Source organism: Bos taurus, chromosome 24 (assembly GCF_002263795.3).
Source record: "Bos taurus isolate L1 Dominette 01449 registration number 42190680 breed Hereford chromosome 24, ARS-UCD2.0, whole genome shotgun sequence".
Lineage (NCBI taxonomy): Eukaryota > Metazoa > Chordata > Mammalia > Artiodactyla > Bovidae > Bos > Bos taurus.
The window spans coordinates 26019091-26163269 of NC_037351.1; the positions used below are offsets into that span (position 1 = coordinate 26019091).

Here is a 144179-nt window from a genome sequence, read left to right on the forward strand (position 1 = left end):
GAGAAAAATAAACATATTTTAATTTGCAAGCACAGAAGTGTCATAGAAATGAATCTGAAGAGTGGCAAAAGCAGGCAACTTTTATACTTTTTAGACAAAGAAACAAGAAATCTGTGACGAATTGACAGGACAAAGCAGCTTAGGTTTTGGTGCTTAATTGGTAAAGAATCTAAATAGAGTTTGGGCTTGGGGTAGTCAATTAAGAATTAAAAGGTTTGTTTATACAGGTTTCTCAGCCCAAATTCCTTGTCTCCGTGATAAGGATGACCTTTCACCTCCAGATTCAGGAAGGCATGGAGAGATTTATTTCCCACTTTCAGGGAGACAGAGAGGAGGGCCAGAGTGTCCTTCCTGTATTGCACATTTCTTAAATAACTTTAACTCAAAATAATCACTATGCCATGGAGGCATGTTTTGAGATGGCCTGCCCTGAGCCCTAGCAATAGCAAAGATTTGGAATACGTGAACAGCTTTTCAAAATTAAAAAGAAATTTTAGATTAGTGACTATGTCTCCTAGAAAACCCACTCTGCTGGGACTGAACTCCGAGCGGGGGTAGGCTAAAGATACTAACGTGGTAGCTGGCCAGGTAAATGTTTGGAGAATGATAGGAATTGTTTTGTTTTCAGTTTTATTGAGGTACAATTGACCAAATTGATATGCTTAAGTGTACAATGTGATGATTTCATATCTGTATACTTTATGACATGATTATTGGAATCAACTCCAGTACCCTTGCCTGGAAAATCTCACGGACGGAGGAGCCTGGAAGGCTGTAGCCCATGGGATCACTAAGAGTCGGACATGACTGAGCGACTTCCCTTTCACTTTTCACTTTAACGCACTGGAGAAGGAAATGGCAACCCACTCCAGTGTTCTTGCCTGGAGAATCCCAGGGATGGGGGAGCCTGGTGGGCTGCTATCTATGGGGTTGCACAGAGTCGGACACGATTGAAGCAACATAGCAGCAGCAGCAGCAGCAAACACATTCATCAACTCACATACTTTAATTTTTTTGTTTGCGTGTATCACAGAGTCGGACGCGACTGAGCGACTGAACAACAATCGTAATTTATTAACTATAGTCATCACACTGTACATTACATCCACACAGCTTATTCATCTTGTATTGAAGGCTTGCACCTGTTGACCAGCTTTCCCTATTTCTCTACATCCCAAATATCTATCTATATATATATGTAGCTCTATGTATATATCTACCTGTGTATCTCTCCACATTTTTAAGCTGGCTTTCCCAAAACTGATCAGATGAAAAACATTTAACCTCAGTTTAGTAAGTTAATCCCTCCTATCAGTTTCTTTGGAGGGAGTTACATAGAATTGTCTTTATGACAATTAAATTTCTATGCTTGTTATTACAAATCAGTGTTGTAACTAGAAGTTCATTTTGTGTATATACATACACTTGTGGGACATAGTCTGTGCTAAGTCGCTTCAGTCATGTCTGATTCTTTGTGATCCTATGGACTATAGCCCACCAGGCTTCTCTGTCCATGGGATTCTCCAGGCAAGAATCCTGGAGTGGGTTGCCATGCCTTTCTCCAGGGGATCTTCCTGACCCAGGGATCGAACCCACATGTCTTGGGTCTCCTGCATTGCAGGAGGGTTCTTTCACCACTAGTGCCACCTGGGAAGCCCAGGGGAGATAGAGATGGAATAAACTGAAGGCATAGGAAAGAAGGAGAAAAATTGCTAGAGCAATGTTCTTGAGTAGGTGGGAGGAGACTGGAATGGATGCCCAAATGGAAAAGGTGACCCTAGCCATGAGCAGAGACAGTTCCTCCACGTATAGAAGAAAAGGCCATGTATACGGCACAGATGCAGACAGCTGGGTCAGTGTGGGGAAGCTTGATAGTTTTCCTGAATAATTTCTGTTTTCTCTGTGAAATAGAAAGCTAAGTCAGTAACAGAAACCGAGGGTAAAGGAGGGTGTTTGGGAAGCTTGAGCAGAAGTAAGGAAGAGCAAAAATACTGCCGAGGAGAGTGAGGAAGTGAAAGGATTAGATAAAGACTGAGACTGCTGGGCAGTTCTAGAGCCTACGTAGGATACTGCGCATGACCTTACAGAGAAACTCCTGAACTTGGGTATGGGTTTATCTCTAACTGAGGTGAAGTAGAGAATCAGTTTTGTTTTTCTCTAATAATGAATCAGTTTTCCTAACACGACCACTAAATAATTTTCTTTTCTTTTCCGGTGGTGTGTACTGTCCATACTTTCATCATATATAAGTTCCTGTTTCTGCACTGGTGTCTTTCTGAATTTTAGTTTAAAGCTCATTAGCCTATTTGTCTGTTTTTTGTGCAAAAACCATGCTGGAAATTCTTGGTTGGCCCAGCTTATATTTTGACAAATATACCAATATGGGTCCATCATGTTTGAGATCAGATTAGGAATGCCCACCCTGCTGAATTTGACTCAAGACAAGATTTATTTTAATAGGCCAATAAGCATTAAAATTAGGAAAACAAAGAGCCTGTCAGGAATCATTCATTCATTTATTCATTTACTCACGCATTCAATAAATATTTACTAGGCATCTATTATGTGCCAGGACTCATGATGATCAATGCTGGTGAGATGGGCAGAATCAAAAAAAGTCAACTGCAGTCATGAAAACGTAGTCTTTGGTGAATGTGTGTGCATGCTCAGTCACTCAGTTGTGTCCAACTCTTTGCAACAAGGACTGTAGCCCACCACGCTCCTCTGTTCATGGGACTTCCCAAGCAAGAATACTGGAGTGCGTTGCCATTTTCTTCTCCAGGGAATCTTCCCAACCCTGGGATGGAACCCACATTTTTGGTGTCTCCTGCAAATATTAATCAAAGAATGACTAAAATTTAACATTGTAATTGTGACAGGTGTTCTAAAGAAGAGGCAGCTGTTTGGTAAGAAAGATTTGACCCTATCAGAGAGGGTTTGACCTTGTGGGGAAGGAAATAAGAGTTGCTATTTATAGGATGAGTTGGAGGAGAGAAAGGAGAGAGACAGAAGAGAGTTCCAGGAGGAGGGAGGAGCAGATACAAAGCACCCAGCGATGGTAGGAGCCTCCTGAGTCCAAAGATATGAAAAGATGTGTTTGTGTGCAGTATTTAGAGATCAGATCATGCAGAGGAACGCAGGCAATGAGAATGCATAGACACAGCCAGCAGAGAAAGAAGAAAACAGGAGAAGCCAAGAGCAAATAGGTTCTAGGTGAAGTGACCCCACGAAATAGTGAGTTTCCTGTCCCTAGGTCCACTTTAGAAGAAGGTGGTTGTTGTTTAGTCGCTAAGCCGTATCCAGCTCTTTGCAACCCCATGGACTGTAGCCCGCCAGATCTCCTTGTCCAGGGGATTTCCCAGGCAAGAATACTGGAGTGGGTTGCCCTTTCCTTTTCCAAGGGATCTTCCCAACCAGGGATCAAACATGGGTCTCCTGCAATGGCAGGCAGATTCTTTACCACTGAGCCACCAGGGAGACCCTCAGAAGGTGGTAACAGTTTGCAATTCATGAGCAGATTTATCAAATGATTTAAAAATAAATTTACTTTTAATTGGAGGATAATTGCTTTACCATATTGTTGTGTTAGTTTCTGCCACACATCGACATGAATCAACCATAGGTATACATATGTCCCCTCCTTCATCCTCTGTCCCACCTTCCGCCCCATCCCACCCCTCTAGGTTGTCACAGAGTACTGGGTTGAGCTCCTGCATCATACAGTAAATTCCCACTGGTTATCTATTTTTCAGGGCAGCAGTGGAAATCTAGACATAGATGACAGACTTGTGGACACAGTGCAGGGAGAGGGAAGCACAAATTGAGCGATTAACATTGCAACAAATGATTTTTATGCAAGGTGATTTTCCATCCTTATAGAATGCTGTTTATGTATCATTTTGCACTTAACTTATTCGCCTTTTCTTTTACAAAAGCATCAAAATGAGATGAATCGCAGATGAAGAGGGCTCCCTTAGGTGTTTGCCTGGAGCACAAGCCCTTTCTGTTTTAGGCACCACAGCAATCTCAGTGCTGGGAGCATGCCGGAGACAGAGTAGATACTGAATAATAACTTGTCAAAGTAGCCAGTTAGCAAAGTAAATAATTCAAAATTCTGTGGTTCTAAGGATATAAAATCACTACAGATGGTGACTGCAGCCATGAAATTAAAAGACGCTTACTCCTTGGAAGGAAAGTTATGACCAACCCAGATAGCATATTCAAAAGCAGAGACATTACTTTGCCAACAAAGGTCCATCTAGTCAAGGCTATGGTTTTTCCTGTGGTCATGTATGGATGTGAGAGTTGGACTGTGAAGAAAGCTGAGCACCGAAGAATTGATGCTTTTGAACTGTGGTGTTGGAGAAGACTCTTGAGAGTCCCTTGGACTGCAAGGAGATCCAACCAGTCCATTCTGAAGGAGATCAGCCCTGGGATTTCTTTGGAAGGAATGATGCTAAAGCTGAAACTCCAGTACTTTGGCCACCTCATGTGAAGAGTTGACTCATTGGAAAAGACTGTGATGCTGGGAGGGACTGGGGGCAGGAGGAGAAGGGGACGACAGAGGATGAGATGGCTGGATGGCATCACTGACTTGATGGACGTGAGTCGGGGTGAACTCCGGGAGTTGGTGATGGACAGGGAGGCCTGGTGTGCTGCGATTCATGGGGTCGCAAAGAGTCAGACACAACTGAGCGACTGATCTGATCTGATCTGAAGGATATATTTGTTCATAGCACTCCACAGTGGCACTTGTCAATGGCATCTGTTAAAGGTAAGAGCAGACATGGTCAGGTTCACCACAGCTGCCTGAGAATTCATTCATTGGCTTCTTTTTATTGCTGTGCTGTGCTTAGTTGCTGTGTCCTGCCCGACTCTGAAAACCCCTGGACTATAGCCCGCTAACCCTCTGTCCGTGGGGATTCTCCAGGCAAGAATACTAGAGTGGGTTGCCTTGCCCTCCTCCAGGGGATCTTCCTAACCCAGGGATCAAACCCAGGTCTCCCACACTGCAGGTGGATTCTTTACTCTCTGAACCACCAGGGAAGCAAGTTTATAATAAGAATTTACTTATTGTTTGTTTCACTTATTTATTTTAAAAATACATTTTGAAAGGTAATCGAAATTGAAAAGTACACTCTTCCTGAGTACAATTTGGAAGAAAACTTCAAAGAAATAAGGACAGCATTAAAAAAAAAAAATTATTTATTGGATAATGCGGCATTAGAAAGAAAAAAACATTTTTTCCTGTCATAAAAGGACTTGGATGGTCCTTGCCCTAAGAAGCTCACAGTGTAAAGGACAAATAGGAAAAATAAACAGAATTTCTATTAAATATGTTAATCACAATACTAGGAATGCATGACAAGAGGGCTATGGAAATGCATGGTGGACATTCAATAAATGTTTGTTACATGTTGAAAAAAGATTGATCCACATTTTCAGTAAGTAGGAAACTAGCACAAGCTGTAGCATCTCATCTTAGGGTTGCATTGTTTAGTCCTTTTGAATCAGACAAGGTTTTAAGGTCTTGTCAACAGGAAGGAGGCTGAAGGATCTGGGATCGGTGAGTGCATTAATACTGGGTTTCAGCCCTCGACCAGGACCTGAGGAGAGATACTGGAAAAGTAGGAACTAGGGAGCTGTCACAGGGATGAGGTGGGTTGTAAATGTATGAGGCTGTGGGGTAAAGAGGGATACCCATGTTAACCAACACTTACGGAGTTCTTAGAATGTGCTAGGTTTTATTCTGCGTGACTTCATGAACCTTATTTAATCCTGTAACAACTCTGAGAAGTAAATAGTCTAATTGTGCTCTTTTTACCATGGCTATCAGATATTTTCCTCTCTCACCTGTAAATAGCTAGACAATGTCCTTCAGTCATGTTTTTGATTTCTCCCTTCGGTCTGTTTCCTTTGCTTTGGGGTTCCATCCTGTGTCATTGCCCATGCCAAGAGAGATGCACCCTAAACATCATGTGTCCACATGGACCCTTCTCTCCAGGCTCCAACAGTGGACTCGTGCAGCTCAAAGAAAGCTGCTGCTGTGTGCACATCAGTGATGAAGTGGTATTTTGTTGCTCTTGCCATTTATATTCAATTACCACTTTCTGAAATTAGAGAATTGTGAAGCGTGGTTGCAGAGATGTGCCCCAAGGGCCTGGGGTTGCTATTTGTTCATCTTTTTAAGAACAACTCTGGTTCTGACTTTCTCTTTGAAAAGGAACACCCATCTCCAGCCAACTTTCTCAAAAATCAGCCACAAAGAGTCTAAACAGTTTAATTTTAGACGTGGAAGCTGCCATAGACAGCATCCAGTATTATTTTAATTATCTTCCTTAATGAATGAGAGTGCTGAGGGCTGAGGTTACATGAGCAGCCCAAAACACGAAGGACCTTGGTCCTGACTGTTGGTCTGGTGCATACTTTACTATAGCCCAGTGGAAGATCACTTCAAATCAGTAAAATCATGTTCACAGCCCAAAGACATTCTTAAAAAAAATTCCTCTTCTCACATTTCATGTCTCTTTAAATTATATCTGCTATTTCAAGATTGTATTATTAAAGAAACTATTTCAGAAGCCATATAGTCTAATCTAAAACTATTAAATAAATCTGGTCCCTTGTTTAGAGTTTATATTTCATTTCTTTAAGAAATTCACGAAGAAACAAACAAATTGCCATCTTAATAGCTTTAGTCAGTTACCTAGTGTGAAAGATGAAAATAAGGATCTAAGGCAAATTCTTTTCAAATTACCCTCTTCCCTTTTCTGGAATGTGGAAAAACATGAGTCACCCTTAGGTGTTTAAGGTTAAAGGGTAAGCAAGAATTTGAAAATGTTCTATTATCAAAGACCATAACAGCCTGAGTACATTTGTTGAACATGAAACTGGCATGATATCATCATTAACAGGACGAGGAGTGTTAATGAAATCACTGCTGGAAAAACATGAGGGTTAAAAAATGTGGAAACAGAAGGATGTCAACCAGAGTCTCATGCTGATGACCCAGGCTGATTTTACAAGCAGTTTCAGTGATAATTTTATAAATATGGAGACAACAGAACAGCTCACTATGTGTCATTCAATAATAAAATAAAGCATGGGACTAATACTTAGAATGTAAGACAGGTACTGTTTTACAATACTCTTGAATTTAAGTATATGGTCAACATTATAATAATTTTGGCTCTGTGTATAATGGTATTGGGACCACATATATTTTCAAGAGCTGAAATCTGAGTGTTATGGCTGGCTTTTCAAACAGGTTTCTCCACACACCCCTGTGCAGACAAACCAAATGAAATGGGACAGGTTTCTCCTTTGTGGTCAGACTTCTCTGGTTTAAGCCAGTAATTGAAAAGAGGTACAGCATAATGAGTCACAATGCCCCGTCATTGCTTTCTGAAGAGCTGCAAGAATACCACTTTTATATTTTAATCTTCCGGGTTAAGCACTCCTATAATTCACCTGGTTTAAGTATACTTCAAACCTAAACATAGATTTTATCCTATTCTTTTTCTTTGGGTGGTGGGAAAGGAAGAAATCTCAGTGAGACGTCCAGGAGTCCAACTTAGGAGATAAGTGATAAGAAGGTCAGTGGTTGGCTTTAACTGTGACAAAGGAGGGTCTTGGAGAAAATCATGAGGCCACATTAAGCCAATGTCTAGGATCTCAGAGAGATTCCGTAGTTAACTCACCCCTGATGCCTGGATTCCCTTATTTTAATTAATTAATTATTTTAATTTCCTTGTATCGTTGTTATTCTGGCCATGACATTTATTTACAAAAAAAAAAAAAAAAGACAACCCCCTCCCCGGAAACCAACGACCAAACAAGACCCAACAAGACCCCAGAAGGGTGTGCATACTGGTTGTCCGCAGGAAATTAACTCCAGGAGAGTGTGGAAAACAGTCTCCCTGGGTGCTTGATCGCTCGGGCGCGTCCGACTCTTTGCGATCCCAAGGACTGCAGCCAGCCAGGCTCCTCTGTCCATGGGGATTCTCCAGGCAAGAATACTGGAGAATACATGCCCTCCTCCAGGGGATCTCCCCAACCCAGGGATCGAACCCAAGTCTCCTGCATTGCAGGCGGATTCTTTACAGTTTGAGCCACCAGGGAAGCCCAGTCCCCCTGGGGCCAACCCTCTACTAGGTGGGCCTTAGGCAGCCGTGACACTAAAGTGCGACCTCTCCACCTCCCTCCCCGGCGGCCTCTGCGGGTCTGCAACTGACCACAGCTCGCGGGGCGGAGTCGGGCCGGGAGCGCGCACGGGTCCTCGCCCCCTTCCGCGGCCCGGCGCGCTTGGAGAGTGAGTCTTTGTACAGTCAGGGCTTCTGCTGGGCAGGGCCAGCTGTTAATCCTCCAGGCGGACACCGGGGCGTGGGGGGGAGATGGGGCATATAGGTGGCGTCCGCTGGTGAGAAACACCTAGCGCAGGTAAAAGGGTGGCGGCGAAAGGGAGTTCCCACCTGTTGAGTTCTTCCAGAAATGAAGACTTAAGAAAATACCTAGGAGGGGCCGATCGGTGTCTTTCGGACGCGCCTGGAAACCCCACCCTCTGTCAGAGGAAAAGCCTTTGGGCTGAGAGGCTGGAGCTTCAGAAAAACCGAGAAGAAAAGCAGCTCCTCCGCGCGCCAGGTCCTCGGCCTCGCACTCCTGCGCCCCGGCCGCGGCCCTTCGCCCCGCCGCGCCCTCCCTCCCCCGGCCTCCGGGTGCCTCGGCCGGCGACCTGCCCCGGAGTCCTCCCATGGCGCCAGCCCGAGCCCCAGGCTCCCCGAGCGGGGCCCTCTGCCGGCAACTCCTGCTGACCCTCGCGGTGAGTGGCCGCCTTGGACACTGGGCCCGGAGGGCGCACGGACAGATGTGGGAGAGAGGGCACCTTTAGGAGCAGAGATCTGTGGGTGGCGAGCCAGGCGGGGGCTCCTGGCGCCTGGGGCTGGCTGCAAAAGTGCAGCCGGTTGGGGTGGGGGAGGGCGGACAGAGGACGGCGACCTGGGCGCTGCGATCCCGTAGGGGACGAGGAGGAGGGTGTCTCCGGTAGCGGCTGCAAACGCCCATGCAAATCCGTGGCCCCTGGGTACGAGCCTCCGAGCGCCTCCAGCCCGCGCACCTCGAGGGGGAGGACAGTCCAGGCCGGCTCAGGGCCGGGTTCCGGTCACCGACCAGGCGAGCCGCTGGGCGGACGCGACCAAACCCGCCGATCCTGGGGTGAAAGAGAGGTCTAGGCGCCTTTTGGGGAATTTATCTTAGGCTGTGGGTGAAGGGGAGGGAAGCGCGGAGACCGGGCGGTCTGGACCCTCTGCGCGTGAAAATGGTAGACGGCTCCCAAATGGTCCTCAGTTAAGGTTTCTATTATGGGTCCGTACGTGAGGTTTCACTCCCTTTAAACTTTGGGGAAATGGTCGCCTCGGAGGCATCCGGATTCTTCCTCCCACCGCCCGCCCCTCCCCGCCCTCCAGCTCCAGTTTTTTTTCCACTTTATGAAACACAGTATCTACGAGCCCACCTCCCCAAAGCTCTGAGAGAAAGTAGGGGTGGCCTTATTTGGAAAGGACAACGCCACCACCCTCACCCCGCCACCCCCGGGCAAAAAAGCCCGGGCTCTCTTTGGGGGAGGGGGCTGCAGGCACGGAATCTAGAGCCGGGGAGCAGCCCCTGAGAGAGTGTGGGACCAGGGGTTCCCCAGATAGAGCTCCCGGGATACCCTGGAAGAAGAAAAGTCACAGAGACCAAGAGCAAGGGGGCTAAGCCTGTAGTGGCCTTTTCAAGCTGAGCCGCAGGCATTAGGGCTCCAGGCAAACCTGAAGGACACGGGGACGAAACTGGAGAACAGACAGTCGGGGAATTCCTTCTGGGACTGGTGGAACTGGCGGCGTGAAATATCCAGTTTTACTCTACCGCTGTCCTGTTTCACGGAATTCCTGAAATTTTTAATGAATGAAATTGTAGTCGTTGCTATCATCAGAATGGCTTTCCTTATGGACTTCAAACCTTAACTCATTTCCTGGGGCACATTAATAACACAAAGGGCCAGGTACACAGCAATTAACAGTTAACTGTCGAGGAAATCGAGAATGGAATATGTAAATAACTGTCATAAAATGTCTCGATTTTGATTAGATTCTCAGTAAAGTCGACTCCCCCATCCCCCCTTTTTTTGGACACTTCTTTCTGAACCATTGCCCTTGAAGGAAAAAAGCATGATTAGGTTCAGGCAATGAAATGCACAGGCCATAAATATTCCCAGGTGGCTCAGATGGTAAAGAATCTGCCTCCAATGCAGGAGACTCAGGTTTGATCCCTGGGTGGGGAGGATCCCCTGGAGATGGGAATGGCAACCCACTCCAGTATTCATGCCGGAAGAATTCCATGGGCAGAGGAGACTGGCAGGCTACAGTCCACCTGGTTGCAAAGAGTAGGACACAACTGAGCAACTAACACAGATATACTAACAGAAGTTTCTGTGTGTCTTCTCAGACTCTTTTTAGAAAAAGCAGATATAGGGAATAATCTAAAGTTGAATAATCGTCTTTCTTTGACCTTTCTTAGCTTCAAAGCTGCGTCAGCCAGAAGTGGGGTGACTCTGGCCGCACCCCTCATCCTGCTGCGTTTTTGCTGGTTGGGTTGGTGTGTCTTCAGCTCTTCTGAGGCTCCTGTGCACGTCTGCAGAGCCCTGCCAGCCTCAGATGGTTTTTGGTTGTGAGCCTCATGTGTGATAGACGTGTAGAGAAGAGAAGCATTACTGAATACAAATGGCTTGTGGGACATAATCTCTTCCTCCCCATGCACCCAAGTCATCCTTCACCATTCCATGAACCAGCTCCCAACTTCCTAGTCTTGCCTCACCTCACACATTTGCACTCCACGTCCACCTCAATGTACTTCCACTATGGCTCAGATGTAAAGAATCTGCCTGCAATGCAGGAGACCTGGGGTTGATCCCTGGGTGGAGAAGTTTCCCTGAAGGAGGGCATGGCAACCCACTCTAGTATTCTTGCCTGGAGAATCCTCATGAACAGAGGAGCCTGGTGGGCTACAGTCCAGGGGGTCTCAAAGAATCAGACATGACTGAGTAACTTTCTGCCTAAACACCTAATGAAGCTTCTCTAAGGTCGTCAGGGATCTCCACTGTTAAATTCAAGTCATTCCTTAATGCAATTTCATCTTGTGATTGGAGCCTTTATGAAAAAGCTAATCTACCAATAGATAAAGAGTTCTTATAAATCAAGTCCAGCATTAACATGAAAAACCATAAAGTAATAAAAATGTCTCAAAATATTTCGGCCTCACTCATAATAGGGAAAGATGAATTTTAAAACTACATTGAAATGTCATTTCTCATTTGGCAGATGTCCAAAAGTTTGAGAACAGGCTCTGTAGGCAAGAATGTGGAGAAGTAGAAGCTCTTAGATGGTTGGTGAATGTAACAAAAAATTACAACCTTATGATCTATATGGGTTGTAACAAATGTGAATAGAAACTGTTTTGTTTCTTCCTTTCCAATTTGTATGCACTTCCTTCTGTTGATATACCAAATGCTGCATTGTTTTAATTACTGAGACTTCGTAAAACCTTTCACTGTCAGCTAAAGCTAATATCCTTTCACTGCTTTTCTTTTTCATAATTTTTCTATTTTTAATTGTTTATTTTTTCCTTATGACCTCTTTAAAAACATACCAATTATCACTTCATTTTTTAAAAACCTTTTTATTTTGTATTGGGGTGTAGCTGACTGACAATGTTGTGATAGTTTCAGGAGAACAGTAAAAGGACTTAGTGATACATATACCTGTATCCATTCTTCCCCAAACTCCCCTCCCATCCAGGGGATGGTTCAATATTATCACATAATATTGAACAGAGTTCCCTGTGCTATTGAGTAGATCCTTGGTTATCCATTAAGCCTGAATTCTTTTTTTTTGGCTGCACTGGGTCTTCCTGCTGTGCATGGTGGGCTTTTGCTCTAGTTGTGGCAAGCAGGGGGCTGCTCTTCGTTGTCGTGAGTGGCCTTCTCATTGCAGTGGCTTCTCTTGTCGCTGGGTCCGGGCTTCGGTCATTGCAGCATGGCATGTGGAATTTTCCTGATCAGGGATCGAACCAGTATCTCCCTCATTGACAGCAGATTCTTATCTACTGTACCACCAGGGAAGTCTGGTTATCCATTTTAAATATAGCAGTGTGTACATGTCCATCCCAGACTCCCTAACTATCCTTCCCACCTGGTTTATGCAACCATAAATTTGTTCTCTTAAGTCTGTGAGTCTATTTCTGTTTTCGGAGTCAGTTCATTTGTATCATTTCTTTTTAGATTCTGTGTATAAGGGATGTCATACACTCTTTCTCCTGTCTGACTTAAGTTCCTTTGCTCATTATGACAATCTCTGGGTTTCCTTATGATCTTTTAAGTTAGCTTGTCTAGTTCTGGAAAAGAAGTACTGTTGGGATTTATTAGGTTCATAACCTTCATAATTTAACTTTGTGTAAATTGATATACTTACATTGTTGATTTTTTTTTCTATTCAAAATAATGATACATATTTATTTTTGTGCAAGTCTTCTTTTGTGTCCTTCAGAAATATTTTCAGATTTTTCTCACATAAGCTTAAGTTTACTTTTTGGTATTCTAACTTTTTTTCTTTTACCACTTTTGAAAATGATTTCTTTTTTCCCAATATATTGCTTAACTGACTTTATGTGGATGAAGACTAATGATTTGTGTATTTTAGCAGTTATTTCTGCACCCTTACTAAAATTCTCTTACTGTTTTATGGTTAATTTGCTTGGGTTTTCCAGATAAATAGTCATATCAAATGCAAATAGTTATTTTTACTTTTACCTTCTTCTTTTCATTCATATATCTAATATACTTTAATGTAATGTTAGCTATAGGTGATGACCCTTGGGAAGTCCATCTTGTTTCTGAGTTTAGTGAGGCTATGTTAGGGCTTTTCTATTGGTGATGTGATTATAATGTAAAATAAAACTCATATTGAAATAGCACTTATCAATTCCTATTGGGGGCTCTTTTCTTTAAAAAAAAGTTTAAGAATGGTTATTGAATTTGGCCAAATGGTTTTCAGCAACCATGGTGCTGATCACATTCTAAGTCTACTTACTTAGTGGCTAGAACATCTGAATGACATGAGTGTGGCTCACAAGTCCATGCGAGGCTAGTTCACTTCTAGCTCATACCTACAGTGAAGGTTTTGCATTTGGGAGTCCAGATTAACATGAGTGGCTCTTCTCTTAGATCATAGGCAGGTCCATGTTTTGATTTTGCTCCCCTATTTGAGGCCAAAAAACCAAAATCTAATCTTTTCAGATTAGAAGTTTTTTCTGGTTACTCCTGTGTTCCATCTTAATCCTCAGTTTTTGCCTAGGACTTCCTTATAAGATGTTTTAGGATGGTTTAAAAACACGTATCCGTTATTTTTAATTTTGGCCTAGGGATTTGACTGAACACCCTAGGGCCCTTCTTGGCAAAGAAAATTGTTCCCCGAGTTCATTTGTCACACTGGTCAGAGTTACCTTATTCCAATAGAAAGTTGCTTATGTCATTTGTGTGTGTGTGTGTGTGTGTGCACGCGCTAAGTTGCTTCAGTCTGGTCCAACTCTATGCAACCCTATGGACTGTAGCCCACCAGGCTCCTCTGTCCATGAGATTCTCCAGGCAAGAATACTGGAGTATGTGGCCTTGTCCTCCTTCAGGGGACCTTCCCGACCCAGGGATTGAACCCACATCTCCCATGGTCCTGCTTTGCAGGCAAATTCTTTACAGCTGAGCTACCTGGAAAGCTTGCTTATGTCATTTATCTGCTTAAAACAAATTTTTGGTTTCTTATTATCTTTAGGAAAAAAAAGATCTATGAGTGTACTGTGTGAAGGCTGTTCAGACTCTCTCCCACACCTGCTTCTCTGAATCCATTTTCAGTTCCTCTCCCTCTTGTGCTATATACATCACCATGGCAAATGGCATTTTCAGGTCTGTGGCCTCTCTGGGTTTGGGCACATGCAGTTCCTGTGCTGGGAACATATAAGCTCTGCCTTCCTTGGATGTGACTAACATGTCTCCCCTCTTCACCTGTCCCTTAGAAGGGGCTGGCTCCCAGTGCTCTCCCAAAGCACCCTGAATTTCCCTGTCATAGCTTTTATCTTCCTTTATTGAAATTGTAAATGTCTTACCCTTGACTTGAATGTTTCATGAGAACCCTGTTTGCTGCTTGTGTCTGGAACATACTAGACATTCAATAAATATTTGCTGAATGAATGAGTGGATGTCCAGGACGCTGTTATCTGAGATGCTGTCTTAATTTGGCCATCCTCACCTTTTCCATCATTTTTACCTTAGTCCGAGTCACCACCCCTCCTCTCTTAGATTCCTCCCATTGGGTCTCCTTGCTTCCACTCTGGTCGTCTATTGTGTGTTCTCTGGTGGCTCAGAAAATAAAGAATCTGCCTTCAATGCGGAAGACATGTGTTCGATCCCTGGGTTGGGAAGGTCCCCTGGAGAAGGGAATGGCTACTTACTCCAGTATTCTTGCCTGGGGAATTCCATGGACAGAGCAGCCTGGCTATTGGTAAAGATGGTGAAGAATCACATGGCAAAGAATGCTAAAAATCATATGGCAAAAAATCCGCCTGCAATGCAGGAGATCCAGCTTTGATTCTTGGGTGGGAACGATCCCCTGGAGGAGGACATGGCAACCCACTCCAGTATTCTTGCCTGGAGAATTCCATGGACAGAGAAGCCTGGTGGGCTACAGTCCATGGGGTCACAAAGAGTTGGACACGACTGAGTGACTAACACTTTCACTTTTCCGTCTGTTTTCCCGTGGCCACCTGAATGAGTCTATGTAAATGCTCACAACGTGATGCCATAGTCTCTAAACATACGGTTGCTTCTCTTTGCCCTCAGAATAAAACTGTACTCGTCCCTGTGGTCCTTTAGACCCTATCTAATACGCCCACGACTGTCTTTTCAATATCGTCCTGTCACTCTTCCTGTTCTGTGTTTACTGCTGTTGTTTGTTGTTTGAGTTGCTCGGTTGGGTCTGACTCTGTGATCCCGTGGACTGTAGCCTGCCAACCTTCTCAGCCCATGGGATTTGGCAGCCAAGAATACTGGAATGGGTAGCCATTCCCTTCTCCAGGGGACCTTCCCAACCCAGGGATCGAACCCACGTTTCCTGCTTGGCAGGCAGATTCTTTACCACTGAGCCACCTGGGAAGCCTGTGTTTACAGCTACGGGCTCCTCTGTGTTCCTTTGACACACCAGGTGAAGTCGCCTCTCAGGGCCTTTGGCGCGGCTTTTGCTCCACTTGGAAGGCTCTCCCCTGGTTAGTGAATTGGTTTGCTTTCTTGTTTCATTCTGGTCTTTTCTTTTATCACCCTCTCTCCCTGTTTTACTTTTCTTGTAACACTTACTCATGGCGTTATGTGATCTTGGTGCATTTGTGTATTGACTTTTTGTCTTTCATTATAAAATAATCTTAGTGAAGTCAAGGAGTTTTCTTTGTTCACTGTGGTAGCCTTTGAACACTGCCTGGCACCCAGGCGGCAACCAAGAAACATGAGTTGAATGAATCAGTGGGTGTGTGCTTCCTGTCACCTTGAGCTGGGCTCTTCACATGTCCTACTCCTATTTGCTCTAGGCTAGGCAACCAGTGAGAATTCTTCTCATCTTTTTATTTCTCAATATTTTTATTTGAGTACAGTCCCTTGGTTATGTTCATTGCTCAGTTCCAATTGAAATGTAATCTCTGCCATGCTTAGTCCTTCATACACAAGTTAAATTGGATAATTAAATGGTCTTTAATGTGTTTTGGAGATAAAAATTTTCATTCCAATTTTGACGATTTTAATTTATGTTTATAGATTTGTAAATAACAATGTAAATGCTCGTTAGTTATTTTGCTTTTGGCCAAAAACCTTTGCAAAAATATAGGGAAAAAAAACTCTCAATCTTTCAGAAGCATCCTTTTATAGTTTCAGAGAGAACCGAATTTATTTTCAGTGGGCTCAGATACGTATTGTATTGGAACTCATTCACCATATATCACTAAATCATTTACATTTTTAAGTGAAATATTTTTAACACTGACTTTAATTTTCATTAATGAGAAGTTCAAAATAAGTTCATATTTCAAAGTCTTGTGCTTGTATGTGTGGGGTCACAGGTAAATAATTTTTAAATCATTCCATTGCAGTGAGTCGGAGAAGCAATGGCATCCCAATCCAGTACTCTTGCCTGGAAAATCCCATGGACGGAGGAGCCTGGTAGGCTGCAGTCCATGGGTCGCTAAGGGTCGGACACAACTGAGCGACTTCACTTTCACTTTTCACTTTCCTGCATTGGAGAAGGAAGTGGCAACCCACTCCAGTGTTCTTGCCTGGAGAATCCCAGGGATGGGGGAGCCTGGTGGGCTGCCATCTATGGGGTCGCACAGAGTCGGACACGACTGAAGCGACTTAGCAGCAGCAGCATGGCAGTGAGTCAGGGCTTGTCTTTAAAAGTGTTGGGCTTTTCTTTAGGATATTTTTGATTTGGTACCACATCTCATAGGCAGTTCACAGATAATTGAAATGATTTGCTGACTCATTAGATTTGTTTTTATTTTGTTATTTTTACATGTCTGTGCTGCCTTCCTAATAGTTTCCAGTGTTTTCCCACAAAAGGGTGTCGTTACTGCTGCTACTTCCACTGCTGAGTCGCTTCAGTCATGTCCGACTCTGTGCGACCCCATAGATGGCAGCCCACCAGGCTACTCCATCCCTGGGATTCTCCAGGCAAGAATACTGGAGTGGGTTGCCATTTCCTTCTCCATTATTAACTCCATTTTCAGACTAGGAAACAAAGCCCAAGAGGATAAGGAATTCTCTGGGTTTACATGCCTTGTGAGGGAGGGAACCATGGCTCTCTATTGGTTTTATTCTTCTATGCAATTTTTTTTTCTGAATTCTTAATCCCATTATATGCTTGGTATTTTATTTTGATAATTTTATAAACAGATTTATAATTATACAAATGTGTGCAAACTGTGTACACATGAAAAGGCTCTTTTTCATGCATAATATTGATTTTTTTAGATCTTAACATTTGCCTGTGATGCCTGCAAAACAGTGACACTACATGTTCCTGCTAAACTAGATGCTGAAAAATTTATTGGTAGAGGTAAGAAACTGCCGAAGTATGCAATAAATCCTAATTTGCTGTGATCTTGTAAAATTAGTGTAATCTTTAGAAGAGTGACTGTATTGGAATTAATAGGTAAAACTAATACAATACATTGTAATACATTTTAATACATGTGGTGTCAATCCAGTGAATGAAATATTGTTCTTTATTGAAAGACATGATTATACAACATAAAATTGTTTTAATTTGATTAATGAAGTAATTACTAATATTTACATTAGAGGTAGGTTATGGTATGTGTCAAAACATGTCTTTGAAATTGAGAAATAGTATTGATACTATTTCTTGAGTTTAAAGGTGTTGTTTTTGGATTTTTATCCTAAACTATTTTGGCATCTTCCTGACATTTATTTCCACCTTTATTTTTTTAATGGGCTTCTCTGGTGGGGAAGAATGGTAAAGATGATGACGAATCATATGGCAAAAAAATGGTAAAAATCACATGGTAAAGAATCCACCTGCAATGCAGGAGATCTGGGGTTTGATTCTTGGGTGGGGATGATCCCTTGGAGGAAGAAATGGCAACCCATGCTGGTATTCTTGCCTGGAGAATTCCATGGACTTGAAGAGCCTGGTGGGCTGCAGTCCATGGGGTCGCAAAGAGTCAGACATGACTGAGTGACTAACATTTTCATTGCTTTTTTATCAATTAATTTTTTTCATATAACTCAAATGTATAACTAAAGATTGGATCAATGTAGAGACAGAATATGATGACTATTTAACAACAGATGCAAAGAGTTCAGTAATAATTTAATAACTTCCAGTTTTAATTTCTAGGTTCTATTTAACTTACTTTATGTGTTTTATTGTGTTGCTCTGTGGCTAGTTTCAGCTAATATAGAAAAACTTCTTTTGGTGTGAGTTTAATATTCAAACTGTGGAGTTTACATGTCTTTAAGAACAAATGTCTCTTTTTTTAAAAGGATGTGAAGTCGGTAAAAGACATGGTGGATATGTTTAATTAAGAACAACTTAATTAACCATGTAGTTTCATATGTCCTTTTAAAAAATGCAAAATTTACAAGTGTCAATGTAGTCAGAGTTTTTGATTGTTCCACCTCAAATGCATAGCTTACAGTTAAAATTACATATTGCTTTGATTTAGCTCACAAATGATTGCTCTGTGCATTTTCTACAGTTAACCTGAAGGAGTGCTTTAAATCTGCAACTCTCATTCACTCAAGTGACCCTGATTTCCAAATCTTAGAAGATGGCTCAGTCTATACAACACATGCCATTCTTTTGTCCTCAGAGAAGAGCTCTTTTACCATATTGCTCTCCAACACAGAGACCCAAGAAGAGAAGGAAATACTTGTCCTTTTAGAACATCAAACAAAGGTATGCCAAAGTATAAAAATGAAGTATAATGAATTGACTTCTTCAGGTGTAACTCACATGACCAGAGAAGATGTGAATCAGAAAAGATGGGGTTAGTTTAGCTTGAAGAAGAAGGAAAACCATGACTCAAGTTAACTGTTGAAATGGAAAAGAGTGGTTCAACCTAGGTTATCCCAGGTTATAATTTCCTTTTATTTGGGGCATAAAAGGAGAAGTTGGCATATGGGACAGAATGAGAACTTGAGATTAAACATGGAACAGTGTTTCTTGATCTTCACTGTGGAGTAGGTATCCAAAACAATAAACATTATTGCTTAAGATGTTCATATGTAATTTGGAGTATGTAGCTTTTAAAGATTCAGGAGCTCGTATGACATGTTAATGACTTACTGTGATGTCCTATTCGGGCAGCGGTACTAGGGTCATCATGTGGTTAATTATGCTCTGACACCTGAGGCCTTCAGAGATAGGTTTCATGTATCTTGGCATAATTTTTAATCTTAGAAAATGGAAGGGTATTTTAGGTTAAATTTCGGATCTCATGCACGCATTTGACTTTGTGACACCCAAGATCAAAATGACTTCTGTTCAGCCCCTGGCCATTACTCATGACGGCCGTCTGAGAGTTGTCCCCCTGTTTCTCTCCTCCTTCTGACACAGATCTCTCTGTTGGTCCCCTGGCTCTTCCTAGCTGCTGGTGAGTGGAAGATGCTTATGCTGAATTTAGAAGGGCACCTATCCACTTAACGTTCTTTGCATATCTCTTCTCCTGTGTTTCTGCATGGCAATGTGGCAACAGTAATTTTTTTTTTTTTTCCAGTTTTGCTTCTAGGCTTCAGATTCCATCTCTCTCTCTTCTATGTTCCCACCAAGTTATTTTCTCAAGAGGATTGCTGAGATAACAGTTAGGGCAGGGCTTTCTTCTTCTTCTTTTTTTTTTAGTGGTATTGACATTTTGTTTAGTTTTCAAGCACTACCGTGGTCCTACGCCTCCCCAGCTAATCCTCATGAGATAATGAGAGAAGAAAGATGTATCACTTTTCAGGTTTAAAAATAAAGTAGCTGTTGACTTGATTATTTGTTGTTGTTGTTGTTTTCTAAATTGAGGTACTAAAGAAAAGGCATTCTCAGGAAAAAGTTTTGAGACGTGCCAAGAGAAGATGGGCTCCTATTCCTTGCTCAGTGCCTGAGAATTCCTTGGGTCCATTCCCACTTTTTCTTCAACAGGTACAATTTACTTTCTTTTCACTGTGAGAGTCTATGGTTTCCATCTCTTTTAAAAATTTGGACAATAAGTATGCAATTATTTTTTAAAATGTGTATATATGAATATATAAGTGAATGAGTGTGTCTATCATATGCTTCAATATATGGTATAAATACATCTCTCTATACCTGCCTAAACTTTTTTGCAGTTGTAGTCATGCAAAAGCCATTTATAAAGCTGTGAAGCCCATCTAGCACTCTCAAACACGTGCTTCTTCAGTGGATTTTCATATCTTCAAGTGTATTTCAGAGCCTGGACGTAGTCTAGAAAACCCGCAAACATCTTCCATAATAAAGGATGAAATTGTCGATAAAAAGTCAAATGCCATGAAAGGGAAAGATGGTACACCTTTCCATGGTTTCTTTTCGAGTTCACTGTTTAAATCACACTGGGTCCACATTTTCTCTTTCTCTTTTAACTTTCAGTGGGAACCTCAGCAAATCTTTGTGCCTCTCTCCACTATCAGTGGTCACTACCATTCAGTCTAGCTCTTAGGTTTCTTTTCCACCAATTCTTTAATCGGTGAGAGAGATACCTTATTTAGAGCCCACCAATAAATACAGTGCAACCGAGAGAAGAGCATTTTAAAGTTGGGAAAAAATTTTTTTGAAAATAATTGTTAGTCATTCTGATAGGTAGTCAGGATCCTACTAAGAGAATGAAAATACTTTGGAAAAAAATGTTTTTTGATGTAGGATCTTAGTTCTCTGACCAGGGATGGAACACGTGCCCCCTGCATTTGAAGGCAAAGTCTTGACCATCGGACCACTGGGGAAATCCCAGAGAAAATTTTCTTTTTGAATCAAATATCAAAGTAGCACATTCACCAAGATATTTTCACTCTTTTTCATCCTGTTCAACCCCTATAATAAAGACAATGCTGAGAAATGAAAACTAATTAAGGAAATCACTTTCCAGATGTTTGCCCTGCAGATAGTATACGTTAAATCCAGTGTCTCAAATATTACATTAGATAAAATAAAACTTCAGGTGTTAAAACAATTGATAAAAGGATAACTTTTCATGCTCAGAATACTTTGTTTTCTAAGACAAGAAAAGTCCAGAATGCTTGATCCATGTAGGTACCTGTAGCCTTTGAAAGTATTCGTTAGTTATTCTGGAAAACTAAGGTGCTACTTCATTATTTTCCTCATGCCTTGCTCTTGAATTTCTCAGTTATTAGGCTTCCTTTTCCTATTGCTGTCTTTTATTCATATATAGTAATAAATTAAAGGGGGTAATTACTTATTGTAATGAAAATATCAATGTGATTGCGTAAATATGTAGATGAAAGTTTTGCTGAAATACAAAATTTGTCTTTTATGTATATATTGTCTACTTTCTAGATTCAATCTGATACAGCCCAAAACTACACTATTTACTATTCCATAAGTGGGCCTGGAGTTGACAAAGAACCTCGCAATTTATTTTATGTAGAGAGAGATACTGGAAACCTGTTTTGTACTGCTTCTATAGATCGTGAAACATATCCATTATTTGAGGTAACGTTTACATATTGTGTTAGTAACATTAAGCTTGGCTATATTGCCTCTCTTCCTCAATTCAATTACTCTTTTCTGTCTCCTGAATTTCTCATCTGTGCTCTGGTAGTATTGTATGGACCTGATAGTTGCCTGGAAGCAAAAAGAATTTTATAAAATAAATAGTCTTCAGTTTTATTAAATTGTTCTGGGAATTACGGTTTTACTATTTCTGTTTTCAAAAGAAAAAAGAGCACCACTTTGAAAGTAGTTATTTATTTGGCAGAAAAGATCTGTGAACCTCTTTATGGTACTGAGAGTGATGCCATAGGAGATAAGTCAAGCTCTGAAGTTAAGCCTCAGAACCTTTGCAATGAGAGACAATTAATTTGTGAGCGAGTAAGGAGCGTGGACAGTGCTTAACTAGGATAACAAGGCATTTCATCATCTAGGCAACCTCCCATTGTGGGATGACTGTTACTATGTAAGAATTTAACCTAATGTTGTATTGAATTTCCCACAGGAACTGGTCATTTTGCCTAACTCAACTTTAGTTATATGTTTTTGGATGAATTAATTCTTTAGTTTTAAAATTACTACGACATGGCCTTCTAAGTACCTGTGATGGTCTGTTCTTTCTATGACAGCTGTTAGGAGATAATATGGAATTTAAATTGATATTGTATGATCAAAAGAATCAATTGCATTCTAGACACAATGTATGGCCATTTGGTCCATTTCTGACTCCCCTTTTTAAATTAAACAATTATTATGAAGACAGTTATCTAAATATAGCCATCAATATGGCTAAAATTCTAATTAGAAAATAAAATAGTATCTCAGTTGACTGCACCTGGGGAGTTTGGAATCCTAAGAATTCAGTTATAAAAGATCCAGAGAATTGTATTTAAAATACATGCACTTGAAACTTTCAAGCAAAACAAAATAGTTCTCAGGATCCTTTCAAGAAAATAATAATAATAACCATTATACTCATGAACAACAATACAGAATGGTGAGGAAACTGAATTTATCTATGTTATTATATTAGCTATATTATAAAATGCTATAGTACACCATGAAATTAGCCATCTCTTGTGGCATTAAGATTATGCTCACATTCAAAAGTAGTAACATGGTAAAACCCACACTGTGATGCTCAACAGTCTCCAAATGAAAGGCAAAGCATAAGCAAGTTTGAACCATAATTTATTTTCGCTTTTTTTTTCAATGTTACTCTCTTCACAGCTAGTTGCCTTCGCAACAACTCCGGATGGATATACTCCAGAATATCCATTGACCTTGGTCATCAGAATTGAGGATGAAAATGATAACGCCCCAATTTTTACAGAAACAAGTTACAGTTTTGAAGTTTTTGAAAACAGCAAAGTTGGTGAGTCCCCACCTTGGCAATGCACGGCAACTTAGTGTTTCCGTTCATGAGTTGACTTTCATTCTGGCCACTGGGAGGTAGCATAGCCTGCTGCCAAGAGCAAGGGACTTGCCAGACGGGTGGCTCTGGGAGGCATTTTACTCTGCCTTTTGCTAGCTGTGTGCTGTGACCTTGGGCAAGTTTCCTATCTTGACAAGCTTTGGTTTCTTCATCTGTAACATGAGATATTAACACACAAGGTTAAGTGAAGTGCAGTATACCTTGAATGCCAAGCACAGTGCCTCAATGTTATTTTGCCTTTCTGTGTGAGATAAATACTTTGAAGAGGCCATATTTTCTAAATATTCTAAGAATATTTTTTTTCTGAAAAGAAGTTATTGAGCAGTAGAAGTCTTAGCCTTGAAGAGACCTGCTGATATTCTATAGTGATTAAATGATAGACTGTATTCTGGGCATCACTGGGCTTCTCAGGTGACCCTAGTGGTAAAGAACCTGCCTACCAAGGCAGGAGATGTAAGATATGTGAGTTCAATCCCTGTACCGGGAAGATCCCCTGGAGAAGGGCATGGCAACCCACTCCAGTATTCTTTTTTTTTTTCCACTCCAGTATTCTGGCCTAGAGAATCCCATGGACAGGGGAGCCAGCTGGGCTGTAGCCCATAGGTCGCAAGAGTTGTACATGACTGATGTGACTTAGCCTGCATGCACACATGCATTCTGGGCATTGTTAAAAAGGTCTTGGAGAATAAATTTTCTTAATCTCTTGAAAAATGGACCATTTCAACTAGGAGTTAGAATTAGATTTTTAGTCTTCCTCTAGAAAGATCTAAGTAAGCTAAGAATTTTCAGAGCAAAACTGACCCATATGATCAATTTAAGTGCAGGCTTATAAATAGAAAAAGCTTAAAGAATAATTGGAATTCTTTAGTTAAGAAATACTAAGGCCATGGGGGGATATTATCAACATTTATAAAATTATACAGTAAACGTAGTAAATATGGATATGGTCACCAAATTTCAAAATGTTGGAACATTGGGATATTTAAAAAGAAGTGATACTTTATATGGAATCCTGAAAATGTACAAATGCTATTCTTATTATTAATTTTGTCGTGTGAAACTTTTTTGTGATAGATAGGAGTCAAAGGGAAAGTTGAAACTGTAAAGGTTTTGGAAAGTAAAGAGGATTTTTGTGTATGTAGGTACTACCGTGGGACAGGTTTGTGCAACAGACCAAGATGAGCCTGACACACTCCACACGCGTCTGAAGTACTCCATCATTGAGCAGTTTCCAGCATTACCCACCCTCTTTTCTATGCATCCAACTACAGGCGTGATCACCACATCGTCATCTAAGCTAGACAGAGAGGTAACAAATATTAACAAATAAAACCTGATTTGTTATTGTTCAGTCACTTAGTCGTGTTCAACTCTGCGATCCCATGGAGTGCAGCATGCCAACGCCAGGCTTCCCTGTCCTTCACCACCTCCTGGAGCTTGCTCAAACTCATGTCCATTGAGTCAGTGATGCCATCCAACTGTCTCATCCATCCTCTGTCGTCCCCTTCTCGTCCTGCCCTCAATCTTTCTCAGCATCAGGGTCTTTTCTAATGAGTTGGCTCTTTTGGTAGTACCTATGTTTCTCTGTATTATCACCTGCAGATAAGCTTTTGAAAAGCATATTGTGAATCTAACAAAAATTATTTTAGGTAGGTTGATGGAGGTCATTAATCTTGCAGCATGCTGATTTTGAACTGCTAATTCATTCTCTCCTGAATTATATGATTTATAAAATCAAATTTCCTAATATAAACATATTTGTAGTTGGAAAAAAATAAGAAATGTTGTAATTGTACAGTAAAACTTGGAATTTGTGGAAGTTTCTTATCTACAGATAACAATGCTTCTCTTTCTATCTGTGTAACTTCATTAGCAATCTCATCTACATTTTCCCCTTACATAGATTAAATGAAAGTTTATCTCTTGCTGATCTCTGATTCAACATTTTCAGTTGACTGACAGGAATTCTTATTTGAACATTTCACAGCTACCTAAGATGCAGGATATCTAGAATTCTTCTTTCCTTCTGAACATGCTCTCTTTCCCATGCTTTTAGTTAACATGACATTAGAATATTCTTTTCCTTTAGTGATTTTTCTATTTTCACCTTGGCTTTGTGTTCTCAAAATTGTATTTGATGTCTCCTCTTCCAAGTCAAATTACTTTCCAAAGCATGTTGATATTAGCTCCACAATGATCTTATATTCACATCTATCCATTGTCCCTGCAGCTATCCTAGTTTAGTAATTACTCATTTTGTTATTCAACTGTTACTCAACTGTTAGCATTTATTTATTTGAATTCTTATAGTACTTATCTGGCCTACTTCCTACATTTATAATCCTTAATTTTAAAATATAGTAATATGTGTTTGTCAGGTTTCTCTTTGATTCCTAAAACTCTGTATTAATTTCATTTCCTCTCCCATGGATTAAGGAAGTGGTTTGCAAGTTTTCTGGTCTCAGGAGCTCTTTACAGTCTTAAATTTTATTGACAATTCCAGGCTTTTGTTTATGTGGCTTATATTTATCACTGTTTAATCCAAAAATGTTTAAAACTGATAGAAGTTAAAAAATATATATTTACTTACCCATTTAAGATATTACATGTTAATATAAATAATATTTTTATAAAAATAACTACATTTCCAAAACAAACAATTGAATGAGGAGTAGCATTATTATACATTTTCCAAATCTGTTTAATACCTGACTTAATGTAAGAGTGATTAGTTTTCATATATCCTGCATTCAGTCTGCTATATCGTTTTAGTCAAGGTATATAAAGAAAATCCAAGATGACCTGAAGTTAGAATAGAAAGGAGTGTTTTAATAGTAATTCCAGATCATTGTGGATAGTCTTCTTTGATATACTACACCAAAGCTTGACAGGTGGTAGGTTCGTAAATGTTTTTTGCAGTGTGCACTCTTAAGAAGCCTTGTCTGTGAACTTTCATACTTTGTCACATCAGGATCCACTGTCTTGTACTAAAAGTGACTAGTTTATTTACCACGTGAGGTCTTGTAACATCATGCACTGGTCATATGGGAAGTACTGGCTCACCGAGTTATGCAGATCCTCCAAATATTGACACATTTAATTAAACAATATTAAAACAATCTCCTACTCATCTCCATTAATACCACAGTAGTTCATAAAAGTTTTCTAGAATCCTTATTTTTGCTTGAAAGCTCCAGTCGATCATTTGCATCAGATAGCCTTTTCTTTAAGTGACAGATTTGCCTTATGTACGTCAAAATGTCTTCCAGATCCCAAATTGAATAACCTTAGGTGTCTTTTATGTAAAAACAGCTTAGCTTCTAAATCAAACAATCCTGAAAGTACTTTTCCTTGGAAGAAAATCATATAATATTATGCAGAAGGGCTTTTATATATACCTCCCATTTTTTCATGTGGACTGAAGGCTGAGATTTAATAACAGTGGTTAAAATTGATCATTTTTACTGCATTTGCAAGGACATTCCTAAGTAAAATTTCAATTTTTAAATTCAATTTTATTATTTTAATTCTATTATTTTAATTTTTATTTTTAATTCATTTTTACTGTTTATAATTTATACATTCTTAAAATGAGTCTGTGCCAGTGAAGGGGCTTCCTGGGTGGCTCAGGGGTGAAGAATCCATCTGTAATGCAGAGTGGGTTCAATCCCTGGGTCAGGAAGATTGCCTGGAGTAGGAACTGGCAACCCACTCCAGAGTTCATGCCTGGAGAATCCCATGGACAGAGGAGCCTGGTGGGCTATGGTCCCTAGGGTCACAAGAGTCAGACACTGAATCGACTGGGCAAGCATGCATGCATGCACGTGCCAGTGAAGAATGGGGTATCATTTGCTAAATGAATGGATTGCTGTCACAGGTCTACAGATTATAGAGATTCTTCATGGAATTTGGATGCTCAGGAAGAGCAGGTTATAAACCAAATTTTCTTTTATCGTCGAGTCTTAAATAGATTATTCTGATAAAACACTTGAGAACATTTGACTAATGAAGGAGTCTTAGAGTTCTTTTACCCAAGAAAGCTCTGGACTCACGTTCTGATCCCAGGTTTCTGATTTTTTTTTCTGTTGGCCTTCCACGATTTAATCTCTTTAAGCATCAGAACTTTTCTTCCATCTGAAGATAATGATAGGTTGATATTTAAGTCCCAACCTTCATTTCTGTCTTTGTGTTATCTGCCAGTTGATCATTCCCAATAAATCATAGTTTGCTACAAATAGAATCCATATTTCCTCCTAGAAGTATACTAGTCTGAGCTTTTAAAAATTTTGAATAAAAGAAGACCATTAATTGTTTCAACTCTACATATGTGATTGATTATGAGAGAGGAGTAAATCAGGAAAAATCAGAAGTGTAACAACTATAGCCATTGAGAGAAATATTATTAATAGTTTTATTTTAGGTAATATTGAGTCCAGTGCATGAGGACTAGAAAGTTTAAGAAGTCTAAAGGAAGGAAAGGGCTTCCCTGATAGCTCAGTTGGTAAAGAATCTGCCTGCGATGCAGGAGACCCCGGTTCAATTTGGTTTTTTAAGAGAATGGCAACTATTCTAGATGGAAGGTTAGGAAGTATTTTATATATTTTTTGTCTTATAAAAGGTCAATTACTTAGCAAAGATGTTATTATTATCATTTTACAGAAGAGGAAAACTAAGGGAAAAGACTTTCCCAACTGCCAAAGATTACATTTGCTGTTTTTGAACTTGGGAATAGAACCCAAGCTTCCTAATGTTCAGTCTAGGTGGCATTATTATTAGAGATGCTGTTAATCCTTCAATATCTCAATACTTGTGACAGATGAGACCATTATCTGTGTATCTCAAGAAAGACTCATCACTTAAACTAGTGATGAGTCTGCAATCTTTAAAGAATGGAAAATCCTTAAAAAAAAGACACTATTTTCCATGAAGAGAAAAAAGAAAATTTTACAAAGCCCCAGAACTTTCTTCTTATGCTAATTTAATGATCTTTTAATAAATGTCAAGTAAATATTTAAAATCCACCACTTTTACAAGAGGATATGTTATTGCTTTATTATAAGACTGGTATAGAGTCACTGTTAATGTATTTTTGAATGTAAGAATGTACTTTGAATAGGAGATAAAGATTTTGATTAATTACTAGGCAATTTTAAGTGGCTATGACAATATTTTTTCTTTCTGTTAAGTAATGCAGAAACCAACTTGATTCTATGAGTAGCACTTTAAATTTGAGAAACTATTATATTTGCATAAATTAATTGAAAATTAGTATGTGGAAATTATTCCTCTGCCAGTATATGAAAACTATAAAGTCTAATAGTGTACTTCTTAAATTTTCAATGCAGGGAAAATTATAGAATAAGTTATGATTTCATTTATAATGTTACTTTCACTCAGTAATTAAATTCTTACTTTCTTTCCAGCTAATTGATAAATACCAGCTGAAAATTAAAGTGCAAGACATGGATGGTCAGTATTTTGGTTTGCAGACAACTGCAATTTGCATCATTAATATTGAAGATGTGAATGACAACTTGCCAACATTCACCCGTTCTTCTGTAAGTGTGTGATTTTAATATAAGAAAATGTAAAAGGCAGAGTTAATTGCTAAATATGCACATCTCCCTTCATGCCCCATGATTTCAAATGAAGTATTCCCAGCCATATCTAAGTAGTTTGGACTTAGGGTTTAAAATCACGTAAATATAGTTTTGGGCTTCCCTGAAAGCTCAGTTGGTAAAGAATCCGCCTGCAATGCAGGAGACCCCAGTTTGATTCCTGGGTCGGGAAGATCCCCTGGAGAAGGGATGGGCTACCCACTCTAGTACTCTTGGGCTTTCCTTGTGGCTCAGCTGGTAAAGAATCCGCCTGTAATGCAGGAGGCCTGGATTTGATCCGTGGGTTGGGAAGATCCCCTGGAGAAGGGAAAGGTTACCCACTCCACTCCACTCAAGGCCAGGACGGTATATATAGTCCATGGGGTCACAAAGAGTCCAACACGACTGAGCAACTTTCACTTACACTTTTCAAACATAATTTTTGGAAATTAGAAGAGCCAGGCTTACTTTACATGATGTTCTGCTTTTGTGAGAGTTACTAATTAAACTTCTTTTGTCATTTTTTGTTATTTTAGTATGTGGCATCAGTGGAGGAGAATAGAATTGATGTGGAAATCTTACGTGTTGCCGTTCGGGATAAGGACTTAATTAATACTGCTAATTGGAGGGCCAATTATACCATTTTAAAGGGTAATGAAGATGGAAATTTTAAAATTGTAACAGATTCCCAAACCAATGAAGGAGTTCTGTGTGTGGTTAAGGTAAGAATAAATCAGCAGATTAGTTATTTGCAGCTTATAATATGAAAGATTAGTATACTAGAGCTTGATGAAAAGAAAGGAATTCTAGTAAATGTAGATCTAAAATAGACAGTTAAGTAAATGTAAATGCTGTGTTCTTCATGTATATAGTGGGATGATTGTACTCATTTTGGGGAACATTTTGAAAAGATATGATAGTTTAGAATTATTATATATATGTATGTTCAATTAATAAGATATAGTACCCACTTTGTAACGAGTATCTCTGGGTTTTTTTTTTTTTTTTTTTCCTTTTTTTGTTTTAACCAGTTATCTCTTAACAATTAAAAAGCCAGCACAGTTTTGGCAACAGTGAGACACTGCCAGGCTTTCCTAGTCCATTCTTTCTATCGCTGTGTCAAGGAGCTGCTACTTCATTACTGAATTTCCCAAATAATGAGTTATTCTTGGTCAGACTCATAGGGAAGCTGTTTTATAGATCTTTACTTTTGGATACAGTGTACATTATGTTCTTTACTTCCTGGTTTGGAACAGGAGTCCTCAACCATTCAAAATGTAAATACTTCCAAAACCTCTTTCTAATAATCTCTGATTATCTTAGGAGACATCACTGCTAATTCAGGTGGCAGAGTTAACCCATAAAGTCATCTGAGCTCTGGCTTTGGACAAAACCATAGGAGCCTATGGTTCTGTTGCATCTTTTACTAGAACATGATTCTATCCTGGGTTTCTGGTTTCCCTTTTCTTCATTCACAAGGAGAATGGGTTAAAAATGATGATTGGTTTTTCTTACTGTGATGAAAATTAGCTGCAGTCTGTGGGTTAATTTCTGCTTCAAATAGCAGAGGGATTGTCCCTTAAATCTTGTTTCTTTCTTCATCCAACCCTGCCCTAATCCTTGGCATTATAGAAAGGAAATTTATCTCTGTGAAATCTAAGACTTGACAGCACAGGGAGCCCAGCTTGGCACTCTGTGATAACCTTGAGGGGTGGGATGGGGGGAGGGAGGGAGGGGAGGCTCAAGAGGGAGGGGATGTATGTATAGTTATGACTGATTCTGAAGTTGTTGTAGTGCAGAAACCAACACAACATTATAAAGCAATTTTCCTCCAATTAAAAAATAAAGGAAAAAAAATTCTGTCTTCTGGGAAATGGTTTCACCCATTTTCAATACAGCTATGAATCAGGCAAAATAAAATTAACACCTTCTATTAAAGTTGGTACTACCCATTTTTAAAAGGGTAACTCCAGCACTCTTGCCTGGAAAATCCCATGGTCGGAAGAGCCTGATAGGCTACAGTCCATGGAGTAGCAAAGAGTCGGATATGACTTCACTTCACTTCAATGGTATTAGAAGGTGGAGTGTATGGGAGGGGCCTAGATCATAAGGGTGGAGTCCTTACGAATGTGATTAGCGCCTTATTTAAGAGGGTCCAGCGGAGAAGGCAATAGCACCCCCCTCCAGTACTCTTGCCTGGAAAATCCCATGGACTGAGGAGCCTGGAGGGCTGCAGTCCATGGGGTCACTAAGAGTCGGACACGACTGAGCGACTTCACTTTCACTTTTCACTTTCATGCATTGGAGAAGGAAATGGCAACCCACTCCAGTGTTCTTGCCTGGAGAATCCCAGGGATGGGCGAGCCTGGTGGGCTGCAGTCTATGGGGTCGCAGAGTCGGACACGACTGAAGCGACTTAGCAGTACCAGTAGCAGGGGTAGAAAAGGTAGAAAAAGAAAGTGTAATGCCCATGATCTTTCTATTTTCTTGTCTCTTAAAAACATCTTATAAAATTTGACCCACCTTTTCTACCTTAAACAAGATATAGATATTTGTTTTCATCGCAGGTGGATAGGATAAACTGTGCCCAAACTGATGGAATAGTAAGTTACTGTTGATTGGGGCATGGAGTCCCAAAAGTAATATTTCAAATAATAATAGTTCATTAAATACGATCTGAAATTGCCATTAGGACCTGTGATATTGTGTTAAATTTGCAATTGAGGGATTTTTTTTTTTTTTTTTTTGCTGGCTCTACCCAAATACTGAATCAGCACATTTGCGGGTATACATTTAGTATTTTCATGACTCTTCCTGAGCCAGCACTTAGTACACATTCCCAAAGCTAAGTAGTTACACACTAGTTCACATGGCCAAATACTGCATCTTGATCTCATTTTCAACATGCTTGCTTTTGTAGCCACTGAATTATGAAGAAAAACAGCAGGTGACCCTGGAAATTGGTGTAGTTAATGAAGCTCCATATACTGGTACTTCCAGATCCACCACGAACATGGCAACAGTCACTGTTAATGTCCAAAATCAGGATGAGGGCCCTGAGTGTGACCCTCGGGTACAAACTGTTCGAATTAAAGAAAACGTACCAGTGGGAACAAAGACCATTGGTTATAAAGCATACGACCCGGAAACAGGAAGTAGCAGTGGCATAAGGTACTTGTAATTCTATTTTAGTGGACGTCAAATTGACCATGCTTTTTTTCTTAGAAAAGAAAAAAAAAATTTCTGTATACATTGGGCTTCCCTGGTGGCTCAGCTGGTAAAGAATCTGCCTGCAGTGGGGAAGACCTGGATTCAATCCCTGGGTTGGAAGATCCCCTGGAGAAGGGAAAGGCTACCTACTCCAGTATTCTGGCCTGGAGAAATCCACAGTCCATGGGGTCAAAAAGAGTCAGACACGCCTGAGCAACTTTCACTGTTTAAAATGTATAATTTATTTTGATACTAGGATTGTAATTTGACTTATGATCTGTTTTGCTATTTTAACTCGTCATTATTCACAGGTATAAGAAATCAAGTGATCCAGAAGGGTGGGTCGATGTGGATGAAAACTCAGGAGTAATCACAATTTTGAAAAGACTCGATAGAGAAGCCAGAAGTGGTGTATATAATATTTCAATCATTGCCTCAGACAAAGGTAAGGACTTTGTGTTTAAGCTGGCTATGTAGACTCTCAATCATGTGCAGCCTCTGTTTTAAAATTAACAATGTACATTCAAAGTTTTTTGCTCCCCAGATGACAAGTATTGAGGGGTTGGTTATAATTTATTAACTCAAGTTTGCTTTCCAGTAGCACCTTCAGTTTTGTATGTAAGTATAAAATAATTTCGGAGAAGGAAATGGCACCCCACTCCAGTACTCTTGCCTGGAAAATCCCATGGATGGAGGAGCATGGTAGGCTGTAGTCCATGGGGTCGCTAAGAGTCGGACACGACTGAGCGACTTCCCTTTCACTTCTCACTTTCATGCATTGGAGAAGGAAATGGCAACCCACTCCAGTGTTCTTGCCTGGAGAATCCCAGGGACAGGGGAGCCTGGTGGGCTTCCCGTCTATGGGGTCTCACAGAGCCGGACACGACTGAAGCGACTTAGCAGCAGCAGCATTATAAAATAATTTAGTCATAGAAAATATATGACTGTACTTTATTAAAATTAAATAACCATTCATTTTAGTGAAGAAAATTACTTTAGTAAAATCAGTTTCAATTTATTTATTCATATATCTTAAAAAATACTCACTTCAGCAGGAAAGTTCATTATAGAGATAATATACTTTATTTCCTCATAGACAGTCCTAAAAGGGCTTCCCTGGTGGCGCTAGTATTAGAGAACCTGCCTGCCAATGTCGGAGACATAAGAGATTCTGGTTCAGTCCTTGGGTTGGGAAGATCCCTTCGAGGAGGACGTGGCAACCCACTCCAGTTTCTTGCCTGGAGAATCCCATGGACAGAGGGGCCTGGCAGGCTACAGTCCATGGTGTGCAAAGAGTCAGACATAACTGAAGCAACTCAGCACACACAATCCTAAAAACGTTGTATCTTTCTACAGGAAACTAACAATACTTGGGGATTAGTATTCTGATACTATAAAATTAGAATAACAAATACTGTGAATCCACAAAATCATGTAAAATGTAAAGTCATTTCTGTGAGCCCTGCACGGAGAAGGAAATGGCAACCCACTCCAGTATTCTTGCCTAGATAATCCCATGGACAGGGGAGCCTGGTGGACTGCTGTACATGGGGTCGCACAGAGTTGGACAAGACTGAAGCGAGTTAGCATGCATGCATGCATTGGAGAAGGAAATGGCAGCCCACTCCAGTATTCTTGCCTGGAGAATCCCAGGGACAGAGGAGCCTGGTGGGCTGCTGTCTATGGGGGTCGCACAGAGTCGGACACGACTGAAGTGACTTATCAGCAGCAGCAGCATGAGCCCTGCAAAATTGGAATGTGAGCACAAAGATCAGGAATGGAATCCTCTTATTACATAAAATATAATTTTACTGTAACATACACTTGAACTTTGTGCCTCTGTAAAATAAATGTTAATTACAGTAAACATAAATTATTATACCATAGCTTGCAAAATAAGATTTTAGAAGTGATTTTGGAAGATGTTTTAGGCATTTCAGCTTTTTCTAAATTAATGAGAAGTGGCTCATATACATTGATTGATTTGGTAAAGTTGAAACCATTGTTAATTTGACTTCATCCAATTAAAGACTATCTTTAAAGACCTCAGCTTCCTTTGTCCCTTTGTCAAGATATGCTTTTAGGTCAAAGTCAGGTGAAAAGAAGAGAAGTAATATGAATATGAAGTCCATTATTTTTACATTTTATATTGCAGTTGACAAATGATTTGTTCATTGATGGGATAAAAATTAGTCTGGAATGAGAGATTTTGGATATGATTTTATTCCACATTTTCCTCTGTTGCAGAGGAGATAAAAATAAGCGAGAGAGCAAATGTTTCATGGTGTTTAGAGAGGCTCTGTATCATCATTGTGGTAGAAAATAAATGTGTAATGGGGTCTTTTCCATTCATTTCTTTTGAAGCTGGTCAGGGTAACTCCACGTATTTTTTTTTTTTAATATGAACTGAGATTGTACTAAAGTATGTTTATTGTTTATTTGTTTTTGCTCTTTACCTTTTAAAAAAATCTATATCAACTCATTCCCTTTGGACCTTCCCCACCCCACCTGCTTCCATATGAGAAATCTGTCTTCTGTGAGCACTGATCTCTGTTGCTGCTGCTGCTAAGTCACTTCAGTCGTGTCCGACTCTGTGTGACCCCACAGATGACAGCCCACCAGGCTTCCCCATCCCTGGGATTCTCCAGGCAAGAACACTGGAGTGGGTTGCCATTTCCTTCTCCAGTGCATGAAAGTGAAAAGTGAAAGTGAAGTTGTTCAGTTGTGTCCAACTCTTAGCGACCCCATGGATTGCAGCCTACCAGCCTCCTCCATCCATGGGATTCTCCAGGCAAGAGTACTGGAGTGGGGTGCCATTGCCTTATCCGACTGATCTCTGGGCTTATGCTAAATTCCTCTCTCCGGCTTCCCTACAGCTCTTGCTTCTTCCTCTTTTAAAAATTCTCCCTCAAGTCTTCAATGTCTCAACTTTTCCACACATTCCTCTCATATCGCTGTAGTTTTTAGTTGTACTGCCTTCCCCTCTTCTAAACATAGGTCTTTTTTAAGCTTTGAGTTCAGTTTCCTTTCTTGATCTAACCTCAGTTGGCAGTTTCACCCAGGTGTCTCCTCTGTGTAGTTGAGTTTTACATTTCTTCTGTTCTAAGATTCACAGTGTTGGGAGGAGGAGTGTGCTTTCAGATTTGTAAAAGCATTTAGCAGGAGAGTGTCATGCACATAAATTGTGGACCACCTTCCAGGACTTTTTTGAAATTGGTATTTACCCATATAGAATTGGAACCAGGACTTCTCAAGTGGCACTAGTGGTAAAGAACCTGCCTGCCAATGCAAGAGACATAAGAGATGCGGGTTTGATCCCTGGGTTGGGAAGATCCCCTGGAGAAGGGCATGGCAATCCACTCCAGAATTCTTGCCTGGAGAATCGCATGAACGGAGGAGCTACAGTCCATAGGGTTTCAAAGAGTTGGACACAACTGAAGGGACTTGGCATGCACACAAGCTTATAGAATTATATTAATATTAGAAGGTGAGCATTACATGCATATACTCCAGTAAATAAAATAATATTATTTATTACTAACACATGAAGAACAGAGCTGTGAGACACTGAGTTAGATGTCTAAAACCTTTGGTTGACATATTCTATACCGATACTGATCACAGTGTGCAAAAAAAAGGTTTATTGAACAACTCTACACATTTCATGAAAGGGGAATTCAAGCATTTATTACAGTGGTAGAACAGCAAACACTGCAGAGGTCAATTTTTAAAGCCATTACAATTAATCAGATTCAGTCAGTAAGACGTGCTTTCACCTCTGTGTGTGGACCCAAATCGTGTTCTGCAATCCGTATTTTCAGAGAGATCAGGAAAACACCACGCAGCATGAGAACCAGGAAAATCTGAGGGAAGAGAGTATTCTGTCCTAATAGGAAAGTTTGTCAGGCAGATAAAATACATGTTTGCGTATATTCCTGCTACCTTTCTGTCTTTTTTTTTAGAGTTGTCCATAGTGAGAGGTAGTTGCCTTGTTTCTTGTATCTCATTTCTTTTCGAGTTCTCTTTTCTTCTTGCTGGACTGTATCCTTTACTAGTTCTTTCAGTGGTGCGATGTGGGTGATAAACCCTGTCAGTGTTATTGTTCTGAAAAATATTTCAATATCATCCTCATCTTTGATTTTGTCATTTGACTTGCTTTAAAATTTTGAGTTAACTCCTTCTTTCCCTCAGTACCCTGCAAGTGATACTCCATCGTCCTTTGGCATTTCTTGTTGCCAATGCTTATTTTAGTGTCTATTGTCTTTTTGTAGGTCATACATCCAGATAACTTTTGTAGTCCCTAGGTTATGTTCAGTATATAGTTTTAATTCAGTGTTTATGCTGAGAATTTAGTTTTATTCACCCAGCAGTGCAGTCAGATCAGAACATTAAAAAAAAAAAAAAAAGTCCATGTTTTTCTTTAATTCTGGGATATTCTCAACCAGTGCTTCTTTAAATATTGCTTCCCTACCATTTTATTTATCCTTTTCTTCTAGAGTCCCTATTAGATGATTATTAGGTTATTTCTACTGGAATTTCGGCTGTCAATTGCATTCTTATTTAAACAGTTAACTTTATGTTTTTGAAGATAGTAAATATTCATGATTTGAAGCTATCTTGCATAGAGTGAATTAATCTTCTGATTAGTGATTTTGTTGGCTTTCCTTTAAACATTAACCTTGCTCATTCTGGAATTTTAATTTGCAGGATATTAAATAGGAGGTATTGACTTGCCTTCAACTTCAGACTTTTCCTCTATTCCACTATCAGTTCAGTTCAGTTCAGTCACTCAGTCGTGTTGGACTCTTTGTGACCCCATGAATTGCAGCACACCAGGCCTCCCTGTCCATCACCATCTCCCGGAGTTCACTCAGACTCACGTCCATCGAGTTGGTGATGCCATCCAGCCATCTCATCCTCTGTCATCCCCTTCTCCTCCTGCCCCCAATCCCTCCCAGCATCAGGGTATTTTCCAATGAGTCAACTCGCATGAGGTGGCCAAAGTATTGGAGTTTCAGCTTCAGCATCAGTCCTTCCAATGAGCACCCAGGACTGATCTCCTTTAGGATGGACTGGTTGGATCTCCTTGCAGTCCAAGGGACTCTCAAGAGTCTTCTCAACACCACAGTTCAAAAGCATCAATTCTTTGGTGCTCAGCTTTCTTCACAGTCCAACTCTCACATCCATACATGACCACTGGAAAAACCATAGCCTTGACTAGATGGACCTTTGTTGGCAAAGTAACGTCTCTGCTTTTGAATATGCTATCTAGGTTGGTTATAAGTTTCCTTCCAAGGAGTAAGCGTCTTTTAATTTCATGGCTGTAATCACCATCTGCAGTGATTTTGGAGCCCAAAAAAATAAAGTCTGACACTGTTTCCCCATCTATTTCCCATGAAGTGATGGGACCAGATGCCATGATCTTCGTTTTCTGAATGTTGAGCTTTAAGCCAACTTTTTCACTCTCCTCTTTCACTTTCATCAAGAGGCTTTTTAGTTCCTCTCCACTTTCTGCCATAAGGGTACCCCAGAGCAATTTTGTAGTTGCTTCCACCATGTCCTTTTCTGTGGCCCCCAGTTCAGCACCAGTTTCTTAACTTGATGGGCTATGGCTCCTGGCCCAGGATGACCCTGGAAATACAAGGGATCCTGTTGTGGGGTTGAGGTAGTGGCTGCAGGGCTCTGCCTGGTCTCCTCGCTCTCCTTAGGAGGGCAGCTTCGTATGAGACACAGCCCCAGGTTGCAGATGGCACAAGTTTATTTCATCCTCTTTTCCACTCCTCATAACCGTGCCCTCCTTATTAATAAGCAGAAAGAAAAAATAGTTTAGAGACACAAGTCCTGGATTTATGTTCACTTTTAGGCTTCACAACTGTGTTACTCATTTGTAGCCGGGACCCATGCCCACTTCATCTTCGAATCTCCCAGGTTTTCCACTGCAGTGCTCTGTACAAAGTAATTACTCAGTAAGTTTATTGACTGTATTGATAGATGGGTTCCTTAGGCTACCTCAGAGTGATTATTCAGGTTTGCAAGTGATTTCCCACTTCTGGGGTCTTTTGTGTGTTAAACATTCCTGTGTACTAATTTTGTTCTAATCTTCCACATGCATATCTTATGCCTTTTACCCGTTTTACTTTTCCTGCCCCCAAACCTTAAGTGCTTTCCACATGCCTTCCCTTTCATTGTGTCCAGAACATAGGTCTGTGCATGTGATCTCCCCCCTTGTCAAATCTCCTTGTGTTTTGACTATACCAGAAATGCCCTTTTTGGCCCTCTCTTCCTTCCTCTTTTGAAAAATCTGTCAAACCTCACCTCTACAAAAATTCCATGTCTATTGCAGCTTTTTAGTGAATGGGCGACAAATCTAAAAAGCAGTTATTTTCTGTACAACATCTTTGAAATGGATTATGTCTTTCTTTTAACGTAACTTAGCGATGTAACCTAGGACTGTGCCTGTTCCTGTCATTTCTATGGTACAAGTGCCTAATAATGTGTAATTTTCAATGTGTAATTGCCTAATAGAAACTCAAAAATCAAGAAATTGTATTTTCATATTCGATTTTCTAGATGGGAGAACATGTAATGGAGTCCTGGGGATTGTTCTTGAGGATGTGAATGATAACGGCCCAGTCATACGTCAGTGGACGGTGGTCATCTGTAAAACCGTCATGTCATCGGCCGAGATTGTTGCTGTAGATCCTGATGAACCCATACACGGCCCACCCTTTGACTTCAGTTTGGAAGGTGTTTCTGATTCAGAGGTACTTAGAATGTGGAGACTGACAAAGGTTAACGGTATGTATTTCTAAATGTAACTCTGTCGTTTTCAGCATCAAAATGTCTAAAATATAGAAGAATAATTTGCTGTATGGTAACCACCAACGAATGAACGTGAGTTTCTCAGCGTTGGTGTGGTGGGAAGAGCCTGTTTCTGGTCAGTCCTGTGCCAGGATTCCCTACGGTTTGCGTGAATTCTCATTCCCATGCTACACTGCTATCCCTCCCGCCCCGACCCCACCAGACTAGATCTGATAGAACCACTGCCAGGCTTGTGTGCCTCCCAGCCACACAGATGTTTCACATGACGGTGGTTTCCTTGGTCAGAAGGGAATCCCCATCCTTTGCAGGTGTGTTCCAGGGAAGCGGACGCTGAGGCAGTCTTTCTAGGCTGAATGTTTATCAAGGTGTTTCCTTGGCATCAGTATATGTGAGTGGAAAGAAAGCAGAGTGGAGCAAACAGAGAACTCAAGCTGCAGCTCAGGCCAAAGGACAGCCTTGACTAATGCATGAGTCATCTCCATTCCTCAATGGCCAATCTGTTCTGTGCTCTTTCATGACTCTGTCTGTGATTTGGGGTGCCCAAGGGGGCATGACCTTTGGCAGGAAGGCCCAGTCCCTGGTGGTGCTGATAGCCTCCCAAGTAGCTGGGACAATACATCCCTGATTGGGGGGGATCTGGGAGCACATCACGGTGTCCACTGTATTAAATCTTCTCTGTGCTGCGTTGACTTCTGACCATTTCTTATCTAATGTTTTTTTATGTGGGATTCTTCCCCCACTTGGTCCCAGTGTGTACTTCCGACTTTACCTTTGTTAAAGGTAAAGTTTAACAAAGGATTACCTTTGTTAAAATCCACGGTGACAAGAATGGCAAAAGCAAAAGGAACTTCTCTCCGTGCCACCGTTGCCTCACTCCTTACATCAGCTCGTAACTTTCCAGCATGTTTTGTGTCTCCTGACTGCACAACCTGTGCACCATGTCCTGTCACTGCAGCTTTCATGACCCTAACCCTAACCTTCATCTACTGTAAACTGAATGGGGGTTGCCTTTAAAATGCCCTTGAATGGTTTTCATCCCCATGCTTTCAGTGAATATTTCTTGATTTCCTATTATAAATTGCTCTGTGAACTGACAGACAAAATTTTCAGTGTTTTTAAATAGCATTCCAGTGAGTCCCAGGTGGAGCTAGTGGTAAAGAGTGTGCCTGCCAATGCAGGAGACATAAGAACCATGGGTTTGATCCCTGGGGAAGATCCCCTGAAAAAGGGTATGGCAACCCACTCCAGTAGTCTTGCCTGGAGAATCCCATGGACAGAGGAGCTTGGAGGGCTATAGTCCATGGAGTCGCAAAAAGCTGGACACAACTGAAGCGACTTAGCATACCAATGAATGTGTATTTGAGAAGCAACCTTATATTTAGATGACCTCTCTACTTTGGTGTCATAATATCACATCTTTTTTATATAATGTTAAAAGAGGCAGTAATTAAAACAAAATTCCTACTTAGTACAGTGAAATGTTAACAGGATTATGTTGGTCAAAACTGTATTAGTTTAAAGTTTTGCTGGGCTGTGAAATAGTCCAAAGCCTGAAAAATGCTAAGTGAAGACTGTATCCTAAGGAGCCTTTAGGTCTCATTATGCTATTTACTCTTCTTGGGCATTCATTTATTCATATGTAAAATGGGATTATAGGGGGAAGTAAACAAGATAGGCAATCCAATAGACTGTGGTATGTTTTGGATCATAAATTTTGGTTTTGTTAGTCATATTATTATTTCTTACACATTCATGGACACCGGGTTAATCATGCTTTCCTTTAAAATTGACTCAATTCAGTGATTTATTTTTTTACCCAAGTATTGAAGGTTTACATTTAGAGCATCAAATATGAAATAATAAAAATGTCACACTGGGCCAGCTAACTTGGGAGGATTATTCTTGGGCATGGGCATGTGTAATCTATATGTAAAGTAGTATATTTTTGGCTCTGTCCCCAAGACTGTTGGATTTTGATCTGGATAAAATATCCACTCTTGACTTAAAAAAAAACATCAAAAGCAAAAAATATAAGGTTGGTCCCAGTGTCTTATAGGATCATGAGAAGAAGTTCCAGCATATGACTGATGCCTTGATAGTAAGTTCATGGTTTGGCATAATATATGAAAATAAAGTAAGGAGAAACATCCGGAATTCAGACTATGAAATTCTCTGATGAATCGTGCATAAAAGAAGATACATTAAAATTAAAATTTTGGTCATATTAAAATTTTTTAAGATATGATAAAAGTCAATCTCTTAACAAATCTATTATTTGTGATAAGAAGGACTTGTGTATGGACAGATAAAATATATTATTACAAAAGCCAAAAGACGTTTATACAACGAGGCAGCATAAACAAACTTGTATATGATCAGAAAGACTTTGTCCATGCACACTTACAATCGTGTAGCAATTGTGCCATTCCCATTAGGAATATCCATGGTATGGAAATAATGCTGAATATCCTGTCACTAGTTATTTATGCTCAGGAGAAATCAATGGCAATCTATAAGTCATGGTTTTATTTCCTTTCAGATACAGCAGCACGTCTCTCCTATCTGAATGACCTCCGGTTTGGAAAATATACAGTCCCTGTCAGAGTTACAGATAGACTTGGCCAGTCACTCGTCACTCAGTTAGTGGTGATATTATGTGACTGTGTTACCCCAAATGACTGCAGCCTTCCGCCAGTTCCGAGGACTAGCAACGGAGAAGTGATACTTGGAAAGTGGGCCATCCTTGCAATATTGTTGGGCATAGCATTGCTATTTTGTAAGTCCTTTCATGAATTTAAAAGATAACCTTTAAAATAACTTTCAGGACACATTCTCAGAATCAACACTGTTATCTATGGCTGCTCATTTGTATATAGCTACGTTTCTATTTAACACACACATATTTAATTCTTATATTGAACGTGCATGTAGGTATCATATTAGTGCTGTTGTAATTGGTGCAGACATAAAATTTAACACAAGTGCAGCACTGAGCGTGTCCTTGTTTGTGGCATATCCATTTAAGGCAGGCTTTTCTAATGGATGCTGCTTTGACTCAAGCAATAATATTTATGTTTTCTGGAAAGTTGTTTTTCTATTTGTCATTATAAATTCATAACAATCTTTTATGATAAACCAAAGTCATCTCTCTTATTTTGCAGGTATCTTATTCACCTTGGTCTGTGGGGCTACTACTGGGGCAGACAAAAAGCCAAAAGTATTTCCGGATGATTTAGCTCAGCAGAACCTCATTGTGTCAAACACTGAAGCTCCTGGCGATGACAAAGTGGTAAATTGTCTTTTCAAAATAGGTACAGATGATAGGGAATTCCCTGGCGGTCAATGGTTAAGACTCTGCGCTTCCACTGTAGGGGGCGCTGGTTCAGTCCTTGGTCAGGGAGTTAAGATCCCTCCTGCCACGTGGCTCAGCCAAAATATTAGAATACATTCAAACAATAAATTTGCCTAAACAACTGTAGTGATCTTTTCTGGGAAAAGTTTTTTTGAAATCAGATAGCTTACAATATATAACATGTCATCAGTTGCAGGGGACAAATCAAATGACATTGATCCCATGGTGATATGTGGCATTTCAATTTGGCCATGTAATGTTACTTAATAGTAAAATCCTTTGGCATATTGTTATTTTTTTCCCCCCCTATTTCAAGTGTGTCACTGCTTCAACTTTAAATCCTGTCTTTTTTATATATTGAAGCTGCCGGTTGTGCTGTAAAAGGGTTTCATTTAGTTATTCACGGATCATCAGCATAATAATTTTAATTTTTTTTCTGGCAGCAGCCATAAAATGACTACAGGCTTTGATCATCGTGGGAAGAACTTTAATGGAGGCTCTCAGCCTCTACTATGGGTTAGAGAGGAGCCTGTGGTCAAATATATGAAGCAATCATGCTAACAGATGATTGCACTGCTTCAGCTTTGAGTTCCAGCCTAGTATGTGGATGAAGGAAAAAAGTGAAGTGAAAGTCACTCAGTTGTGTCCAACTCTTTGCAGCCCCATGGACTGTACGGTCCATGAAATTCTCCAGGCCAGAATACTGGAGTGGGTACCTATCCCTTCTCCAGTGGATCTTCCTGACCCAGGAATCAAACTGGTGTCTCCTGTATTGCAGGCAGATTCGTTACCAACTGAGCTATGAGGGAAGCCCCAGTATGTGGAGGAACAAATAAATTCCCTACGAAAATGTAATTGATGATTAGAGCAGGAAGGATCTAGAAAACAAAAGGATGTTGGCATCTAGGAAGGTATTAGAAAAAATGAAACTTAGAGTTTCCTAGAGAAACATAACATGGAAAGTTAGTGTCCAGAGCTTTGGTGTTCTTACTTTCTCTGCTGATTTGTCTTTATTTAATTAGATGACAAGGATTTAGTTAATTAGATGACAAGGATTTAGTATTGCCGCTTTTTATGGCAACTTGTTATTTCTGTTAATTTTGTTTCAGTTGAAGGGAACTCAATTAGGCACTGAATAAAAATACCGATTATTATTTCTGTTTCTGTTCTAGTCAGGTGAAGGGAATGAATTTAAGCAGCGTTAGTCTGTGTGAGACAATAGTGTGGAATCCTGAGCCTGAGATGTGAGATGCTGGAAGGATTTCACAGATGAAGTTGTACAGTATTCTAAGAAGTTATTAAAAAAGGAGTACACATCAGGTTTTCTGACTTGTCTCAAGGCTCAGACCACTTGACATCTTGCAGTTGGCTTCCTGTATTGGAAGCTACCTAGTGAAGTAGTAGAATTAAGGTAGTTAGGTACCCAAGGTTGCCAAGACAGATTGAGTTCCAGCCCTTGGAATGCTTACCTCCTAGCACGAAAATTCATGGCATTATCTGCTTGATTTGTTCTTTTTCTCATTTTTTGTTTTTCTCTGTATTTCCCCAATGCCACCTGTTTTGTTCCAGTATTCCACAAATGATTTCACAACCCATGCTGTGGGTGGCTCCGCTCATGGAATTGGTGGCACCCTGGGATCCAGAGTGAAGAATGGAGGGCAGGAGACCATCGAGATGGTCAAAGGAGGGCACCAGACCATGGAGTCCTGCCAGGAAACCGGGCATCATCACACCCTGGAACGGTGTAAGGAAGGTGGACAGCACACTCTGGATTCCTGTAGGGGAGGACCAGTAGCAACCGACAACTGCAAATACACGTACTCCGAGTGGTATACTTACACTCAGCCCCGTCTTGGTGAAGTGAGTTTCCCATAAATCTGTTTTGCTTTCTTTTCAGCTTTCTAAATGATTATGAAATGATTATGATCTTGATTTTTCACCCAATTAATCTACTCATTAGAAATTTGATTTTCCTTAATTTTGGTTGAATTGCAATCAGAGGTTAAATGGGTATTGACTTTTCTTCCTATTTTGTTTGGTTGTTCATTCTTTCTGAAAGAATAAGATGATACTTAAATTCTTTTTCTCATGGCTTTGTGTTACCATTTCCCATCAGACAAATCAGGTCTTAGAGACCAACAGTGGAATCCGAGGCAACTCCAACCTGCAGTCACTCTGCCTATCTGGGAAAGCTTTGAGCCACATGCATTCGGGTTCACTTGTACGAATGCATTTCACATTAGCCATAATCTGGAAAGGGAAAACAATGATAACTTAAAACAAATGCTTGCATACTTGCTGCCACATGTGTGACTTTTAGAAACCTGCTATGTAGTGAATTAACTGATGGTGTGATTTATGATACAGACCAATCATGTGCATTTTTTATACGTAGGAATCCATTAGAGGACACACTCTGGTTAAAAATTAAACAATGAAAGGTAAATCAAAGCAATTATTTTTATGCTAGTAAGTCTTGGTGTTTAAAATAATAATAATAAAATATGTTGTGTTTTATCCTCTTGGCAGAAGGTCCAGCAGTGTGATCAGGATAACACCCATATGCAAGCTCAAGACTACGTCCTGACCTATAACTACGAAGGAAGAGGATCGGCAGCTGGATCTGTGGGCTGTTGCAGCGAACGACAAGAAGAAGATGGGCTTGAATTTTTGGATCATCTGGGACCCAAATTTAGGACACTTGCGGAAACATGCATGAAGAGATGAGTGCCTTCTAGATGGTCTACAAAAGCCAATGGGTTTATCGTCTTTTTTTGTTTTTATAAGCTAAGATTTTTTTTAAACATAGAAGATGCTATATTGGGGGCTTTTCCCCTTTATTTTGTTGGGATCTCTTTAGCCAAATGTGCATTCACCGAGGGATGCTGTAAATAGCTACACAAATTTCCTGGCTTTTTCATATTGTTTAATTACTTACTGCCACCTAAGGACACCTGCAGATAGACAAGAAAGTCTGCGTTATTGTTTACATTTGGGTATAATGACAGCAACCAATGTATAGTGCAATACAGTGTAAGGAATTCATGTGTATATCATAGACTACTTGACGTAGAACCAAATGGAAAATTGTAGAGACCTTGCTCTAATGTAATCTTCAGTTACCTGATTCATTAATCATTTGTATGGTACTTAAAGACTGCTGTTCTCCTAAACATTCTGAAGTGTTTATACTGCATTCTTGATGTTGTCTTAGTCTTGTAACATGACCTGTCTTCATAAAGCAAGTGTTGACTGTTATTCTAATTCCATTTTGGTGGAGTTTAGTTTCTACCTTGTATTCTTTGTGAAATCTGGCACTGAATTACACTTGCTCTTTTATTCACCTTCTCCAAACATCTACATTTTAAAAAATGCTTCAAGAGTGTATTTTTATTTCTGTGAGGCTTTGGTCTTTGGTCTCCTCGGCCCGGCTCTCCAGCGCCCCCTCGGCCTCTGTCTCTCACCTTCCCTCTGCTCCCTTCGTTCCCTTCTCCCTCTCTCTCTCTGTCTCTATCTTCTTTGTGTTCTTAAAAGTTTTTATTTGGGCCGAAGAATCTAAATATAGTTAAGAGCCATCTCTCTTTCCTCTCGTATGAAGTTCTGTGTTTCTCTTTTATATAAGCACCTGTATATTCTTGGCTTTTCTTAAAATCAATGTAATGTTGATTTTATTGTTTGAACTGTTTTGGTGCTTGCTTCATTATCTTCTCTACAAAGACCCTTTAATTTTGTCACTAAATTGTAGAAATGTATCATGCTTTTATTAGATGCAGCATTTTATGTTAACAAAAGGAATACTGTAATTAAAATTGGGATGTGGGCATTTAGTATATAATAGTATATTTGTTTGGTTCTCAGTTGCTCAGTGGTGTCTGACTCTTTGTGACTGCATGGACTGTAGATGCCAGGTTCCTCTGTCCCTGGGATTTCCCAGGCAAGATTACTGGAGTGGGTAGCCATTCCCTTCTCCAGGGATCTTCCCCACCCAGGGATCAAACCTATATCTCCTGCGTCTCTTGCATTGGTAGGCAGATTCTTTACCACTGTACCACCTGGGAAGCCCAGTAGTATATTTATAGTTCCTTATTGCAAAGATCCAGTTTATAAATGCAAAATAGTGATGGTTTTTGAAATAAGCTTTGAAATGCAGGGATCTTGAAAGCTGTCTAGGAATAAAATAGCTTTTTAGATGAGATGGCTAGTTACATCTATGTGTTTGTAAAGTTTTTTTTTTTTTTAATATTATAAGAGTAAAGTTTTTAATGAATGTAGAAGTGGTTCAAACTGTTTAAATTTTGAACTAATAAGACAAAGTTAAACTTAATAGCTAACCAAATTCCAGGCTAGGTTTCACAGCTGATTTCAATCAATGAATTTTCTATCTATACTAACCACTGGACATTTAAAAATATTTCTAATATTTAGAATAGTTAATAATATGCCTGCTTTTGGATTCACAAGATTGGCTTATACCAATTATTTTTAAGAATTAACATTGGGTAGTTTATTGAATAATCTGTTTATCTTTTCAATAGTTTCATTGCTGCTCAGTCAAAAATACAGTTTCTCAATATTATTTATAAAATTCTTGTGCATGACTAGTTATGATAAAGTAAATCAGGTAGTTTTAAAAATCAGTGTGTTTGTTAATCATATGTCTGATATGAGCTTATGGGATGGTGTTTTTCTTAAAGAAGTGGTGCTCTTTTAGAATCCTGTTCTACACATTTTAGAATTTTAGAGGTTGATTTGGAGAGGTCTTCGGTTGTTACCATCACATTTATCTAATTTTACTGTTCTAAAGACTGTGATGCTATGGAATGTTGGTGAAGTTGCATTATTTCTCCGTGTCTGGTTTTCTTCATCTAAAATGGGGGATAATAAATAGAACTCCTTTTCTAGGGTTCTCCTGGGGTGGCTGTAAGACATTTGAATAAAAAATGGTTTTTAAGCATGAAAGTCACTCAGAGTGGTCCACCCAAAAGGCACTCCTAATAGAACTAAACAATTTTAAATAAGTTGCATTAATAACCCATTTCATGTTAACAAAAATCAATTAAGAAAATAAGATAATGGAAGGATTGTCTTTGTTGTTGTTATTTTGTTTTTGACTTTTGAATATCTGTCAGCTGAGCATATGTTTCTCTGTAATGATCATCCAGTGACTGAGTCTTCTATTTCCAGTGTTTCAGAACACACACTGCAAAGACTGCTGAAGTATCTGCAAAGGATTGCTTTGTTGCAAATAATATGAAACTTTGTTCAAATTGGATGGAAAGAAGAACATTCACTTCTTAAAATGGGCACTAATTCTGGACCCCTGGGAAAATTACATGTGCTTAAGACTCCTCCTTCAAGCTTATTCTTAGCTGTTCTTCTAGCTTCTTCTGCTAAGGAATGGTTTTCCTCAGAGGCAAGCAATTGCTTGCCTGGGAGTTTAAGACTCTGGTATTCGCCGTGGTAACCTAAATGCAAATACTCCAGAAAGACTGTCTTGATGCAAATGCCCAGCCCCTCCCTTATTGGCTGTGGGATTGGAGAAGTCACTCAGACTTTGAGTCTAGTTTCCTCATTTGTATGACCTGTACTGAGGGTGTTGGAAGAGTCTACATGGGTGGTAAGTTGCTTCAGTTGAGTCTGACTCTTTGCAACCCCATGGACTGTAGCCTGCCAGGCTCCTCTGTCTGTGGGATTCTCCAGGCAAGAACACTGAAGTGGGTTGCCAGGCCCTCCCCTCCTCCAGGGACTGAAAGAGTCTGCTTCATAGTTGTCAGAATTAAAAGAAATTCATGAAAAGACCTGGCACCAAGTTAGCCCTCAATATATGTGTTGGGCTTCCCTGGTGGCTCAGATGGTAAAGAATCCACCTGCAATGCTGGACACCTGGGTTTTGATCCCTGGGTTGGGAAGATCCCCTGGAGGAGGGCTTGGCAACCCACTTCAGTATTCTTGCTTGGAGAATCCCCATAGACATAGGAGCCTGGTGGGCTACATTCCATGAGGTCGCAGAGTTGGACACGACTGAGCGACTAAGCTGGAGAAGGAAATGGCAACCCACTCCAGTGTTCTTGCCTGGAGAATCCCAGGGACGGGGGAGCCTGTTGGGCTGCCGTCTATGGGGTCACACAGAGTCGGACACGACTGAAGCGACTTAGCAGCAGAGCGACTAAGCACACATGTATGTTACCTGCTGCTGTTATCATAGGAGAGGAAGATGCCATAGTTGGGAATAATCATAGATTCAGGCTCCACTTTCTCTTTAGCTGACATCTTGCCACGATGTTCCCATATATTTTTCCCAGAAGCGTGATCAGTGTTTTACCTGTGATAGTCTTTGAGAACATCATGGCTAGTAATAGTGTCCAGGTCGCTCATTCTTGGTAGTCAAGAAGCTAAATCATTCATAGCCCACAAATCAGTGTGATCAATTTTCAGAATTAAACGAAAAGCAGATAAAATTCCTCATAAGTCATACACTGGTGTGGGAAGCAAAAAAGGAAGCAAAATCTTAGAGATTTCCTTATAAGATACTGCTTCAACAGGGGGAACCTACAGGGAATTGCCATCAGCTCAGTGCAGTCTGCATTTGGGGGTCTCCATGTAATCACTTTTTGCTTTCAGGGATCCCCATTTTGATACTGGCTTTATCTTGGTTCCCTTTTTTTTTTAGTGGAAAATCTGACTTTGACAACAAGCTTTCCTTTAATCTCCATCTCCAGCCTTTTGCTGGGCTCCTGATTGAAATCTCAAGCCCAGATTTTGCCGTGGTCGTCCCCTTAGGCAGTAATGTCCTGAGGACAAAATGCTTCCTTCTATGGACCTAGAACCATCATTTTTTCTACCTCCGTGCATAACAAAGCTCGAAGATTGTATGAGATCTGTGTAGGTCTGCATCTCTCATTCCCGTTCTTCTGTGAGACCCACGTTACTCTGGTAACTTTTAACTCCTTATGAGTAAAGATAACCTGTGTTACCGTATCCAGTCAGGCCTTCCTGAGTTTCCTGTGTAGTATCCTTGTGATTACATGAAACTCGAGAATTCTCAGTTTCTCTTTTTTGCCTGCATGGCACATCCTTTTATTGCTCCAAACTGCCAAACTTTCTGAGAATTTTAATCACAATTTTGTTTGTTCATTTTTTTGCATACAGTCATCTAATGTCTTCCCGGTACCACCACGGAAGGCCTTCCTAATACAGACTGTGCTCGTATGTCAGAAGGAGCAAGCTGAATCAGCTATGCTCGGGGTCCACATTGGCGCAGGACAAGGCATGGTGGAGTTGTCTCTTGTGCTCCTGCAGAAAATCTGTGCAAAGCTAAGAGGTCAGAGCTTTCGAATTTCTGCTGGTTGCCTGCCTACTCTTAGTTATGTTAGAATGTAGGAATGAGGATGGAGTAAAATGCTGATCCTGTCACAGTTGACAAAGAGTAGCAAATTTCGGCAAATTGCTGAAATATTTGCTGGCGCTATCTTTTAGAATGTGGGTTCATAGATCATTTGCTTCGGAATCAGCCATGGTGTTTGTTAAAATAAAGATCTTGTATTGAATTAGAATCACAGGGTTGACAGGCTGTTGAGAAGAAGTATGGAAGGCTGCGCTTTTTCATAAATTTCCTAGGTCACTTTTACAGCCTTTAAAGTCTGAGAACCACAGAGAGGGATTGGTAACTGGGTTTAGGTAATTATTTGGAAGCTTATGAAACAAGTATTTTAAGTTTGCTTCTTCATATCAGCTGCTTTGTGCAAAATGCTGGAACTATATCAAAGTTGACACATGTGAGTTTGTAAAATCCCATAATTTCAGTTAATTAGCTATTTCTGAATGAATTTTTTGCTCTGTGATTCTTGCCAACCACATGGAGGGGAACTGGAGGCAAAGTCTTAAGGTAGGATCGTGGGATGAAGGTACTAAGTAAACACTCAATAACAATGAACTAATTTTGCTACATAAACGCTGCTAGCCAATAAAATACATGCAAATTATGTTGTATATATTCCCAGAACAAGTCAGAGTTGTCAAATCTCCAGAGGCAAATGGGACAAGGAGGTCAGCACCAGGAGCATAGACAGGTGACTCTGTCTATGAAGTGGCAGATACTTGGCAGGGTTATGATGTTACTTGGAAGCTGTGACAGGTAGGGTGACAGGCACTGATTGCTGGATAACCATGATGGCTGGGAGCTTCAGAGGGCCTTATGAAATAGGACAGGTACTTGGGGAAGAGTCAAGACTTTCGCTTAAAGAATGTTTCCCGTGGGAAGTGGGCCAACTGGAAAATTTCTGAGAACCAAGGACATGAAGTGGAGCCATGGGGAATGAGATGCTGTAAAAGCTAGAGTTGAAAGGAGAGTGATGGGGTCAACCTACCGAACTTTGGTGCAAAATTACCAGTCAAATCAGGTAAAAGAAATTTATCCTCACAAGGTGAGATAATGGTGCAAAGGATGTTTAGCTCAGTGATGTGAGATATGTGGATAATTGGAAGTAAGCTCAATGTCCCATAAAGGGAAAATAAATGATTTGTAATACATTATTGTGATACAAGGTACTATAATTGAGGATTACAAATGTGGTGACCATGGACCCTAACTCTGAAAGACATGAATCCAGATACCAACTTTGTTTCCACTAACTGAGGAACCTTGGTAAGTCATGGGAGCCTCAGAATTCTTATGTATAACATGGGGACAAAATAGGAAGAAATGATGTAATACATGTAAAGATTCTTTCTTAATGCTTGACTCATCAATGTATTAATAAATGTAGTTGTGATGATGATAATAGAATAGTAAGAGCTAGTCCATGGGGTCGCTAAAGAGTTGGACATGACTTGGCAGCTAAAGAGCAACAGCAAAATTTTATTTTGAAGGCTATTTAAATAAGAAAAGATATAAAACATAGTATTCATAAAAAAATAGAACAATCTCTAGATCAGTATAATTCCAAATTCATAAATGTAAAACTGTAATATACTAAAATATTGAGTGGTAATCTCAGATGAAATATTCTTCATTATGTTTCTATGTTTCCATTTTACAATGAGTTTATTGTAAAATCGGGGGAAATTAATAAATAACAAAAGTTCACGGACTTTAGGCTTTTGGAGATTTATAGACCTCTGAGAAAAAGAAAAAAAATCTTTAAATCTTAGCCTTACAACATCGAGGCTACAACGAACATACATTCACAGTAAATGACTGAGTTGAAGCAAAAAAATTTTATCGTTTCATAATAGAGTATACTCATGTTTTTGGTCTAAAATTTTACATTGTGTGTACTCAGTTATGTCCAATTATTTGCAACCCCATGAACTGTAGCCCACCAGGCTCCTCTGTCCATGAGATTATCCAGGCAAGAATACTGGAGTGTGTTGCCATTTCCTCCTCCAGAAGAACTTCTCAACCCAAGGATCCAACCCTTGTCTCCCGAGTCTCTTGCATTGCAGGCTGATTCTTTACCACTGTGCCACATGTGAAGTCCTTTAACACACAAATTTTATTATCATTAAATTTTCATATGCTGGCTAGGGACCAAGAAAAAGTAATCAATTTTCTAGACATGCCAAATGAACTATTTCAAATATTTGCATGAGTGCAACTGTGAACCAAGTAAATTGCTCATTTGTGGTAAGCCAAGCTTTATCACTTCCTCCTACCATGTACACGAAGTTAAGACTTTGAGAAGACTGCTGAAAAAGTCATTTTCTAATTATTTTAATATCTCCTTTACACAACATTTCCATATAAGCATCAGTAATTTAAATTCCTTCTTTTTGCATGACGCATATAGAAATGTTTTAGAGTATAAATATAATTTTAAAACTTCTAATTAATAAAATTATTTCCAAAACTCTTTATATGGTTCATTGACTATTCACAATAAAAGAATTTGGATAGTTTCCTAGAACAGGATTTAACTTGCGGATACAGTTTAATTTTTAGAAATTGGGTGCTGTTTCTTACAAGACTAATAATAATTTAAAACCTGCCAGTGCAACTCCAGTACTTTTGCCTAGAAAATCCCATGGATGGAGGAGCCTGGTAGGCTGCAGTCCATGGGGTCGCTAGAGTCGGACACGACTGAACGACTTCACTTTCATGCATTGGAGAAGGAAATGGCAACCCACTCCAGTGTTCTTGCCTGGAGAATCCCAGGAACGGGAACCCTGGTGGGCTGCTGTCTATGGGGTCGCACAGAGCTGGACACGACTCAAGGGATGCAGCAGCAGCAGCAGCAGTGCATCTTTACATTTAAGCAGGAAAGAAAAAAAGCAACACAATGAGTTTCAACCATTTTTGGTTTTAACAGATTATCTCCATAAATTTTATTTTTAAGAAAAAGGAATATGGGTCCAAATTCTGAATTTTTATCTCAACTGTTTTGGAACTCATCTGCATCTTTAGCTAAATCACATAATTTCTTCTCTGGGTATATGTTTCTTCAGTAAAATTAGAAGTTAGACTAGATTAACTTCCTTGGTAACTCAGATGGGTAAGAATCTGCCTGCAATGCAGGAGACCCGGGTTCTATCCCTGGGTCAGGAAGATCCTCCGGAGAAGGGAATGGCTTACCCACTCCAATATTCTTACCTGGGAAATCCCATGGACAAAGGAGACTGGCAGGCTACAGTCCATGGGCTTGCAAAGAGTCGAACATGACTGAGTGCTTAACACACTAGACCAGATTAAATATCTAGTCACTTTGGTATAATTTTCTATGATCCTGTTAATATGAGTGAAGTGGTAATTCAGTCTTGGTTTATCACTGATCTCCAAACGTCCTCCAAGTCAAAGAGATTGCATTGCAGTATCTGTGGTGTGGGGGAATGTACGTCAAGGACTGGGAAGGGCAGTTGGATTAGTCTGGTGTTGGTTCCAGGATAACATGAAGCTGGTTAGTGTCCCTGATAAAATGTCTTTAACAGACAAAATGCACAAGTCTATCCAAGAACTCTACTGACGCTTTGATTTATATAGTTGTCTGGATATGTGCCTAAAACTCAATTACTTAACAAGTTCTCTTTTGCCTTTTTTGGGGCCTGAATTCCTTTAGGAATTCTTCCAATAACATTTTGGCAATTTTCAGTCTCTTGCAAAACCCTTCTACTTTTTCATTCTTTTTTTGTTCTCACCATTTCCTTCCTTTCTTGACTTCAGTTTACTTATTCATTACTACATTCCATAATAACCTCAACTTTCCCTTTCTGTCTTTGTAATTACTCAGTAAAACCCTATCACTGGATAAACCCCATTTGCCAACTATTTCATGAATCTTACTTGAACACGGCTCAAGAAAAAAAAAAACCAGTTAACCATGCTGACTCTCACAATTCTGCCCTGTTACCCAAGTTCAGGGTTTTTCAAACAGTGAGACACAGACAACGGGTTGAACACAGCCAGTTAACTTGAAGAATGATCACCTGCATTATTAATGAATTAGAAGGCGATGAACAGAATGGTCACTGTGTGTTACAATGGGAATAGTAGGTATTGTTCATGAAATTTAAGTTCCAGATTACAAGTATGAAATGTGTACGATTTTCACAACATTAAAAATACTTCTTGTTTAGTAGAGTCAATAATTCAAAAGACTGGTCTGGTCAATTTGCTATTTTACACATACTCTCTGCGTAAGTCTCAACTGACCTTCCGCACTTAGCAGATAACTTTGCATCTGCTTATAAAGGCAAAATAAAAACAGAAGAGAACTCCCATATCTTTCCACCACCAACTCTACCAGACTCCAACTATACCATGTAATTTGACCTCCATCCTTTATAACAGTTGAATTTCTCTCCTTCCCTTGTTCCCATGCCTTTTGCTTCAAGATCTTTGTTCAAGAAATTAAACCTCTCCAGTGTGTGTGTGTGCTTAGTCGCTAAGTCATTTCTGACTCTTTGGGACCCCACAGACTGTAGCCTGCCAGGCTCCTCTAACCATGGGATTTCCCAGCAAGAATACTGGAGTGGCTTGCTAGTTCCTCCTCCAGGGGATCTTCCTGACCCAAGGATAGAACCTGAGTCTCCTATGTCTCCTGCATTGCAAGCAGATTCTTTACCTGTTGAGTCACTGGGGAAGCCCAAACCTCTCCTGCATTATCTATAATCTGTTCTGGCCTGAATCATTTTCTTTCCTGGATGGTAAATAAAAATGCTTAATGGAAGTAATGGTTAGCATGGATATAGTACTTTTTATGTGCTATACTGTAAAGACTTTACATATGTTAATTATTTTTACACTCATTCAAATTAGGAACTATTATTATTCCCATTTTATGGATGAGAAAAGTGAGACAGAAATGTTAAATGACTACTCAGGGTAGTGGTACTAGGATGTGATAGAACCAGACTAACCAAACTCCAGAATCTACGTTCTTAACCACTCTGTAATTTTCTTCTTTCATGTGAATACAATTTACTTACCTCAAGTTGTTCTTCAGCTATTGCCTCATTTTTTTTCTGTCCCCCTTCATAGAAAAACCTACATAACAGAGACCTGAATGATGTTGCAGAAGACTTTGAGTCCCACAGAACATTTTAGAACCCAATTTCAAATTGCTTAGGCTGACAGCTCCACATACCTGCCTCAAACTTTACACATCCAAATGTGTCCAAATTTACACATCCAAATAAAACCCTTCGTATCTTAAGCCAAATTCTGTCCCATTTCCTTCATTCATTTATTCATTGTGTTCATACTGCTGCTTAGTCCAAAGCCCTTGTCTGACACTTTTGAATCTTCTCTTTCTCTCACATCCCATCTCCAATCTATTGATGACTCCTACAAAGTCTAATTTCAAGTTATATCACAAATCTAAATTTCATCACTAGTTTCTTACAGCAGCCATAATTGATTTATAAAATGCATAAATCAGACCATGCCTCCTTCCCACACCATTACCCAAAAATCTTTCTATACCTTTTTTTTTTTAAGAGGTTTCTATACATTTTTATGAGCAGATGAAATTTAAAATAAAACCTAAACTCTTTACCAGGGCTTATGAGTTTTTTTTTTCCCTTTGTTGCTTCTTTTTTACTACGTTATGTGCTAGCAGACTTCATTCCTCTCCAGCACCTGTTGGCGTCTCTGTATTCTCGGAACAGACAAACTTGTTCTTGATATCCAGGGTTTTTGCACTCTATATTCTCTCAGACTGGGATGCTTTTCTTCCAGATTACTGGTCCCCTTTATCATTCAGATCTCCAAGCTCACATCTCAGTAAATCTGTCTCAGTTCAGTCACTGAGGCATGACCCCACGAATCGCAGCACGCCAGGCCTCCCTGTCCATCACCATCTCCCGGAGTTCACTCAGACTCACGTCCATCAAGTCGGTGATGCCATCCAGCCATCTCATCCTCTGTCGTCCCCTTTTCCTCCTGCCCCCAATCCCTCCCAGCATCACAGTCTTTTCCAACGAGTCAACTCTTCACATGAGGTGGCCAAAGTACTGGAGTTTCAGCTTCAGCATCATTCCTTCCAAAGAACACCCAGGCCTGATCTCCTTTAGAATGGACTGGTTGGATCTCCTTGCAGTCCAAGGGACTCTCAAGAGTCTTCTCTAACACCACAGTTCAAAAGCATCAATTCTTCAGCGCTCAGCTTTCTTCACAGTCCAACTCTCACATCCATACATGAATCTGTCTAGATGATCTGTATAAAATACCCATTTCCCAGGATATTTAAACTAGCTTGGGTATCAAGTCTGTTTGGTCTTCCTAAAAAAGGAGTGGCAGAAAGCTTATGGTTTCAGGAAGCATGCCTTCGTCACTGTCAATTATATGTGCTTTGAGAACACTTCTGTTTTTATTGTCCCACTTAAGACTCGGAAATGTGGAATGGAAAAGCAAAAAAGTAGGCAAGCCATGAGCCAAAGTAAGAGATTTTTTAAAATCCAAAACCCAAGGGGAGGGTTTTGTACATCTGTGACTATATACACCTATGGCTAATTCATGTTGATGTATGATAGAAATCAAACCAATATCATAAAACAATTATCAATCAATTAAAAATAAATATAATTAATAAAAAAGAAAAATAATCCCCAAATGTAAAAAAAAACCAAAACCAAAAGGACTTTACTGGTGGTTCAGTGGTTATGAATCAGCCTCCCAATGCATGGGATGCCAGTTTGATCCCTGGCATCAGGGAGTTAAGATCCCACATGCCACAGGGCAACTAAGCCCACATGCCACAACTGCTGAGCCTGCCGGTCACAACCGAGACTCGATATAGCCAAATATAAATAAATAAACATATGAATATTAAACAAAAAAACAAAACCCCTAACATCCAGGTAGAAATGAGCAGACGTATCTCAAATGGACCTGTGGTTTAAACCACAGGTTTGAAAGTTATATCCTGATACTGCCTTGCAGTACTTAGTGTGAAGGCCATGGAAACACCGATCTTTGTCCTGTGTTTACTGTGTTATGATGTTAAAAAGTCTCACATGATAGCTTTGGTTGTCTAAGTGAAATGAATACCAAAAAATACCTGATCTTTTTCTTCTTTTTCCCCATGACGTCATGCATCTAAGTAAATGGTGAGAATTGTGTCAATTGCAAGCAAAGTCTTAATCAATTGAAAAAACTGGAAATCACTTAAAACTCCAAGCCCCAAGAGTTAGAATAAATACTCTTGCCTTGAAATAGGAAAACAGAGCCATTAGAACCTTGCTGCTGCTGTTGCTGCTAAGTTGCTTTAGTTGTATCTGACTCTGTGCGACCCAATGGATGGCAGCCCACCAGGCTCCCCCGTCCCTGGTATTCTCCAGGCAAGAAGACTGGAGTGGGTTGCCATTTCCTTCTCCAATGCATGAAAGTGAAAAGTGAAAGTGAAGTCGCTCAGTCATATCCGACTTTTCACGACCCCATGGACTTCAGCCTACCAGGCTCCTCTGTCCATGGGATTTTCCAGGCAAGAGTACTGGAGTGGGGTGCCACTGCCTTCTCCGAGAACCTTGCTAGCCATGAATATTTCACCAAAGATAGGAAACATCTAGACCTAAATGAGTCTGTGGAGGAAATACTTCCTTGATATAGATTTCTTCCATAATTAACTGCAATCCGGGGAGAGACTTTGAAAATAAGAATAAAAAAATATAGGTAACAACAGTCCAGGTAATAAATGAACCAGAAACCAGAATATATTTCACCATGCTCACCATGAAAAAACTTGATGAAGTATACAAAAGCAGACCTGAGTCTTTCTTTTAAAGTATTGATTAAATAGAGTATATAAGTGCTAAAAAGAGGGCTAAAAAATGGAGAAATGATTTACTTGTAGATGAAAAGAGGTTAGGAATTTGCATCTTAGGAAAACCAAGAGACCTGAATTCTTGCAACATCAGTCTCATCATTTCCTAGGTTTTGTATCTGTCATCATATTTCAGAGTGAGTGGTCAGAGTCAGTGGTCCAGCGGTAAAGAATGCCTGCTAATGCAGGGGACATGGGTTTGATACCTGGTCAGAGAAGATCCCACACGCCACAACTACTGCGCCCACGTGCTGCCACTGCTGACATCCTTGTACTCGCGAGCCTGTGCTCAGAAACAAGAGAAGCCACTGCAAGAACTACTGATCCTGGTGATGATGTTCCTAAATTTGAAGGTAGTCTACTTGAGGTTCTGCTGGATTTGTTTTTAAGTTCATGTACACAACTTTTGGCGTGTACAAATTTAGTAACATCATGATGCCTTTTGTCCTAGGTAATCTACTACTGGGGACATACGGGAAAGAAATGAAACTCTATGCCTACAAAAAGACTTACACATGTTCACAGCAGCTTTATTCATAAATGATGGTATTAATAACACATTTACATACATATATACATGGTCAAGTTTCTGTTCCTGGTTTGGGAAGATCCTCTAGAGGAGGGCATGGCAACCCACTCCAGTTTCTTGCCTTGGAGAATCCCCATGGATAGAGGAGCCTGGCAGGCTATAGTCCTTGGGGTCGCAGAGTCAACACGACTGAGTGACTAGGCACAGCATACCTGGTCAAAACTTGTACACTTACATTTGTCAAAACTTACTGAAGTGAGTGCTTAATGTCTATGAATTTTATCCTATGTAATTCAGATGTAAAAGGAAAAATCTTTTCTAAAAATTTATACATTCACAAGATGGAGAGGCTAGAGACTTAATACCTACCTACCCCAGGACAATTATGTCAAATAAGTTAACAGGCAATTTAAAACTTCAGTTACAATCTCTAAATAAATGGGGTCAGAGTACCCAGATGAGGCTGACTTGGATCCCTGTTATTTTTAGAGGGAATTTCTTTATTTTGCTAATACTATGTTGTTGCCAAAAAGGTCTCTTTGATTTTGCCTCAACAATGGCCAAGTACAAAGGTTTACTGTGAACTAAAGAACATTGCGTCCACTTGTTCAAAATTAAAAGAAAGGATTAGGGGAAGAATAAGCTAGAGGGCCATGGACAAACTTGGGGGAAAAAAAAAAACCCGGCATATTCCTGGCCAATTGCCATTACACAGGATTTCCTGCTTCTTTGAATAGAAAAGTTTGGAAAACTATTGCTGAGAGAGACTAGCAGAGCAAGGCTCAGACCATCTGTTCTCAGGGAACACTTTGTATATTATGATAAAGGAATGTGGCTGAACATAAATGTGTGTGCTTATCACTTTCCCATATCTCTCTGGAGAGAGAAAACCTTATTCCCAGTGTGCCGAATGAAAAGGAAAAGTTGATATCGGGTGACATTAGTGTCAGATATCTTGGGAATATTGTTGTTTAGTCAATAAGTTGTGTTCAGCTCTTTTTTGACCTCATGGACTGTAGCCTGCCGGGCTCCTCTGTTCATGGGATTTCTCAGGCAAGAATACGGGAGTGGGTAGCCATTTTCTTCTCCGGGAGATCTTCCTGGCCCAAGGATCAAACCTGTGTCTCCTGCTTGGCAGTCAAATTCTTTACCGCTAAGCCGTCTGGGAAGCCCTGCAAGTTAAAACTAGAACTTGTCAATTAGGAAAATATGTAGCTTATTATAACACTGAAAGGCAAATGCAATTATGATCCTTGAAAGCAATGCAAGAAAAGAACCTTGGCTTTGGCCTGTTCAGTGAACACTAAGTAGCTAATTGGTGAAAGCTACTGTTCATCTGGATACAGAAGGGCTTGGGAAACTGAGTAGGCTGAAAAGAGAAAGAAAAAATTAAGAAGAATAAATCTTGAGTAAATGCCATTCAAGAGTAGATAATGAATAATCAATAAAATAAATGATTAATAGCAATAAATAATAATTGCTGAAGTAAATCATTGACTGCCCATAGAGAATTGGTGGGAAAAGCTGCTTCCTTCTTCCTGAGTGAGCTTCCTGAGCTGGGGATCCGCCCCTTCCCCCAGCTGATTTTGAGGGATGGTCCTCCTAAACTTCTGGGAAGAAAGAAGGCTGACGGGGCAATGAATCAGGTGAATGACACATGGGATCTGGAAGGTGGCCTGTTCACACCTGTAGCCTTGGAGCTCAAGTAACGCCCTCTGAACAACAGAAGCACACACACAGTGAGCTCCTGGCATCATGAGAACATACAGGAGAAACTACAGCCTCACCCAGTGGGAGGACATCTTCACGCTGAATGAAGCAAAGGATTATGGGAAGGTTCTAAGATGAGAGGAACCAAGTTCGTCCTGTAACAGGGCTTTGTTACACTGGGTTCCTCCAGTTACTGTAAGAAGTCATCATTCACACAATGGAGTTGCTGTCTGTGTGGAAATTCCTATTCCTTCCAGCCTAGCGTGAAGTCATCAGGAGACCACTCCTCCTCTCTCCTTGAGAGGCCTGTTTGCAGAAGACAGGCTGTTGGTCAAGGCCTCTGAAGATTTCCCTGGAGGAAGAGTAAAACCATTGTCACAGTGGCTTGAATCATTTCTTAAGTAAGGGGAGACTGAAAGGGAGCATTTCTGAACCTGGCACACCCTATCTGGATTGAACTATTGACAAGGTTGTTGCTTAAATGGAATATTTCTGAATTTGAAAGATGTGCCAATGCTCAAACTGTGTATATTTGATGCAAAGTTTGAGCAAAAGGCCACACCTCTGTGGAGGGCAATGTTTTCTCTGAGAAGAAATGGATAGTCCTACTGTCAATCACTCTCTGTAGAGATTAATCCTCAAGATTAAGAACCGAGCATGAAAGACGAGAAAGGGTAAACTGCTGTTCCCCGGAAGACCAGGGCTCATTGTGGTCTAGTTTTGAGGTTTTTATTGCTTCCTGGAGCATTTCTGTAGGGGTGAAAGGAGAGCTTGGAGGGGTGGCTTGCCTTGGGGAAGACAGGAGGGGAGGGAGGCAGACGGAGGCCCTGGGATGGCTCTTGTCCTGAGCAGCAGTGAAATATTATAGCTTACTCTTGACTTCAACTGTCTCCAGTAGTCTTTTTAAAAGATCGCCAAAATCAAGCTCTTCTTAGTGATGCTCTGGGAATTCAGTGGAGGAACTTCAGTCACACTTAGAGAAATGTGGTAACAGGAAAGCAGAGTCCTCTCCTGGAGGCTGGCATGGCAGTAGCAGAGTTAATTACTCTTGGAGGAAAGGGGCAGCAAGGATGAGAGAATCCTACTGTCCAGCTCCCAAGCACCAGGGAGGAGCCTTCTGCAAAACAGCAAGTGTACACATTAAGGGGTACATTCCCGTGTGCTCAGTCACGTCCGACTCTTTCCAACCCCATGGACCATAGCCTGCCAGGCTCCTCCGTCCATGGGATTCTCCAGGCAAGAATACTGGAGTGGGTTGCCACGCCCTCCTCCAGAGGATCTTTCCGACACAGGGATCGAACCCACGTCTCCTGTGTGTCCTATACTAGCAGATGGGTTCTTTACCACTGAACCACGTGGGAAGCTCACATTAAGGGGAGATAATCCTGGGGGGCTAATTTCTAAAAATAAAGTCCGGGAAGGCTCCTGGCATTTGAATACATATTTGTTTAGTATTCCTCATTGTTGCTCCAATAAGCAATTTGTTTGGATACTGCTTATCACAGTGACTATTTATCCTAAACAGTATTCTACAAATGCCTCAGAGCTAATGTTTCAGGGCAGAGCTCATTTGTGTCACTAGCAGAACTATTCAACGTGAAACTTTCACTCAGTTGTATTGTCTGCTTTTCGTAAATATTTCTTCCCTTACCAGCAAATTTGTGCCAACTATCATACAGTTGTTCTGGTCGTGTTTTACAGGGATATGTGAGGAGATCTACATTTGGGGTGTCACGCCTATTTAAACCACTGAGAAGAGTGGGTGTGAGAAACCAGCACCTGTGGGCATGGAGTTGTGCAAGGCAGCCTTCTCAGTGGGCCAGGTGTCAGCTCCCAGCTCCTAGGATCATGATCCTTTCTGTGGCTAGAGAGTTCTCTTAGCTATGGAGAACTCTTCCTAATGATCTTAAATATGCTTTCTACTGAAAAATTTGACAGTTTACCTAGATCTCTGACATTTTATACGTTAGCATAAGCTCACCTTCCATTTTTGATCTATTTAATTATTGCTCTCACTCCTCAAATTAAGAAGATAACAAGGAAAACTAATATTTCTTTTCTATTTTTTGCACATTATTCTTTTAGGAGTGACTTCCAACTGACTTTGCAATTTGGGGTAGAGTACTGAAATAAAGATATTTTAGAATAACTCTTTATGGTTTGCAATGTCTTGTGATGATTTTAAATTAATGCTGTTATAGAAGGCATTTCTGATTCTAACCATACTCAAACCAAAGCTCATATTTTAAATACATTTTCAATAATCTCATTTACAATTATAATTTTCATAGGAAAAATAAAAGCAGTTTCAATTTATCTTCAAGTCATAGTTATGTTATAAACACAAGTGCCCATGAAGATTCATTTCTAAATTATAAAAATGCATTGCTTTTTATTGGGACTAGGCTAATATACACATGATGGACAGATATATGCCTTAGCAAAACAGGAAATTCCAAGATAGTTACTAATACTCCATATAGAAATTATTCAGTATTCATATTGCACCTAGAATTTTATAATACAAATAGAAAATATCACCCATATGCTTTCTTTCAGCATTTCTAGGATAAATCCCTATAACTTTTATTTTGTAGAAGCTAGCCGTGGAAGCTCAGAGTAGCTGTCATATAATCAGTAGGTTTAACAATCGGCTTAATTATACAGTATATGATAGTTATATTATGGTTTTAGTCACATAGAAGAGAGTAGGAATCAGGTCAGACTCTAGTGGACAAAGCTGAAAGTACTGAAAGACTCTGATGCTGGGAAAGATTGAGGGCAGGAGGAGAAGTAGGTAACAGAGGATGAGATGGTTGGATGGCATCACTGACTCAGTAGACATGAGTTTGAGCAAACTGCAGGAGATGGTGAAGGACAAGGAAGCCTGGGGCGCTACGGTCCATGGGGTCATAGAGTTGGACATGACTTAGCAACTGAACAAGGAAAACCCATATAATGCCAGAAAGAGGTTCATTAATGAAGTTAGTGAGCCCATTTAACTCACCCAAAGTGATCATTTTACAGACTGAGTGGCTGGCTCTCCATCTCATCCAGGACGAAATTCAACTCCTCAGCCTGGTTTGTTAGGAGACTATCTTTCTAACCTAATTCCCAGCTCAGGAGTTCTTCCATCCATGGTTCTGAAGAAACTTCTTTCTGTTTCCTTGATGTGGGAAGCCCTCATAAGATTCTCCAGAGTTTTGCTAGGGTTATTTCTATGGCTTTAACCCCAAACATGCTCCTACCCTTCCCCTTTTCTCTGTTGGTTCTTATCTCAAGCATTATTCAGCCCTGGAGGCTGAGGGTTAAAAATCAAGGGGCTAGTAGATTTCCTTTCTGATGAGAGCTATGGTCCAGGCTTATGTTTTACAGTCTACCTGAGGCCAGAAAACACTTTGAGAGGCTCGCTCTTGAGGTCATGGTCAGGGTGAAGGTCCGGAGGATGGGAGATGAAAATAGTTGGAGTCAAGTGTGGAGAACTTTCTCTGAGACTGGAAGAGCTCCTCCATACAGAGGCCTCCAGAGGTGAGACAAAGTCTCTGTTGAGTGCGTGGGAGCCTTGGATGCCTCAGAGACAGGACTAGGAAACTGAGCTTAGTGTCTGCATCCTGAGAGCTTAGGCCTAGTAGTTCAGGAAAGCCCAAGACTTTAGGAAAACCCATGACTTAGACAAATAGCCTATTGGGGGTGACCATGGGGTGAATGAAGGTCACAGTGCCTTCTCTGAATAATCTGCACTGCCTGAGAATCCTGACCTTGGAATTTGTGTACAGACTTTGAGAAGCAACAACACATGTCCAAGAGGGAGTTCATCCTGAGTCTAGTAGGTAGAGGCTTAGAGAACACAATACCCAGTCTAGAGAGAAGTACAGGAATGTGCCCTAATGTTAGGGTGCTTCTCAGGTGGTGTTAGTGGTAAAGAACCTGATTGCCAATGCAGGAGACATGAGACTCAGTTCAATCCCTGGGTTGGGAAGATCCCCAAGAAAGGAGAAGGGAATGGCTACCCACTCCAGTATTCTTGCCTGGAGAATTCCATGGGTTGAGAAGCCTGGCAGACTACAGTCCATAGGGTTGCAAAGAATTGGACATGACTGAAGCGACTTGGCATGCACACTCTAATGTTATAAGCTACCTCTTTATTAAAAGGTTTAGCATACTGGGCAATGATCATTACCTTTAATCCCTTCTAGACTTTGAATTGCTTTGGGCGGGATCTGGGTTGTTTGTTGCCTTTCCTCCAGTGCCTGTGCAACTCTTGGCCCTGATGAACGTTTGTTAAATAATATTGAATCTGGAAGCCTCATTTTAGACTAGAAGCTTTTGTGTGGTGAATTTTTCTTTGACCACCAACCGAAAAACTGCATCTTAGTACAATTACCAGGTAATTCCTCAAATCAATAGTTTCATATAAGAAGAACAAATTCTTTCTTACAAGGTTCAAATAAGACCACATCATCGGCCGGACATGAAAGCTCTGCGCTTAATCCCTCACATTTGGGGTGTGTGAAAATGGTGAGATGTCAGCATTTCCTTTATTTGCTTTCAATTTCTGATGTACCCAGTGTCAGCTTATTCGTGCCACTGGCGATAATTTCTCCTGCGTCCTTTATTTTATCGAGGGAGTCAAGTTTGGGAAGAGACTTCGCTCAGCGTTTGATCAGAAGCTGGAGGGAGGATTCGCCGACCCAGTGACAACAGTGTTCCTGGCACCCAGGAGCGCCCGTGTTGGGGCAGGGATCCCTGAAGGCGGTTCGGGGTTCTGCAGTGGGAATGCGCCGAGCGGCGTCTGCGAGGAGGACGCCCCAGGAGTCGGGGCGGAAGGCGGGGCAGCCGCGGGGTGCGGGGCGTGGGAGAGCAGGCCGAGAGGGGGTGGCCTGGACCGCTTTCCCGCGAGCGAGCACCCCGCCAGGCCGCTGAGAAGCCCAGGGGCAGGCTCGGGCAGCTCCCACGGCGGCTCTCGCGGTGATAAAACTTGAGAAATAACAAGGAGGGGCGGCTCGGCGTCTCCAGAGTCCAATCCCGTCTCAGGAGCGAACACGCTCTCGGGCAAGACAAGCCTGAAAGAGGCCCGGGCGACTTAACGAGCAGCCGAAAGCAGCGCACTCGCGGCGCGCCTGCACCTCGGCGGCATTTGGTCTCCTGCATCCCACGCGGTGTCCGCATCCTCCCCTCCCGGGCCCCGCGCCCCGATGGCTGCGCCCCGGCTCCGGAGCTCCCTGCGCGGAGCCCTCTGCAGGCAGCTGCTCCTGACCCTCGTGGTGAGTGGAGCCCGGGTGGGGTGGGACCTACCCAGAGTCGGGATGGAGCAGGGGGTGATGGTGGGTAGGCTGTGGTCCTGCTGGGGGACCAATGCGGGCGAAGACGACCGAAAGGGGACGTCCGCGCCTCTGCTCAATCTTGCCGGGCACGGACGAGCCAACTTCGGGCTCGGTGGGATGAGGAGAGGAAACGCGTCCTAGCGAGATGCACCTGGACCTAGGTTTTTATTTGGGACTTATTCGATTGTTTGAACAGGGGTTGGGCTCTGGCTTCGCTGAGCTCCCTTTTGCGCCGCCGCGAGTGGTCCGGGGTTGGGGTTCGCGCTCCTTTCTTGGCTCCTAGTGATGGTGGTGGGGGTGGGTTTGGGTAAAGAGGGAAGAAGAGTGTTTGGTTAGGTTTCTGAGGATCCCTGAGTGAGTTACAGGGCGTTACTGGTGGCTCAGACGGATAAAGAATCTGCCTGCAATGCAGGAGACCCGGGAATCTATCCCGGGGTCGGGAAAATCCCCTGGAAAAGGCAATGGCAACCCACTCCAGCATTCTTGCCTGGAGAATTCCATGGACAGAGGAGCCTTGTGGGCTACAGTCCATGGTGTTTGTTGCAAAGAATCGGACATGGAGTGAGTTACTCCGGGGTCCCTTGGGATGGGGACATTGGTGGGTGAAGGGGTTGGAGCGATGTCCCTGGGTCCCGGGGTTGAGTTATCCCTGAAAAGCGGCTTCCAGGTTTTGCCTCGTTCGCGGCTATTCAGTAACTCACCGGAGTGGTCCACCTCCGTGAGCCACCCGACCGGGGGCAGAGTGTACCTGGGGCGTCAGAGGGTGGACGGCTGAATTAGGGCTGGAGGTTGGGGTTCGGTGGTGTGATGGGGGAGTGGGGTGCGGTGGGGCAGAGCAGATAGAATCAGACTGAGAGGAATGTTGGGGTAGGAGTGTGGGGTTGGGTGGTACTTTGTCCGGGTCCAAGGAGGATTGCACAAGCCTAGAGCCCAGCCTGTGGTCTTTTGTGCTTGAGATACCTGAGACCCAAGATGAGATTCACCCGGAGAGGAAGTTTGGGACAGTTCTCGAACTCGGGAGACACAAAGCAGAAAGTGGGGAACCCTGACGGTGTGATCCCGCTGAGCGGCGTTCTAGGCGTGTTCTGGAAAGGAGCCTCGGACCCTCGCCTCCCCGCGCGTGCGTTCGGGTGGTGAGAGGGACCAGCCTGGCTCGAGAGCCGGTCGACTCAGATTAGTTGGATTCTTACTGCTCTTCTGCCCCCAAGCAGGGCGAGTGGGTGCAAGCTTTGTCCTCTGTTTGAATCATCAAGTTATGAATAAAGGATTGGTAGCTATGATCTAAGATATATTTATGGACAAAGCATCGCATAAATGGGCAGGTCGATCTGCCTGGCAGCTATTCCCAAAAAAATGAGCTGATGACATGACTTTACACATGAGAACTGCTCTCAGAATGTGTTCTTTTCTGATATATTTCAAAGCGTTTCCAGCTAATCTGTTTAAAAGCATGAATTTAGTGTTCTGTGGTTTCTCTGAGAAAGGAATTTGGGAACGGAGAGAAGAAACTGTGGAGGTGCTGAGTTCCCAAGATTTCCCATGTATTCGCTGGAGGGGAGGGCGTGGAATTGGAGGAACTGTCTGGGTGGCAGGGGGTGGTGGATCTGGTGTTGGGGTGTGGCAAGGCAAGAAGGTGCCTGTATATCTAAATAGAGATAACATCAACTTTAGTATACGATTTTCTTGTTTAGGATTATTTTTTAAAATAATTTCCTAAAGATTAGATTAAATGGTATCTTGGCTCCGCTGACCAGGGATGAAGCCCACACCGGCTGCATTGGAAGAAGAGTCTTAACCACTGGACCACCAGGGAAATCCTGAGAATTCTTGTTGACCATCTTATGTCTGTATTTCCTTTGACTCCTAAGACCTCTCCACTTTTCAGTTTAATATTTAAGGTCATAGCATTTTGGAAACGCAATTTTCATTTTATGGAACCCTTAATGGCGCTCTCAAAGACAATCCCTTGTTTAAAGTGAGAACTCTTCAAAGCAGGTCTTTAACACATGAATGGAAACTTTTGACATGTTCACTTTCCCATGCAACCGCCCCATAGCTTGTGGGATCTACCCTTTTTCACTTTTCTCGTCTGAATCTGCATCCCTGTCCCACTCTTCTAGCCTCAGTATACTTTGTGTGTACTCTAAACTGCTACTTAATGCGCTCTGTGGCTTAGTCATGTCCGACTCTTAGATCCCAGGAACTGGAGCCCACCAGGCTTCTCTGTCCATGGGGATTCTCCAGGCAAGAATACTGGAGTGGGTTGCCTTGCCCTTCTCCAGGGGATCTTCCCAACCCAGGGATCGAACCCAGGTCCCCTGCATTGCAGATAGATTCTTTACCTTCTGAGCCACCATGGAAGGCCCTAAACAGCTACAATTAACTGCAAATCCTAATCATGTTTCCTTACACATATACAAAGAAAGGGAGGGGGGAGGGAAGAAAGGAGAGGGAGAATTTAGAAAAGAACCATGTCAGATCTTCCTATTACTACTGAAAGAACTGAGTGTCTCTTAAAATGTTTCTCTTTTTAATGCAACACAAATTGTTGGGAATGGTGAAAACTAATTTGCATTAGCTCAGTTGCTCAGATGTCTTGTCCTCTATTATAAGTAATGAGATCCTTTTACATGTGTATTTAATATTGTTTGCCATATCAAATCCACTTTGGGAATTACATTTTCTATTCTGTATTATAAATGGTATGTACTTGGACATGGTCAATCTATCATTTGCTAAAAGGGCTCTTCAAAAGGAATTAAAATAGCATTTTCCTTTATAATATACTTCCCCCCTTGAAGTATGTGGAATTCTACCTGCAACCTGTGTTGACAACCTATGTGTGCTGTGTCTTTTCCCAGAATTTATAGCATTAAATAATGAGAATAATATGACTCCTTTCCCAGACTTTTTGGTTATTGCTGTTCTTGATAACAGTTGACATATTCACCTTTTTAAGATAAAAGTGAGTATAATACTTTCTATTATCTTTTGCATTGGTGGGAAAAAAAAGCTTAGGACAAATAAAGGAGGAGAACTAGCTTATTTCTAAACTGTGTGCTTAGGAAGTCAGAGTTATATTTATTTACATCAGTGCATCTTCATTTACCTTCTTCAAAGAAGGTTATTGTTATTGGTGTTCATACTGAGATACAGCTATATTCTACTGCACTTTCTGAGTCACTAAATATGTGTAAGCCATGCACATTTTTTGGTCCTGTTGTAATCCCTGTGACAGTTGCTATGCCATATATGGTATCTCTGGTGACCTGTGGCTAATTATACTTCCCATTTAGGGTCCCATCTTATGGAGTTTGGATAGAAAGAAATTTAGTAGACTCATCAAAGCATTGAGAATATAGAAAGGTAAATCTTAACAATTCAAGGTGGTAAGAGTTTGAAAGGTAAGATTTCTCTCTTGGAGACAGCTAGTGTCCACAGGAGAAATGATGGATTGAAAATTCTGTGATCTTTATGCTCAAGGAGATATCCTTTATTTTCAGATATTCTATAAACTCCTATTCTTTGGCTTCTTTTTCCTCTGTTGAGAACGGTGTCATTTTAGAAAGTGTACCTCATGCATTCACTCTAAAATTGAGCAATAGTATAAAAATGAAATACTGGGAGGTACACCGTTAGTTTTCTTTCTCTCTTGGCATTAGACAGTTCCTTGAGGATTTGATGATTTGTATGATAAGCTTTCTATAATATGATTAATTAAATTTGGACAGTACTGTGGAATGAAACAAAGCAATTCATTTTCCCCAAACTAGCATAGACAATACTTTATATTATCATTTAAAAAAAAAAAAACTTAATTTGTTACATTTTAATTTGAAGTTGCTTACAACTCTAGGTTCTTTCAATCAGATATTTAAAGTTGTTCTAGAGGGTTCCTCATTAAAAGGAATTCTTTTATAACTCAGTCAATCCAGAATTCATTAATATGAACACATTTTTTTTTGTATCTTGTATTTTTCATTGGGCAGTCACCAGTTATTCTTAAAATACCTTTAAAAGTTTGTCATCTAATGGTGGTTTTATTATTTTTTTTCTACTTTATTTTCAGTAATATATCCAAGTCTCACTAACATAGCATTACATTTCTTTATATTTCAGGAAACATAGCATAACTGAAGTTTATATGTGAATATCATCCTTCACAATATCCATCCCTTATATTAGGGCATCCCTGATAGCTCAGATGGTAAAAAAATCTGCCTGCAATACAGGAAACCCCAGTTGGATTCCTGGGTCGGGAAGATCCCCTGGAGAGGGGATAGGCTACCCACTCCAGTATTCTTGGGTTTCCCTTGTGGCTCAGCTGGTAAAGAATCCGCCTGCAATGCAGGAGACCTGCGTTTGATCCCTGGATTGGGAAGATACCCTGGAGAAGGGAAAGGCTATCAACTCCAGTATTCTGGCCTGGAGAATTCCATGGACTGTATAGTCCATGGGGTTGAGAGTCGAACACAACTGTCTCCCCAGAAATCCAATTCGTGCCATAATTTCAACCACTCTCCAGCTACTGCTGACTCCCCGATTTGTATATCTGGCCTTGAGTTGCCCTTAAGTATAGGTCTATCTACCCAGCTGTCTTCTGGACCTTTCTCCTTAGATTTCCCATGTGTACCTGTGTGCTCAGTCATATAAGACTCTTTGTGATCCTTTGGACTGTAGCCCACCAGGCTCCTCTATCCACGGGATTCTCTAGGCAAGAATACTGGAGTGGGTTGCCGTTTCCTCTAGGGGGAATCTTCCTGACCCAGGGATCAAACCTGCATCTCCTGAGTCTCCAGCACTACAGGTGAATTCTTTACCACTGAGCCATCAGGGAAGCCACTCAGCTTCCACTAGATTTCCCACAAGAATATAAAATTTAATATACGCCAGGCAAAACTAATTTTTTTCACTGTTCTTGCCAACCTTGCCGGTATTCTGCTCCTCAAGGAAGTGCTCTCTTCCTGTATTAGTTGGTGATACTTCTGTCTGCTCATTTACTTTATCTATTCTATATTATAAATGGTACGTACTTGGACATGGTTAATATATCATTTGCTAAAAGGGCTCGTAGAAAGGAATTAAAATAGCATTTTCCTTTATAGCATTCTTTTCACCTTAAATTAATTGTATATCATTTCCAGCGATGTTTATTATACAGAGACAAAGACGAATGACCTTGCTGCTATATATTCAGCATGGATAAATTACACAACATAATTCATGCAAAGAAATCAAGTTGCTTACAATTAGCGTATGACTATATATATGTAAAGCTTAAAATTGATAAAATGAACCAGTCTTCTTTAGGGGTACATACACATGGGATACAATTAAGCAGAAATGGGGAAGTAAATGATTTACCAAGAAAAAAAATCATCCGTTAGAGCTTACTTGAATATGGAGAGGTCCCTCCATCAGGGAGGAAAATGCAACTGGGGAGAGTTAAATAGGAGCTTTGAAAATAATAGTAATGTTTTATTTCTAAAACTTTATAACTTTAAGGCAAACTATAGCTTTAAGGCAAGTGCCCTAGTGTTCCTTTTATTTTTTATTAAAATACAAGTGTAGTTAGAATATATCTTAAGAGGGACAGTTTTTTAAAAAATGAAACGAACAATATAGAGGATTAACAAAACCAAACACTATTATTTGAAAGTACAGACAAACCTGCTACCATTGCACAAGTGAAAAATAGAAAAGGCATAAATAAAACAATATTACGAATAAAAACAGACACATTTATGGAGAGGATAGAAGTCTTAAAAAATAAATAATAATATTTATATATTATTCTAGTTAATGTGAAAAGAGACAAAAACTAGGCAATTTTCTACAAGGTACAAATTGCCAACATTTGAGGAGGTGTACAAATTCTAAATAGACTTATAAAGACACTGAATTAGAAGCCAATGTCTCCACTTACACACACCCTTATATCAAGCCTAGACCTGTGTGATGAATTCTTCCATAAATATATGGAACAGATAACCTCTACCTTTTATAAATTGTTTCAAAGAATAGGAAAAAAAACTGGAACTCTCCTTAACTCATTTTATGAAGATGGTATGAAGAAAAAGTAGAAGTTTGATCTCTCTTATGATCATGTATTTTAAATATTAAAATAAATAGCAGCAAACCAGACCAATAATGTATTTTTTTAAACATAGAGGCCTGTTTATGGAATTTCAGTTCTATTTCATTCATCTATATGTTTATCCTTATGCTAGGACCACTCTACCTTGATTATTGTATTTTTGTAGTAAGTTTTGAAATTGGGAAAATTTTCAACTTTGTTCTTTTTCAAGTTAATTTGGGTCTTGCAGTGCCCTGCATTTTCTCAAGGATTGATTTTCAATTTCTGCAAAAAAAAAAAAAAAAAACTATTTGGGATTTTGATAGGGAGTACCTTGAATCTGCCAGATGACTTTTGGGAATATGTGTTTTGACCTATGAAGATGGGTTTTCCATTGTAAATGAAATTGTTTGCTTGCTTTCGGTTTCAGATTCTTTTCACTGCTAGTGGACAGAAATGCAATCAGTTTTTGTATGTTAACCTTGTATTCTGCAACCTTGCTGAAACCATTTATTATTTTTGATAGTCTTTTAGTGGATTCCTTGGGATTTTCTATGTGTAATACAAGATCATATTATTTGAAAATAGAAACTATTTTGCTTCTTCTTTCCCAATCTGGATGCCTTTTATTGTGTGTGTGTGTGTGTGTGTGTGTGTGTGTGTGTGTGTGTGTGTTTGTGTGTGTGTAACTGCCCTGGCTAGAAGCTAGAAGCGCCAGTACGGGTTAAATAGAAGTGGTGAGAGCAGGCATCATTGTCTTGTTCCTTCTGTCAGAGGAAAGCATTCAGTCTTTCTCTGTTAATCATGATGTTTTTCTTATATGCTCTTTATCTTCCTAGTTTGTTGGAAAATTTTAATTGTAAATCAGTGTTGGATTTTGTCAATTGCTTGCACCTATTGAGATGATCATATGGCTTTGTTCTTAATTCTTTAAAAAAAAAAAACCCTACTTTACTGAGGTGAAATGGACACACAAAAAGCCATGCATATCAAAGCACACCACTTGATGAGCTTGGTGATAAGTATGTAGCTGCAAGATCATCAGGCTCTATGCCATAAGCATATCCATTACCTCCAAGTTTTCTCTTGCCTTCTTCACTTATTGTTATTATTTTGGTAAGAACACTTAAGTTTTATCCTCTTAGCAAAAATTTTAGTATACAATATTGTTAACTGTAGGCACTATGCTATACAGTAGATCTCTAGGACTTATTTATTTTGCATATCTAAAACTTTGTTCTCTATTCTATACTGTATTAATGTGACCATTTTTTTCCTTAGGTCTTCAGTTTTGCTTGTGAAGCCTGCAAAAAGGAGATATTTAATATACCTTCCAAACTAGAGGCAGACAAAATGATTGGAAGAGGTGAGCACTTTCAAATCAATGTTTTTAAAACAGAAATGTAATTTACTTATGCTGGAAAGAGCATACTATCCAATGTTTGCTTTTGGAATTAGCCTGAATGTATATATGCTGCTGCTGCTGCTGCTAAGTCACTTTAGTTGTGTCTGACTCTGTGCGACCCCATAGACTGCAGCCCATCAGGCTCCCCTGTCCCTGGGATTCTCTAGGCAAGAACACTAAAGTGGGTTGCCATTTCCTTCTCTAATGCATGAAAGTGAAAAGTGAAAGGGAAGTTGCTCAGTTGTGTCCGACTCTTAGCGACCCCATGGACTGTGGCCCACCAGGCTCCTCCGTCCATAGGATTTTCCAGGCAAGAGTGCTGGAGTGGGGTGCCATTGCCTTCTCCGAATGTACATATAATTAGATATAATTCAAGATATGTTAAAATATATGTTCTGTTCTTTATAACTCTATAGAATTCTGTCATTGATTCTAAGGCAAATGTTCTAATCCATGCTTTTGTAGTCATTTATGTTTTAACAGTAAAAATTATGTAAATAATTATATGTAGAATGTAGCCCTTTCATTACTCCAGGATTCCAAGCATTTGAGAGACATAGGTAAAGAGCTCAGAGAGTCAGAGCAGAATTTTTATCAATGCTATGGCTGCGGTGGGAAATATAACACGGTGTGCTGTTCCTTTCAAAATTGGGTTTAATCAGTCATTTGCCCAATGAGAAGTTGGGGAACCTCAAACTTTCCCAACACCCAGGCAGCTCTGTTCAAATGGAATTTCTCCATGGTACAGGGAATATTGGAGGAAAATATCATGATTTTGTTGAGAGATACAGCTTGTCCCAGAGATACCAAATTTACTTTTTCAAAAAGTGTCCCATTCCTGGGAAGGAAGAAAAGAAAGGATGTAAAGAAAGGTCAGGGATGTTCCTCTAGGGAAATGGACCAGAGGTTATCACTCTGGTAAAAATGTGAACAGAAGGGAAATATATCATCACTTTTAAAGATGTTTAGTTTTCTTTTTTTTTTTTTTTTTTTTGACTTAACGTTTCCCTCTGTGACAGATTTGAATTAAAGTGAAAACACTACACATGGGTAACATATGAATTCTTTGAGAGGATATTACTTAGGTGGGTATTAGGCTATCAGTTTGGTTTCTGTAAAGGCAGATAAGTGGAAGAATGGGATGCATTTGATACTTTTAGATATAATATTGAAACACTGGTATGAGACTTGTATTTTATAACTTTGCACTTGGGAAGATTCCCAGGGAGAGAAGAATTTCAGAATTTCAATAGGAAGCCCCAGAAAGAAAGGAACAGCAAAGAGAACTGTGGTCCCCAGGGGAGTTAGTGAGGTTGGGGTGGGGCAAGAAGAATTTAAAGATTTTTCTTATTTGACTATTTGCCAAACTCATATACTCTGTCACTCTTTGGGTTCATGTGTATAATTTCTGGCTGAAGACAGGTGTATCTTAGAAGACTTACTATATTGTTAAGAAAAACTTCTGTTTGTTTATCCAGGTGTGTGTGGGGGTGTGTAGTTCAGCTTTGTCCTGATTGCAACATGCATCTGTCTTCAATAGGAAGATCATTTTCATAAGCCTTTTAGAAGAATATAAAAGTTTTAAGTACCTTTTTAAAACAAATTTGCAATCCAGAATTATCATTTTTAACAGAAGAAGAATGATCACTTTTAAAAAATACATGTAAAGAGGCTGGCTAAGATATTTGCTAAATGCAGACTGATTGGTTCATTTCATTCCACTTCAGGGTTTTAAAGAAGATTGTATACATTATTAGAACATTTCCCCCCCTTTTTCTCATGTGTTTCTTACTTTTGAAAATTCTTACTTGCAGTTAATTTGAAAGAGTGCCTTGGGTCTGTAGACCGCATCCAGTCCAGTGATCCTGATTTCAGAGTTCTAGAAGATGGGTCAGTATACACAGCCCACGCTGTTGTGTTGTCTGATGAGAAAAGATCTTTCACCATATGGCTCTCTGACACAAAGAAACGGACACAGAAAGAGATTCTTGTGCTCCTGGAATATCAGAAGAAGGTATTCAAAGTCCATTGATGTTTTCAGGCGTGTTTTTCTTCTCATTTAAATGCTCTCATTAAAAATTGCAAAGAAAAGGATAAATAAGATTTATTTTCCTCTTCTTTTTTTCCCCTTTCTGTTTGCTTTTCCTTCCTCCCTGTCTCCTTTTCTCCCTCCTCTTCCCCTCTCGACATTGGTTAGACATTGACTTTGGATCTGGCTTTATTAGATCTAATGGCACCTCTCTGTGAAGGCTTCTTCCACCTCCAAAGTCTACTTGCTTTTGCCTGCCTGTGTCAGTGTGGTAATCCCTCTGTTGTAGCATTGGTAATTTTTCATTAGTGCAAACAACCTATCCACAGTTGCTTAAGGACATGAGTCAGTCCCTTTTGTTACCTCTGTTACTACTGCTCAGTTACCCCTGACCCAGAGTCAATAGGTATATTTTAAATTAAGGCTGAGTGCAGTAGTTCCCAGTGAATAAGGGGCTGATTTCAAGTGCCACAGTCATTCTGATGTTAAAATAGGACGGAAATCCTGTAGTATGTATGTGTCTGAATGGTATTAGCCATCACCCAGTGATTATTCACTGTAGTTCTAGATTCTACATCAAGAGGAAGGCCGTAGTGAATTACAACTAATCAGTGTGAAGTGTATTATATTAATGAAAAAGTCACTTAATAAATTTCTGCTTAGCACTTTAATAATTGCTTAATGTATCATTAAGTAATTCTCAGGAAATACCGCATCTTCCTTACTATACCATGAAATGAAATGGAAATCACTAAAAACTCCAATAGAACTTTCAACAATGATGGGAATGTTCTATAATCTGCACTGTGTGATATGGTCACCCAACATTAATTAATTAATGACTCCTGACAGTTATCATGTGACTAGTGTAACTGAAGGATGGAATATATGTTTTACTTAATTCTAATTAACTTAAATGGTCACATGTGGCTTGTGGCTTCCTTATTGGACAGTGGAGTTAGAGTGTTCAGGCAACGAAGAAAATGCATGATCTCACTCTGGTTCACCTGGGATATGAGGTTTTAGCAGAAAGAACAAGAGCTGTCTATAGCTTGTTAGAAAGAGGATGCATTCTCTGTTTCATTTTGGGACAGAACAAAAGAACTGAAAGTACAGTGATGATTTTCCTAATCTGAAAGTTTGGTCAGGATTAATATAGAAATGTATACAAAGTGAAATTCTTTGGTTCATGAAGCCTTTAAAGTCTGGTTACATTTTTTTAACCTAATTCAGAGAAGACCATATTATCTGGTCTTTAGGTTCAGCATTGACATACTGGAGACTGGTCCATCTACTGTTTTACAATGAAGTAGGCTGTGATGCTCTTTGTTTAAAATTTTTATTTGTTTTTCTCTCGATTCAGGTATTGAAGAAAAGACACGCTAAAGAAACTGTTCTCAGGCGTTCCAAAAGGAGATGGGCGCCTATTCCCTGCTCGATGCAGGAGAATTCCCTGGGACCTTTCCCCTTGTTCCTTCAACAGGTAGGTTTTCCATTCCTTCTGACTGGGATTGCTTTAGTTCCAAGAGTCTGTTTTGTTCAGGTTTTAATAATTCTTTAAACATTTAAAAATCAACAGATTTGAAGATATTCATGAAGAGTAAAATCACTAAAAAATTAATAATGAGAAAAACTAGAACATCACGAAAAACTAATAATTATAATATAGTACAGACTCTATAGCCATTGCTGCTGCTGCTGCTAAGTCGCTTCAGTCGTGTCCGACTCTGTGCGACCCCATAGACGGTAGCCCACCAGGCTCCCTCGTCCCTGGGATTCTCCAGGCAAGAACACTGGAGTGGGTTGCCATTTCCTTCTCCAATGCATGAAAGTGAAAAGGGAAAGTGAAGTCGCTCAGTCGTGTCTGACTCTTAGCGACCCCATGGACTGCAGCCTACCAGGCTCCTCTGCCCATGGGATTTTCCAGGCAAGAGTACTGGAGTGGGGTGCCATTGCCTTCTCCCCTATAGCCATTAAATGATCTTTATTAGTTAATTCATTCATTTAGCAGCTGGCTATTGAGCACCTATTCTGTCCTGTTGAAAGAACTGCTCTAAGTACTTAAGCTAGAAATACATTTAGTCATTTGGGCTTCCCAGGTGGTGCTAGAAGTAAAGAAACTGCCTGCCAATGCAGGAGAGTTAAGAGATATGGGTTTGATCCTTGGGTTGGGAAGATCCCTTGGAGAAGGGCTTGACAACCCATTCTAGTATTCTTGCCTGGAGAATCCCATGGACAGAGGAGCTTGGTGGGCTACAGTCCATAGGGTCACATAGAACTGGACACACCTGAAGTGACTTAGCATGGCATGGCCTTTGCCCTCATGACCTTCCCTGATGGCTCAGACAGTAAAGAATCAGTCTGCAGTGTAGGAGACGTGGGTTTGATCCGTGGGTCAGGGAGATCCCTTGGAGAAGGGAATGGCTACCTACTCCAGTATCCTTGCCTGGAGAATCCCATGGACAGAGGAGCCTGGAGGGCTACAGTTCATGGGGTCGTAAAGAGTTGTATATGACTGAGTGACTAAAACTTGCTCTCATGTAGTTTATTAATCTAGTGAGGAAGATAGAAGTAGGCAAATGATTGTAACATTAAGTGGTAAGCGCTGAGATGGGAATGGATTGGAGAATTCACGGGGTGAGTACCATGTCCTGAGATGACAAGTGGTAAAAACAAAAAGAAGACCTGGGGGAGGCAACTAAGCCCAGTGCTGAAGGATGGGAGAGTGTCATGCAGGTAAAGTGTTGCAGAAGGAGAAAGAGGGACAGAGGTGAAACCAAGCATGGTTCCTCATAGGAGCTCTCAAAAGCTTAGCCTTCCTGTGTATGATGGGAGTGGAACAGGGAGACGGGGCAGAAAGGCAGACAGGGTCCAGCTGGAACCGGCCATTTGTGCTCTGCTGGGTAGTTTAACTTCTTCCGAAAAACAAGTCTTTTTAAAGCAGGGTCAGATTTACTTTTCATAAATGAAAATAATAAGTATGCAATGAAAATAATGACTGAGGCGGAGCTATGGAATGGAGCTTGTGTTTTTCCTTTAAATTTCCATTACTCCGGTCAATGTTTAATGCTAATGGTGCCCCCTGGGTCCTACTTATTTACGATTTTAACCATGCTTCCGGTGTCTTTCTCGCTTATAGGAAACTCTACCCAGTGCCGTCCCTTTGTTTCTTCTTTTAGGTAATTGTACTTTAAGCACTGATGAGGCCTATTAAGAAATTGATTTCTGATTACCAAAGTTATACTGATCAGAGGTAAACACGGCCTTAGTACTGTTAAACTGGTCACCACCTCTCAGTCCTCACTTCCTTGATGTGTATGTCCATTTGACTTAGCCGACCTCTCCTTTTCTTCATCCGGGACAACATTCGCCCAGTTTTCCACCTTCTTTGCTGGCCATCCCTTCTTAGTATGTCTTGCTGGTTCATCCTCACTCCCACTTCCCCCTATTCCCCACCAGCCCAACCCCTCAGTCTTAAACTTTGGAGAGCTCATCTATGAACCTTGTCTCGTGTTTATTTATATTCATGTTCTCGGTGATCTCATCCAGCTTCATTGCTTTAAGTACTTTTTATACACTGGAAACTTAAAACTTCATTATCTCTGGCCCAAAATGCCTAATTAAGATTTCCACCTGGATGTTAAGTAGACACATCAAACCTCACATACAAAAATCAAACATTTGGATTTTCTTATAAAAAATGTCCTCCCATCTCAATTAATGGCGGCTCCATCCTTTCAGTTGTTACCACAGTAGAGTCTGTTTGGTAAGGTTTTATGTGGAGAGCATACTTCTCGTTAAGGAATTAATAGATAGGAATTTGCTGCGTTCGTGCTGAGTCGCTTCAGTTGTGTCCCACTCTGTGGCCCGTGGACTGTGGCCAGCTAGGCTCCTCTGTCCATGGGATTTTCCAGGCAAGAATACTGGAGTGGGTTGCCATGTCCTTCTCCAGATGAAATAGATGTTCAGCCCCTGTTTACCATATCTACCATTCTTTACAATTAAAATTGTAATTCCTTTATTACTATAGGATAAGAATCTAGCTGCGTTTTACTAAGATCTTAAATTATAGGGGATAAAGTATGACAGAGATTTAGTCATTTCATGTCAAAGTGTGATCCAGTACAGAGATTCTAATTTGAGAAATCGCCGGGGACCCAGGCTTCTTCCTTTTTAAGCTTGGCCATCCTTTCAGGTTCAAGACACTCATCCTTGTGTCCAAATGACGGAACGCACACCTCCACTTTTCTAGAGCACAGTCTGAATCTCACCTGTGTTGGGTTGGCCAAAAGTTCATTTGAGGTTTTCCATGAGATGTTACGGAAAACCCTAACAAACGTTTTTGGCCAGCCCAATATTATTTTTTTTGCTAAATCCCATTGATCCCTTTTTGCATGATCATACCTAATTGCAAGGGAGATAGAAAAATCTTTCTTCTGGACCATCTTATGTTCAGCTGTAAGTTCTAACATTAAGGAAGATGGGCAGAATAGACATCGGGGAATACTAGCTTCCTGTGACTTGGTGACATCCCTGACTTCAGTCTTCACACCACACAGCCAATCCATTGTCAAATCCTGCTGGCTGCGTCGTCAAATTCGATCCAGAATCTAACTGCTTTTCACAACTGCTGCTGCTGCCATGCTAGTCTAACAAACAATTCTCTCTCCTGAATTCTTACAGTAACTTTTTTTTAAGCAGTAACTTTTAAATGGCCTTCCTGTTTCTTCCCTTACTTCTTACCCAAGTCTAATCTTAACAGAACAGCAAGAATTAGCCTTCTAAAATATAAATTGGTGGCAAAACCAATACAATATTGTAAAGTTAAATAAAGTAAAATAAAAAAAATAAAATATAAATTGGATATTGTTGTTTAGTCGCTTGGTCATGTCCGACTCTGTGAGATGCCATGGACTGTCACCTTGCAGCGTTCTCTGCCCATGAGATGAGATTTCCCAGAATACTGGAGTGGGTTGCCATTTTCTTCTCCAGGGAATCTTCCTGACCCAGGGATGGAACTCACATCTCCTGCATTGGCAGGGGGATTCTTTACCACTGAGCTACCAGAACTCCAGAAATTGGGTATTACTATTATCTAAATTCTCCAGTGGCTCTCAGTCTGACTCCAAGAAGAAGCCAACATCCTTGGAATCTCTTTTATGCCATTGCCCTGTTACTGCATTCATCTACGACTTTCTTTTCCCTTAGTCCTCTCTACTCCAAACACAATGCCTTCCTTGAACACTCCAGACATAGCCCTGGTCTGATCACTTTGCACTTCCTGTTTCCTCTGCCAGGAAGAGTCTTCTCTGTTTATTGTCATTCTTTTCAGTTTTGTTAATTCATCTCCCTAAGAAACATTCCAATTGACGTTCCTTTCATCAGGATATGAGAGTTCCTGTTTGCCTCATCCCTGCCCACAACGGGTAGTATTGTTTTTTTCTACCTTTGCCAAAATCCTATGCCTTTTTGTTTTCAATTAGGTTTTCTTTGGTTACTTTTTATGTTGAACATTGTCTTCATTAAATTTGGGAGCTTTTAAAAAATCTTTTGCCAAATTATCATAGTTTGTTACCATTTTGCAGGTTGATGAAGTGAAAAAGGTGATTATTCTTAAAATAATCTCTTTAATAAACAATGTAAACATGTAAGTTGTATTTAAAAAACAGCATTTTAATGAAAAATTTTTTACATATGTTTTTTCCTTTTAGGTTCAATCTGATGCTGCACAGAACTATACCATCTTCTATTCAATAAGTGGGCGTGGAGTTGACAAGGAACCTTTAAATTTGTTTTTCATAGAAAGAGACACTGGAAATCTGTATTGTACCCAGCCTGTGGATCGTGAAGAATATGACGTTTTTGATGTAGGAGCTTTATCAATACACATGACTTTTAAGTGATTAAACTATGTTTCTTCTGATACTCCATCTATTCTTTCCTGTCTTCTGCACTGTCTTTTTTGAGGGCATCTTAAAGATGAAGGAAATAGATTGTATAATATTTTGGAATGCTTGGTCTGCTCTTTATCTCAACTTCTGTTAGGTAAGCCTAAAGTGAAGCCAAGAAATTTAATTGCATTTGGATGTAAATTCCAGCAAATTTCCAAAAGTTGGTTTTGTTTCTGAGGTTTTCCTTCTCTCTCTGGTCATGGTCCTTTCTCCTCTCTCTAGGACATGGCCACAGTTGATTGGAAGAGTTGTCTTCCAATGTCCCTCTTTTGCTCCTTTTTTTTTTTTCCCCTTTCTTTCTTGGTCTTTCTTCAGCATGTATGACTATCTGATGATATCTGAGAACTACATAATGTAGCAAAAGTGGGAGATCAAGCCCAAACAAGGCACAATAAGTCAGTATACTGATAAGGATGCTGCTGCTGCTGCAGCTAAGTCGCTTCAGTCTTGTCCGACTCTGTGCGACCCCATAGACAGAAGCCCACCAGGCTCCCCCATCCCTGGGATTCTCCAGGCAAGAACACTGGAGTGGGATGCCATTTCCTTACATCAATGGGGAATAAGTCACTTAATTTTCAGTGTAATAATTCAGACAATTTTCAGCATGATATAATAAATGCTCTGGGGTTATGTAATTATTCCTGTGGTTCAGGGGAGCTGATTCTCCATAGAAAAGAGGGCTTCTCTTCCTAAAAGAAAAAGGAAGAGATGCTGGGTAAGTAAAACATGACTGATGGTCACCACGTGACACTTTGCTTTTGGCTGGAAAATTTTCAACTCAGTGTTATAATAACATGCTGAAGAGAAATATGTTCTATTTGATTTTACACTGCTTTTGGTTAACCAGTAATGCAGAAGTAAATGTAGCGGTTTTATGAGAAAACCTCTTACAAATATGTGATCTATGAGGTAAAATAATAAAGGGGCTTAGTAGTGACAAAATTTGGTAATTTTTGCTTTATTTAGATGATGTAGTTCGGATTTTTCCCACTGCAGTGAAGTGACTTGTTTCTCCCTATTTATGATTTTATGATTATGGGGAGAATAAAGACTATAATCCACCCTGCTATATTCACATTTAATTCCTTAGTCTAATGGCCTGAGTATTCTCTGACACTCTGTATTCTGACCTAGGTTTTATTTGAAGTGTAGCCACTTCTACCAAACACTGAATACTTTGAACTATAATATTAATAGTTATAGTCTTTCTACCTTCAATGCTCTGATAACTAAAGAAGTATTAAATTTTTGGAAAGATTTATTACTGAAAAGATTTGCAGAGAAGGTATTAGATAAAGCATAGAATTCTTTCTTGCTGGAATCTTTCAAAATGGACTGTTCAGTTTGGTTTTCACTGTTTTACAGCTGATTGCCTATGCGTCAACTGCAGACGGATATTCAGCAGACTTCCCTCTCCCACTGCCCATCAGAGTGGAGGACGAAAATGACAACCATCCTATTTTCACAGAAGCAGTTTATAATTTTGAAGTTCCGGAAAGCAGTAGAGTTGGTGAGACAACACTGAAGAGCAAAATATGCTGTATTAAATGTTTATATGCATTGTTTGAGAGATTGAGTTTTTACTCAATGCCAGATCATTGTGAGATGACATTGGGCTCATTGGATACATATAATGCCATCAGATTCAATCAATGTGTAGTTTACAAGGTATTATAGGAGTTTGATATTATAGGCTTCCTAGGTGGCTCAGTGGTACCAAATCCACCTGCCAAGCAGAAGATGTAAGTTTGACCCCTGGGTCAGGAAATGCCCTGGAGAAGGAAACGGCACCCCATTCCAGGATTCTTACCAGGAAAGTCTCATAGACAGAGACCCACGGGATTGCAAAAGAGTTGGAAATGACAGTGACTAAACAACAGCAACATAGGAGTTTGTGGTGTTGCTGGTATACCAATGAGTTATAAAGGCAGATAACAGTTATTCAAGCTTAGTACCATATTTTGCTTTTATACTTCATTTCATTTTATTATTATGTGGGTTTATCATTATCCCCAGCTCCAAGGGAGGATATGCAGTGTAGACTCTAATAAAACTAAAATCAGTGCAGATATTTTAATTAGGTTTTATGTAGGAAGGTGTTGAATGGCATCCACTGAGTATACAATTTATTTAATAAATAAATCTTATTTATCTTTTCTCTTTAAAGTGCTGTTTTACTACTCCCAATTTAGAGTGAATACTGAAATAACTTTAAAGAAACTTGCATCGCATGTTCTCCATCCTAAACGCTTGCTCTCACATGAGGAAAAACCATAGTGTTTCACTTTAGTTCGCCCTTAAATGTGGCATTCTTGATGTCTTCTAGACTTGAAATGTGAAAAATTGTTCGTGTATTTGTTGTTGCTTGGTTGTGTTCAACTCTGCGATTCTTTGGACTGTAGCCTGCCAAGCTCCTCTGTTCATGGGATTCCGCAGGCAAAAATACTGGAATGGGTTGCCATTTCCTCCTTGGGGATCTTCCCGACTCAGGGATCGAACCCACGTCTCCTGTGTCTCCTGCACTGCAGACAGATTCCTTATTGTAGAGCCAGCAGAGAATTACCTCTTGCAATAAAGTTGAAAGGAAGTGAGCTGAACCATAAAGGGGACTTTACTAACTTGCTTATTAATGTTTCTAGTATAGTTATTTACATCTTCACTGGATTCTTACAGCTGCTCTTTCTTTTTACGTTTTGCTTTGATAATTCGGTGTCATAGATGTTAACCTCCTTAGTACTCACATGGTACAATTAAAAAAATGAAAATAGTTGGTTTGGAGTTTAGGAAGCCTAGTTTTTGATTCAGGATCTGTTATTATTTCACTGTGAGAACTCACTGAAGTTCCTTTGAGTTGTCTGATCTATAGAATGAGTTTAATTATGTTAGATGATTTAAAATGTTTTTAACCTCTCAAGTCTATGACTTTGTTACATTTTTCTATTTTCAAAGAGGGATGATTGGTTTTAGATTCTTTCTCTAACATTCTCTCTCTTTAGTAGTAACAGAGAAAAATTGAGGACAAACACTTTGATGCCCAGATTAACCCAGGATGCTTTAAGCATCTCACATCAGTAGGTTCAGACCAGTTAAAACTGTATTAGTCTAACAGTGTTCCTTGAATTTGTTTTACACACAGATGCTTTGGGCAAAGGATGCTCAGCTAATAGTGAAGTAGAGCACTTGTGGAAAAGAATTTCCAAGTCAAGATTTTAGGACGATTTTATGTAATAAGTAAAGGTGTTCTATATCCAGAGAATTAAAATAGTGTTTATGTCTTCCTGTCAGTGAAATTGCAGAAAGAAAATTTATATCTTATAAAGCTTATAAATAGTATTTTATGAGAAGATCATTTATTTTCTTATAATAAGATTATTACTTCATGTCTTCATATTGATCCACTGCAAAAATCTTTTTGTTATAAATATGTATTTGGAAATTCTCTACAAATTTATATCTATATTTATATACATACTGGAGAAGGAAATGGCAACCCATTCCAGTATTCTTTCCTGGAGAATTCCATGGACAGAGGAGTCTGGCAGGCTACATATATATATATATATATATATATACACACACACACACACACACATATGTATGTTTAAGCACAAATATATACACATATATAATGTTTAAAAATATAATGACAAAATTATTTAAAATTAATACTTTCTTGCACTAATATTTTTATTTGCTTTTATATCCTCAAATATAAAATTTCAATGAATATATGTATATATGTATATTATTGTATGTGTCTATATATTATTCCTCAGGCCAGCCTCACATACAGGGCTAGGCAAAGTGGATCTATGTATTATAATTTCATGGGAACACTCTTCTTACACTTTAAAATGCCACATGTATGTCCTCTTTGATACCTGAAATCCTTTTCCAGAGCAATATTCTTACTTTCCATACTGATGAAAAATACCAGTAGCTCCAACTGAAGCAACAGTTGACTTAAATTCTCCCTAAATAGTAAATAGTATGAAATAAGATTAAGTAGGGCTGGCAGCAATGGGGCTTGGATACTAATCTGGCGAAAGAATGAGGCAATTCAAGAATTAGCAAAAAGAAAATCATAGAAAGGAGAGACTGAGATGTGAAAGGTCAACATGATCATCTATCCAATTATATTCCAAGTCAGCCTCGATTAATTATTAATCAAAACTTTGATTTTTGAAAAATCTGATTTACTTTAGAGATATGGTTTATCTCTATATATTTTAGTATGTGGGAATATGTGTTAAAATTATTCTTGGATGCTATTTATAAGTTTTTTAGTAAATTTACTTTCAAATAGTTTAAACTGTGGACAAAGTAAATCTTGATTCTTAGCATTAAAGTATTTCATGTTATAAATTTGAAGTCATCTTCACCAGTACTATGTAAGGATGGAATATTGCTGGTAAGAAATACAACTTAAATGAGGTTTCCACTATCAATGTTAGACTTTGAGAAGTGTAGCTACGCCTAAACATATTTTGCAGTTCTGGAAAGTAAAGACTCCTTTTTTCTTAAAACAAACAAACATGTAGGTACTACAGTGGGAGTGGTTTGTGCCACGGACAGAGATGAACCAGACACGATGCACACACGCCTGAAGTACAGCATTTTGGAGCAGACACCACGATCACCTGGGCTGTTTTCTGTGCATCCCAGCACGGGTGTGATCACCACCGTCTCTCATTATTTGGACAGAGAGGTAACTTTCACAATCTACAGGTTTATTATTTTACTGGGGGTTGAACGCACCACCTCCAATTTACTATAATTTGCTATCCTATGGATTAGGCATGTGTGCACGCTCAGTCATGTCTGACTCTTTGTGACCCCATGGACTGTAGCCCACCAGGCTCCTCAGTCCATGGAATTTTCTAGGCAAGAATACTGGGGTGGGTAGCCATTTCCTACTCCAGGGGATCTTCCCGACCCAGGGATTGAACCTACAATCCCCCGTGTCTCCTGCATTGGCAGGTGGATTCTTTACCACTGAGCTACCTGAGAAGCTGGTGGATTAAGAGTTTCTCATTTTATTTTACTTAGGCATAAGACAATAAGAATTCCTGGCTATATTATTAAGACTTATTATAATATGATTTCTATTTCCTTATATAAGAGAAACCATGAGAGAGAGAAGTAAAAATCAATTAGTATTCAGAAGGAGTGAGAAAAAAGATATTACTTATGAAAGTTGGTATTATTGAATATTGTTTTAGTTCTTGTGTATGACTAGTTGGTTCTAGCTCAGTGTTCCAGCTCAGTTCTCATGTAGGGCAATTAGTTTTGCTTGTTTCATGAGTATAAATTATACCTTGATCCCTATCCTGTTATTATAGATATGTACTTGAAGAAGGAAATGGCAACCCACTCCAATGTTCTTCCTGGACAGAGTAACCTGGCAAGCTACAGTCCATGGGGTTGCAAAGAGTCAGACACGGCTTAATGACTAAACAACAACAGAAAAAAAAACAACTTTTAATCAGGAAAAGATTAGTTAAGATAAAGTAGATGGACTGTTAAAAATTTGCAGCACTATTTGGATGATATTAATAGTATATTGTTATGTGTATAGCACTTGATGCTCAAATTCTTTATACATAATTTTAATTCATCTTGATAATTTCTTTGTTGGATTAGGTAGGGATTACATCCACTCTATGGAGGAGAAAGGTGACAGTCAGAAGGATGGATTGACTTGCCCTGGTCAAATTACTGCACTGTATTCTCTGATCTTTCATTGTTGCTCTTATGCATTTCATCAGCCCATATTTACTCCAGAGTCTTGCATTATTGACCAAAGCAGATCAATCGGTTTCACATGTACAAAGTAGCTTTATTAGAACACTTCAGTGGTACCTACTAAAACTAGAATAACATAAATGGAAGGATCAATATGACTGGGAGAGATATTAAAACACAAATCAATGGTATTTGATCCCAGAGCAAAAGGGAGGGATGGTGAGAACATATCAAAAAGAATAAAAAAGTTACAAAGCTTTTATTTATTATTATTTTTATTTTTGTGGGATTGTGACTTTTTTTTTTTATATAACTGATGTAGTCTTTATTTAGTCTTCAATTTACAGGAAAGTCTGGTCCATTTCTCTCTAACAGTATCATCTGTCAATGTTCACTGCTAATAACTCAGAACAAGACACAAATTTACCCTTACCTAAACTATGGCAATGAGTTCCTAACTGGTCCCCTCTCATTCTTACCTCTTCAAATCCGGTTTGCTATAGAAAGGCAGAAATGATCTCTTATCTATGTCATTAAAGGTAAAATTGTGTTCCCAAACAATATCTCAAAGTCCTAACTTCCAGTACCTCAGAATGTGACCTTATTTGGAAATAGGGGAATTGCAGACATAATCAGTTAAGATGACTTGAGTCCTCATAAGCAGATGGCCTGGTTAAGATGATACACAGTAAAGATGCCTTGGGAAGATCAAGGCAGAGATTGGAGTTGTACTGTCACAGGCCATGCAAAGGCAGGGGATATCCAGAAATTCCTGGAGGAAGTATCTCCTGTAAAGGCTTTGGTGAGAGCTTTGCATGGCCGACACCTCGATTCAGACTTCTAGCCTCTCAAACTTCTAGGGAATAAATTTCTGTTTATTATTATTATTTGTTTGCTTATCGTTGGCCGTGCTGAGGTCTCCGTTGCTGCCAATGGACTTTCTCTAGTTGCAGTGAGCAGGGGCCACTCTCAAGCTGTGGTGCACAGGCTTCTCACTGCAGTGGCTTCTCTTGTTGTAGAGCACACGCTCTAGGGCTCAAGGACTCAGTAGTTGCAGCTTCTGGCCTCTACAGCACAGGCTCAGTAATTGTGCTGCAGGCTTAGTTTCTCCGCAGCATGTGGGATTTTCCAGGATCAGGAATCGAACCCGTGTCTCCTGCGTTGGCAGGTAGATCCTTTCATTGAGCCACCATGGAGGCCCAGACATTTTATGTGATAAAACACACAATGGTCATAACAAATGGGAATGTTTGAAAGGAATTATATGAATATATTTTTGTATCTGTGGGATGTGGTAATCAAGTAAAAACAAACATTTTTCCTAGTTTTTCAATATTGACAAATGAGACCTAGAGTAAATAAATAAATTAGGGTTACACAGCTTGTAAGATACAGATTTGGGATCAAACCCCAGATTTGCTCACTTGATCAAAAAAAATCGAATGGGATTTTGTGGGTAACAACCATGAAATGTATTATAGGGGACAATGCAGGAAGTAAAGAAATCAAAAAGGGAGATGAAGAAACTTCATTTAGAGGAGGGTCTCAGAGAGTTCCAGAGCCTTTGGAAGGAATAGTTTGGGATGGGAATGTTAGTTTCCACTGTAAAAGAAGGATGAGTAAAATAAAGACCAAAGAAGGGATAGAGGGAAATAGAAAATGATGAAAAATAAAAGAACAAAAGGAGTGGCTAAAGAAGAGTAAAATGAAGAGAAGGCAACAGAGGTGATTGTGTCACAAACCAGTGAGTCCATTGCAGCATCAGCACACTATCTGCAAACTCCATTCTCAGAGGTCAACAGCGATCACCTAACTGCCTAATCCAGTGGTTAATTATTAAAGCTCTATTGCTAGCAATTATGAAAACTCTCTCTTCTCTTGGATTTCTGGTTCTCCTCCTGCTTCCCTGATCTTTTGTTTTGAGCATCTGTCCTTTGCTTACTCTTCTTACTTCTCCTAAGCATGAAATACTAGTGTTCCTTACATCCTCTGCTTTTCTCATCCTTTATTCTCTCCCCTGATAACTCAGTTGGTAAAGAATCCACCTGCAATGCAGGAGACCCTGGTTTGATTCCTGGGGCAGGAAGATTCTCTGGAGAAGGGATAGGTTACTCACTTCAGTAGTCTTGGGCTTCCCTTGTGGCTTAGCTGGTAAAGAATCCACCTGCAATTCGGGAGACCTGGGTTTGATCCCTGGATTATGATGATCCCCTGGAGAAGGGAAAGGCTACCTACTCCAGTATTCTGGCCTGGAGAATTCCATAGAATGTACAGCCCATGGGGTTGCAATGAGTCCGATACGACTGAGCAACTTTCACTCACTCTCTCCCTGGAAATTTGATTCTTGCCATAATTTCAATCACTGTCCAGCTACTGCTGACTCCAAGATTGGTATTTCAGTCCTTGAGCTGCCCTTAAGTATAGGTCTATCTATTCAGCTGTCTTCTGGACATTTCTCCTTAGACTTCCCGTGTGTGTGTATGTGTGTGTGCTCAGTCATGTCAGACTCTTTGTGACCCTTTGGACTGTAGCCCACCAGCCTCCTCTGTCTGTGGGATTCTCCAGGTAAGAATACTGGAATGGGTTGCCATTTCCTCTAGGGGATCTTCCTGACCCAGGGATCGAACCTGCATCTCCTGAGTCTCTTGCATTACAGGCTTATTCTTTACCACTGAGCCATCAGGGAAGCCGCTCTGCTTCTACTAGATTTCCCACAGGAATATAGAATTCAATATACACCAGGAAAAACTCATTTTTTTTCACTCCTCCTTGCCAACCTTGCCAGTACTTTTCTCCTCAAGGAACCACTGTCTTCCTGTATTGGTTGGTGATACCTCTGTCTGCCCATCTAAGTAGGACCCCAGAGCAGCATCCTCAACCCCTCTTTCTTTCGTAACTATGCATACAATCAGTTCTCAAGTCAAACCGCATTTTGACTTATAAATAACTTTCCTATCACTCTTGCTTTTTGTCCTTATTGCCAAGGCCCCAGCTTTGGACTGTTTCAGGAGACTTCAACAGATTCCTTTGAATCCCAGCTCAGTTCACTCCCAATTGTGTTCAACCTTCTTTAAAAACATTCTTTCTAAAACTCAAATGTTCCTATTTTGTACTCCCCATATGACGCCCATAAAACCTTCTATTACCTGCAACCTAAAATGTAAATCTACTTTCTTACTGTGGATCTTTGTCACTGAAGCTCTGCCTACTTTCAGCCTTCTTCCTGTCTACCATGCTTTTGGGTATATACAAATAGGGAAATCAAATAAAAGCATGGATACACATTAATAGAAGTGTGTACCACTGTGGTTTCCTTTATACATCTAAACAAAGGTTTTCAAAACTAATTACATACTTCCTTTGTTTTCAGGTTGCAGACAAATACTCATTGATAATGAAAGTACAAGATATGGATGGCCAGTTTTTTGGATTGATGAGTACAGCGACTTGCATCATAACAGTAAAAGATTCAAATGACAATTTGCCCACTTTCAGACAGAATGCCGTAAGTAGATAATATCAAAATTGATCTCTATTGCTGTTTTTAATTTAATTGGAATTAAAGTATTTATCATCCTTCGAAGTATCTATGCTTATTTGATCAATAAAATGAAACATATGGCATATAAATCTATTTATTCATATTGGTATTTATATTATCTTTCTTTTGTTAAAGGCTATGGTATTAGTCTTCATTTGTATCAAAGTTCTACGTTCATGTAAAAGTAACTCTTAATAAAACAATGCTTTCATGATTCATGTTTTGAAATAATCTAGGCAAAAGCTTTAAGAACAAGTACTTTTGGAGTGAAAGACGTGTTTTACTTTCTTTGTAGAAGTTTCCCTTATAAGATAAGGTTTTAATGAGTTCTCTCTGTTTCAGTATGAAGCATCAGTCGAGGAAAACACGGTCAATGTGGAAATTCTAAGAATACCCGTAGAAGATAAGGATTTGATTAACACTGCCAATTGGAGAGCCAATTTTACTATTTTAAAGGGCAATGAAAATGGACATTTCAAAATCACTACAGACAAAGCAACTAATGAAGGTGTTTTGTCTGTTGTAAAGGTACAGTAAATAATGAGTAATTGACAATTTGGCAAGTTTTTTTTTTCTTTTGCTTTTATTTTTTTAAATTAATTTATTTTAATTGGAGGTTAATTACTTTATAATATTGTGATGGTTTTTGCCATACATTCACATGAATCAGCCATGGGTGTACATGTGTTCCTCCATCCTGAACCCCCTGCCACCTCCCTCCCTGTCCCATTCCTCAGGGTCATCCCATTGCACCAGCCCTGAGTGCCCTGTCTCATGCATCAAACCTAGATGGCGATCTATTTCACATATAATAATATACATGTTTCAATGTTATTCTCTCAAATCATCCCACCCTTGCCTTCTCCCACAGAGTCCAAAAGTCTGTTCTTTACATCTGTGTCTCTTTTGCTGTCTCACATATAGGGTTATTGTTACCATTTTTCTAAATTCCATATATATATTTATTAATATACTGTATTGGTGTTTTTCTTTCTGACTTACTTCGCTCTGTATAATAGGCTCCAGTTTCATCCACCTCATTAGAACTGATTCAAATGCATTCTTTTTAATAGTTGAGTAATGTTCCATTGTGTATATGTACCACAGCATTCTTATCCATTCATCTGCTGATGGACATCTAGGTTGCTTCCATGTCCTGGCTATTGTAAACAGTGCTGCGATGAACATTGGGGTACACGTGTCTCTTTCAATTCTGGTTTCCTCGGTGTGTATGCTCAGGAGTGGGATTGCTGGGTCATATGGCAGTTCTATTTGTTTTAAGGAATCTCCACACTGTTCTCCATAGTGGCTGTTCAGTTCAGCTCAGTTCAGTCGCTCAGTCGTGGCCGACTCTTTGCAACCCCATGAATCTCAGCACGCCAGGCCTCCCTGTCCATCACCATCTCCCAGAGTTCACTCAAACTCATGTCCATCAAGTTGGTGATGCCATCCAGCCATCTCATCCTCTGTCGTCCCCTTCTCCTCCTGCCCCCAATCCCTCCCAGCATCAGAGTCTTTTCCAATGCATAGTGGCTGTACTAGTTTGCATTCCCACCAACAGTGTAAGAGGGCTCCTTTTTCTCCACATGCTCTCCAACATTTATTGTTTATAGACTTTTTGATAGCAGCCATTCTGACTGGCGTGAGATGGTACCTCATTGTGGTTTTGATTTGCATTTCTCTGATAATGAGTGATGTTGAGCATCTTTTCATGTGTTTGTTAGCCATCTGTATGTCTTCTTCTTTGGCCCATTTTTTGATTGGGTTGCTTATTTTTCTGGAATTGAGCTTCAGGAGTTGCTTGTATATTTCTGAGATTAATTCTTTGTCAGTTGCTTCATTTGCTATTTTCTCCCATTCTGAAGGCTGTCTCTTCACCTTGCTTATAGTTTCCTTCATTGTGCAGAAGCTTTTAATTTTAATTAGGTCCCATTTGTTTATTTTTGCTTTTATTTCCATTACTCTGGGATGTGGGTCATAGAGGATCCTGCTATGATTTACATCAGAGAGTGTTTTGTCTATGTTTTCCGCTAGGAGTTTTATAGTTTCTGGTCTTATATTTAGATCTTTGATTCATTTTGAGTTTATTTTTGTGTATGGTGTTAGAAAGTGTTCTAGTTTCATTCTTTACAAGTGGTTGACCAGTTTTCCCAGCAACACTTGTTAAAGAGATTGTCTTTTCTCCATTGTGTATTCTTGCCTCTTTTGTCAAAGATAAGGTGTCCATAGGTGCATGGGTTTATCTCTGGGTTTTCTATTTTGTTCCATTGATCTATATTTATGTCTTTGTGCCAGTACCATACTGTCTTGATGACTGTAGCTTTGTAGTACAGCCTGAAGTCAGGAAGGTTGTTTCCTCCAGTTCCATGCTTCTTTCTCAAGATTGCTTTGGCTATTCGAGGATTTTTTTTTGTATTTTCATACAAATTGTGAAATTATTTGTTCTAGTTCTTTGAAAAATACCGTTGGTAGCTTGATAGGGATTGCATTGAATCTATAGATTGCTTTGGGTAGTATACTCATTTTCACTATATTGATTCTTCCAATCCATGAACATGGTATATTTCTCCATCTATTTGTGTCATCTCTGATTTCTTTCATCAATGTTTTATAGTTTTCTATATGTAGGTCTTTTGTTTCTTTAGGTAGCTTCATTCCTATTTTATTCATTTCATTGCAATGGTGAATGCAATTGTTTCCTTAATTTCTCTTTGTGTTTTCTCATTATTAGTGTATAGGAATGCAAGGGATTTCTCTGTGTTGATTTTATATCCTGCAACTTTACTATATTCATTGATTAGCTCTAGTAATTTTCTGGTGGAGTCTTTAGGGTTTTCTATGTAGAGGATCATGTCATCTGCAAACAGTGAGAGTTTTACTTCTTCTTTTCCAATCTGGATTCCTTTTATTTCTTTTTCTTCTCTGATTGCTGTGGCTAAAACTTCCAAAACTATGTTGAATAGTAGTGGTGAGAGTGGGCATCCTTGTCTTGTTCCTGACTTTAGGGGAAATGCTTTCAATTTTTCACCATTAAGGATAATGTTTGCTATGGGTTTATCATATATGGCTTTTAGTATGTTGAGGTATGTTCCTTCTATGCCTGCTTTCTGAGGGTTTTTTTTAATATCATAAATGGATGTTGAATTTTGTCGAAAGCTTTTTCTGCATCTATTGAGATAATCATATGGTTTTTATCTTTCAATTTGTTAATGTGGTATATCACATTGATTTGTGAATATTGAAGAGGCAAGTTAAGTTTTAATCAATTAGTGGTTTAATCAATTAAATGGTTTCAGATTATACACTATACAAGTTGTAAGAGAACTTAATCTATTTAGTCAAGCAGTTCTGCTTTCATGCTGTCTTTCTTGTATAATTTTGTTATCAGTTATTAGGCACCTACTTATGCTTGAACATTCTCAATTATTAAGGATCTCCACATCTCCACTGGCAGCTTATTCCATGTCTGGAGAGCTCTGATCCTCAGAAGGTCTTATTTATACTGTGTCTAAATTATTCTCTCTGTAACCCATGTCTTGGACCAGGTTTTATATCTAACGCTTTACAGAACAGGTGTAATGCTTTGAAAAGGCTTTTATGTCCTTTGAGACTTACCTTGTCTAGGATAAATATTTCCAATTCCTTTAACAATAGTTAAATGATGTAATTTATTAGCTCATATTGTTCTCACTCTTTCTCTTTTGAATATAAGCCTGAGTGTAGTTGATCTTTTTAAAAGGTGATGTTGAGGATGAGATATAGTATTACCTCAAACTGCACTGAGTAAACATATTCTTTGTTCTATATATTGTACTGTTGGTTCCACTACTACATTCTAGGATCCATGTTATGAGGGCAGAAAAGGGTCTTTCTCGAAAGACCCTTGGTTTTGTGTTCTTGACCCAGAACAAGAAAGAAAATTGTCTTGTAGTTTACAGCACTTACCGTGTGCGCTAATGTTAAATGTCATTCTGAGAATTGTACAGAAGAGAAAACTTAGTCTCAGATACATTAAGAAGCCTACACAAAGTGACACAGCTTGGATGTAGTAGAGACAAAATCTGAGCCTATGTTTCTTTGACTCCAGCTTGTTGTTGTTCATTGGCTAAGTTGTGTCTGACTCTTTGTGACACCATTAACTACATGCCAGGTTTCCCTGTCCTTCACTGTCTCCTGGAGTTGACTCAAACTCATGTCCATTGAGTCAGTGATGCCATCCAACCATCTCATCCTCTGTCACCCCCTTCTACTGCTTAGTCATATTTTTCCCAGCTGTATTATAGTTGTTTTTAATAATATATTTAATACTAATATTCACTGTTATTCTTTCAATTTTGTGACTTTTTTCCCTTGGTCATTTTAACATAGAGCATCTTTAGTTCCATCTTCACATTACATTTTCTGGGGAGTTGTTAGCATCTTAGTGCAGGTAAGGGATATTATGGAATATTTTTGGACATTTTTTTCAATTGATGAAACAAAAAGATACCCTGCGGTTGAGGAGAATTCATAATTCTTCAATAATCATTATTTCATCTCACCAGATTTCTAATATTGGAGACTTTAATCCACTAAGGCAGTATCTAGCTTGAGCCTTAAAAATTACATAAACAAACTCTAAGGCTTATAGCAAGTGACTCTAGATCAAACAAACTGCACTTTCTCCAGGGCAGCAGCTGTTTTCTAAATTTCTATCCATTTCTCATCACCAGCAGATGCTCTAACTCTCAGCATGACCATAGCAATACGTGTAATTTGTGAGATAGTGTTCATTAGCAACAAATAAACAGATATCAATCCTTTTTCTCTCTTGGTGATACATTTTCTGGGCTTTTAATAAAAGAGTCAAAAAGAGTTTCACATGCATTTTGTAGATTCTAACATTCAGAAATTTTTTTGACTTCTTATTGGATTAGTATTAGTATGCTTCCCAGTTAGCGCTAGTGGTAAAGAACCCACCTGCCAATCCAGGAGATGTAAAAGACAGATAAGCCTGGTGGGCTATGGTCCATAGTGTTGCAGAGAGTCGGATATGACTGAAGCAACAAAGCACAACACATTAGTATCTCAACTTGATAATACTCAGATGTGGAGAAAGGTTTAAATGAAAAATTTTGCTCTTCAGTTTTTATTTTGTTTAATATTTAGCCAGTGGTTATTTAATAAGCAGAAAAAGAATCAAAGAAAAATTGTTCTAACATAGAGAACAAACATGATTGCCAAGGGGGAGGAGGAGAAGAGAAAGATGGACTGGGAGTTTGAGGTTAGTAGGTGCAAACTATTACATATAGAATGGATAAACAACAAGGTCTTACTATATAAAACAGGGAATAATATTCAACATTCTGAGATAAACCATTATGGAAAAGAATGTAAAAAACAATGTATATGTATAACTGAATCACTATCTGTATAGCAGAAATTAATACAACACTATAAATCAGCTATACTTCAATAAAAAAGAAAAGTGCTTTAGTTTTTCAGTACAGTAAAATAGTGTTTTCTAGATTTAGCTTGATTTTCTGTATAAAAATCAGCTGTAATTAAAGAATTGGCTCAAAAGATTTCACAGGCTGGTGAATCAATTAAGCAGAATTATAGTGGTGTGGTTAGGAATATGGACTCAAACCAGACTACATGGCTTCAAACTCTAGCGCAAATGGGTTTCTTTTGGCCATGGGAAAGCCAATTTATCTCCTCTTCTCTTTTTCCTGCTTTGTAAAATGGGGATGATGATAATAATAGTACCAATTAGCACATATGTTTTTCTTGGGTGTATGCATGCTAAGTTGCTTTAGTTGTGTTTGACTCTTTGCCACCCTATGGAACATAAAGTGGGTTGCCATGCCCTCTTCCAGGGGATCTTTCCAACACAGGGATTGAACCTGTGTCTCTTATATCTCCTGCATTGGCAAGCGAGTTCTTTACTCCAAGCACCACCTCCTCTGCATTTTCACTGTGAGAATTTCTTTGGATAGACTACAAGTGATAGCAAAGTATAATTCTCGAATTGTCAAAGATGAAATTTTCATGCAAGTAGATGATGAGCAGGGGTAAAAGTTTTATTCAACAAAGAAGGAACTGGCAAAAAGCCAAAGAAGATTTCTAAGAAGAAATGAGAACCTGTGTGGATTTTGATAGAAGGAAAAGCTTAAATAAAGATTGCTCAGTTGCATGCCTTACAGGACAATTCAAACATGCATTTGAAATGTGGTTTCTATCAGAGATAAAATCACTGCACCATCTCAGTTTCAGGTCAACATCTAATTTTATAAGAGCCCTTTTCAGTGGAAAATATTAATAGTAAGTTGAACATTCTCCATGAGTCAGATGACCCTTAAGTTCGTCTTCTAAACAAGGCCAGAATTCTGTCCTGTTTTTGTATTATCTTCAGGTTCAGAATATTTTCCTTTTGTAAGAATGAGCTATAGAAATATTTTAGGAATTGGATTCCACGATTTTAAGGCCTCTTTTGCTAAAATCATAGTGAAAAATCACCTCTCTCTTTAGCGAAGGATGAAAGTCAATATTAGCTAAATGGGAGCACAGAATTTATGCAGCACTGTTCATAGTGACAAAAGTTCACTTATTTGAAATACCTAATGTATTTTACACTGATGTTGATATACTTGTCTTTTTTTTTTGAAAGCCACTGGATTATGAAGAAAGCCATCAAGTGGTCCTGGAAATTGGAGTGGCCAATGAAGCTCCATTTACTAGAGATGTTGCACTCAGGATGACAACCATGAACAGAGCTGTGGTCACAGTTCATGTGAAGGATCAGGATGAAGGGCCTGAATGCAGCCCTGAAGTCCAGTATATACGGATTAAAGAAAACTCCGCAGTGGGTTCAAAGATCAGTGGCTATAAGGCATATGACCCTGAAACTAAAAGTTCCAGTGGTTTAAGGTACAAAGAAATCTATAACCACATACTTACAATGTATTTGTAATGATTGAGACACTAATATATCAATACATTTTATAGTGCTAAAATCATTTTTATTTTTTATTAACAGGTACAAAATATTGCATGATCCTAAAGAGTGGATCACCGTTAATGAAGGTTCGGGCTCATTAGAGACTTACAAAACTTTGGACAGGGAGGTTATAACTCCCAAAAATGATTTGTATAATATTACAGTCCTGGCAATAGATCAAGGTAAAACACGAGTTTTCATCTGGGATGTTATGGAGGAGTTAGAGAATAAACTGCAGTTATTTCTGGGCAGAATTACTCTTGTGCTATATGTGTGTGTGTGTGTGCTCAGTCTTATCCTACTCTTGGGACGCTATGGACTATAGCTCGCCAGGCTCCTCTGTCCATGGGATTTTCCAGGCAAGAATACTGGAGTGGGTTGCCATTTCCTTCTCCAGGGGATCTTCCTGACCCCAGGATCGAACCCGAGTCTCTTGTGTCTCCTGTATTGGCAGGTGGGTTCTTTACTTCTGCGCCACCTGAGAAACCCATATTCTTGTGTTGAAAGTGAAGTCTTAGTCGCTCAGTCGTGTCCTACTCTTTGTGACCCCATGGACTGTAGCCTGCCAGGCTCCTCTATCCATGGGATTCTCTAGGCAAGAATACTGGAGTGTATAGCCATTCCCTTCTCCAGGGGATCTTCTCAAGCCAGGTATCAAACCCAGGTCTCTTGCATTGCAGGCAGATTCTTCACCATCAGAGCCACCAAGTAGACAGAGTTCTTAGAAATTACTTTAAAGATTGTTTCTATTTATCTTAACCATAAAACAAGGTGAAACTGCTTGGTGGCATGAAACCATGCCTTCTTTATCTTTATGTCCCTAGCATGGCAACATCTTACAAGCTTATAGATCTCTGTGTCAGAGGGCAAGATGAAACTCAAGTCTAGGACTAGATGAAATGGTCTCACCAGACTCTTCTAGATCTCTTTATGTCTTTTTAAATTAAATCATTAAATAGCTCAGCTGACTATAGAGTTAAAATGATTTTTTCTTTACATTCTGTTCCTTAAGGAAACCCAGAATTTCTCAACCCTGGCTAACTATGAAAATAATTGGCGATGTTTAAAAGTAATTTCAAGGTATAGACACTATCTGAGACCAACTGAATTAAGAATCCCTGATCTAGGAGCCTGGACATCATATATATATATATATTTTTTTAAATCTGCCTAGATGGTTAAAATATGTACCAGGATTAGAAAAGTTTTTCTATGGTCACTTTACTCTTTCTGACATCTGTACCAAAAGGAACCCAAGGAACTAGAGAGTTTGAAATTCAGACATTTATTTTTATTTTTTGGTAAAAATTCTGGTTAAAGGTTTATGGGCAGTTATATCTGATACTATCAACAGCACAGTAGTCATTTTAGATGCTCTACAGGTTTCATTTATCCATCTACCTTCTTCTTTGCCATTTTCTCTAATTATCAGTTTATTTATTTAAAAAAACCCAGGAGCTTCCCTGGTGGCTCAGTGTTTTAAAAAAAAAAAAAAAAAATCTGCCTGCCAATGCAGGGTACTGGTCTGGGAAGATCCCACATGCTGTGGGACAACTAGGTCTGTGTGCCACAACTATTGAGCCCATGTACCCCAGAGTCTGTGCTCTGCAGCCAGAGAATCCATTGCAATGAGAAGCCCGTGCAGTGCAATTAGAGGGTGATCTCGGCTTGCCACAACTAGTGAAAGCCCACGTGCAAGCAATGAAGACCTGGCACAGCCAAAAATAAATAAATAAAATTAAAAAAATTAAAAAGTCCATGCATATTTAGAATCTAGCTGATTTTTTTTTCCCTTAAAAAACTGTGAACTACACTCAACTTTTTTTCTTTCTTCCTAGATGGTAGATCATGTACTGGAACCCTCGCAGTTAGCATTGAAGATGTGAATGATAACCCACCAGAAATACTTCAAGATTATCTAGTTATTTGCAAAGGAAACATGGACTATGTTGACATTTCGGCTATTGATCATGACAGTTCCATCAACGGTGCTCCATTTTACTTCAGCTTGGCAAACACTTCTCCAGAAATCAACAGACTATGGACGATCACCAGAGTTAATGGTATTTTATGAAAAATAATGATTTGTATGCTCTGAAATAACTGAGGATGGATTTACTGCTTTATTCACATGAAGCATAATGTAAAATGGATTCTCATGAACAGATTTTAGAAGGCTAACTTTAACTTTTGCAAATACTGTATGGGGCCTGTGTTATATATTGTATTAATACATAAAATTAAAAAAAAACTCATAATTTTTATGAAGGCAATATTTGCATTTACAACAAAGACAAAAATCTTTGTTAAACTATGGGGCAACTTTGGAGAAGGCAATGGCAACCCACTCCAGTACTTTTGCCTGGAGAATCCCATGGACGGAGGAGCCTGGTAGGCTGCAGTCCATGGGGTCGCTAAGAGTAGGACATGACTGAGCAATTTCACTTTCACGCAGTGGGGAAGGAAATGGCAACCCACTCCAGTGTTCTTGCCTCGAGAATCCCAGGGATGGGGGATCCTGGTGGGCTGCCGTCTGTGGGGTCGCACAGAGTTGGGCACGACTGAAATGACTAAGCTTAGCAGGGGCAACTTATTATTAAAACAAATTGATTTTGCTGTGTTTTTGAAGTCACTACAGTAAGATGAAGAAAAAACAGAAGATGGGCACCTTAAATTTTAGTGAAAAAACTCTGGAAATGAGTTATCTGGGTATATGGAAAAGCACTCTGTGATGTTCTGGAAGGAAACATGGTAGGCTATGGACAGGGGCCAGCCACTGAAGCCTGCAGCGCAACCTCATACAATGGTAGTTTCTAGAGGCTGCAATTTTCTGTGTTACAGCCATAGATCACTACTGTTTTGTTACTATGCTATGCTCTTTCATGCAATTCGACTGTTGCATATGCTGTTCCTTCTGCCTAGAATACCTCCTTCCCACTTCTTTGTTGTTGTTGATTAGTCGCTGAGTCATGTCTGATTCTTTTGTGACCCCATGGACTGCAGTTCGCCAGGATCCTTTGTCCATGGAATTTTCCAAGCAAGAAAACTGGTGTGGGTTGCATTTCCTTCTCCAGAGGATCCTCCTGAGAAGGAAGGATTGAATCTGCATCTGCTGCTTTGGCAGGCGGATTCTTTACCACTGAGCCATCAGGGAAGCCCGCCCACTTCTAGCTTGGTATTAATTCATAATATTTATGGAGAACCTAATATTGACCTATTTTGTCTACATATAATCTTCATGTTGTATTATTATCTGTTTACATTTCTACTCTATTACATGACTTCCTCAGAACATTCCTAACCCATCTGTGTATTTCCAGCACCTAGTCCAGTGCTTAGTAGATACTAACTCCTTAATAAATGTTTGATAAACAAATATACATAAAAGAAGGAAAATACCAGGACAATAAGTAAGCATTGGTGTTTAGAAGGTTTTAGTAGGAATGCCGAGAGCTTGGCAGGAGGAAGGATGGAATCTGGTGGTGAAGGGCCTTCTATACCAGCCAGACTGACCTTTGAGAGTGTGCATGCAAGGCAGTGCTGTATTGGATTTATGTCTTTAAAGAAGTGACAGGTATAACAATTAGAAGGTAATCTGAAGAGGACAGAGTTGAATGGCAAGGAAAGTCAGAGGCTGCTGCACTAATATGAATGAATAAGACATGGATATGGCTCAGCTTGCGGTCTTGAGGGACGAGAGGGATTTGAAAGGTTTTACTTACAGCACAATATAATCCTGCAAAAGTTCCAAATAACCCTCAGTGGTAATTCACATTCCTCTGGGGAGCTTTGGGTCTGAGGTACAGCCAGAAATCTTTGAAGTTCTTACTAGCTCTAACAGTGCATTTAAGAAACACTTAAACATTACAGATCACTTCCAGGAGGTACATTGTGGTATTTTGTCATTTCATTTATTACAAAACCCAAAATATTGTCGTTGCCATTGAAAGTGTGTGGAGCTTTTGGCCAGTTGATAATATGGATCATTGAAATAAGGTAACAAGATCATGGGGGAAATATCACAGTTTGTATAAATTTGTGTTGTTAGGATATAACTATATCCATGTTGATGTGAGCCTACCTAGCCTGGGGGATGTTCATTAGCTTTCTGGTATTGAGATTACTTCCAGAGGGAAGGCGTTATTAACCAAGGGTCTGTTGTGTTTTGAAACACTGTCTTATACCTAAAGACAGTGGACAGGTACGAGGAGGTAAATAAATAAGAGAATATCAACATAGGACATCTGTTACGTGTAACTGTTGGTGTTAATTTTTTATGAGTATCGTAAGCTGCTACTTTAGAGAAATGCTTAGAGTGTATGTCAAGAGCCAATCTAGCATCATTAGCTTGTTGATAAGGGAAGAGGTAAGGGGATGTTAAATATTGCTGAAATGCTACTGGGTCACTGCAATGCCAAGTTATTTCTTTAAGCCTCTCTTTGAAAAAGTTACAGTGGGTGACATATATACGGTGATATTAATGCTTGAAAAGGTTGAAGATCGTCATCTTTTTTCATCCATTTTCACGTGCAGGTGGTTCTTCGAGAATGATATCTTTAAAAAATAGAAGTGGTAAAACAAATTTTAAAGGAGGAATCCACGTTCATTAAAAATATAATTCCTTTATTTTCTTTCAGATACAGCTGCCCGTCTTGCATATCAGAAAAATGCCCAATTTCAAGAATATTTCATTCCTGTTGCTGTAAAAGACAGAGCAGGGCTATCTGCAACAAAAACCTTGAGAGTGAACCTCTGTGATTGTACTAACCCCGTTCAATGCCGGGCTGCTGCACGGAGTGCGGACGTGATACTTGGCAAATGGGCGATCCTTGCCATACTTCTGGGCATAGCACTACTTTTCTGTAAGTCCCTTTACTTACCCAATGTTAACATAAAAGACAAATATGAGTGCAAGGAAAGGTCTTTAAAAACAAATCTTGAGCAACCATCCATCAGACATGAGTCCCCTTTACAAATTCTTTTTGTGTTATTTTCTGAGTTCTGATTGCCTCTTTCTGTGAGAGGTAGCAAGATCCTTTTGGAGATCAGAGACTTCATACTGGGACAGAACTGTTGAAAATTCCTTAGATCGTGCCAAACCCGTCATGGTGTAGCTTTTATTTCTTGGTCCTCATATTACCCCTTTTAAGGTCAAATCAAACAATCTAAAAACTTCTGCCACATGCAAGTCCACCAAAAGCCACTTGCATTTTACATCATTTCGTTTCAGTTACAGATTTGTGGGAGATGTTGAAATCACAGCAGTATTTCTTCTTAGGTGTACCCTGCCAGCTTTATTAAATTCTGTTAACCTCCTTCTCACCAGTTGTGTAGTTTCCAATGGTGCCATGCTTTTTTCTTGTTTTTTCATTTCCATCCAATCCTTCAGCCTATTTTAGCTGTTGTTCCTTTATTCTGTGATAGGACTAGTGGTTAAGAGTAAGACTCTGGAACCAGACTGTCTGGTTTTGGACTTTGGCTGTATTATTTTTAAGCCATGTTATATGGGGCAAGTTACTTTTTACTGTGCTTCAGTTTCCTCCTCTGTAAAGGGGATGACTGTAGTAGCTTATTTTCTTATTTATTTAAAAAAAAGTTTTATTTATCTATTTATTTATGGCTGTGCTGGGCGTTCGTTGCTGCATGCCTGGGGATTTTTCTCAAGTTGCAGTGAGTGAGGGCTGCGCTCTAGTTCAGAGCCCAGCTTTCTCATTGCGTGTATTCTCTTGTTGTGGGGCATGAGCTCTAGGGCATGCGCTTCAGTAGTTGTGGTGTGTGGGCTCAGTAGTTGGCACTCATGGGCTCTAGAACATGGGCTCAGTAATTGTGGCTCATGGGCCTAGTTGTCCCACAGCATGTGGGATCTTCCTGGACCAGGGTTTGAACCCATGTCTTCTGCATGGGCAGGTGGATTCTTTACCACTGAGCCACCAGGAAAGCCCTATAATAGCTATTTTATGGGGGTAACACTGAAGATTCACTGAGTTAATGCATATGAAGAGCTTAAAACAGTGCATGGTACATTTTAAATGTGTTTATTGTTTTTCATCAACTCAACAAAATAAGTACTAATATATGTTGAAAAAGAGAAAGTGAAAGTAACTCAGTTGTGTCTGACTCTTTGTGACCCCATATACAGTCCATGGAATTCTCCAGGCCAGAATACTGGAGTGGGTAGCCTTTCCCTTCTCCTTACTAGCTGAGCCTCAAGGGAAGCCCAAGAATACTGGAGTGGGTAGCCTATCCCTTCTTCAGGGGATCTTCCTGACCTGGAGTCGCCTGCATTGGAGGCAGATTCTTTACCAACTGAGCTATCAGGGAAGCCCAGTATATGCTGAGTGCCTACTATATACTGGAAGTGTCTAGGTGCTTGGGTTTCATCAATGGACAAAGCAGATGAAAATTAACAAACCCAAAACAAAGTCTTCCTTGTGACAGTAAAGTGATAAATAAACACCCTGGAGGGAAAAGTAGAGCCAAATAATTAGGGTCTATAGTGGGGTAGAGTGTGTATGGGTGAGGGTGAGGTTGGATGTTAGTGATGGTCATTTTCAATAGGTGGTTGGGCCAGCCTAAGTGAGAAGGTTATCCTTGATGATTTTTGAAAGAGGTGAAAGAATCAGCCAAGAGCTTTGGGTCAGAGGGTAAAGTCAGTTCAGAGGCCCTAAGGTGAGGGAATGCTTGGAGAAATCAAGGAAGGCAAGGAGCTTCAAGTGGCTTGAGAGTAGGGGATGAGGGAAGAGGAGTAAGAAATGGAGCCAGAAAAGTAACAAGGGGCCACAATGTAACCGGTTGGTCCACTTTCCATTTCCTCCTCCAGGGGATCTTCTGGCCCAAAGAATTAAACCTGGGTCTCCTACATTGCAGGTGGATTCTTTTCCGTCTAAACTACCAGGGGAAGCCCCTATAAAGGGCCAGATAGTATATATTTTAAACTTTGCAGGCCATCTGGTTTCAGTTGTAACCAATCACATCTGCTCTTGTAGTGAGAGAGCAGCCATAGAAAATACTTAAACCACTGGCATGACTGTGTTCCATTAGAACTTGATTTATGGACATTGAAATTTGAATTTCATATAGTGTTCACCTGTAATAAACTATTATTCTTTTGAATTTTTTCAGTCATTTAAAAATATAAAAACCACAGCTCATGAGTGATACACAGCATGGTGGGCTGGATTCAGGGCTGTAGGTTTGCAGTCCTTGGTATGAGGGCTTATTGAACCTTGTGAAGAATTGTGGTTGCTGTTGCTATTAGTTTTACTATCACATATTCTAGCTTCATACAATTATGAGGTAGAATGAGAATTCTGAATATGCAAGGTACAAAGTAAGTTTAATTAAGATACCTGGGGAGATAACTCTATTCTGGGGTGGGCAGTGGTAGGGGGAGAAGTCTGTTTTGTTATATTTTCACATTGGCAAACCATTCTTTTGTAAGTCAGTAAATCTCTTTAATTGGAGAAGGCAATGGCACCCCACTCCAATACTCTTTCCTGGAAAATCCCATGGATGGAGGAGCCTAGAAGGCTGCAGTCTATGGGGTTGCTGAGAGTCGGACATGACTGAGTGACTTCACTTTCACTTCTCACTTTCATGCATTAGAGAAGGAAATGGCAACCCACTCTAGTGTTCTTGCCTGGAGAATCCCAGGGACGGAGAAGCCGGGTGGGCTGCTGTCTATGGGATCGCACAGAGTTGGACACGACTGAAGTGACTTAGTAGTAGTAAATCTCTTTAAAGTCTTTGTCTAAATAAATATAATTAATTAAAAAAAATTCATGATTTGAAATACTTAAATGGTGGGTGGAATTCAAACTCTTAAAGAGGGCTGTAATCAAAATATAAATATAATTACTTTAAATTTTAAAAGTAAGCCAAATCATGGCCTATTACTTTAGATGTTCGGTGTCTTATTTTCTTCTTGTGTATCTTAGGTAATAAGAAATAAAAGATGAGTATTTTATTCTGCTCATGTTAAACTTTTGTTTTTGTTTTTAACTCAGCTATATTGCTAACTTTAGTATGTGGAATTGTTAGTGCCAGAAATAAAAAAGCTTTTCCAGACGATTTGGCCCAGCAAAATCTAATTATATCAAACACAGAAGCACCTGGAGATGATAAGGTGGTAAGTGATTTTTTTTAAAAAAACGGATATTTATGTCTGAATATTTTCCATAATTTCTTTAATTCATCTTTATGAAGTTACTACAAAATTTAGGAGTTAATTTATATTCTTAATTTGGTCAGATTTTGTAGGCATAAATTTATCTGCCAATATTCAAAGACTTATGTAGTGGCATTTATTAAACATCTTACACCAGATATATTGTTTTAGTTATCTTTTTTCCATCCTCTCATGTTATGATTTACTACTACTGCTTTGATGTTGTGAATTTACTATAAGAGCAATCTTTTTGACTGCTCTCTACAACGTGTATTTTCAGATATTATTTGTTTATCTCACTCTTTGACCATTTATAATAGGAAAAACTTGCTGAGAACTCTCAAGATAAACTAAGAAAATATAAAAAAGATATATGTGTTTTAAAAAATGTATGTGTGTGGGGGACGGGGTTAGATTGGAAGATGACTGCCACTATTTTTTCTTACATATCTCTGCAGTGCTTGGGCCTATGCTTCTCTTTTTGGGGAAATATATAGAGTTCCTATAAGGCATATTCTTCCCTCAAAAAGATTTCACTTTATGAAAAATTGAATCCACTCTTGTGGGAAAACTAAATAGGAGCATGACAGTAAACAGCACCAGTTTGGTAGGGTACAGGTGGAGTTCAAAGATACTGGTGCTGCAAAGTATATTCATGATTTCTGGATCAAACCAGAGATCGCCTTTCTAGGCCTGGTGGAAGATTCACAGATTAGTCTGTAACTTAAAGAATAGGGAGGGTTTGAAAGTGAAGACATGAACAACAGCCTAATGAATGAAAAAAGGAGATGGCAAAGTTTAGGGATTATTCAACAAATAGTACACAAATTGATTTAAAATGGAAGAAATGATGTTCTGGAATAGAGATTTGACACTTGGATTAGGTTCTGGAGGAAGAGGATGTAATAAAAAAGCAGTGGGAGATGAGACTTTTATATGCCACACTAAAGGGTTTTAGATTTATTCTCTTGATAAGGGAGAGCTAGTCATGGCTTTTCTGCATGAAGGTGGCATAATGTAAGTAGTGTGATGCTGAACTGGTATGCTGACCAACAAGATCAGGAAGACATAGGACTGGGGAGGATAAATAATTGGGATCTTTTGGTAGTTTCAGCATGAGCTAGATAACTCTTCTAGAATAATGATTATGGGAAAATTGAAATATGGATGAATAAGAAATATTTTAAATGTATAAATAAGATTGTTGACCACCAACCATGGTGCAGTGGTAAAGAATCCGCCTGCCAAAGCAGGAGATGAAGGAGATGTGGGTTTGATCCCTGGGTCAGGAAGATCCCTAGAAGAAGAAATAGTAATCCACTCCAGTATTCTTGCCTGGAAAATCTTATGGACAGAGGAGCCTGGCAGGCCTGAGTCGATGGGGTTGCAGTCGTTTAGTCGTGTCCGACTCTTGTAACCCCATGGACTTTACAGTCCTTGGAATTCTCCAGGTCAGGATGTTGGAATGGGTAGCCTTTCCCTTCTCCAGGGGATCTTCCCAACCCAGGGACTGAACCCAGGTCTCCCACATTGCAGGCAGATTCTTTACCAACTGAGCCACCAAGGAAGCCCAAGAATACTGGAATGGGTAGGCTATCTCTTCTCCAGGGGATCTTCCCAACCCAGGAGTTGAACTGGTGTCTCCTGCATCGCAGGCAGATTCTTTATCAGCTGAGCTACCAGGGAAGCCCAGAGAGTATAAGTCAAGGACTAGGGACTAAATCTATTTTATAAATGGAGAAATATTACAGGGTATCTCATGCAGGCATGTCAAACATAGATGAGTTATGATTTTGTCTGACGGTGGAAAGGAAGTGAAAGAAAAACAGTTGATAAGAAATATCTATATTCACCCTGAGATGTAGAAAAGGCCTGATATAAAGTCACTGTCCCTGGCTTATAGCTTCTGTCACATTGACTCTACTTTTTATTTTGTTATTTAAAAGTAAACAATCTTAGTGCTCAGTCATGTCTGACTCTTTGTGACTCCATCAACTCTAGCTTGCCGTGCTTTTCTGTCCATGGGATTTTCCAGGCAAGAATACTGGAGTGGGTTGCCATTTCCTCCTCTAGGGATCTTCCTAATCCAGGGATCAAACCCACATCTCCTGCATGTCCTGCATTGGCAGACAGATTCTTTTACCATTACACCATGGTTGGTGGTAAACAATCTTATTTATACATTTAAAATATTTCTTATACCTATTTTACTCATAGTAACTTCTTATTTTATGTCTAGGAATGGAATGACTGAGTTGCACTCACTGTTTTTTCTTTGCCATTTGATGCTGGAGTTGGTGGCGTTGATTAGCTGCTCCACTATAACATACTCACACCCATTTACCTGTTCTCTGTTACTAGCACTTCTCAAAAGGACTTGAAATTATTAATTTTATACCAGTGTATAATTTTAGGCATATTTTTACAAAATGCAACCATATTTCACGGTTTGTATGTAAACTTATTTTAATGCAATGAGTAAAGGTGGTAACTTCAGATCTGAGTTTAAGTCAAAGGCATTCACATGGGGTTACGAGTTGGGTGAAATATCAAAACTGAAAAAGTAAATCTGAAAATCCTTGATGTGGAGAAGGAGTTGCTGATGCCCCATGAGAACAAACTTCAGGGAGGTCCTTGGAGGTGGGTGGGAAGGAACCAAGATCAGAGAGAATGTGAAATGGCACTGTGGGTTCAGGTTTGATTTTAGTTTATTTCCAGTTCCCCTTCACTAGCTTCAAAATATGATCTCTGAACATGTACTTATAATGATTAAATCATGCTATTAAGAGGATTTGATAATAAGAATGTTTTTTTTTGGTAATAGAATTTTACTGTAGCAACAACCTAAGCGGAAAATGTAGGGTAGCAGTGCCACCAAATGGCTACTTTTCAGTTCTCTTTACTTGTATTTTTTTCCTTAGGCAGTGAAATAAGATATATGGATCTATTTCAGATTCAGTAAATCATCTGAACTTGAAAATTCTTGCTTTGATAGAGACTTTGCCTATTAAATATAAAACATAAATTGGTAAGAAGATGACATAATGGTACCTATTTATACTGGGGGTGTTGTCATGAAAGTGAAGGTTTACAATTTGGACTGATACACCAAGATTATGATTTGCTATAACTCAAATTCTCCCCAATGACCTGGAGGGTTGATGTGCAGTTCCACCATTAAGTTAATGTTTAATCAAATCTTTTCCATTTTCAAACATTGTCTTGACTCTGACTCCCCCTAGATCCTTCCGTATTTCTTTTTCTTTGAAACTGATTTTTTTGAGAGAAAGATTTTTACTCAATTTCTCCAAGACTATAGTCCTGTTCACTCAGCACTCTGGAAATTTCCCTGACAAGGATCACCACTGGCCACTTTTTTACTTGACTCTCATGGGTGCTTACTTTATTTGAGCCAGTTCTTACCCTACTTGGATTTTTTCTGCAACATTGACCTTACCCTAATCCTCTCTTAGCTTCAGAGTCATGCCTGTTTAGTTCTATATTATCTCAGTGGTTATTCCAGATCAATTCTGTCACAGCTCTAATTCCTTTATCCACCCCTTAAAACATGATTTTTCTTGTCATTCTATTCTTAGCTTGTTTTCTTTCAGTCTGCAGTTTTCTCTGGATGAGATCACTTACTCCCATGGTTTCAGCTCCTGCTACATGGAAATGACTCCCAGAATTATACTTTAGCTCAGGTCTCTCACCCGAGCTCCAGACCACATTCTCATATACTCATCTCGGATAACCACAGGTTTCTCAAGTTTACCATGTCCAAAACTGACTTGCTCACCCTCCTCTCACCCACAAGTGCATCCTTCATTTCTGTGAATTATGCCGTCTGTCTAGCTGCACAAGCAGGACACATAGGAATAACTCCTGACCTTCCCTGTGCTGCCTCATCCATCTAACCACCAGTAAGCTTTCTATGGAGTCCATCCTCTTCTTTGAATTGTCACTGTTTCTACTTTGGTTTCTATCCTTGTCATTTTTCACCTAGAATTATTCTTGACTTCTCTGATATCCATGACACTAAACTTGTCTCCTTCATATTGTCTTTCACATTGTTGTCTAATATTATTTAGAAAAAATATGTCACTTGGGACTTCCAAGTGGTCTAGTGGCTAAGACTCCACACTCCCAATGCAGGGAGTCCAGGTTGGATCCCTGGTTAGGTAACTAGATCCTGCATGCTGCAAGGAGTTCACATGCTGCAATTAAAGATCCCACATGCCAAAACAAAGATTCCTTTTGCCGCAACTAAGACCTAGTGCTGCAAAAACAAAAGCAAAAAGTCCCCTGCCTGTTATTAATTCCCTATTTTGAGTCCCCATAGTCTTCAAACTCTGACAAAACGTGGCCCACTGGAGAAGAGAATGGAAAACCACTTCAGTATTCTTGCCTTGAGAACCCCATGAACAGTATGAAAAGGCAAAAAGATAGGATACTGAAGGAGGAACTCCCCAGGTCAGTAGGTGTCCAATATGCTACTGGAGATCAGTGGAGAAATAACTCCAGAAAGAATAGAGACAGGGCCAAAGCAAAAACAACACCCAATTGTGGATGTGACTGGTGAGGGAAGTAAAGTCCAATACTATAAAGAGCAATATTGCATAGGAACCTGGAATGTCAGGTCCATGAATCAAGGCAAATTGGAAGTGGTCAAACAGGAGATGGCAACAGTGAACATCGACATTTCAGGAATCAGTGAACTAAAATGGACTGGAATGGGTGAATTTAACTCAGATGACCATTATACCTGCTACTGTGGGCAGGAATCCCTTAAAAGAAACAGAGTAGCCATCATAGTCAACAAAAGAGTTTGAAATGCAGTACTTGGATGCAATCTCAAAAGCGACAGAATGATCTCTGTTCCTTTCCAAGGCAAACCATTCAATATCATGGTAATCCAAGTCTCTGCACTGACCAATAATGCTGAAGAAGCTGAAGTTGAATGGTTCTATGAAGACCTACAAGACCTTCTGGAACTAACATCCCCAAAAGATGTCCTTTCCATTATAGGAGGCTGGAATGCAAAAGTCGGAAGTCAAGAAACACCTGGCTGCTGCTGCTGCTAAGTCACTTCAGTCGTGTCCGACTCTGTGCGATCCCATAGACAGCAGCCCACCAGGTTCCCCCATCCCTGGGAGTCTCTAGGCAAGAACACTGGAGTGGGTTGCCATTTCCTTCTCCAATGCATGAAAGTGAGAAGTGAAAGTGAAGTCACTCAGCTGGGTCCGACTCTTAGCGGCCCCATGGATTGCAGCCCACCAGGCTCCTCTGTCCATGGGATTCTCCAGGCAAGAGTACTGGAGTGGGGTGCCATTGCCTTCTCCGAAACACTTGGAGTAACGGGCAAAGTTGGCTTTGAAGTCCAGAATGAAGCAGGGCAAAGGCTAACAGAGTTTTGCCAAGAGAATGCACTGTTCATAGCGAACACCCTCTTCCAACAACACAAGAGAAAACTCTACACATGGACATCACCAGATGGTCAATACTGAAATCAGATTGATTATATACTTTGCAGCCAAAGATGGAGAAGCTCTATACAGTCAGCAAAAACAAGAATAGGAGCTGACTGTGGCTCAGATCATGAACTCCTTATTGCCAAATTCAGACCTAAATTGAAGAAAGTAGGGAAAACCACTAGACCATTCAGGTATGACCTAAATCAAATCCCTTACAACTATACAGTGGAAGTGACAAATAAATTCAAGTGATTAGATCTGATAGACAGACTGCCTGAAGAACTATGGATGGAGCTTCATGACATTGTACAGGAGGCAGTGATCAAGACCATCCCCAAGAAAAAGAAATGCAAAAAGACAAAATGGTTGTCTGAGGAGGCTTTACAAACAGCTCTGAAAAGAAGAGATGCAAAAGGCTAAGGAGAAAAGGAAAGATATATCCATTTGAATGCAGAGTTCCAAAGAATAGCAAGGAGAGATAAGAAAGCCTTCCTTAGTGATCAATGCAAAGAAATAGAGGAAAACAATAGAATGGAAAAGACTAGAGATCTCTTCAAGAAAATTAGAGATATCAAGGGAACATTTTATACAAACATGGGCACAATAAAGGACAGAAATGGTATGGACCTAACAGAAGCAGAAGATATTAACAAGAGGTGGCAAGAATACACAGAAGAACTGTACAAAAAAGATCTTCACGGCCCAGATAATCACGATGGTGTGATCACTTATCTAGAGCCAGACATCCTGGAATGTGAAGTCAAGTGGGCCTTAGAAAGCATCACTATGAACAAAGCTAGTGGAGGTGATGGAATTCCAGTTGAGCTCTTTCAAATCCTGAAAGATGATGCTGTGAAAGTGCTGCACTAAATATGCCAGCAAATTTGGAAAACTCAGCAGTGGCCACAGGACTGGAGAAGGTCAGTTTTCATTCCAATCCCAAAGAAAGGCAATGCCAAAGAATGCTCAAACTACCACACGATTGCACTCATCTCATACGCTAGTAAAGTAATGCTTAAAATTCTCCAAGCCAGGCTTCAATAGTACATGAACCGTGAACTTTCCAGATGTTTAAGCTGGATTTAGAAAAGGCAGAGGAACCAGAGATCAAATTGCAAACATCCATTGGATCATCGAAAAAGCAAGAGAGTTCCAGAAAAACATCTACTTCTCCTTTATTGACTATGCCAAAGCCTTTGACTGTGTGGATCACAATAAACTGTGGAAAATTCTGAAAGAGATGGGAATACCAGACCACCCAACCTGCCTCCTGAGAAATCTGTATGCAGGTCAGGAAGCAACAGTTAGAACTGGACATGGAACAACAGACTGGTTCCAAATAGAAAAAGGAGTACATTAAGGCTATATATTGTCATCCTGCTTATTTAACTTATATGCATAGTACATCATGAGAAATGCTGGACTGAATCAAGCCCAAGTTGGAATCAAGATTGCCTGGAGAAATATCAATAACCTTAGATATGCAGATGACATCACCCTTATGGCAGAAAGCCATAAAAGCCATAAAGAGAGAAGAACTATAGAGCCTCTTGATGAAAGTGAAAGAGGAGAGTGAAAAAGTTGGCTTAAAACTCTACATTCAGAAAACTAAGATCATGGCATCTTGTTCCATCACTTTATGGCAAATAGATGGGGAAACACTGGAAACAATGACAGACTAATTTTGGGGGGCTCCAAAATCACTGCAGATGGTGACTGCAGCCATGAAATTAAAAGACACTTGCTCCTTGGCAGAAAAGTTATGACCAACCTAGACAGCATATTAAAAAGCAGAGACATTACTTTGCCAACAAAATTCTGACTAGTCAAAGCTGTGGTTTTTCCAGTAGTCATATATGGATGTGAGAGTTGAACTATAAGGAAAGTTGAGTGCCAAAGAATTGATGCTTTTGAACTGTGGTGTTGGAGAAGACTCTTGAGTGTCCCTTGGACAGTCCATCCTAAAAGAAATCACTCCTGAATATTCATTGTAAGAACTGATGTTGAAGCTGAAACTCCAATACTTTGGCCACCTGATGCAAAGAGCTGACTCATTTGAAAAGACCCTGATCCTGGGAAAGATTGAGGGCAGGAGGAGAAGGGGATGACAGAGGATGAGATGGTTGGATGGCATCACCAACTTAATGGACATGAGTTTGAGTAAACTCTGGGAGTTGGTGATGGACAGGGAAGCCTGGTGTGCTGCAGTCCACGGGGTCACAAAGAGTCAGACACGACTGAGCAATTGAACTGAACTGATAGTCTTCAAGATTTTCTAAAAAATTTTAGCATAGCCTTTTATGACCTCTCCAGCTTCTCTCTGTCTCTCTAAACATCTGTGGTAACCATTCTCAACAGGCTATAATTGAGAACCCTCGAGGAAGTCTATTTGTGTTTGCATCTAGATCTTCTTGCAGATAATGTATTCTCCCATTTCCAATAGGAGTCCCTCGGCTTGGAGTTTCCCCAGTATGTCCCACTTAGTTTCTCTGAGCTTGAATTTTCATACTCTTCCTCTGTCCCTCTAGCATTCTGTGTTCACGTATGTGGTGGTGTAGTCACTAAATCATGTCCGACTCTTGCGACCCCATGGTCTGTAGCCCACCAGGCTCCTCTGTCCATGGGATTTCCCAGGCAGGAATACTGTAGTGGGTTGCCATTTCCTTCTCCAAGAAATATTCTCAGCTGAGGGATTGAACCTGGGTGCCCTGCATTGTAGGAAGTCTCTCGATTGCACAAAGATTCTTTACCAACCGAGCCACCAGGGAAGCCCTCTGATGTGTTCACCTATACATCATGGTAATCATTTTCCTAGAGTAATTGTCTGTTTTTCTGTTTCATTGGAGTAAGAGCTCATTGGGGCCACTGAGGGACCATGTCTCTATTTTTGCATCCTGACTGGGCACACAATTGAAAATGATGAATGTCTGTTGAATGAATGAATAAATGAATAAAAAATTTAGAAGTAAACAAGCTTTCTCCTTTGCCTCCTTTTGACTTTACTTTGAATCCATTTTCAACGGATATGAATTGTCTTCTTTTATTTTTTTTCAGTGTTCTGCCAATGGGTTTATGACCCAGACAGTCAACAACGCTAACCAGGGCTTTTGTGGCACTATGGGATCTGGAGTCAAAAACGGAGGGCAGGAAAGCATTGAAATGGTGAAAGGAGGACAGCAGACGCTGGAGTCGTGCCGCGGGGCTGGGCATCATCACACCCTGGACTCCTGCAGAGGAGGCACTATTGAGGTGGAGAATTCCAGATACACTTACTCCGAGTGGCAAAATTTCACTCAACCCCGTCTTGGTGAAGTGAGTTTCCCTGAGCATTCTGTCTCTACAATTTAAATGTCCCAGTGGAGAACTTTAGGAAATTGAGATTAACATCTATTTTCAGAAACTTCTTTTTTGTATTCTCCAATGTATCTTTTCTTTCTCACTCTCTGGCTATTTTTGCCCCTGCTCTATGATTTTATTTCATTACTTAAGTTAAAAGATTTTATTTCATCTGTCACATTTCTCTTAATTTCTAAAATCTCATGAAAATTGGAGGAGTCTACTCTTCCTCACTAAAGTTACATTTCACTTTTAGGTGTGTGTTTATCTCACAAACTCTTTTCATATAGAAAAACAGAGGGGGAAATCTCATTCTTCACAATTACAAAAATCCCCAAGTCAATTCTGCATCTCTCTGTGAAAGCAAAGCATCTGTACAGAATTCTAGAATGAAAATGAAATAATATGATCTGTCTGAACCATTTTTTTTTTTTTCATGTAAAAGCACCATGCAAATTAGCCAGGATCCTCTGTCCATGGGATTCCCCAGGCAAGAATATTGGAGTGGGTTGCCATTCCCTTCCCCAGGGTATCTTCCCAACCCAGGGATCGAACCCTGGTCTCCTACATCACAGGCAGATTCTTTACCATCTGAGCTACCAGAGAAGCCCATAATGAGCTATGCACCATGCAAACGTTTAGTGGTTGCTAATCAGAGGAAAGCAAGGATGTAAAAGATATGAAGTTCAGTAAGGGATTTTCAGTCATGGCAGCACCTCAGAATTCACTGGGGAGCTTTTAAACAGTGCTAATGCTGTGCTTCAAATTGAATGATTCTGATTTAATTGGTTTGGCTTTTCTTTCTTTTTTATTTCTAATCTCCTCTAAGATTCAAATGTGCAACCTGAGTAGAGAGCCACTGGATTAAGTATTCTTTCTGGTATTGAGTTAATCTCGTTTCTGTTTCTAGACAGCCAGTAACCATATGAGATCAGGTTGACTGAGGAGGAGCAAAGCTTAAGAAACACTCTTAGAGGTGTTCTCCAATGTATGTGTCTATAATGGGATGTGATGCTAAAACGGTCATAAAGAGACACTTGCTAACATAAGCCAGGGAAGTATGTGCTGGTTTTGAGAAGGGACAGGTACACTGGTGAGAAAGGGAGGGAGTTCATGAGTCTGACAAGTTCACAGACAGACTAGTGACAGCCAGCCAGGAAAAATATGGCTGATTACTTGGCCTCTATTCTGGCCCACTTTTTACAGTGTAGGTTATCTTGATTATCTTTAAATTTCACTGAAAATTTGTGCATCTTTTTATCTTGCTGTGTTTTGGCTCTCTTGGAAACTTGATTCTGAAGACAGTGTTGTAATCCTTACCCACATTATTTCTGCATAAAATAGCAATTTTAGTTGATGTTGATTGAACATTTACTATGTGCTGGCTGTTTAATAAGAGTGTTTTTCATGCATTATTATTTTGTCATTTAATTATGATCCAGTGAGATAGTCATTCTCTGTATTCTTATTTTAGAAATCAGGAAACTGAGGCTTAAAGATGTTCAGTAACTTGCTCAAATTCATATAGCTAGTTGACAAACTAAGCTATAACTCCAGATCAGGACTGTTTAACTATTCAAGCTCAAATTCCAAATAACTATGCATATTATCACCATTTTGTGGTGATACAAAATTTAGGGATAAGAATTTAATCTTAAATTTTTAAGATTTAAAATTTATTAAATTAAGCCTTAATTTAATAATAATTTGTGCTTAATAATTAAATGAAATATTAATTCATATTTTAAATATTACATTAGTAATTTAAATATACTTCAATATAACGTGCATACCTTTTTTTAATTTGTATGGGTTACTAGAAATGTAGAATGTACTGACTTTGTGGTATGGCTGTGATATAGACCAACCATGTGCATTTTTTGTATGTAGGAATCCATTAGAGGACACACTGGTTAAAAATTAAACATAAAAGGTAAATAAAAATAAATTTTATGTTTATCGGTTTCAGTGTGTTTGAAACAATATTACAATCCCTTTTTTTGTTTCTTTTACAGAAATTGCATCTGTGTAATCAGGACGAAGAGCACATGCCATCACAAGATTACGTCCTTACGTACAACTATGAAGGAAGAGGGTCTCCAGCCGGTTCTGTGGGTTGCTGCAGTGAAAAGCAGGAAGAAGACGGCCTTGACTTTTTAAATAATTTGGAAGCCAAATTTGCTGCCTTAGCAGAAACATGCACAAAGAGATAATGTTACAGTGCTACAATTAGATACGTCTTTGTCAGACATCATCTTTCTAAAAGAGATATTGTAAAATTCAATTTATTTCTATATATCTAGCAATATATAGATATTATGAATATTTATGAATTTTTCTAAATTTTTAAAATTATGCTATCTACTGATTTGTACTTTCAAGCAATTTGCCACTGATTTTTTTAGGAAGTTAAAAATGTTAGAACAGATTTTCCCTCTTTTATTACTGAGTAAATAGTCAACCAGGAAATCTCATGCTATAGCATTGGATTTAAGGTCTATAAAGGACCATCTCTCATTTACAAATATGTTTTCAGTAAATGCATTGGTTAAATATTAGTCCAACAGTAGAAACTTGTACTTGAATGAATATAGTAGAACAGCTTTCTGGACTAGAAATTCCATTTTTGCTCCACGGACCTTTCCCTGAGATTCAGGACTACTCTTGGTAACTTGTCAGTAATGAAAATTTTACTGAGAAAAAGTTGCTTTTCTCCTCTTGAGAATTGTACTTTCATATTTTCATTTGCATGTTTAGCACATGTGGCTCTTTATTTTTCTACTGACAGTAGTCATTTGCAATTAGAGTACCTTATTTTTAGATGGACTGTGATTATGCCATAGAGTCAATCTGAAGAAACACTCCCTTTGTAGTTATGGTAGCAATGAGTATTAACAGGCATTTCTATTTACTACTATTTTCAAATAAAATACATTGTTCCTCATTAAAGCAGGTAAATACTACACAGTGCTAGAAAGAATCAAACAAATATAGGGAAGGAAACTTAAACCTTAGGTGCAATTTAACATCTTCCAAGATGTTGCTTAAATTAGTGCTTCTCAAATTCGTTCATGTGCTAGAACCTCTGGAAAGCCTTGTAAAATTCCCCAAGGCAAGGATGTTTAAACTTTAAATAATTAGCATCTACTCTTATGATAAACCTAATATCACATTATTGTATACTTACTTCAAATTGGGGCTGGTGCACTGGGACGACCCAGAGGGAGGGTATGGGGAGGGAGGAGGGAGGAGGGTTCAGGATGGGGAACACAGGTATACCTGTGGCGGATTCATTTCGATATTTGGCAAAACTAATACAATATTGTAAAGTTTAAAAATAAAATGAAATTTAAAAAAATAGACAACAAATAATAGGTATCACCAGTTGAAAAAAATTTTGAAAGAAAATACTTAAGGTTAAATTAATTTAAAAATTTTGCAACTATGAAGAACTGGGACCTACCCCCCACCCCGACTCTTGCCAAAAAAAAGAAAAAATTCTTTATTTGACTTTGGAGGCAGATTTGTTGTTAGCCCAGGAGGTAGCAATGTTCTATAGTAGCACTGTTCTGCACATACTGCTAACTGCTGTCGCTTCAGTCGTGTCCAACTCTGTGCGACCCCATAGACGGCAGCCCACCAGGCTCTGCTGTCCCTGGGATTCTCCAGGCTGGAGTGGGTCGCCATTTCCTTCTCCAATGCAGGAAAGTGAAAAGTGAAAGTGAAGTTGCTCAGTTGTCTCCGACTTTTAGCGACCCCATGGGCTGCAGCCTACTAGGCTCCTCCGCCCATGGGATTTTCCAGGCAAGAGTACTGGAGTGGGGTGCCATTGCTTTCTCCAGTTCTGCACATATATATCATTTATTGATTAATAGTTGTATAACCATTAATCAATGCAACATCTAAAACAAAGTGAAAAAGCAAAGGAGAAGATATTACTTTTAACGGTGGCTGGGGTATGGTGTGTCCTCTGATAGGAATACAGGGTCTAAAAAATAGAACTTATGTTTGGTTCTTAGGTGCTGCATGATAACTAAGCATATCAGGAGATAGTTATGTACATTTATGTAATGTTTAATATCGTATACAGCTAATTAAGCTTTTTTGGTTTCAGTGGAAAGAGGGGGATTAGGTGAAACTGTAGATTTGCTTTTTGGTCTCTTTTCTTATCCACGAACTGGGAGCAAACCTGACTGGCTAAGTTTCCCTCCAGCTAAGGCTCCTTGACTTCCGGTGGCAGGTTTCCAGAGATGAAATGTTTTTTTGTGGTGCTAATATTAAAAACTTCTTTTAACCTAATTCTGGTAAAAATAAATCTTCTATCACCATTTTCTTTATGTCTCCCACAGATCAACACTTTGAAAAGTTTAGAGCCAAATAACCATGTTCTCTCAGTCAGATTTTAACAGGTAAAGGGAGCTAGGGGTTGGGGGAGGGCATGAAAATTTTACATAAGTGAGTTGTGACTGTCCTAAGATCCCAAATCTATCACTTCTGCAGTGGGTTCTAATCTGGAAACTATAAAATGTCATTTTCCTAATCACTACCCTGTTTTATTTATTTAAAAAAATTTTTTTTTTTGGATGTGGACCTCTTTTAAAGTCTTTATTGAATTTGTTACAATATTGCTTCAGTTTTATGTTTTGATTTATTTGGCCACGAGGCATATGAGATCCTACTTCCCCTACCAGGCTTTGAACCTGCACCGCCTGCTTTGGAAGGCGAAGTCTTCACCACTGGATCGCCAGGGAAGTCCCCCACTGCCAGGTTTTAAGGAGACATAGGCATGAATCAAGGAAATCAGCCATCAGGCCCACTTTCTTTCATCTCTCTCCCAACCTTGTCAGTAACACTTACCCAGCAAATACTTCAGGCTATCAATCACACTTTAGTATGAATTACACTTTTTATGAGTTTGCTTTATTAAAATTTTTAAAATAATAGAAGAATTAAGAATTTTGAATTCATGAAAGAAAAAGATCATGTGGTCATTTAGGAACACAGGGAACTCCAGGAGAGAGCATGCCTTAGTGGGTATTTGCTCATAGAGGAACATGAAAACCCAGGCCTTCAAGGGCAAAGAGAGAGGCCACCAAAAGGACATGAGTGGGAGTAAAAGCAACATTGTTTGCTTCTTAAATTGTCCTAGGACAGGCCCTTTCTTCCCCTTTTTTTCCTTAGGCCAGTGGCAGCTGCCATTTGGTTTTGGTGAAGTATCACTGAAGTGTCATCAAGCCTTTCTCTAAGCCTCACCTTATATAGAGTGTGGAAACAAGAGAGCTGACTGCCTGCTGAGTCTGAAGGCGTTTTCAGGACTGGCCGAACTGGTTGTGCAGGACAAACACAGCGTTCATGGGAGTCGTGGGATTTCTTATGGCTCTCTGGGTGGGTCTCTCTAAGATAGCAGGTCTTCCATTGAACGGGTGTCTGTGAATTTGATGCTCCATTTTCTGTTTTCTAATTTGCTCCTGAAATCTAGCTTCTTAGACATGCTAAAGAGAAGTTTTCCTTTTAAAGCCTTAGTTTTAATGTAAACATTTTTAACAAAGAGTATTCTTCTTTCCTTTTATATGTAAGGTGAAAATTAGGCTATTTTAGTGTGAAAGGATATATCATTTTGAAGCTTTCACTTTTCTTCCAGTGAATGTGCTTGAATTTCTATGGCAATGTACAGATCATTTTTCTTATTTTTGTAAGGAAGCAGCTAACTATCTGTCTAAAAATGCAGTGAGGTTTTGCAACGTTTTTAACAGAGCTTTAATTTTGTTCTTAAAAGAAGTTACTTTGCTTTTAGAGAAGCATAGCAGGTTAAAATAAGCAAACATTTAATGTGTAAAGCAGTATTTACAGCTATGAGGTGTGTAATAAAGCAATGTTAATTTTATTTCTTGTCTTTGCTGTTTTTAGAGATTAAATTATTCCAAGGTGGTCGTGTTGCAAAATTGTACTTTATTTTTTTTTTCTTTTCTTTTTTTTTTTATGTCTTAATTTCTTTTATTTAATTTTTAATATAAAAAGTAGGCATAAAATACAATTACAATACTACAAAGATGCAACAGAATTTAAAAAAAACGGGGGGGGGGGGAAGCGCCACGATTTTTGTTCAAGGGGACAGCTGATCAAATATTTATGATTATCTAAACCATGCAATTCATAACTTATTACAACCCCAAACAAAACTCATTATTATGGGGAAAGGAATCAAGGAGAGAACCCCCCAAACATAATATCTAGCACTGTCACACAGTGCTTATTCTTCAAAGTGCTTTACAAACCAACTATGGTATCTTCACAATACAGGGAAACTGACGTCTTATTCCAGGGGAGGAGAGGTGAGTCAGGCGCAGTGTCAACAGAGATCAAGAAACTCAGAAGTGACTTGCTCTCATTGGGTTTTTAAAACATGTTATTTAAAGCATGTTTCCATAAGGTAATATAGTGTCCAGCTTCTCTATTTTACCACCCAAATCCTGTAATAGATTAACAGCAGCAGCATAACTTCTCAAATTGTGGTTTGGCAACCTAGAGTATTTTTTCTTGAGCATCTACAGATAAACTGGGATAAAGGACAGCCTTCACAGCCAGAATGGTGTAACTCTAGCACAGGTTAATCTTAAAAATAACTCACCTTTATTTTAGATTTATTGGTATACTTATGCTTTAGTTAGCTCCAGAGCATTTTAAACTTAGGTTTTTTTTTTTTTTTTAAAGTTTGCTTCTAGGTAGCATTTTTTTTTAATTAATACTTTTCAACATGCACTAGACAGTCATCCTCAGCAGTAACCCTGGCACCAGTTTTCCTTCTGCTTTGCCTCAGTATTCCCACAAAAGTAAAAAAAACAAAAACAAAAAACAACCCAACTAAGAAAATCCCAGAAAATATACCCTGTTGCTGGTTTCATGTACATACATGAGTGCATGCCCCCATCCAAATGTTTTCTTCCCAACGCTCATTAAATATGACATTGACTTGGTCTAACAACCTGCTTTTGTGCCAGTTTCTTTTTCTTGAGGCTCCAAAACCTCCAAGATAAAGTTAAGACCAAAAGTTGCTTGTTTCCTCACACCTGATTTCTCCTAGAGCCACAAATACCTCCTTTTGAGAACTAAGAAGTAGTGAATACTGGGATTTTCTTAGTTGGGTTGTTTTTTGTTTTTGTTTTTGTTTTTTTTTTACAAAATTGTACTTTAGACCAGCATGGAAACAAATCCTCAATAATAGATTCATTTTAGTTACAGGGAAATACTTTAGAGAAGGGATCAGTACCAAATTGTTAACATTGTTATACTATTTGGGAGGAGAGTGCTATTTAGAGAACAGCTTTCCAAATATCTAGCTGTCTGCTCACTGTCTATGTGTCTATCTATCAGCTGATTTTGACTGGGTGAAGTATTATAAGGTTGTGATTGCAGAATGTTCCAGAGTTAATACAGTAATACAGTATTCTTGCTTGGAGGAGCAGTGTAGTCAAGAAAAAATGAGTTAAAAAAAAAGGTGATATTTCTTTCTTGGTCTGTCACTTATAGGATGCATGCCCTCCCAGCTTTAACCACAAATGGATTATATAGTTATGTGCACTTCACGGCAAATCTTTCCCCTGGTGTGTGTATGTGTGTGTGTGTGTGTGCGTGCACACACACTTATGCTTCCCCACAAATGTAAGACTGCCTATTTAAAGAATGTGTGGGTTGTAGCAAAATCTTTCAATTTTAATCTAAGATTTCAATTTTAAGAATTTTTATTGTGATCATTATTTTTGTGAGTAAACATTTAACTTTGACAAGGTTCCTTGAATTTTGTTTGTGACAGCAAAATATTGGATAAATTCCAAGTGTTCGGCAGACTTGGTTTGGTTAGATTTTGGGTCACAATGGCTGAGAAGCATGGAATCTAGAGTGAGAAGGTAGATTGTTTGAATCTGAATCCTGGCTCTGCCACTTGCTAGCTGTGTGACTTTAGAAAAGCTATCTCCTCTCAAAGCCTTAGTTTTCTTATCTCTAAAAAAAAAAACAAAAAACAAAAAACAGCAATACCAACTTTATGGAGTCATGGGGATGATTAAATGAGTTAATATATTTAAAGCATGTAGAACATTGTGTGTGCTAAATCGCTTCAGTCATGTCCAACTCTTTGCGACCGCATGGACTATAGCCCACCAAGGTCTTCTCTCCACGGGATTCTCCAGGCAAGAATACTGTAATGGGTTTCCATGCCCTCCTCCAGAACACTGTATCTAGTAAAACATTTATGAGTGTTAGGTATACAGGAAGTAAAATTATGTAGTTGAATTTAATACAATACAAAAGTTAATGGTTATATAGCTGAAAAGGAGAATGGGGGAAAGACGTTTATTTCCCATCTGTAATTTGTGCTCATAATACACAAACAATTCTACAGAATGTTTTTCTTTCTGATAGTATTTTTTATTCCCTAACTGCCATTTCATTTAAGCAACTAAGTCCTTCTGTGTTTATTAGCTACTCTGTAAGTGTGCCAGAACATTAACAGCTAGAGACTCCAGTCTAAGGCACCCAGGTGACCATGATCAGAGTAGAAGTTTCCTTAGTGACCGCTTGAGTGCTTGAGTGAGTTGATGACCGACCACCAGACTCTCTTCCTACTCAGTGCCGCTTAGTACTCTGCAGGAGTGATGAGGCTTAACCCCAGAAAAGAGCTGAAGGTCAAATCCCAAATGACCGAGGCTTATTTTCTGCCACCTTGACTCAATAATGACTTCAAAAAGAAATTGGAAATAGAAAAGTAACACATGTTTTTCTGGAATTTCTGGAGACGTTTTGAGGTTTTTTGGTACTATTTGAACAAGGAACTGGTAATTGTTGAAAGCCAGGGAAGTAAGTATACACCATATTTTCTTTATCCATTCATCCGTCCCTGGACTTTGGGTGTTTCTGCCTCTTGGCTCTTGTGAATAGAGCTGTGGTGAACATGAGAGTTGAGGTTATCTCTTCAAGATCATGATTTCAGGGTTTTTTTTGGCTTATACAGTAGTTCTGTTTTTCATTTTTGAGAAACGACCATATCTTTCTCACAGCAGCTACACCATTCAGCCTTAAAAAAAGAAGGAAACCATGCCGTGTGCTACAGCGCGGACGAACCTTGAAAACATTATGCTGAGTGAAATAAGCCAGACACGGCAGGACAAGTACTGCACGATCGTATGTATGTAATGTATGGAGAGGAGCCACAATCACAAAAGCAGAGAGTAGAATGGTGTTTGCTGGGGGCTGGGGATGGAGGGAGAAAGGGGCAACTGCTGTTCAATGGATGTGAAGTTTCCATCATGGGGGATGAACGCTCTAGAGATCTGCTGTACAACACTGTGCTCACACTTAACCATACCACACCGTATACCCAAACATAGGTTGATGGTACATCAACCTGTCAACCTGAGAAAACACCACATTGGAAAAAATACCCGACGTACTTCTCTTCAAGAAAAACTGGTTTCAGGTGTGATTTCCATGAGTCTTCAAGGTAGGAGAGGCTTGGTGTTCTGCCCTTGCCTTTGATTCCCAGAATCCGGGGCGCTTTTAAGTATCTGTAAAATGGAGGACACACCCTTCAGTTACTCACACATCTGCTGTGTTTGAGCAAAACCTGAAGACACCTGCAGCTGCACAAACACATGTGCTGTGCCAGAGAAGCACACTGTTGTTCTAACATGTAACTTCAAAAGCAGAAGGCTCTTTGGAGCCCATTAGAAACAAGATAAACATTGGCAGAAATACATGCAACCTATGTCTTATATAACCGTCTCTCTCCTGTGCACGGCAGAACCATAATGGGAGGGAAACATACATGTGGGATATTATAAGCTAGTAATTTATGTAAGGGAAAGCTAATGGACGTAATATTCTAGAAGAAATCTGAATATTTGTTACTAAGTTCCCACATATTTTAAAATTGATTTTGTTATCTTTTTAAAACACATAAAGTAAATACAAGCTGTGTGATATGTGTCTACACAATTTTTTTTTGGTTGGAAAGTATTCATTTTATTTTCATTTTAATATTTTAACATTTTCTTTTAACTGCACGATGGTACCCCACTCCAGTACTCTTGCCTGGAAAATCCCACGGACGGAGGAGCCTGGTAGGCTGCAGTCTATGGGGTTGCTAAGAGTCGAACACGACTGAGCGACTTCACTTTCACTTTTCACTTTCATGCATTGGAGAAGGAAATGGCAACCCACTCCAGTGTTCTTGCCTGGAGAATCCCAGGGATGGGGGAGCCTGGTGGGCTGCCGTCTATGGGGTCACGCAGAGTTGGACACGACTGAAGCGATGTAGCAGCAGCAGCAGCAGAAAAAAAATGAAAATTTCTTCATGTTGTTTTAACAGTCGTATGTATTTTACTTTTAAAGTCTATGAACTAGTTAGTGGACAGTATTTTACTTTTAAAGTCTATGAACTAGTTAGTGGACAGTATTTTAATCTAGTATACTAAACTTTCAAGTTTAACATTTAGCAAAATTTTGCTTCACAAAGTCACTTTGTAGAATGACAGGAAATATATACAACTTTGAATCCATATTCAGGATTCAAATGAATATGCCCCTTGAAATGAATATTCAAAGGAAATGCCCCTTTCCCTTCCTCAAATGCTGTTAAAAAGTGTAGTATAAAAGTTTTAGTTATGAAGGCACCGCATAATTCTGTATTATATGGCTAATGTCTTGATTAGCAGCAAGGGTGATGAGAATATTCTACGTTTAATTTACTGGAGCATAAGAAACTTTTTGAGGAAGGACTTAGCTCTCATCAAAGAAAAAGAACCGTTTGGCCCATTTAGTTAATGCATTCCTTTTTAAGATTGCTTTTAAAAAACCTCGTCTGAAAAAGCTGTCTAGAATACGTCTACCACAAATAGTGTCTACACATTTTTAAAATTATTAATAAAAGACAGATTTTCGGGTTACCTTATTAGATGCACTTCCTGTATAGAAATAAGTTGTCTGTGGTGGTGAATCGTATTACTGGTTGCAGCCCTGGCATTCTGGCTTGTAGACTATGAGAGTTTCTCTGATGTGATGTGACAGGTTTCAAGCAAAAGTGCAATTTCACAAAGATTCCTGATACATAAAAATTTTCGTGTTTTTTTTTTAAATCATCATAGTAAAGTAGATAGAGAATAATATGTTTATTTGGGGAAATACAAGAAAATTGCTTAAATCTATTAGGCATAGAAAGAAAAAAACAAAGTAGAGAGGAAAAAAAAAAGGTGATCTGAATTTTATTAGAAGCACATTGGTTTAGTCACATTTTTTTATTCTGTACTTTTAACTTGATGTCTTCAGAATTAAACTTGAATACTTTTCTCAGTCCAATTCTCAAAACACTACTCTTCAAAAGGAAGCCTTATTCACCTCATCCCCTTGATTTAGAAAAATCCTACATGATTTCGAAGGAATTCTGTTGTATATGTGTAAACCTAGGATACAGCTAATATGCATGATCACAAATCCAGATGTAGAAAATATGTCAACTTTTTTCATAACTAATTAATAATTTGTCTTTATCTTCACACTTCCCACGCAGCTTAGTTAGCTGGTTGACCATAATAAAATAAAAACGCACATTTTTTTTCAGACTAAAATGAGGGTTCTCTTTCACTCATCTATTCATGCATCCTGTCCAAGTTTCAGAGAGTTTATGCTACTTCAAGCAATTGAGGATCAGAAGGAAGGGTTTCTCTCCCTTAGATCTTCAGATCCAGGGTACACTCTAAGTTTTTCAAGCTATTTTGCTCATCCTTGAAAAAGTTGTAAGTGCCTCTAGCTTGTTTTCTGACCGGATTTATGAAAGTGAAAAAATGAAAGTGTTAGCTGCTCAGTCGTGTCCGATTCTTTGCAATCTCATAGACTGCTGGTTCCTCTGTCCATGGGATTCTGCAGGCAAGAATACTGGAGTGGGTCACCTTTCCTTTCTCAAGGGGATCTTCCTGACCCATGGATCAAACCAGGGTCTCCCACATTGCAGGCAGACTCTTTATTGTCTGAGCCACCTGGGAAGCCTATTTCAGGCTTTCAGTAGACTAATTTTCTATCTCCAATCTATATACCAACACTTACACCAAAGATGTAGTGACAGAATAAGATCACTGTCCTGATAGATGAGCCACAGGGAAGCACAAGAAAATAAAACAGGAACACACATGTATATACAAAGAAACATCAGGTTTAAATTTGATGCAATGTATGTTCTAAATTTCTACAAAGATTTATTGGCTCGTTATAGGAAAATTATTTAACTTGCCATGTAACCCGAACTAAGTATTTAATTTCACTGTGCTCCAGTTGATTGTCTAAAGTAAATCCCTTCCTTCACTCCCCACTTCCCTCCCTCCCTTCCTTCCTTGTCAGTCATTAAATCACTTACAATGATTTCTTGATCAGCTACCACATGCCAAGCACAATTCTCGGTGCTAAAAGATATAGCAGTGAATAAAACGGCCAATCTGTGCTCTCATGACAAATCCCAAGAAGACAGTGGAGGTAGATAAAGAATATGTGTAGAAATACAGGCCACACAGCAATGAATGATGTGAAGAAAAAAGAAAAGCAGAAAAAGGGCATATAGAAATATGGGAGATTTTTATTTTATTAAACAGTGGTTAGAGAAGGTCTTTATGGTTAGGTGATATTTGAGCAACAACGTGGAGGAAGTGAATGAGGAAAGCCCTGTTGAGAGGGCAGGGGAGGGCAGAGAATGTTCTGGGGAAAGGAGACAGCTAACAGTTGCTCTGGATTTTGCTTGATGATGTGCTCCATACAGCTGGTGCTGCTGAAATTGAGTGCAAGAGAGGAAGGGTGGGAAGGTTGAAGAGGAGGTGTCACTTTGGGTTCTGAACCTATGAGGATGGTTTGGGGTCTTGCTTTGAATAAGGCAAGAGCCCATTGGTGGGCTCTCAGAAGAGGAGAGACGTGAATTAGAACAACAGTTCCTACTCCGCAGGTGAGATGGACTCATAGCAAGGGGTTTCTTCTTCCTCTTTTCCTCTTCCTTCTTCACTTTCTTGTCTTTTTTAAAGTTCTCTTCTCAGCTTTTCCCTCTTTCTCATTTCTTCCTCTCCTTCCTGCCCGCCTCCTCTCCCGCTGGCTCCTCTTTCTCCTTGTCTTATAAAGCCTCCCCAAGTTAGATTTGAGTGGCCTCCTAGCTTTGCCAGATGCCCTCCTTCACGTGTCACCATGGAGGCGCCCACGTGAGTGACTCTGGAATATCACAAGGAGTATACAAAAAGGCGTGACCCAGCAAGTGTTTCAGGGAGCCGAAGTTGCCAATATCAGCATTTGGCATCTTGGTTCTCTTTTAACATTGGAAATCTAAATCTTGTCTTCTAACATGTCTTTACAGACATGAGCCTGGTTTGATTTCAGATTTGATGTGTGCCCTGCTTACCTCATCTTTGAACATTTTGTCTCCACCCCAGGTGGATCCATTTTTGCTACAATGCTTGAAAAATATTCCTCTTAAACAGAGCCGGCATGTCCTTCCTAATCCGATGTCATGATTTGGGCTCTCCATATTCCACAGTAGGTTTTCGATTTATCTGTACATCAACAGTCCGACAAGTTTTCACACTAGTAAGAAAGGTAAAGGACATATATATGTATGATCCAAGGAGCCTATCAGATAAACAAACATACAGAACCATCTTCTTGATGATTTGGCAGATTAAAGCCAGGATCTCAAGGAGATTAGATTTGACAATTTATCTAACTTTTATTATAAATTAAAAATCACCTTAATTGTGTTTACTGACGTTCACTATAAAAAGAGATCAGGCATTCATCCAATTGCTTTACTACAGAGCTAATTTTATCTTTGAGCCTATTTTATGTGCCCAAATAATGTTTAGATAATTTTAGAAAGGCATCCAACGTGACTAGTGTATAATAGAGTGATTATAAATCCACTTTATTCTTAATTATGTCAGCTCTACCTGAACTCGCAGTTAACTTACTGTTTTCTTTTTTTCCCCCTTTCCTCTTCTCTGTTTAAAACCAAATGCTTTATTTCACACACCATAAAAACAGTGCAGCTCATGTGTGGTAGATAGCTATTTACAAGTGCTTTCTTCCTACTGCTGCTGCTGCTGCTTATACCAAACATGAATCAAATAAATGTACTGGAGATGATTTCCATGAGAAAATTAATTTATTTTTCATACCTTGTCAACATTAGGTGAAAATTCCAGTTTTGGGCTCTGGTCTATATTTCTAAAATTCTATTTTAAAATTAACAAGGTTAAGATTTCAGAATAGAGACCCACATAAGTGGTGCTTTTCCCTGTTCCTTTATTTTCTACTTAAAATTTGCATGCATGAGTGCTAAGTTATTTCAGTGGTGTCCTACTCTTTGTGACCCTCTGGACTGTAGCCTGCCAGGCTTCTCTGTCCACGAGATTCTCCAGGCAAGAATACTGGAGTGGGTTGCCATGCCCTCCTCCAGGGGATCTTCATGACCCAGGGATCAAATCCATATCTTCTGCGGCTCCTGCATTGCAGGTGGACTCTTTGCTGCTGAGCCACTGGGGAAGCCCTTCTTCCTAAAATAAGATTTTCTAAACATGTAGATATTGACCACATTCATTTCATACCTCATACCTCATTCATTGATGAGGTGACTTTTTCCCTTCCCCTTCAAATTTAGGCAGTTTCAGAATCCCTGCATTTTGGACAGTGGGGATTTTTTTCCAAGTGTATTTCACTACGACATTTGAGGCAGGAATAATGGACAGTTATTAGTGATATCAAATATGTTATGTTATTTGAGGCAATTTTAATGGGAAGCTTTCTTTTCTATTCCTTAACAATAACATTACATGACAAGCTGGAGTGATTTCTTGACCTGGAAATTTTTCAGATGAATTTTGCAAAGTATTCTTTTGGAAGTGATATACAGTTCTTGTAAATTTCTTGTGGGAGATTTTACTCTGAACGAAGTGAGAACCCATTGGTGGCTTTTAATCAGGGGAGACCTATGAGATGTGCCTACCTCACTGGACTGCTCTGAGCTTGAACTGAGCCAGTGCCTGTGAAGTACTTAGAACTCTACCGGGCACTGAGAGAGTGTTCAGTGAATGTCAGCATTTGTCTGATTATTTAATATGACCACATCTAGAGTGAGATTTCGGTTTGAATTCCCAGCTTCATCACTTTCTAGAATCCCTTAACTTACGATACTGGAGAGGCCCTGACAGTGAGTTGAGTGACCTTAGTATCTGGACTCCGACCAATACATCAAGGGGCATCAATTAGCACATTCCATTTGGATCCCTAACTTTTATCACTGTGTGTGTGTGCTCAGCGGCTCAGTTGTATCTGAGTCTTTTGCAATCCCATAGATTATAGCCTGCCAGGTTCTTTGGACCATGGAATTTTTCAGGCAAGAGTAGTGGCGTGGGTTGCCTTTTCCTACGCCAGGGGATCTTCCTGATCCAGGGGTCAAACCCATGTCTCTTGTATCTCCTGCGTTGTCAGGAAGAGTCTTTTCCACTGTACCACCTGACAATTTGGCGTCTTATCCCTAGTTGTCCCAGGATCTAAAGAAACAAAAAAACTATTTAATGATTAACCACTTGAGTGGCACAGCACCTGGGTGAAGAGGCTTTGTTTTAAGGAATGTCATGTATTGTTTATGCCCTAAAGTGATAGATGATTAGTTTTCTTTTATTAGCTTAAAATATCCCTGACTCTTTCCAGGCAGCTAATGATGTTTCTGTTCTTTGAGAAGAATAAATTCCATTAGCATTAAACAAAAGGGAAGGTATTGAGTCAGCTAGATGAGGAGGTCCCTGAGGATGGGAGGGAGAAAACAATCACCTTCGCCGCTGAAGATGCCCTTCAGCTTCTTCCTACAGTGCAGCCATGCTGTGCTTTCTATAATCCTGTCTTCCTTGCATCTGCGAACTAACCTGGTTCCTCGAAGGTAACTGTTGACGCCAGAGCCTATACAATTTTTTTAACAAGTTCGAAAGCTTTTGTACTTTAGGATGAACTTTCACTTTCAAGGAACGTGCAACTGGTATATTCTTAGATTTTCCCTTACTGACACTTTCAGTTCAGTGCTTCTTTCTTCCTTGGAATGTTTCTACTTGACTTCTGCTGCTTTTTAGTAACTGTGGTATATATTTTGTTGCCTGAGAATTAGATCTGTGGATTCATTTTCTATTGTTGTGTAACAAGTTACTACAAACTTAGAGGCTTAAAACAACCCCCCTCTGTCATCTCAGTAGCATGGGGCAGGAGTGTGAGCATGGCTTAGAGAGGTTATCTGCTTGGGGTCTCACAAGGTTGCGCTCAAGATGTCAGCTGGGCTGTGCTCTCATCTGGAGGCTTGATCGGGAAGCATCACCTCCACACTCTTTTGTGTTGTTGGCAGACTTCATTTCCTCACGGCTGTGGAACCAATCACTGTGTTTTGCTGACTATTGTCTTTATAGGTTGCCCTCGGGTCTTTCAGGCCAAGTAAGTTCCCCAGTATCTTGCCATGTGGGCTTCTTCAACCCAGCTGCTTGTTTGTCTGCTAAACTGGAGTCTCTTACTGTAACTCCCTCATCATGGTAGTTACATATCATCACCTTTGCCATGTTCCATTTGCTAGAAGCAAATCACAAGTCCAGCATGCATTCAAAGGGAGGGATGCCACAAAGATGTAGATGCTGGCAAGTGGGAAACCACGGGGGGTTACTATAGGGTGTCTCCTGGTTTCACTCAAAATAGAGCTTCATGGGTTCATGCTTATTTTGCTCTATTTTTTAATGAATTTCAAGAGGAAAAGTAGAAAACCACTGACTTAGACTTCTATGTTCATACTGAAGGTCCGGTGATGGAAATTACGTAATGATTTACTGAGGGATACATTTCTTTCAGGGCTTCCCTAGTGGCTCAGTGGTAAAGAATCCACCTGCCAATGCAGGAGATGCATGTTTGATCCCTGGGTCTGGAAGACCCCTGAAGAAGGAAATGGCAACTCACTCCAGTTTTCTTGCCTGGAGAATCCCATGGACAGCAGACCTTGTGTGCTATAGTCCATAGGGTTGCAAAAGAGTCAGAGATGACTCAGTGACTAAACAACATCTCTTTCTTTTTTCATCTATATGTACTTTTTCATATGTAACATCTTACATCTGTATAGCAAACACATCACATTTCCTGCTGTAACTACTTTATCTAGATGAATTTAAGATTATAACTGGAATCTGTATTGTTTTAGATAATTGGGAAGAAGAAAGGAAGAAAGAAAACCAACATTATTGAATACATGTTGGATGGTTTATAATTCTATTCTGACATGTTATTATTTTTATTTTGTAGATTAAGTAGCCTAAGGCCAGAAATTCAGGAACTGGCACAGAGCCATAGAGATATGAGGGAGCAAAGAGATGGAGATGCTTAAATTCATACATCGATTTGTTTCCTTCAGAATGTTTATTCAATTTCTACTATGTTTTTTTGTTCATAAGTAGTTATAATGCTGAAAATCACATAGAAAACTTCTCAAGTCAATGCACAATACATTCTGTTTTTTGAAATTGGTCTATAAAATGGAGTATTCTACTTCACTGCTTTTCAAAATGTAAAAGAATATGTTTTTTGAAGTTGTTGAAAGTAAAGTTTTATATATGTTGGTTAGGTCAATCATTTCCCCTTTTTCCAATGGGGAAAAAAAAATTGGAAAAGACCCTGATGCTGGGAAATATTGAAGGCAGGAGGAGATGGGGATGACAGAGGATGAGATGGTTGGATGGCATCACCAATTTGATGGACATGAGTTTGAGCAGGCTCTGAGAGTTGGTGATGGACAGGGAAGCCTGGCGTGCTGCAGTCCATGGGGTCACAAAGAGTCGGACATGACTGAGCGACTGAACTGAACTAGGTCAATTTGGTTGATTAGGCTCTTCAAATATTTTTTTTTTTTTTTTACCACAAATTTGGTTTGCTCATGCTATCACACATCTGTACTGAGAGAGGTATGTTAAAACTTCCAACTATGATTATTTGCCTGTCTTTTAAATTTTTTGACAATTTTATACATATTTGGAATTATGAAAATTTAATCTTTCTGTTTAACTGATTTATCATTATGAAGTGTTTCTTTGTATCACTTATAATATTTTTAGCCTTAAATTCTGATTTGTTTAATAGTGCTACAGCTATACCAGCTTTCTTTTGCTAGATAGTTTGCTAAGAGTATACCATGGGCTTCCCTGGTGGCTCAGATGGTGAAGGATCTGCCTGCAATGGAGAAGACCTGGGCTCAGTCCCTGGGTGGGGAAATTCCCTGGAGAAGGAAATGGCAACCCACTCCTGTATTCTTACCTGGAGAATCCCCTAGACAGAGGAGCCTGGTTTTCTTTTGGCATCATCTGTTTTTTGTTACTTTACTCCTCTTTCTTGCTACATTTGCATCAATTCAGTTAAAAAAAATTCATTATATCTCTACTATGGATGTGAGAGTTGGATGTGAGAGTAAAGAAAGCTGAGGGCCAAAGAATTGATGCTTTTGAACTGTGATGTTGGAGAAGACTCTTGAGAGTCCCTTGGACTGCAAGGAGATCCAACCAGTCCATTCTAAAGGAAATCAGTCCTGAATACCCATTGGAAGGACTGATGCTGAAGCTGAAACTCCAATATTTTGGCCAGCTGATGCGAAGAGCTGACTCATTGGAAAAGACCCTAATGCTTGGAAAGATTGAAGGTGGGAGGAGAAGGGGACAACAGAGGATGAGATGGTTGGATGGCACCATCGACTCAATGGACATGAGTTTGGGCAAGCTCTGGGAGTTAGTGATGGACAGGGAATTCTGGCGTGCTGCAGTCCATGTGGTTGCAAAGAGTTGGACATAACTGAGTGACTGAACTGAACTGAACTGAATCAGTTTTCTTCATTTACTTATTCATTGATCTGCTCATCAATTAGCTTACTTATTTTAACAGTTTTATTGAGATGTAATTCACATACCATACAATTCATCTACTTTAAATGTATTGAATGGTTTTCATTATAGTCAAAGTTGTGCAACGACCACCACAATCAATTTTCATCACTCCCCCAAAGAAATCCTATACTCATTAGTTACAATCCCCTTGTATCCTCATCCATATTTAACCACTACTTTATGTTTCTACAGATTTGTCTGTTCTGAATGTTTTATTTCAATAGAACCATATAATATGTGGTCTTTTGTGAAACTGGTTTCTTTCACCTAAGATAATATTTTCAAGGTTTAGCAATATTGTAGCATGTGTATTATTTCATTCCTTTTATGGCTGAAAAATACTCCACTGTATGGCTATACACATTTTGTTTATCTTTGATGAACATTTGGGATGCTTTCACGTTTTAGCTATTATGAATAATGCTGCTATGAACATTCATGTACACATTTTCAAGTGGACATATGCTTTCATTTTGTTTGGTTATATAGCTAGGAGTGAAATTGCCAGATCATGTGGTAATTCTGTGTCTAAATTTTTGAGGAACAGTTAAAGTGTTTTTCAAAGCAGCTGTACCATTTTACATGACCACAAATGGTGTATGAAGGTTCTGATTTCATTACGTCTTTGCCAATACTTATTATCTTAGGCTTTTTGACTGTAGCCATTTCAGCAGATGTAAAGTCATATCTCAATGACAAACAAAAATACACCAAAAAGAAAAAATGAAAAAAACCCAGCAACTATCTCTCCTTTTTTTCAGACTAGCTTTTTGTTGAGATAGTCCTTTGTGGATCAGCACAAAGTGAAAGCTTAGGGTCTCCTCATGACTCTTCTGAGCCTGCATCTTGTCATCTGGCATGTACATGATGTGCTGGAATGTCCCCTATAAGCAGCTGCTTCTGGACGTCCTGACTTCCCAGAGCCTCGCTCCAGACTCTCCTTTAGGCCTTCGATGGTCTAGTGCGTGTCTGTCCATAACCTCTGAACTCCAGGTGTCTGCAAGTTTGTAGCCCCCTTGTGGGGCTTCCCTGGTAGCTCAGCAGCTAAAGCCCCCTGTAGCTCTTTGGAGGAGTCTGGCACTTGACCCTGCCTGAATTCCGAGTTATGTGAGACAGAGGCTAGTGACTCTGCCCTTCAAATATCCTCCGACCAGATTAGAACAGACCTATGCAATAACTTGGGGCTTCCCAGGTGGCTCAGCAGTAAAGAATCCATCTGCCAATGCAGGAGCTTCAGGAGACATGGTTTGATCCCTGGGTCAGGAAGATCCCATGGAGGAGGAAGTGACGGTCCACTCCAGTATTCTTGCCAGGAAAATACCACGGACAGAGGAGCCTGGCCGGCTACAGTCCACAGGGTGGCAGAGTTGGACACGACTGAGCAACTAAGCAGCATGTACATAGTAACTTACAAATAAAGTCTGTTCTGCTCCCTCCAGTCCAAAGATGTGGGAACTGGATTGCTGCTGCTTAAGACCAAGTCTGCCACTGCACCAGGCAGGAGGTGAGGGTGGATGGAAAACACCACACTGCTTGCCTCAGCAGCACGTATACTAAAAAATTGAAATGATACAGAGAAGATTACCATGATGAAGGGGAAAAAAAAAGGTCAATTCTCATTCTGTGCTCAGCAAAAATACATTTTGAAATTCAAGGCAAGATAAAAACTTTCCCAGATATACAAAAGCTGAAAGAATGCACTACCAATACATCTTTCCTACCAGAATTGTTAAAGGTAGAAATCCAGACAAAGTCATTGACAATAGCACTAAAAAAAAAAAAAAAAATAAGGATAAAGTTGACAAAGTACATGTATGTCCTGTACAGTGATAACTGAAAAACACTGCACAAAAATTTTAAAGAAAAATAAAATGACAAATATATTGTGTTAATGGATCAGAAGGCTAAATATTGTTTAGATGTCACTTATCCCCAAACTGATTTATAAACTAAATGTAATTATAATCCACATCCCAATGGACATTTGAAAAATTATATCTGATTTTAAAATTCATGTGGAAGTGAAAAGAAAATTGAATAGTTCAAGCAACTTTGAAAAAGGAAAGCAAGTTCGGAGGATGTACACTGCTTGATTTCCATAGTTACTATAAAGCTACTCTAAAAAAAAAAGAGGATATGTGTATGCTTGTAAGTTAATACACTAAAGTCAAGACATGCAGAAAGTAGGCTATATTAGTGGTTATTTCTGAGAATGAGAATATGACTATATGAGGATTCGACAGAACTTTCACTTTATTTAGAAGGTTTGACTTTTTTTTTTTACTAGAACACCATCTGTGTATATTACTTGAATAATTATAAATACACTTGAAATAAAATGGAAAATTTAAAATGATCACCCCCTGCCCCCTCCTCCCCAAAATCCCCAAAAAACTTTCCTGCCACTTTGGAGATGGCTTTTCCATGGTTGGCTGTTTGCCACATCACAAACCATTGTTTCCAGAACTCTTACAAAGCTGGTGTAGATAACTTCTGGTTGTTTTCTTGATGTTTTTAGGTAGGAAGGAGAGTTTGGATCTTCTTAGTCTGTCTCTGATGTTAGAGTCTACGGAGTTTGTAAGTACCCAAATGATGCCAATTTTCCCCATGTTTCTCCCCACTTTCTGGCATTTCATTTGCCAGACAGGCTAAGGAATGAAAAAAAATTAAAGAACACATTGTTTATTGTCTGAAAGTTGAGTTTTATCCCCCATTGTGTTATAAGTAACATACTAAATCCTAATAGTTCAGGCTCAATGAGAGAACTTGCACATAAAAATATTTATAAAATTTTTCTGACTTGGGTAATGCTTATATAGAATATCTTATGGTGCTATGTTTGATTTCCCTGTACAGTGGGTAAATATCTTTAAATTTTTATATACTTCAAGTATCACATTTGATCTCGTCATAAAATTGTTTGCTATCAATTTAAAACAAGGAATAGTGGTTTCTGCTTTTTAAAGTGCAATTTAAAATATCTAGTATCATTGCCTTCATTTTTAAAATCCTATTTTGGAGATTTCTTATGGTTTTCATTGTCAAAGAATGATCTTTCTCTTCTGATAAAATGTAATATGTGGACATAGGAATTGTCTTTGTGAAGATAATTTTCAACATTGTGTTGATTTAATCAACCCAATTAATGTTGTAATTATGAGATATCCTCACAAGTAGGTTTCAAAGTTGGTTTTTACTTTCAATTACCTTTTCAATTAACTAAGAAGTGCTTCATGGCTGAAAATTTGTTCAAATAAGACCTTTGAGAATAAAGGGGTCATTTTGAGAGAATGACCAACCAAGGACTTTTAACGAAGAAAGAGTAAACGTTACAGAGATAAGGTGTTTTAAGTTTTTGACAGCCTGTAAGAACATGCCAAGAACTATATTTAAAATAGATAGTCAACAAGGGCCTACAGTATAGCACAGGGAACTTGGCTTAATATTCTGCAATAACCTAAATAAGAAAATAATTTGAAAAAGAAATGGATACTGGTATGGGGATAACAGTATCCCTCTGCTATACACCTGTAACCAACACACCATTGTTAATCAACTACACTCCAATATAAAATAAAAATGAAGAAAAAATCATGCCAAAATAGTAAAGGCCACATGAGATGATAACTGCTAATATCATGATAAACCTTCTAGTGCTTGTGTTTTGTGAATATTTTTGATTATTCCATTATACTTTTTATGTTTCTGGCTTCTTAAAAAAATAAGTATTGCATAATAAAAATGATGCAAACTCATTATTCAAGAATATAAACATTGACATGAAAGTACAAATAACAAAATACATATCATCCCCAAATTATATCAGTCTGAACTATCACAGTTAAATGTCGTTTCTGTTCTTATGATAGCAAAATTTCATCATCCACACAGCTTCGTGTCCCAAAAGATAAAAGCTGCGTTTGATCTTTCTATCAAAGCTGAGGTTTCAAGGTGAACCCCAAGAACTTCTACTCACAGTGGCTTTTCATTTATAATTTCCAGGTCTGCTCACTCAAATTATCAGTCCCCTTATATCAGAACTGAAGGCTTTTAATGAGAATATTTGGGTTTCCCCAATAGCTCAGCAGGTAAAAGATGTGCCTGCAGTGCCGGAGACACAAGAGATGTGGATTCAATCCTTGGGTCGGGAAGATTTCCTGGAGAAGGAAATGGCAACCCACTCCAGTAATCTTACACGGAGAATCCCATGGACAGAGGAGCTTGGCAGGCTATAGTCCACAGGGTCACAAATAGTTGGACACGACTGAAGGGACTTAGCACACATGCATTTTCCCCCCTCTCGTTTGATATTTGATGCATCTATTTCCCCAGGTACTTTTGAACTTCTTTCCAAGTGAGCCAGCTGTAAAAACTCTACTTTCTCTTTCTCTCTCCACTCCCTACTACTACTGGCTGCAATGAAGGAAGATACTCAGTCTATCTTTGAAGGGAGGGTAACACTCTTGGATACAATAAATAAAGTCATCCATACTGGGTCAGCATCATTTTGAGTGTTACCACTGTCACTCAGCCCTTTGGTATTTGTGTGGGGAGACTCCCAGGGGCTAGTTGTGAGTAGTTTGAGCAGAAGGTCACACAATTATATCCAGAGCCCTCAACTGAAAAAATAAAATACAGGGCTTCCCTGGTAGCTCAGAAGGTAAAGCATCTGCCTACAATGAGGGAGATAGGGGTTCAATCCCTGGGTTGGGAAGACCCCCTGGAGAAGGAAATGGCAACCCACTCCAATTATCTTGCCTGGGAAAATCCCATGGACAGAAGAGCCTGGTGGGCTACAGTCCATGGGGTTGCAAAGAGTCAGACGTGAGTGAGTGACTAACACTCACTTACTCCAACTGAAAACCATTTTGTTCCCATGAAAATGCCCCCAAACAACTTGCATTCCACATTCAAATGTGAGTGGGATCAACAACCAATCCATGTCTTAAGGCCATACCACAATTATTGTCTTATCAAAATCTTTGCTCCATAATGTCCCCAACACCTGAGGCTCCAAGCCGACTCCTGCATGCCTGGTGTACCGAGCATGTGGCTGAGAGTGGACTTACATTTCTGTACGTTTGGGGTTGAACTGGCTGGTTTAGTGTGCTCAGTCTGGGGAAAATGAGGAGCAGATATCACTGGAATATAACCAAGCCTGAGTTTCATTAACATAAAGAGATACAACATGTTAACAGCATTCACTGGAAGAAATACATATCCTAAAAGCATTTGGGTCCAAGAAGTTATAAAAGACAGCAAAGGGATGATGACATACAGATATATATATATATATATATATTTTTTTTTTTTTTTTTTCTATTTGGAGTCGTGTTGGACTCTCTGCAACTCCATGGACTGTGGGTTGCCATGCCCTCCTCCAGGGGATCTTCCCAACCCAGGGATCGAACCCAGGTCTCCCTCACTGCAGGCGGATTTTTCACCGTCTGAGTCACCAGGAAAGTTTAGTGATAATCTATTTCTGAATATAATTATCGTGTATGACAGCTTCCAGCCAAACGGCCACTTCTTTTTGAGTTCAAACTGTGATTTAACACATGGCCACTAGATGGCAATATATATCGCTAAATTAGATGATTTTTCACAGGTCGAGTCAGAGTTCCACAGGGCACAATTTTCATACAGAAGGTTTATTTTAAGCTAACTGAGTGATTTACATCATTTAAGATACATGAGAAACTTTTAAAATAAGCCAAAACTATTGTTTCAGGAATTTGATGGTATTTTCAATGTTAACAAATATTCTGTATTAATAACTAATTGAATTGGAATCTCAGTATTTGTGGGGTCAAATGCCAGTTTTGCATGTAAAAGATATTATAGATCTTGAAATGTAATCTTAATGATTTGGTTCATATGTTCTAAGTCAGCGTTTCTTAATGCAGGTTAATAGCAGGGTTTAAAAAGCTGGATTTATAAACGGTGAAATAATTATTTTTTGTGTGACTTTTCAGAGACTTCATGTGTTAATACGTATTCTTTCTTTCCAAAAGAAATCATATATAATATGCCTCAAGTAGACTTCCTCTTGAGAAACATTTCCTTGGGAAGTAGTACTTCACAATATTCCAATGAAAATGCTGTTATGTAGGCATGTGAGTAAATAGGAAATACATGTAAAACAAGGAAATATAGAATGGGGATTCTAAATTTAATTTTAAAAAATATTGCAATTTTTAAGCTTTAAAGAATTACCTGAGTTCTTTAAAAGTTCTCATCACAAGAAAAAAAAATGTAACTCTGTGTGTTGATGGATGTTGACTTTCTGTGGAGAGCATTTTGCTATATACACAAATTTTGAATCATTTTGTTGTATATCTGAAGCTATTATAATGCTATATGTCAGTTATATCTCCATTCATTTAAAAAAAAAAAAAAAAGGTGTAAACTCTCAAAGAACAGCTTGGCAGCAAGAAAAAATATGGCCAGTCACGATCGTCTAAGTGGTCCAACTCGTGGGGGTGGGGTGGGGCGGCGTGGCACTCAGAGCTAAGACCCGAGGGAGAGCTGACCCAAGCATCTTTGATAAACAAAGGCATCCAAGTGGAGGGAGAAGAGCCAAGATAATGAGGAAAATGGCTCCCAAACAGAAGAGAAACAGTTAGTGGAGGACCCTCTGAGGCATCCTGAGACTCAGGGTAGGGGTGGGTGGGGGGAAACCAACAATCCCTAAAACTCACTGGCTGGTTCATCCAGTCTGAAGATAAATTATATCCGGTTCTGCAGAAGATAATGGGACTATTAAAAAGCCTGTGTTAATGAGCCCAAATCACTTGATATACTCCAAAAGGATTTTTGTACATTTTACTTCCCTCTTTATGAGCTAGAGACACGGAGCTGAAAACAGGAAACCTGGAATGGGTTTTTAAAAAGCAAATTCTCAGGCCGTTATGGACTTTTCACATTTTCTTGTGAAGCTCTCCTATTTCTCACTACAAATTCATGTTACCAACGGGAACACTACAGTATGAAAGATTCAGCTATGGTTTCTGCTGGACTAAATTGAGAAATTACTTGGTAAAGTGTGACCGCAACCACGCGCGGTGGGACTAAATACCACACAGGTTTTCGCTCCGAATAAATCTGTTACCAGTTCCATGTGTTAGGCACGAAAGAAGTCACGCCTGATTAATAACCTCTGGTGGGTGCTTCTGAATTAGGAATCAATCTTGATTTATCGTCCTATGCTGCCATCCGGTGGTTACTTGAGAAATGAATAAAGTGGAGAAGTGTAATGTTTAAATAAATGATTTGAGCTATCTGCTTCTGTGAAATAAGAGAAATAAGAAACGCAAGCACGCACGTGCCTTCTGTCTCCAGGAAGAATGATATTGATGGCATTCCTTCATTTATTTTCTCTCTCTTTCACCCCTCAGAGATAGGCTGAGTTTGAAATAGTCACTGCATAATGTATGAAGGAGACAAATCCTCAGAGGACTTAACAGTTCTGAGAAATAATTGTCTCTTCTTCTTAAATATTTCTACGGGGAGGGGGAGGGAAAAGGGACATCAATTTTCACCTTAATTTTGGTTTGATCAGGAGAACTCATTTCTTTTTGAGCAGTTTGTCTAAACTAGGTTCTGAAAAATATCCATCATATCCGTATGGTAATGAAAAAGCTGAAGCCCATCAGCTGAGAGCTGGGCTGATTTATTTTGGAACGTGAATCCTGCAGGTTTTATCTTTTTCTTTTTATCTTAATGAAACATGGTGCTATTATGCAAGTGGCCTGGCCATTACCTGCAAAATAATCTACCCTGTAATGGAATGAAAGTCTGTCTGAAGCAATTCAATGTAGAAACACTTTCATTTATTCACAGTGGATAATGAGTTATCTTCTAAAAGAAGGGTAGCTTTTGATCACTTGTTTATAAATTTAAAACAAATTACTTGCTCTTTCAGAGTTGCAGCTAATGAAAAGATAATTTAATGAACATTCTATTAAGGATCATCTTAATAATTATCTTACCACTGTATTAATTGTCAAACCAATTAAAGTCATTAGCCAGTAAACCCTAATCAAGAATTTTTCTGTTAATATTTCTGTTTTACATAAATAGATACGATGAGGTTTAGTATGTAGATCAAAGTCACAGAAGAAAACAGAAGTCGAAAGAAAATGAGAATTCTAAACTATTGATTCAGGTTTATGTTAAATTATTCATTCATATAGCCATTGATACTGCATTTTAAAAAACATTAAATTTTCTTATTAAATATTTATATCTGGCACCTCTGTGTTAAAACAATTACAAATCATGACTTTGCCTAGTGAAAAAGAAAACCTTGATGCTAACTTGCTGAAGTTTATTTTATCCCATTTCTGCCTTCTAGTTACCTACTAAATAAGAATATTATCTGTCACATATTGTGTTGAAAATCTAATTGTGTAGGATATTACCACTAAATAATCCTTTTATCTTTGTATTGCATGTTGAATTTAGTAAACATTATATTAAAATGTAGCTACCTTATCAATTATAAGTACATACTTACAGTCATCCATTCAAATTAATTTCCTTCTGTAGGAGAAAAAAACAATATGCACAACAAATCAATGTAAAATGAAAAAGGTAAACAACAGCTTGCTAAATAAATAACATTAAACAATTCTCCATCAAAGCCTCAGTAATTACTTTTTGGAACAGGCTGCCCTTAATACAATAATTAATTAATTTTTCCAAGTGAATTATGCAAGCCAATATATTTTCTTCATTAATGTTTTGTTGAAGTAATTAAGTTTCATTAATGAATAACAAAGGAGCATTTGGGTCTTTATTCTAACTGATATATATTAATGTGCTTAACTTGAACTAAATGTGTTTCCAGTATATAATCAAATTTGAATAAATCAAATCAATTTACCAGTCAAATATCCTTTTGGAGTTCCAGCTGCTTCATGTGAATGGCTCGTCCCAAAGAACAAGCAGAAGGTGACCCAGAAGGCTCCATGGTTCTGCAAAATATCTCAATAATTCCCAATTACAATCCGTCTGATTTTCTAAAGGAGCCTATCGGTGCTTCACATAGAACTCCATTATCTCATCCTAACCATGAGGGCTTCCCAGGTGCATTAGTGATAAAGAACCTGGCTGCCTATGCAGGAGATATAAGAGATGCAGGTTTGATCCTGGGTTGGGAAGATCCCCTGGAGGAGGGTATGGCAACCCATGCCAGTATTCTTGCCTGGAGAATCCCATGGACAGAGGGGCCTGGCGGGCTACAGTCCATGGGGTCACAAAGAGTCAGACATGACTGAGTGACTAAGCCCAGCACAATGATGATGCATGTGACTAAAAGCTTAATCAGTATAAAATGTTTATTAGCTAAAATGAAAGTTCCTACCCCAAAGAAGTAAGAGGATAGATTTTTTTTTTTCTGCTGATGGTAGCTCTTTAAGAGTATCGACATGGGCAGGTATTATTATTCCATTTTCATGTGGAAATGTGGCCCATAAATACTAAATGTGTCTGAAGAGCAATAAAGCTCATCATATTTACATTTCAAGCTGTCTGTATGAAAACAAAAAAAATTATTGGCTACTATCTGATATAATGACATCGTGACCTATGGTCTCACTGCTGGGAGAAGGCTGGACCCTAAACTCTTGTATAATTGGGGGAATATCTGAACAGAAACACTAAGACACTAAAACATTAAAACATGCAGGTGCTTGCATTGTCCATCAGTTCCTCAGTCCCCAGAGGGGCCTGCAACACCGGTGGTATTTCTCCATTTTCTAGATTCTTCAGAAAGCAATCAACTTTAGATATCTCAACTTTCTATTTCCTAGTTTCATATCTTTGTAATGAGACCATGTTCACTTAATTATAGGACATCACAGAAAAGATGGTAGTGTATCAGTCACTGTTACACTTCTGAAAGAGTGATGAGTGTTTCGAGGTCCATTTAGGCAAGCTCCAGTAGTTCACGCTTTGTTGTGTTTACGTTGTAACATTATAATGACAGGCCATCTGGATGAAAAGTAAAAGTTCTGTGAATTAACCAGATGTGTCCAAGTCTCTAAATTTTCAGCATCAAAAGACTGAGTGAATTTTTAATCTTACAATAATTAGCGTTCTTGCTTGAGTGAAAGATGGAAGATTATTAATACCACTAATGGACAGCATCAGTCAGATGCCATTTGGCCAGTATCCCTTGATTGTTGTTGTTTAGTCACTAAGTCATGTCTGACTCTGTGATTCCATAGACTGCACCATGCCAGGCTTCCCTGTCCTCCACTGTCTCCTGAAGTTTGCTTAAGTTCATGTCCATTGAGTCAGTGATGCTATTTAACCATCTCATTCTCTGCTGCCCTTTTCTCCTTTTGCCTTCAGTCTTTCCCATCATCAGGGGCTTTTCCAATGAGTTGGCTCTTCGCATCAGGTGGCTAACATATTAGAGCTTCAGCTTTAGCATCAGTCCTTCCAATGAACATTTAGGATTGATTTCCTGTAGGAAAGGCTAGCTAACAGAATTTTGCCAAGGAAATGCACTGGTCATAGCAAACACCCTTTTCCAACACAAGAGATGACTCTACACATGAACATCACCAAATGGTCAATATCGAAATCAGATTGATTATATTCTTTGCAGCTGAAGGTAGAGAAGCTCTATACAGTCACAAAAACAAGACCTGGAGCTGACTGTGGCTCAGATCCTCAGCTCCTTACTGCAAAATTCAGGCTTAAATTGAAGAAAGTAGGGAAAACCACTAGGCCATTCAGGTATGACCTAAATCAAATCCCTTATGATTATACAGTGGAGGTGATGAAGAGATTCAAGGGATTAGATCTGGTAGACAGAGTGCCTGAAGAACTATGGACAGGGGTTTGTAACATACGTACATGTTACAAAACCAGCCTGAAGAAAAACAAATGCAAGAAGGCAAAGTACATGTCTGAGGAGGTTTTACAAATAGTGAGGAAAGAAGAGAAACAAAAAGCAGGGTAGAAAGGGAAAGATATACCCAACGGAATTCAGAGTTTCAGAGAATAGCAAGGACAGAGAAGAAGGCCTTTTTCAGTGAACAATGCAAAGAAATAGAGTAAAACAATAGAATGAGAAAGACTAGAGATCTCTTCAGGAAAATTGGAGATATCAAGGGAACATTTCATGCAAGGATGGGCACGATAAAGGACAGAAACAGTAAGGACCTAACAGAGGCATAATAAATTAAAGAGGTGGCAAGAATACACAGAAGAGCTGTGCAGAAAAGGTCTTACTGATCCAGATAACCACGATGGTGTGATCACTCACCTAGAGCCAGACATCCTGGAGTGTGAAATTAAGTGGGCCTTAGGAAACATCACTACAAACCAAGCTAGTGGAGGTGATGGAATCCCAGCTGAGCTATTGAAAATCCTAAAAGAGGATGCTATTAAAGTGCTGTATTCAATATGTCAGCAAATTTGAAAAACTCAGCTTGTGGCCACAGGCTGGAAAAGGTCAGTTTTCATTCCAATCCCAAAGAAGGGCAATACCAAAGAATGTTCAAACTACCATTTGATTGTGCTCATTTCACATGCAAGTAAGATTATGTTCAAAATCCTTTAAGCTAGGCTTCAGCGGTACATGAACTGAGAACTTCCAGATGTACAAGCTAGGTCTAGAAAAGTCAGATGAACCAGAGATCAAATGGCCAACATTTGTTGGATCATGAGAAAGCAAGGCGATCAAACCACTCAATCCTTTGACTATAAAGAATTATTAACATTATAATTATGAGATTTTCCAGGCAAGAATACTGGAGTGGGTTGCCATTTCTTTCTCCAGGGGATCTTCCTGACCCAGGGATCGAACCCATATCTCTTGTGTCTCTTGCATTGGCAGGCGGATTCTTTTCTGCTACACCACCTGGGAAGCCTGTCATGAATGTTTGAAAATGTCCAATTCATCAAACTGTGCAGATTAAATATTTACAGTGCTTTGCATATCATCTATGCCTCAGTATA

General features: G+C 39.5%; 2 protein-coding genes across 6 annotated transcripts; both read left to right on the forward strand.

The window, feature by feature from the left end:
• Positions 1 to 8310: 8310 nt before the first annotated feature.
• On the forward strand, positions 8311 to 46680 carry DSC2 (desmocollin 2). 4 transcript variants are annotated; one of them, XM_005223953.5, is made up of 16 exons: positions 8311 to 8818; positions 17090 to 17174; positions 18340 to 18539; positions 19656 to 19766; positions 21153 to 21308; positions 22536 to 22680; positions 23883 to 24049; positions 28164 to 28298; positions 28874 to 29059; positions 31258 to 31508; positions 31859 to 31992; positions 38118 to 38345; positions 40909 to 41145; positions 41531 to 41658; positions 43291 to 43581; positions 44251 to 46680. In XM_005223953.5, exons 1-16 carry the CDS (start codon positions 8750 to 8752, stop codon positions 44446 to 44448), a joined length of 2721 nt encoding a protein of 906 aa, XP_005224010.1. In that variant the 5' UTR covers positions 8311 to 8749; the 3' UTR covers positions 44449 to 46680. The 4 variants fall into 4 exon arrangements, with proteins under 4 accessions (XP_005224010.1, XP_005224012.1, XP_059736733.1 ...); XM_005223955.5 differs by lacking the exon at positions 44251 to 46680 and adding an exon at positions 44117 to 44156 and having other exon boundaries at positions 19647 to 19766; XM_059880750.1 differs by lacking the exon at positions 44251 to 46680 and adding an exon at positions 44117 to 44156.
• A 17297-nt stretch (positions 46681 to 63977) lies between these two features.
• DSC3 (desmocollin 3) lies at positions 63978 to 119122 on the forward strand. Of its 2 annotated transcripts, NM_001178103.1 has the most exons (17): positions 64405 to 64478; positions 71896 to 71980; positions 73834 to 74033; positions 75412 to 75531; positions 79760 to 79915; positions 81365 to 81509; positions 84541 to 84707; positions 89115 to 89249; positions 89628 to 89813; positions 95935 to 96194; positions 96304 to 96446; positions 98103 to 98327; positions 100902 to 101126; positions 104271 to 104392; positions 112957 to 113214; positions 115129 to 115171; positions 115254 to 115563. In NM_001178103.1, exons 1-16 carry the CDS (start codon positions 64410 to 64412, stop codon positions 115153 to 115155), a joined length of 2523 nt encoding a protein of 840 aa, NP_001171574.1. In that variant the 5' UTR covers positions 64405 to 64409; the 3' UTR covers positions 115156 to 115171; positions 115254 to 115563. The 2 variants fall into 2 exon arrangements, with proteins under 2 accessions (XP_005224013.1, NP_001171574.1); XM_005223956.5 differs by lacking the exon at positions 115129 to 115171 and having other exon boundaries at positions 63978 to 64478; positions 115254 to 119122.
• The last annotated feature ends 25057 nt before the right edge of the window (positions 119123 to 144179 follow it).

Excerpts from the sequence above, each read along its gene's own strand:
- DSC2 (NM_001166526.1), top strand. The coding sequence starts at position 8,750 with ATGGCGCCAGCCCGAGCCCCAGGCTCCCCGAGCGGGGCCCTCTGCCGG. Across the intron at positions 18,540-19,646 it reads TTTTAGAACATCAAACAAAG|GTACTAAAGAAAAGGCATTC; the intron begins GTATGCCAAAGT and ends TTCTAAATTGAG. Across the intron at positions 19,767-21,152 it reads TCCCACTTTTTCTTCAACAG|ATTCAATCTGATACAGCCCA; the intron begins GTACAATTTACT and ends TCTACTTTCTAG.
- DSC3 (XM_005223956.5), top strand. The coding sequence starts at position 64,410 with ATGGCTGCGCCCCGGCTCCGGAGCTCCCTGCGCGGAGCCCTCTGCAGG. Across the intron at positions 79,916-81,364 it reads AAGAATATGACGTTTTTGAT|CTGATTGCCTATGCGTCAAC; the intron begins GTAGGAGCTTTA and ends ACTGTTTTACAG. Across the intron at positions 89,814-95,934 it reads GTGTTTTGTCTGTTGTAAAG|CCACTGGATTATGAAGAAAG; the intron begins GTACAGTAAATA and ends TTTTTTTGAAAG.